This window comes from Heptranchias perlo, chromosome 9 (assembly GCF_035084215.1).
Source record: "Heptranchias perlo isolate sHepPer1 chromosome 9, sHepPer1.hap1, whole genome shotgun sequence".
Taxonomy (NCBI): Eukaryota; Metazoa; Chordata; class Chondrichthyes; order Hexanchiformes; family Hexanchidae; genus Heptranchias; species Heptranchias perlo.
The window spans coordinates 45,561,395-45,705,573 of record NC_090333.1 but is presented as its reverse complement, the minus strand read 5'-3'; the positions used below and the strand labels follow the sequence as shown (position 1 = coordinate 45,705,573).

Genomic DNA, 144,179 nt, shown 5'->3' with positions numbered 1-144,179 from the left:
TCCATTTTGGAGCCATGACTGCCTTGCCCTTAGTTTTCTTATACCTGAATATCTCAATCTAGTTTGAAATGATCTCCAAAAGGTGTACATCCATTCACTGCCTCTTTGTGAAGATGTTTAGCAGCTTTCAATTTTGGACTTTGACTTGATTTTCATTCCTCTCCTCTCACCCTCCCCCTTTTTTTTTTGCTCTTGGGCATATTCTGAAACGTCCTGGTCATACCTATTCATTCCAAAAAGGACCATACATTTTTGCAAGGTCATTTTTGAAAAAAGTCAGAAATGCCGACGGAAATGGTTCATTTGGTTGTGTTCTTGCCTTTGAGGCAGAGGTTTTTGGGTTCAAGCCCAATTCTAGGATTTTGCATGAATATTTGCTATTTTTTTTTTAAGTTGTTTAAAATAAAACAAATATTTGTTTTTTTAATATTATAAGTTTTAAAGCAAATTCTTTTAGTGTATCTTTTGCTTTGAAAACCTTGCATTTAGAAAAAATAACCAACGGCAAAGAGGGAATTTTAACCCTAGTCCTTAGGAATGCTATCACTGTGATCACTGAATAGCTAACTCTGCATTATCCATGGTTGATCCTGGATTTTCCTAGTCTGCATGCATAATCTAGGCACTAATCCATGCATTGCCCTTACCCACTGAGCAATTGGAAGAGCTGTTCCAAATTTTTGGCATTGATTTGTCTTTCATTTGCTGCTATAATAAAATGTATTAATGATTGCTAATGTGTGGCTAATCCCAGGATCATTGACAAAATGCTGCAGCGGAACCAGTTTGAATCCCTATTCAATCATCTTGTAACTGAATGAAACAACACCCTTAGAATGAAAAAATCTAAAGGCTAATCTTCCATTGTTTAGCCCTCAATGACAAGAGGAAAATGAATCACAGATCAAGAGTAACTGGTTCTCGCAGCCTTAAAGCACTTAATCTCTGTCAGAGGGCTGACAGAATCTCTCAATTATATTTTAAAGTGTTCACCGAGGTTCAGCTAAAGGGAAATATTTTCTGTAAAGTATGTAGTCAATTTCATGTCAGGCTAGCAACTAGAAAGAGGAGACAAGGCAGCATGTTTATGAAATCAGAGTACCTTTCAATCAATGTCCAGAATGTAATCATTTTCCAGTTGACCTGACTGCTTATTGTAACGATCATTAAATTTCCTACTTTCTCCATTCCATCAGAGTGCCAATCAATACCATGTGATCAGTCTGCTCCTGGTATACTGAAATCTTGCAGGGCAGAAAAAGCTTGCCATAAAACAGTTCAAGTGTACTGGTTAAAAGTCCTGATGATCAATTTAATTTGTAACTTTAACACACATCAGTGAGGTGAATACTATAATCAGTTTTGGGGTTGATTCAAATTGTGATATTAGAGTAAGTAACCATCGTCTAACCTCACAAGATTCACCACAACATCTCCTACTCCAACTAATTCTTTTAAAGGATCTCAAAACTCCTTCCCTTAGTCTTCATTTCCTCCTACAATCTACAAACTTTTAAATTCTAAACTTAGCGCCACCTTAACCCCCACTTTTTGATTCACCCCACATTGCGTTCCACCCTTTCAACCTTGCTGGTGTCCTACACTAACAGGCTTGGTCCTTTCTTGAACACAAGAACATAAGAAATAGGAGCAGGAGTAGGCCATCCAGCCCCTCGATCCTGCTCCTACGCCATGTTCTCCGCAGCCTTCAACATGTCATCAATGACGACGAACACCTCGCTATGGCCATCCCCACACCTCCACTACTCGCCTTTAAACAGCCACCCAACCTCAAACAGACCATCGTTCGCAGCAAATTACCCAGCTTTCAGGAGAACAGCATCCACGACACCACACAACCCTGCCACGGTAACCTCTGCAAGACATGCCAGATCATCGACACAGATACCACCATCACACGAGAGGACACCACCCACCAGGTGCATGGTTCATACTCCTGTGACACGGCCAACGTTGTCTACCTCATACGTTGCAGGAAAGGATGCCCCAGAGGATGGTACATTGGCGAGACCATGCAGACGCTGCGACAACGGATGAACGGACACCGCGCAACAATCGCCAGACAGGAGGGTTCCCTCCCAGTCGGGGAACACTTCAGCAGTCAAGGACATCCAGCCACCGACCTTCGGGTAAGCGTACTCCAAGGCGGCCTTCGAGACACACGACAACGCAAAATCGTCAAGCAGAAATTGATAGCCAAGTTCCGCACCCATGAGCACGGCCTCAACCGGGATCTTGGGTTCATGTCACGCTACACGTTACCCCACCAGCGAACAAATGTTATCTGTTTTTAATATAACAGGTCAGTTGCTGTCTTTTCTATGTTTCTACCTCTCTATCTCTGTTTTTTTTTTGTTTGTTGTTTTTTTTTGGTGATTTGTATATTCTGAGACCTGGCAGGTAACACCTGTCTGTCTGCACACTGATTGCCTTGGCAACGGGCAGTTGAAAAAACTGTCTGTTATCACCAAGCATTGTTCTGTGAATTATAAATGCGACTTCATTTCGAGGACTTCATTTCCACATCGTTCACCTGAGGAAGGAGGTAGCCTCCGAAAGCTTGTGAATTTAAAATAAAATTGCTGGACTATAACTTGGTGTTGTAAAATTGTTTACAATTATGATCAGAACACCAAGGAGCTAAGTAGTTGGCTTCAAATTTCAGCTTTTTAAAAATTGTACATTAACATCAGCTTAATAAATTTTTCTAAAATTTATAGAACACAAACAACAGCTACAGGTGTATAATCAATATTTATACATTGCATTCAGGAAAATCAGGTCTACACTTGGTCTAACAGTCAGTCCTTAAAGGAGCCACCTGTTAGGCCACAACCAATAAGGTAAGTGTTTAAAATATATTTATCTGAATGCTGAGCCCGAACACCTCCCCCGCCAATCACGCCCCCACCCCACCGTCCACTTGTACCTCCTGACAAAATTGCTCACCCTCTCAATCCGACCACCCTCCCTGCACCCTCCATAAATGAGCACGCCCGAATTTCTTGTTCAATGAGTTTAGAAAGGCAAAACCCATTATAAATGTGGTCATAGTTATTTATAATAATAAAACGTTGACACAATAGTGTGGAAAAAATGCAACAAGAAGTAAGGTTTTGTAGACAGGAAGAATACGCAGACATAAGATTAGGACAAAATATATGACTCTAAAATGGGGACTGAACTACCTCTGTGCACGCTGCTCCAATTATCCTTTGCTGTCTAATCGTGCTTCACCTGAAGGCTACAGTTAATCTTTTCTACCCATGTTCAACGTCACAGGAGATTCACTTTATTAAAATTCTTATGTAAGACGTGCACTACATTGCTACGTAAACATTTCCTATGAAAATGCTAGTGTTAAAATAACGGTGCTACCTGTTCCTTATCTATTATGTTTGCCAGCAATACCAGTAGATGGAGCTGTACTAGGAATTCTAATATTAAAAGCAAAATAATGCGGATGCTGGAAATCTGAACTAAAAACAGGAAATGCTGGATAAGCAGCATCTGTGGAGAAAGAAACAGAGTTAAAGTTTCAACGTTAATTCTGTTTCTTTCTCCACAGATGCTGCCTCACCTGCTAAGCTTTTCCAGCATTTTCTGTTCTTAGTTCTAATATTAATCATGACTTAACTGTCACAGCTGCCTGTAAAGCCACGACAATGTACTCTGGAGCCAGCTGACCCTCTGCCACTGCTTGTTCTCCACAGTTGAGTTTCTCTTTATAAATTTTAAAATTTGAACATTTGAAAACTTCCTCCTACCAGAAATTTTCACTCTTTTCTTTTAATAATATTTATTTCAATTTTTAAATGAAACCTGTTGTGGCCTGACTGTCTACTTGAGCTTCCTCCCCTCCCAGATCTGTCGATCCCAAATACTGCCCAAACTGACCACCCTTTTTAATTTCTGTTTAGCCTGACAATTAGCACCCGGCTCCTTCCCCACTGGTTGCACCCATCCCCAAATCCCCCCCGTGCAAAACATCTCTTTCAGGCCCAATGGTCTGTGCGGAGACACACGACAACGCAAAATCATCGAGCGGAAATTGATAGCCAAGTTCCGCACCCATGAGGACGGCCTCAACCGGGATCTTGGGTTCATGTCACGCTACACGTAACCCCACCAGCGAAAAAAAAGTTATCTGTTTTTAATACAACTGGTCATTCTCTCTCTCTCTCTCTCTCGCTCCGCCTTTCGGGTCTCTTTCTCTCTCTGTCTTTGTAATCTGAACCATTGTGTATTCAGTATACTGGGATGTACTGTTTTCCGTGGCTAACCTGTCTGAACACCAACAACACCTTTGATTGGTGTGATCGTGTCCCAGCCTAATATAAGATATGCGATTTGAGAACCTTTCACTCACTCACCTGACGAAGGAGATAATCTCCAAAAGCTTGTGATTTTCAAATAAAACGATTGGAAGAATGAAGAGAGGCCACACAGAGCAGGACAAGCTGTTAGAAAAAGGAAGAGGAGGAGGAGGAGGAAGTGCAAGAGGAAGATCTTTTAAATGATCTTTTAAAAAACAATACAGGTATCAAAGACTTCAACCGTGAATAGTTTGTATCTTAGCAACAACAATTTAAAAGAACCTATGCTATCTTACTTGCTTAGTGCCACTCTGCAATAATTAGACCTCTATGATTATGCTACAATGTAGACAATTCCTTTCTGCCAGAGCTCTACGTGATCAGATTATTCATGAGCGATTCCAGTAACCTCAACTACACCTCCCCATTCACTAACAGTCCCATACTCCTTACCTTTCCTCTATCACTGACCATCACGTCATCCTCTTTCTGACAACACATATTGGTTCCTCCCTCAGTTCACTGCAGAAATAAAAACCAGCACCAAAACCAAATGGAAATTCAAATCCAAATTTATCAATTCACTCATTAAATAAAGCATACAAATTGAGACTATTCACACTTGTGCATACCCTTAGCACCTGTCTTTCGTGTGCCTTTACCTTTCCTACTGTTCCTATGAGGTGTATCCCCAGTGGCTGGAACATGGGTGGTGAAAAGCTTCTGATCTTCAATTGAGGAGAGTGCAGATGGCCTTGGAGGACAACCTTGAGCAGCTCTGGGCCCAAAGGGCCCGGCTTCATCTGCACCATCTCGGCCTGGGCTGGCTGGCTGACAGGCAACAGCAAGGGCACTGGTGGAGTGGCAGGGGTGGGGACAGGAATGGTGTCATCCTGAGAGAGGACAGCAAGTTCCTGTTCCATGGAGCCACGGCCACTCTCCTGGGGCACAGCATCAGCACTCCTGGTGATCTGCTGGAGAACAGATTGCTGAAGTGCTGTGACGCCCTGGAAGCTTTTTTCAACAGTGGTCCCCAGAGCCACGATGGCAGCAGTCAGACCTTTGATGGAAGCTGTGACATCGATCATCAGACGCTGCATCATGGTGGTTTCCACAGGTGTACTGATGGAGGTGACCACCCATTCCATGTTGGAAAGGATGGGCTCCAAGCTCTGCGCAAAGCCCTGTGCCAAGTTGGAGCTGGACTCCTCCATGCTCCTTGACATTGTGCGCAAGCTTTCTGACAGGCTTCCCGGTGCACCAAGCATTTGGTTGTGTATGCCGATCAGCCGCCTTCTGTAGCCTGGGCCATCGAAGTCCTCATCTGACTCCTCTACAACAGAACTAGTGTGCGACCTCATCCTCCAGCGAGCTGGCACCTGCTGTATCCGTTTCACCCCTACCTTGGTTCCTGCCCACTTGTGCCCGCTATCTCACCATGTGCAGGTCCCTCCTCTATCCTAGCCTCTAAAGTACATGCAATGTCAGCCTCTGAGCTGGTGGCTGTGAGTGTAAGATCGAGTGACGGTGTCTCTTCATCATCACTGTCATCTTCATCTGTCTCCTCTGACTGGGAAGATTGCAGTTCTTGGGTATCTGAAATGACAAAGGGACACAGGTTGAGTTGTGATGAGGAGAGAGGAGAAAGTAAAAAGTGTGTGCTTACACCATCTGCAGTTTGTGAGTCAGAAAAGATTGTGGGATGAGGGAGAAGTAGGAAGAGAGAAGGAGGATTAGGTACGCAGAGACCCTCATCATTGATTCCTCCAGTGCCGCCAGTGGCCATGGCCTCAGCGATGCCTGTTCCCATGGTGGCCAGCACTATCTCCTCAATGGGGGTTAACACGTGTAGGCGTGTTTGTCCTCCTCCAGTTCTTTCTTGCTGCCTCCCGTTTTGCGCCACCTTTTTTTTTTATTTGTTCATGGGATGTGGGCATCGCTGTCAAGGCCAGCATTTATTGCCCACCCCTAATTGCCCTTGAGAAGGTGGTGGTGAGCCGCCTTCTTGAACCGCTGCACTCCGTGTGGTGAAGGTTCTCCAACAGTGCTGTTAGGTAGGGAGTTTCAGGATTTTGACCCAGCAACGATGAAGGAATGGCGATATATTTCCAAGTTGGGATGGTGTGTGTCTTGGAGGGGAACTCCCTACCTCTCCTGCAAGAAAGAGGGAAATGTGTCAGTGAGTGTCCTGCAAGATGTTTGGATGATGTGGTTGTCATGGTTGAATAGCTGCCAGCGTGTGTGAGCTGTGAGTTACGGGTGTGAGGCCTGCAACAGTGCTAAGTGTGTGAGGGTATAGTAAAGCATATGAATTGAATGGTTGATTACTGATTAATAGAGATTGTTGGTAGGGGGGTGATGGGGGTGACAGTAATGCATTGAGCAGTGGATGAGGCTAGTGGTCCAGTTGGTAGGATATGCCATTTGAAGATTAAACTCACTCACCTTGACAACTTGTGTTAAATCATTGAATTTCTTCCTGCATTACATCCATGTTCTTGACGATATACTCCTGTCATTGACCTCCACTGTTACTTCCTCCCACTGCCTCCTGAGCATACGTCTGGAGGGCCTTCTGCCCCCTGTGGATATAGAATGCTCCTCCTTCTCCCCACTTCTTGCACCTCTGAGGAGACAGGACCAAGGTTTCTGCCCATTTTTTGTCCTTTACAAGTCCAAGAATTTTTTTGTGTAGAAATTGCAAGCCCATTTTTATACCAAGCTTGACATGTTGTATATCATTCTACTCAGTGCAGCTCACCTAAAATTGTACACATAAAATTAAATTGAAATTATTTTGCAAATGCAAAGTAAAATTGTAGAAGAGATCATATTGAACAAAATAATGTATGACTTGGCAATTTGTTTGAAATTGTGCCTGAAAAATGTAGTTAAATGTTTCATAACCAGCACTAACTACTGCATATCACCCTTTTTGGTGTTGATGTCACATGATCAGTCAGGCTTGTAATCTTGTTGAAAATACTTTCCAACTATGTCTTACAACAGCTGTTAAATTACAATACCCTTAATCTTAAGGCAAAAGTGTTATTTTTTTTTGAGTACTTATCATTAATGGAGCTACTCCATGGGCCCTCTGAAACTGAGAGCAACTAGCAGCTCTTCATGATTTAATTGGGCAATGGTTCCATGTGCTGTTTAACTGTGAAAGCCATCAACTCTGAACTTAGCTCGATACTCACCGTCCACACAAGCAAGGGGTCACTATGATGGTGATTGGGACTAAGTAAAATTAAGTCCAATTGGAGCGTCACCACTACATTCTCAGCTGAGGTTTGCTAACTCAACATAGACTGGGATAAACCTGACACCTTCTTGGTCTGCATAGTCATTGAGCTATTATGTGAAGGGGACAAGAAGATGTGTGAGGCAAGGAAAGAAAAGTGCATCATCACACTGGCATTACACTCACTGCTGTGATATAAGCAAACATTTATTCCTTTTTAAATTAAGCCATACAGTCTATAAAACCGGTTAAAGTGTTTATTAAAATAACAATCAAGCAGACAAATGCCTTTGTATATTAGTATGAACATTGTCAATGTTTTGCTGTAATTTTGGTAGCCTCAGGCCTTTCACCTCACTTACTAAAAGCTGAACATAAGCTTAGAATGAGGTTAAGATTTTCCCTTGCAAGTTCAGCACAATTGTACTTTGTTCTATTTTCCAAACTTAACAAAAGCATCGATGAGACATTCAGCTATCCCAAGGTTTTACTCTTTGTTTTGCAGACTCAGTGCAAAATGTGAATAAGCCAGTCAGCAGAAGCTGAAATTGTTCAATTTTATCACAATAAGTAGCATGGCACAGGCTTGTTTTTCAGTTGTCTTCACCTTCAATACAAATCAAATGCATCTCCCCTTTAAGAGTTGCAAGCTGCCTTTAAGTAGCACGAGCCGTTCACGATATCGGGCCCCATGTTGATGCATGCAGCCAATGAACAACGCAGATAGCACTGGCTGCATATAAACCAGCAGGCAGCACCAATTTAACACATTGCCTCCATCGCTATGAACGGAGGCAATCCCCGTGCCCGTTTTTGGGGGTTATCCAATTTAACCCCCTATATGCTTTGTAGTCTACAAATATAAGGTTACAAATAGGTTTATGGCTTATTAAAAACCATTAAATGTTCAATCAACATAGTTGAAAGGGAATTTAATTTAAAAAAGAGCTGTATTATGTATCAGAATCCCGTTTTAAGTAATAGATCCTCATATATGAAAAGGATACATACATGGAAATTATTTGGCTATACCATTACTAACTATCTAAAGAGCTAAATTGGGACATAATGGTAACAATTTGCATGAGTAGGCCATGAGCAAGAAATGGCATATATTAGGATTGCATGTATGCTAATTCAACTATATTTTCAAAATCTTCTTCCCACATGTAATCCTAACGTATGCAAATTAGTAAGGAATCTTCAGCTCATCTGCTGCTGAAATCCTCATCCATGACTTTGTTACCTCCAGATTCAACTATTCCAATGCTGTCCTGGCTGGCCTTTTACCTGTCATCCTCCATAAACATGAGCACATCCAAAACTCTGCTGCTCGTATCCTAAGTCTCACCAAGTCCCCTTCACCCAATACTCCTGTGCTCGCTGACCTACATTGGCTTCCGATCCGGTGACGCCTCGACTTTGAAATTCTCATCCTTGTTTTCAAATCCCTCCATGGCCTCGCCCCTCCCTATCGCTGTAACCTCCTCCAGCCCTACAACCCTCCGAGATCTCTGCGTTTATCCAATTCTGGCCTCTTGTGCATCCCTGATTTTCATCGCTCCACCATTGGCGGCCATGCCCTCAGCTGCCGAGGCCCTAAGCTCTGGAATTCCCTCCCTAAACCTCTCCTCCTTTAAGTCGCTCCTTAAAACCAAGCTTTTGTCACATTTTGTCTGATAACACACCTGTGATGTGCCTTGGGACGTTTTTACTGTTAAAGGTGCTATATAAATGCAAGTTGTTGTTGTTGAAATAAAGGACCACTGACCATGTTTGATTATTTTGGATTTGTCCTTTCCCAATTAGCTTTAAGTATTATTTACATTTAATTTACAGTAATCTTATTTATTGACATCCACTTCTAAATCAATCGGCACACACAGATCTAGATTAGATTAATTTCAGATGCATTAAATGAATCTAAAATTGACAAGTGGGAAGTGTTCAAAAAAGAATTTAGCTTTATACAGGACCAGTATATACCCTTAAGGGGCAACAGCACAACTAAAACAGCCATTGTCGACAAAAGAGGTGAGAGATAACATAAAACTAAGCAAAAGAGCATACAAAAGTGCAAAGAATAGACTGGGAGAGATATAAAGAATAGCAAAGGAAGGCAAAAAAAGATAGTAAGAGCTGCAAAAAGGGAATACGAAAAGAAACTTGTGAGGGATATCAAGACTGACAATGTTTTTACAATTATATTAGAAGAAAAAGGGTAGTCAAGGTTAATGTGGGCCCTTTAAAAACAGATGCGGTAATATTGCAAATGAAAATAAGGAAATGGCAGACTTGTTGAATAATTACTTTGTGTCAGTCTTCACAGTAGAGGAAGAGGATAATTTACCTGACATTCCAGGGAAAATAATAGTGAATCAAGGACTGAAACTCACTAAAGTTAACATAAGCAAAAAAACAGTATTAGAAAAAATAATGGCACCAAAGACTGACAAATCCCCAGGAACTGATGGTTTCCACCCCAGCGTTTTAAAGGAAGTAGGTGAGGAAATTGCAGATGCTTTAGCCATAATCTTGCAAAGTTCTCTCAATTCAGCAATTGGCCTTTTAGATTGGAAAATTACAAATGTAACTCCATTATTTAAGAAAGGTGAGAGAGAGAAACTAGAAAATAATAGACCTGTTGTGGGCAAGTTATTGGAATCTATAATTAAGGACAGAGTGAATGAGCACTTAGAAACATTTGAGCTGATTAGAGAGGGCCACCATGGATTTGTAAAGGGTAAGTCAGGACTAACGAACCTAATTGAATTTTGAGGAAGTAACTAAATTAGTAGACAGGAGAATGTCTATGGATGTAGTTTATACAGAAGGCATTCAATAAGGTTCCACATGGAAGACTGTTAGCTAAAATTAAAGCTCATGGAATGGAAGGCAAATTATTGACCTGGTTTGGAGATCGATTAGGCAGTAGAAGACAGAGAGTAGGGATAATGGGTATGTACTCGAATTGGAAGGAAGTGACTAGTGGTGTCCCACAAGGATCTGTGCTGGGGACTCAACTATTCACTATATTTATTAATGATTTAGATAACACAATAGAGAGCCATATATCCAAATTTGCCATTGACACAAAGATTGGTGGCATAGTAAGTAGTATAGATGAGAGCATAAAATTACAAAGAGACATTGATAGATTAAATGAGTGGGCAAAACTGTGGCAGATGGATTTCAACGCAGGTAAATTGTGAGGTCATCCATTTTGGACCAAAAAAGGATAGATCCAAGTATTTTTAAATGGTGAAAAGCCAGGATCAGTGGAGGTCCAAACAGATTTAAGGCTTTATGTACACAGATCACTAAAATGTAGTAGTCAGGTACAAAAATATTCAAAAAGGCTAATGGAATATTAGCCTTTATAACTAGAGGGCTAGAATATAAAGGGGAGGAAGTTTAGCAACAGCCAAATAAAGCCCTGGTTAGACCACGTCTGGAGTACTGTGTACAGTTCTGGGCACCTTAGAAAGGATATATTGGCCTTGGAAGGAGTGCACCGCAGATTCACCAGAATGTTACCAGGGCTCCAAGGGTTAAATTATGAGGAGCGATTACATAATCTAGGCTTGTGTTCCCTGGAATATAGATGTCTAAGGGGTGATATGATTGAAGCTTTTAGGATTTTGAAAGGAACTGATAGGGTAGATAGAGAGAATTTTTTTCCGCAGGTAGGGGAGTCTAGGACAAAGAGACATAACCTTAAAATCAGAGCCAGTCCTTTCAAGAAAGAAGTTAGGAAACACTTCTTCACACAAAGGGTGGTAGAAGTGTGGAACTCTCACCCACAAAAAGCAGTAGATGCTAGCTCAACTAATAATTTAAAATGTGAGATCGATAGATTTTTGCTGGCCAAGGGTATTAAGGGATATGGAGCCAAGGCGGGTGGATGAGGTTAGGATACAGATCAGCCATGATCTCATTAAATGGCGGAACAGGCTCGAGGGGCTGAATGGCCTACTTGTGTTCCTATGTTCCTATAAGTACGCAGCTAGAAAAAGAATGTTATAGGTTTAGTAAATACTAGAGCGATATAAAACAATACAGCAATGTAAGTGTCTCTATGGGTGTATATATACTTGGAAAGCATGAGATAACTGCAATTGAGGCTATTGTCTAGATGGACTGTACTTGACGAAAATATTCATTTAACAGTACATGCAATTAAATGAGCCTCTCAGAAGGATGTTAACTGCAACCACCACTGCACTTGCCATTGTCCAGTAATCCCTTGTTAACTTCATGAACCATTCTAGAATGCTGAACTTTTTAAGTACTGTACAGTGAAACAGCAATAGAGAAATAGTGAGTGGAATTAGATTATGTGTGTGACTACATTAGATATTGGTATTTACATATTAAGATAGTACAACACATCGTGGTGCACGGGAAATAAAATGTTGCAACATATTTTTTATTGCTTAACCAATGTGAAATATTTTCATTTGCAGTATAAATATAGGGGGTGAATCTGCTTGTCAATTTGGTGCACCCATGAGTTCTGAGTCCCACAACTCTGAAGCCAGAGGCAGCCAACTCCTCAGCCCCCACTAGGAAGACGGCACATCCTTGCTCATTACCCACTCCTCTGCTCAGTGAATTACCCAGTTCCAATTCCTGACTACCACTATCTAATTCCCCAGGTGAAAGTTTCTGAGCTAGTGCTTAGGAAAGAGGAAGCAAGTTTATCTCTTTCAAAAAGCTGGCACAGGCACATTTTGCCGAATGGCCTCCTTCTGTGCTGTGTCATTCTATAAGTGCTGCAGGTGGTAAGTTGGAGGGGATTTGGGCAGAAAAACATGGGCCAGGATGCATTAACTGGAAACAGTGAGCGGACTGGTCCTCATCTTCCTCTTCATCATCGCCATATGGAATGAGGGAGAAGAAGCTCCCCAGGTCGTCCTCCTAATCATCATCTTTCTCCAGTTGTGCTCCCCATTGCTTTGGTGGATCTGTAGGAAAGGATGGCAGAAGGTAAGAGTGAGTGAGCGTTATCTTCTCAGGATTAAGGAGACAGAGAAAGGTTGCAGAAAAGTGTGCATGCAAGGTGCTTCACAAGGGCTCCAGGATGACAGTGTCAATGGTCAGTTACTAACCTGGTGCCGGCAAGATGTCGCTTACTTCACCATCTGCCACAGCAATAGCCAACTGAGTGCCCAGGAGCTGCATGTCCTTGTCCTTGAAGGGGAGAGGAAATTAAAGATTGGGATGCCCTTTCCGGTGATTTGTCTTTCATGGGCATTGTGTGCCAATTTCTTCAAACAGATAAGTGAATGAGGGTAAGGTTGGCAGTAGAGTGTGTACCAAGTTTCACGGGACAGGTGAGGTAAGAGATGTGGAGGTATGAGGGTTTAAAATGGAGGAAGGGCTTTTGGGGTTGTGCAAGGGGAGTTAGGGGAGCTGTGTAGCCATAGTGCAGGATAGGGAGTTAGGGCCTACCTTAACCAGAATGCACTATGAAGGGTTAGTTGCATAAGCATTGCTTTAAGAGAGTGAAGGGTGTGATTGTGCCCAGGGTGGGCAAGGACAAGAGGGAGAGTGCAGTCAATGTGTTACCTTGTCAGCCCTGGTCAGATCATTGAACTTCTGGCAGCACAGCTCTTCAGTCCTTGGGGGTGAGGGAGTTGGCACACAATGCCAGTGCCACCTCCCTACAGGCAGCATGAGTGACAGTCCTGGCAGGCTTGGTGGAATGCACACCCCAGAGTGTCTGCCTCATGTCTTCAAACTCATCGAGTAGGCATGGAGCTCTGAATCACTGAAGTCCTGAGTTCTTCTCCTGGATGGAGCCCTGCCCTGCTTTCTCTGGGTACAGATAACACTTGAGCGGTCTTAATTCTGTTCAAGTATTATCAAAATATTGGTAAGACATGCAGTGAAGTAATTTGAGAGAGAAATGAAAGAGTGAAGCACTGTTGCTTACCTACTGGTCCCCCAGGGTGCTGCTGAAGACCGTATGCTGAACAATGCTTTTAAAAGGCTGCACAGAAATTTCCTGGTGGTTCAACTGCTTATACCCATTTTACAACAATTCTTGCACCAATGGATCTGCAAATGAGCTTGCCCAGGAAGCATGCATGTAACTCGCTCTGCTGGTGACCACAATGCCTCTCTTAAAGGGGCAATAGTGGTGTGAATCATATTGCTAAAATTCCAGGCCATACACTATTAACATTGTGCAAATACAGACATAAATAATGATGACAGCATTTTTCCCAGTACTCTCTCTCATGGTAATTTACAGGTCTTTGTTATAAACTGGAAAAGTGCAGATTTTTCTTATACTCTTCATTTAATTATTACTTTTTGGGTTTTTCCTCCTGAAACAATTTCTTTTCAATGATTGCTCAAATTATAGTGTAATCAAATTCACTCATATGCAAATTAAAATGCAAAGTATATTCATATATACTTTTTTTAAAATCCCAATTCCCCTGTCTCCATTCATTTAATGACATTCAAGTCTATTTGAATGCAAATTAGATACATATTCTGGATGTTTATATGAGAATAAAAGTCAAATTAGCATTCAATTCATGGGCAGTGACCATTTTATATGCTAGTCAAGTGGTTTAAATGAACTGCAAAAGCCAGGTCAGTATATCACTTGAAATGCAACTGAATGAAATTGCAGTAATTCTTACTTGATATTTAGAAATAAATCCATGTTGTGAAAAATCTACAGCTGTGTAATGATGAACACACTCAGATAATCGTTTCACAGTCCTAGATTATTAATAGCATGGCTTAATATCTGCAGCCTGTGAGCTCATGGAGCTGTGTTGCATTATCTCCTTATGATGTGGAACCTTGATTATTGGCCATAATGGTGGATATTTGAGGTTCCACTGTACCTCACACATTACTTCATTAGAACACTTTACAGCACAGTAATATTTTAATCCAACTTTAGTGTTCTTGAAAAATAACCGTAAACATCCAATATGATGGAGGGTACACACCCAAAACATCATAATCTGTCTTTTCTCTTTACAGATGCTCACAGACCTGCTGCGTACTGCCAGCATTTTCTATTTTTATTTCAGACTTCCAGCATTTGCAGTTTTTTCTTTTCATCTTATCTAACTGATATAACCTGATCTACCTATTGTCTAAATCTTTTAAATGTTTGAAACATTACATTGGAGTACAGGATTTCTGCTGGCTGGCACCTATTTAAAACATGCTTGCACCTCTTAAATCGAAGTGTCCTTTTACTCTCCTGACATTGTTGCTAAAATTTTGTGAGGTTTAATCTGTAAGATGTCACAGTCACAAGCTTCTAGATTCAGCAACACAATGGTGGAGGTCCTTGTGGAAAAGGCTGAGCCTCTTCCCCTCGGATGGCAGCGGGTTGGCAAGACACACTTTGCAGCAGGTCTGCACGGAGTTGGCTGACAATGTGAATGCATCAACCATCACCCCCAGAATGTGATTACTGCCACAAGTGCTTCAACGACCTGACACGGACACCAAGAGTGCAAATGATGTCTCTATTTCTCTGCATTACATCTGGTCACACATTCCCCACCCCCTCTCTTACTCACCTGTTGTTGCCGTCCTCATAACAGGCACTAACAGCATTTTGCTTTTACCTGGTAGCAACTGCAAAGTATTTCAGTCCTCTGCTGACTGCTTTCAATTTCACACTGGAGCTATTTTCTTGCACATAACCACCTCTTCTTCCCGCTCACAAGTTGCTGCTTCTCCCTCTCACTATGCACACTATATCTGCCCCACATGGATGTACAAACCTTTACAATAACCAATTACTAAATCTCTCCCTCTTTTTCTGCAGGAGAAGCAGACTCGCAATAACCAGAAGAGGACCAGAAACAGGGGAGGGCCAACTTCCATTCAAGCCCTCACCTAGATGAAGGAGGAACCAATGGAGATCATTGGACCAAGCAGATGGAGGAGTGTTGACGATGGCGAGGCTGGAGGCCACATTCAACAGGGTGCCTGCCAATTTCTCTTATCTATACTATTTCTTCAAGCAATCAAACATACAGGCAGCTTGGCAACCTGGTGCTGCATAGCAAGTTAGAGGGGGCTGCACATGGTGAATCATAGGGCATAAGTGAGCACAAGCAGGGACTTGTGAAAAGAACAGCCCCAGAGACAGCTCGCCAGAAGGCAAGCTACGGTCCTAGCTTTGCTGAAGAGGACAGAGATGCCAACTTTAGGGGCCCAGCTTACAAAACAAAAGCTTGCTTTCATCTCACCAGCAACTGTCCGAGGTATTGGAAAGCCTGGCAGGGAGTTGCTGTAGCATTTCTGAGAGTATGGAGCAGTCCGCTTCCAGATTGTATGGCCTCTAGCGCAATGCATGAACAGTCTGCAGTCTACCATGGAATGTGTGGTCTCGTGTTCACCTCCCTGGATACTGCAGCTGAGCTCTTTGCACAGGAGTGAGTCTGTGTCATCAGTTCTTGCAGCTTTGATCAAAGCTCAAACTGGTGCAATTCAGGATCTGGGCTCCACCATCTCCACCACCATCAAAAGGCTTAGAGAAGTCATTAATAGGGGCTTCAATAACATCGCTGATCTCCTACAGTCTGCTCCCACACAGGTCAATGGAAATGATGAGTCGCAGCCCCATGGGGGTGGCAGTGGCACAACAGGATGACAGCATGTCTGCACCCTCACCATCTTCAACCAATGCCGGCCAGAAAGGCAGCTGGACCACAGTGCCCCAACAGCAGACAAGATACTGCAGTCAGACCCGAGCTCCTAGAGGCTGCCACCCACAAGCAGCTCAGGAGCCCTCATCTGAGCATCAGCAGCCTTTCACCACACATGCTGAAGCCACTGGGAGACCATCTTGTAGGAGCAGTAGAGTAGATAAGAGATTGCTTAAGATAGGCACTAGAGGCTCACACTTGGGTGATAATCAGAGTGTAGGCATTTGCGTAAGCCAGTAAAATGATAAAACCTTTTGAAATATTTGTTGGCCTTTCGGCAGACGTAACCTATTGAAGAGTGGAAGGACTGGGATAGAAGTTGGCCATAACTGTTAATGCACTTATGTCTGTTAATGATCACCTGAATGCTTCAATGAGCTGCTGACAAAGAGCTCTAGCTGCAGGCAGGCGTTGGAGCCCTCTCGCTTCGTCGCATCCATTGTCATCAATGTCATCCCCTCGTCTTGCTGATGGTTCTCGCCAATGGTGGCTCCATGTGTTGTTCCCACTGCAGAGCAAAGTTATGCAGCAAACAGCAATTCACTGTCACGCGTGACACTCTTTTTGGGCTGTATTGGAGGAAACCACCAGGCTGCAGATTTCAGCAATACAATGGTCCATTCAATAAGGGCTCTAGTTGTCCCATAGATCTGGTTGTAGCACAATTTGGCCAGCAATTATGGGTTACTTAGAGAAGGCACAAGCCAAGTGTGTAGGGGATACCAGTTCTAATCAAAGGTCATCGACCTGAAATGCTAACCCTGTTTCTCTCTCCACAGATGCTACCTAACCTGCTGAGTGTTTCCAGCATTTTTGTTTTTATGTGTATAGCCCTTGCCTCAAGCAACCAGACTCTTATTTGATGTTTGAGAGCAAAGAGTGGGATGATAGAGGATTGGCGCAATATGAAAGCATCATGGCAGGTGCCAGGAAGGCAGGCACAGACCTGCATGTTTCGCTGCTGGTGATCATACACCGCCTGCATTCAGGGAATGGAAGCCTTTGCAATTCATGTGGCGATGTGTGTGGTCAATGATGCCCTGGACTTGAGGAAAGCATGTTATATTTGTGAATTCTAGAGGCCTATCCTGCTGTTTCAAGTTGTCCAGGGAGAACATAATGAACTTGTTGGCTTTAACAAACATGGCATGCTTTCCTCTTTCACGTATTCAGTCTCTCCTCTCCAGCTCTCTTTCTTTCCTCCCGCCTTCAATTTTGTGAACTCCATTTATTTCTTCCCAGTTTTTTCCAACTATTTCTTGAGCTCTTGTACCTGTTGCTCTTATTTTTGTTCAGTTGCACACAATAGTCACTCTGTTGTTGGCCCTGTCCATGACCAGAGATGCCAACAATGAAACTATAAAAATACAGAGATTTATATACCTATAAAAATGGGGTACAGATACAATAGTCAGATGGACTCCCCCAGCCAAAGAGGGTCTATAGGGAGAATAGGGACTGGAGGAAAAGTGCTGTAATAGTAGGGTCCGAAGTTCGGACCCTACTATCCATTATATCAAAAGTTGGGGAATGGCAGTGACAGTAAGATAGGCCACACAGAGATGCAATGGAATCAATCTAGATACATGATCAATATAGCAAAATTGGTAATTCGCAATTTAACTGAGGTGGGTGGGGTGGTGGTGGGGGGGGGGGGTGTTGAAAAAAACAGGCAGCATTCAGACAGCTCCCAGCTCAAACATTCATCTCACACGTGTATCATGTGATTCCAGAGATCTCTGACTTTTATAGATATCTTCAGATTAGGCCATCAAGAACATTCTAAAAATAGAGATGATTACACTTAAGTCAGTTTGATCTCATGTTTATAAGGAATTGAAATGTAAGAAAATTAATTTTCTATCTGATACAATTTTATTTGGGTCAGTGGCCTGAGATTGATGAATCTCTTAAAGCTATCTGGCACTGTGAGCTGGGCCATCCATCAGACAAAGACTCAATCAGGTTAAAGAGATGCAATTTAAAATTAACCATTGATTCCACAATAAAGCTCACAAGTTAACTATGCTAAGTAAATGGACGGCATGGACTCGATGGGCTGAATGGCCTCCTTCCACGTTGTAACCATTCAAGAAGATGAAATTGGAATTATTTATGATGTATTTGATTCGTGCCCAAATATGGTATCACACTTGAATCAAACTACGTATTTGGCATTTACCATTGCCAAAGCTCCAACTATGGAAAGTTCAGAGCCATGTTTATTGGATGTTTTGAGAGATACCATCCAAAACAATTAATTGATCCTATTTTCTTTCGCTGTGACTATTGGCAGGGATTGAGAACTTCCTCTTTCAATGACACACATGCGCATTGCAGGTCACCAATTGCTGTGCGTTCTCTGAACTCGGTAGTGTCAGCACTGTATGTTCTCTGAACTTGGTAGTGTCAGCGCTGTTAGTTCTCTGAACTCGGTGGTGGTAGTGCTGTGCTTTCTCTGAACTCGGTAGTGTGAGCGCTGTCTGTTCTCTGAATTCAGTAATGTTAGCAATGTCTGTTCTCTGAAATCAGTAATGTTACTACTGTGCCTTGTCTGAACTCTATAGCCTGTCTGACAATGACGGGATCAAATTCCACATTCCAGAGAACTTGAATTACTCTGCAGCAGACTGGATCAAATTACACATTCCAGACATAGGGTTGGGTGAGTATTGTCCTCCCACATCCTGTCGGTGGCAAGAGCAGAATATGTTACTGCCACCACAGTGGTTGCAATAGATGTGACCATTTTCTTTACAGTTGAAGCAAAGTTATTCACTGGATTTCTCCACATTCCCCCACAATCTAATTTAGGTTGAAGATCTTATTATATCTTCTACCTCTGGAAGAAACTGCCCTTCTCATTACGTCAACAATATAACCAGTCTTGGTCCTTCCAGCTTCCATGGTTGGAATTAATGAAGATGGAAGGAAAGATACATCTGCCCAAACAACATTTGTCTATCATAAGGTGACTATTTAAATCCATATGGGTAATTTGTTAACCCTGACAGATTTCACTGTACCATATGTATGTCTCTATATGAATTATAGGTACAAACCACAAAGCTTGAAACAATAAGCCCTTTTTGAGATGGTTATTTTGTGTGGTACATGACACCTATAGGCTATACCAGATGGATTTTATCCATCTACAGATTTATTACTTAATGATATTTGTACCCGTCAGCTATTAATAACTTGAAAAATTACAGTATTAAACACATGCATTTTACAACTGACTGCGATAAAATGTAAAGTATAAAGAAATATACATTATCCTGAAATATATCCCATGACCAGAGTGAATAATGCAGCAGGTTCTGTGCTAGAACAGCAGAGACTAGCATATTTTTTATTTTCTACTGTAATTATTTTTGTGACCCTTATTCCAGCATAAAACCTTTTTTTTAATTCGTTCACGGGATGTGGGTGTCGCTGGCGAGGCCGGCATTTATTGCCCATCCCTAATTGCCCTCGAGAAGGTGGTGGTGAGCTGCCTTCTTGAACCGCTGCAGTCCGTGTGTTGACGGTTCTCCCACAGTGCTGTTAGGAAGGGAGTTCCAGGATTTTGACCCAGCGACAATGAAGGAATGGCGATATATTTCCAAGTCGGGATGGTGTGTGACTTGGAGGGGAACGTGCAGATGGTGTTGTTCCCATGTGCCTGCTGCTCTTGTCCTTCTAGGTGGTAGAGGTGCTGCATTTCTACCTCTAACAATACTGTGGGGATACAAACAACAGAGTGCATTTTTATTACAAAATGCTACTTTATTTGCATTCCATATTCAGGCATACGGGCATGGAGTACTAAAAATAAGAAAGTAAGGATGAGAAAAGGCTATAGGAACACAGTACAATACTGAATGAAGTGCCACATAACTGTAATTTTCCAGATTGAGTAGGACACAGAGATGTAGAATCATAGAAAGGGTACAGCACGGAAGGAGGCTATTCGGCCCATTAAGTCCATGCCGGGTCTATGCAAGAGCAATCCAACTAGTCCCACTCACCCCGCCCTTTCCCCGTAGCCCTGCAATTTTTTTCCTTTCAAGTACTTATCCAGTTCCCTTTTGAAAGCCACAATTGAGTCTGTCTCTACCCCCCCCCCCCCCCCACCCCCAGGTCCTAACCCTGGGTAAAAAAGTTTTTCCTCATGTCACCTATGGTTCTTTTGCCAATCACCTTAAATCTATGTCCTCTGGTGCTAACTAATACTACTTTTTTTAGCCACCTCTGCAATAATACAACTATCACAAAGTTAAGTACTGGCAATTACCACTATCATATGGGAGACTCTTTTTGGGCTGTATTGGAGGAAGGTAAAAGTAAATTGATAATGTTAACAAACAGAATCTAAATCCCTAAATTCATAAACACAACAATAATTTAAGTATATCACAATATCTCAGACATAGCTGGGTTTCGCTTAGTGACATGGGCGGAGACGGGGGGGAGGGGGGGGCTCAGGATATTCAAACACCCAATGAAATTTCTATGATTTTTTAAAATCAGACCATTCCTTCTTTTGAAAGAACATGCCTTAAATCATTTGATAGATCACAGAAACAATGAATGCTCTTCCAGAGCTAATCAATTCCACAATTTGACCCATAAAAACTGATTAGTTGGGTTTGTGCATCTAACTGTTCACTGGGATATTGTAGTGAATAGCAGCAAAGTTACTGATAGACGAAGGACACTTAACCGGCACTTGGACTTCGTGCTTTCGAGTTTTTGTTCAACTAGACTGTTCTTTTCTTTTCATTTGCTTTATTTAATTGTTAGATTAATGGATGTAATAATGTTTCTATTTGAACCTTATTGTGAAATCCCTATTCAAAAAATAGACCATTTGAAGTAGTTTTGTTTGGGCTGTCAAACTCATATCCAAACACCACCCAAAAAATAATCCTGCCACTGCTTAGCATCAATACAATCAAGTTATATTTAATGGCCAAAATTAGAATTAACAAGATTAAGTTTACAACCTGCATTTAATGCTTCACTGGTAGATTTCCAGTATAAGGCTGTCCCTTTGTAATGTGAACATAAAATCATTCAACCATAGAAATTTACAGCACAATAGGAGGCTATTTAGCCCATCATATCGATGCCAACTCTTTGCTAGAGCAATCCAACATTAACCCCATTGCCCTGCTCTCTCCTCATAGCCCTGTATCTTCCTCTGCTTCAAACATTTATCCACTTTACCCTTAAAAGATTCAGTGGTCTCTGCTTCAACCATACCCTGTGGTAAAATATTCCATGCTCCGACAACTCTCGGCATGAAGACATTTCTCCTCACTCTCTTGGTAATAATTTTAAATTGATGAACTCTTGTCACTGACTGTCCAACCAAAGGAAATAATCTTTCTGTGTTGACTCTATCAAAGCCCTCCATAATTTTAAAAACCTCTATTAAATCTGCTAGCCTTCTCTGCTCTATTGGAAATAGTCTTGGGTAACAGACTGCTGTGATTTTGGGCAGCTCAGCCTTCCTCTGGGATGGTCTGCTTCATCACTGGGATGCCTGTGGTGAGCCATCACCCATGGTTGCCATCTTTGCTTTGGTCATCTCTCTCAGTATTAATGTAAGGAACCTTACAACACCAGGTTAATGTAAGGAATCTTACAACACCAGGTTATAGTCCAACAAATTTATTTTAAAATCACAAGCTTTCGGAGATTATCCCCTTCGTCAGGTGAATCTCTCAGTATTAGCTAACCTTGCACATACAATGTTTCTCTTTTGCTGTTATATTGTATTTTCTCTCTATGTCTAGAACTTTGTTAAATAAACTATTGCGATATATATAAGGGGTAATTTTCTGACTTTGTATCGGCGTGAAGCCTCATCCAGCAACACCCATATTTAAAATTCAGGCACATGTTTTACATAATTTTCCAATAATTTAAATGAATGATTGCAATAATGTTTGACCTTAAATATTTTTGAGCATCACAAAGGAAATCCTACATCAAGTGACATGGCCAATCAAGGTAGCCAATTCAGCCACATGAATCGATTTTAAAAATGCCTATGATTTAAACAGACATGTGTCAGAAACTATAATTGTTAGATTTTAATTAACTTGACAAAAGCCAAGTTCCAATTATCTCTTCTGTTTTTTCATTCTAGTGCCTAAGTCATTCAGGAGCAATACTCCTGATAACAGTCTTAAGCCCTCACATGAGCTACCTGTCCAAAAATCATGACATAGCAACCTTTGTCCTTGAATTTTGGCTCAAGCTGGTATAGGATTACAGGGGTCATTAGAGTTGGCCAGATTTTCTTTACTTTCTCTGTCTCCATCCCTGGATTTCTTTGATTCTGTTACCACTCTGTTTCGTCAAACTCAAGAGCTGACTTTGGTACTTGCTAACCTTTCAGGCTAACTCCAGACTCCCACATTGCCAGTTGGCACCTGGTCACCCACCTGTAGGCAAAATTCCACACCCCTAACTACCTACCCAAACTTGGTTGCAATGGCAAAAAACTAGGTCCCTGGCAGCCACCCTGCCACAAATACCACCCATCTTTCTCTAGGCTCTGACTAAATGGACTTCCTCTTCCTCCCAGTCAAAAGCAAAATACTGCGGATGCTGGAGATCTAAAATAAACACAGAAAATGCTGGACAAGCTCAGCAAGTCAGGCAACATCTGTGGAGAAAGAAACAGTTAACATTTCAGGTCGAAGACCTTTCATCAGAACTGGAAGGTTTTCCTCTTCCTCCCGTAACTGGACTCCAATTGCTGCTAACGCTATAACCTTGCTGTCCTCCTGCTCCATTATCTATGTATACTGGCTGCCACCCTGGAACCAAGCACCCTCACACCCCTTCCGCCTCTACTTGCTTCTCCCTCCTCACCTTCCCTCACTTCCTTTTTCACTTTCTACACACTCCCAACTCTTTCCAATGAGCTCCATACTCCAACAAGACACTACACTCCTCCTCTCCAATGCCTTTAAGATCGTTCTTATTTATCACTGTCCTGGGCCAACAGATATCATCTTCACTGAAATCTTCTCCGTCCTGTTCAACCTCTAACTTCGCACTGAGCAATTTCTCATCCTTTGTAATTCACCATTCTCTTAACTTAGTCCTCCCCTTCCTTCACTGAACTAATAGCACTCCTGACCTCTCTCACCCTCACCACCATCTCCCACATCCATAGCCATGTCCATCCATTCAATGTCAAGAAGTTACTGAAGGCAATTTTAGTGGTAGTGCTTTTTGATGAATTAATATTGCTTTCAATTGTCACTGGCATTGGAAAACAAATTATTGAAATATTGATTATTTTGTATCATACAAAATACATTTCCCATACCTGCCTTTCAATGCAGATTGTAATTTTAATTACATACTTAGAACTTCTTTCTAGAGCAATCTTAACCACTGAAATTGTAGCCATTAGAAATAATATCAAAGTAGTGAGGAGAAAAATACTCGAACTCTAACAAACTACTCAGAACCTACAAGTCTCTTTAAAAAAAAACTATCAAGAACCCTAGGTTAAAATTAATGCTCATCTTGGAGGACATTAGGGTTGAAAACTGTTGATGAGACAAGGTAAATCAAGAAGTAGCAGTTAGATAATGCCAAGTTCTGGTTATAAAAATCTGAAGTTTGTAGAAGGGACAATGAAGGAAAGGAGATTCATAGATTCTCAGAAACTTTCCAGAGCATTTCACTGACAATGAATGACCCCGAAGTGTAGATACATATGTTGTGTAGGTGAACAAAGGAGCCATTTCGCACATAGCAAGTCTCACAATCAGCAATTTTGGTGATATTGGTTGAGGGAGGAACATTGGCAGGACGGCAGGAATACTCTATACCCTACTTTTATGTTCACCTGAACAGGGCCTCAGTTTACACGTCATTCAAAGGATAACGGCCCATAAATTGCTCCGAGCATCGATCCAACGCTGCTTGCCGCTCCATAGATTTATACTCACGCACAAACTTTTGTGTGGCAACTTCCTTGAATGGTGAGCCAAACACAGTCCAGCGTTAACTCCCAGGAACCTAGGACCTGTGTGAGAAGTGAAAGGATCGATCTCTCCCCTCAAACAATCAGCTTGAAGCAAACCACATTGTGAGAATCAGGAAGTGCAATTCATCGACAAACCATGCAAATTAAAAACTCGGACGTGACCGATAAGGTATTATAAAATGACAAAGTGAAATAAAGAGACGGTAAGATTAAAAGACTCAGATAAACGAGACAGAAAGAAAAAGTAAAAAAAAAGTTACATTTTTTTTATACTTAAAACATTTTTGTAAAAAAATGTCAAAAAGTATTAAAATCAAGAGTAACGAAACTTTATATTTTAAAAGGTTAATTTTTAGTGCCAGAGAGGTTGTTTGGCAGTCATTAATACTTACCACGCTGTTAAAACTTAGTTTAGATCTAAAAAAAACTCAGCTTACCTGTTTTGTGGTGAGATTAGTTCGTTTCCAGCTGGGAAGTGCAGCAAGTTGGCGCTGGTCTATTGATTGCAGCCGTGAGGTCCCTTTAATACGAAGCTGACAGATCACCGGTGAACCAGGAAGAGTAAGTTCCGGATTTCCATGTTTAACTGCACGTATGCGGTCACCGGAACTTGCTCTTTGATTTCGCCACTAATAACGGTGAGTGCTGTTAGACTCACTGTTATTTTAAAAGCAATTTCCGGTCCAATGTCTTTAACAATACAGCACTCCTTCAGTATTATACTAGAATGTCACCCTCGATTATGAGCTCAAGTTTTGAGTTGGGTTTGAACCCACAACCCCCTAAGAGGCAAGTGTGCTACAAATTGAGTCAAACTGACACTAGCAATATGCACAATTGAGGTTAATATATCTTAATATCTATTAACCACTTAATTTACAAACTTGAATTAAGCATTTTATCTAATTCTATTATTTATGTTGATAGGATTAATGAAGCCAGATTATTTAATGATTTTACAAAATAATGAATCAGGCATAGAGGTGTAAAAGTAGCATTAATCTGCTAAATGTACTACGAGGCAGTTTAAAGTTGAACCCAACAAGTGATGAGATGCCATCTTTGTTATAAATGACAAGTTCCAAATTTGATAATAAATTGTCTTATTTGATAAGGCAGTGGCACGATGCAATGTGAGAATATGAATAGTAGAACAGTGAAAAGAATACTGGAGAATTAGAAATGCAGAAAAGTAGTTCTCAAATATTAGAAATACAGTAAAAAAAAAGGAAACAATTTGTTGACAAATAGGGATAGAAGAGGACTGAAGACAAACCATTGAACATCTACTAGACGTAGAACCAGAAGTGTAGCAGACAACTGAATATTTTGAAACTGAAATACCACTGGGCCATGAATCTAATCCTATGTTATGTTGAACTAAATTCAGCTAATGTTATACTGTGGTAATCTTGAACTAAACGGTTGTATTGTTGTAATGAATGCACTAACAGTGATATCATCTTGTTTTTAGTAGTTAAATAAAAATAAATTGTTTTTAATACATCATTGTGACTGTGCAGTTCTTGAGAACTTGGAGGCAGGCATGTGGTAATGCTATCTTACGTAATGACGCACTGTATCCCTGTTGGTAGCTGAATGGAGTTTGATCTTTTAATTTTAATTTGAGTCTGGTTTATATTAAGTGAGTAAGAACAAGCTAAATATGGTATCTCATAGAAGACACTAGGCAAATGCAAATCTGAACTTTCTTTTAAACAACACCCACTATCCTTTGGGGAAAAAAAAATCTGTAGTCTTGCCTGAGGCTGATTAATTTGATACACATGTCCCTTAATTCTCCCTTCACATGCTAAGTAACCTGCTTACATCTAATATATCTCTGCCTCTCAGCATGTTAAAGACCTTTTTGTGTTCTTTCTCAATATTTAATCAGTTTCTACTCATTCTTGTTGCTAATCTCTCTGAACTCTCTCCAATGTATGATTGTCCTTCTGAGCAGGATACCCAAAACTACACACAAGGTTCCAAATGCTCTTACCGATTAATTTAAGAGCAAATTAAGTTTTGAGTTATACAGGCCACTTTTTCTGTCCTTTTCTCCCAAGGAACACCTATTCTCTGGGTGCAAGAGTTAAAAAAGAGTAGAGGCTTGTTACGCTGGAATTCCACCCATTTGATGTTGTCCTGGAATTTCCAGGGCTTTCCCTAAGGATGGGAGCAGGATCTGTGCCTGTGATAGGTCCAGGTCCAGGCCCAGTGTTTGAATGGGAACGAAGTGTGGCGGGGGGCGTGGTGTTCCTGGGCTTGTGCCTCAATTTTCTATGCTTGTGGGCCAGAGGTACCCCAAGAAGCTGGTAATGCAGCTTGTGTTGAGACCTCTTTCAGGTTGGAGGGCCTGACAGTGTCTGGCAGCAAGGCAAAGAGGACCCCAGAAGATAAGTGAGAAATATTCTTTTCCAGTTACCCATAGGATCTTCGGTCCTTGAGACTTCTAGTTGCTGTTCCCGAACGTCAGCCAGAAGGTCCCGATAAAGGTCTGTATCTTTTCTTCTCTTTCTGCTCTTCCCCCAGCCTCCCCCCACAAGTTCCCAGGGGTATGACTTGGCCGAGCTAATGACCCAGTCCACAAAATTTGGGTGCAGCTTGGCCTGGAGTGATAGCACACTGCAATAGTACATTAGCAGTACCCAGGACAGAAGGGCACAGGAAAATTGCATGCTGAGAAAGAACATTAAAAGGTCTTTAAAATGTTGAAAGGCATAAGCAATTTAAATGTAAGCAAGCTACTTAACTGCCTTCGAGAAGCATCCCAACACTTGATTAGTCTTCATATTGATCGGGCACTGTTAATAAATAGTTGATAATTGCACCATCACATCGTTCTTTGGTGAACTGGGTTGAACTGGCTCCTTAAGCTTCTGTTGCTGCTCCTCATCTTGTGTGCTCCCTACCCTCTACAGCTATTCCTTGGATAAGCTGCCTCATTTTCACTGATTCCACAGCTTTATGCTTCACCATCTCCTGGCCTTCAATGCTCTTGGTCCTTGGGTTTCACTCCCACTGCTCCTTACTCCTTTGCTGGTCCATATGAAGCATTGCTGCACACTGCCAATACCTGAAGCTACTCTGCACCTCCACTGGACCCCTGAATTACATACAATTTTACAGCACAGAAATATGCCATTCAGCCCAAAGGGACCATGCCGGTTTTTATGCTCCACACGAGCCTCCTCTCATCTTACAACATCTCACCCTATCAACATATTGCTTTGTCGCTCATGTACATATCCAGCTTCCCCTTAAATGCATCTGTGCTAATCGCCTCAACCACTCCATGTGGTAGCGAGTTCCACATTCTCACTACTGAGTAAAGCAGCTTCCCCTGAATTCCTGGTTAACGACTTAATTTATATTTATGGTCCCTAGTTTTGGACACCTCCACAAGTGGAAACATCTTCTCCAAGTCTACCCTATTGAACCCCTTCATAATTTTAAAAGACCTCCAACAGTTGTACCTCCTGATAGTTGTACTCTGTTCTCGTGTTTTTTTTTTATTTGTTCATGGGATGTGGGCGTCACTGGCGAGGCCAGCATTTATTGCCCATCCCTAATTGCCCTAGAGAAGGTGGTAGTTAGCCACCTTCTTGAACCACTGCAGTTCGTATGGTGAAGGTTCTCCCACAGTGTTGTTAGGAAGGGAGTTCCAGGATTTTCACCAGCGACGATGAAGGAACGGCGATATATTTCCAAGTCGGGATGGTGTGTGACTTGGAGGGGAACGTGCAGGTGGTGTTGTTCCCATGTGCCTGCTGCTCTTGTGCTTCTAGGTGGTAGAGGTCGCGGGTTTGGGAGGTGCTGTCGAAGAAGCCTTGGCGAGTTGCTGCAGTGCATCCTGTGGATGGTACACACTGCAGCCACTGTGCGCCGGTGGTGAAGGGAGTGAATGTTTAGGGTGGTGGATGGGGTGCCAATCAAGCGTGCTGCTTTGTCCTGGATGGTGTTGAGCTTCTTGAGTGTTGTTGGAGCTGCACTCATCCAGGCAAGTGGAGAGTATTCCATCACACTCCTGACTTGTGCCTTGTAGATGGTGGAAAGGCTATGGGGAGTCTGGGGAGTCACTCGCTGCAGAATACCCAGCCTCTGACCTGCTCTTGTAGCCACAGTATTTATATGGCTGGTCCAGTTAAGTTTCTGGTCAATGGTGACCCCCAGGATGTTAAAGGTGGGGGATTCGGCCATTGAATGTCAAGGGGAGGAGGTTAGACTGTCTCTTGTTGGAGATGGTTATTGCCTGGCACGAATGTTATTTGCCACTTATCAGCCCAAGCCTGGATGTTGTCCCGGTCTTGCTGCATTATTTGAGGGGTGGCGAATGGAACTGAACACTGTAATCATCAGCGAACATCCCCATTTCAGACCTTATGATAGAGGGAAGGTCATTCATGAAGCAGCTGAAGATGGTTGGGCCTAGGACACTACCCTGAGGAACTCCTGCAGCAATGTCCTGGGGCTGAGATGATTGGCCTCCAACAACCACTACCATCTTCCTTTATGCTAGGTATGACTCCAGGCACTGGAGAGTTTTCCCCGATTCCCATTGACTTTAATTTTACTAGGGCTACTTAGTGCCACACTTGGTCAAATGCTGCCTTGATGTCAAGGGCAGTCACTCTTACCTCACCTCTGGAATTCAGCTCTTTTGTCCATGTTTGGACCAAGGCTGTAATGAGGTCTGGAGCCGAGTGGTCCCGGCGGAACTAGAACTGAGCATCTCTGTTCTAGTGTCATCCTTGTAAATTTTTTTTGCACTCTCTCTAGTGCTTCTATATCCTTTTTGTAATATGGAGACCAGAACTGTGCACAGTCCTCCAAGTGTGGTCTAACCAAGGTTCTATACAAGTTTAACATAACGTCCCTGTTTTTCCATTCTATTCCTCGAGAAATGAACCCGTGCTTTATTTGCACTTTTTATGGCTTTATTAATCTGCATTGCTACTTTTAGTGATTGTGAATATGTACCCCGAGATCCCTGTGCTCCTTTACCCAATTTAGGCTCTTATTTTCTGAGGAGTAGGTGGCCTCCTTATTTTTCCTACCAAATGGATCACCACACACTTATCTATATTGAAATTCATTTGCCATTTACATACCCATTCTGCAAGTTTGTTGATCATAGAATCATAGAATCATAGAATGTTTACAGCAGAGGAGGTGGCCGTTTGGTACATCGAGCCCTTGCCAGTTCTCTGCGAGGGCAATCCAGTTAGTCCCACTCCCCTGCCTTTTCCCTGTAGCCCTGCAGATTTTTGCCTTTCAAGTATTTGTACAATTCCCTTTTGAAAGCCACGATTGAATCTACCTCCACCACCCTTTCAGGCAGTGCATTCCAGATTATAACCACTTGCTGCGTAAAAAAAATTTTCCTCATGTCGCCTATAGTTCTTTAGTCAATCACCTTAAATCTGTGCCCTCTGGTTCTCGACCCTTCCGCCAACGGGAACAGTTTCTCTCTATCTACTCTGTCTTGACCCCTCATGATTTTGAACACTTCTATCAAATCGCCTCTCAACCTTCTCTGCTCTAAGGAGAACAACCCCAGCTTCTCCATTCTATCCACGTAACTGAAGTCCCTCATCTCTGGAACCATTGAAACATAGAAAATAGGAGTAGGCCATTCGGCCCTTCGAGCCTGCTCCTATCTCAATACCATATTCCCACTCTCTCCCCATACCCCTTAATGCCTTCTGTATCTAGAAATCAATCTATCACCCTCTTAAATATATTCAGTGACTCGGCCTCCACAGCCTTTTGTGGTAGAGAATTCCACAGGTTCACCAGCGTGAGTGAAGAAATTGCTCCTCATCTCAGTCCTAATTGTCCTACCCCTATCCTGAGACTGTGACCCCTCGTTCTAGAGCCCCCAGCCAGGGGAAACATCCTCCCTGCATCCAGTCTGTCTAGCCCTTCTAGAACCAGTCTAGTAAATCTTATCTGTACCCTCTCCAAGGCCTTCACATCCTTCCTAAGGTGCAGTGCCCAGAATTGGACACAATACTCCAGTTGTGGCCGAACCAGTATTTTATAAAGGTTCATCATAACCTCCTGGCTTTTGTACTCTGCCTCAATTTATAAAGCCCAGGATCCCATATGCTTTTTAACCGCTTTCTCAACCTGCCCTGCCACCTTCAACAACCTGTGCATATATACCTCCAGGTCTCTCTGTTCCTACACCCACTTGAGAATTGTACCCTTTAGTTTATATTGCCTCTCCTCGTTCTTGCAACCAAAATTATCACTTCGCACTTCTCTGCGTTAAATTTCATCTGCCACGTGTCTGCCCATTCTACCAGCCTGTCTATGTCCTTTTGAAGTCTATCACTATGCTCTTCACTGTTCACTACACTTCCAAGTTTTGTGTCATCTGCAAAGTTGGAAATTGTGCCCTGTACATCCAAGTCATTAATATATATCAAGAAAAGCAGTGGTCCTAGTACCGACCCTAGGGAGCACCTTCCTCCACTCTGGAAAAACAACCGTTCACCACTAGTGTTTTTTATCTCAGCCAATTTTGTATTCATGCTGCCACTGCCCCTTTTATTCCATGGGCTTCAACTTTGCTGACAAACCTATTCTGTGGCACTTTATCAAGCACCTTTTGGAAGTCCATATACACTACATTAACTGCATTGCCCTCATCAACCCTCTGTTACCTCATCAAAAAACTCAATCAAGTTAGTTAAACACAATTGGCCTTGAACAATTAATGTTTTCTTGTATTTTGTTGCAGTCTCAGTATTAACTATATCCCCCAATTTGGTGTCATCTGCAAATTTTGATATTGTACTTCCGATTCCAGAGTCCAAATCATATATGTAAATGGTGAACAACTGTGGTCCCAACACCATTTCACTCCAGCCACTATTAACAGACTAATTCGATCTGTACAATTTATCTTTACATAATACAATGTAAAGAATGTGGCATGCTACTCCACCTCAGCGATCGTCCCACTTGACTTAACAAGACGGCCTCCAATCGCCCTACACAATTCTAACCTGTTCGCTTCAGTGAAATCCCTTACAGCTTTTTCTTTAACAAGTTTGATTGTGCTTGAAGACTTCCTGTTTCAAAGCTGCCCGTGTCTACCTTTATCTCTGCCTGATCACAGCTAGAAAAAGGTATTACAGACTTTCAAATATACTGGGTGTGAATTCTTCAATTACCAAAACAGGTTAACTAAATGCTTATTTAGGAAATATGAGGAAACATAGAAGCTTGCTTATTAGCATCTTAATATAACTTACATGAACACACTATACTTTAAAACAAAACATTTAGAATAACTAATTTTTCCCCAAATCCCCTCTGTGGAAAAATGTTCAAAATATTCCGAAACGTGATGGTGAAAAGGTCAAATACTGGCAGACAGTTAAAAGCCATCTTGTTCAAGTCAAGCAAGACGACCACTGAGGTGGAGGAGCACGGCCATGTTCTTATTTTGCAGCTGCTAAGATAATGAAGCAGTCCATGCCCACATGCAAAACCTGGACAACATCCAGGCTTGAGCTGATAAGTGGCAAGTAACATTCACACCTGGCAAGTGCCAGGCAATGACCATGGCCAACGAGAGAGTCTAACCACCTCCCCATGACATTCGCTGAATCCCCCAACATCCTGGGGATCAGCATTGACCAGAAGCTTAACTGGACCAGCCATATAAATACTGTGGCTACAAGAGCAGGTCAGAAGCTGGGTATTCTGCAGCGAGTGACTCACCTCCTGACTCCCCAAAGCCTTTCCACCATCTACAAGGCACAAGTCAGGAATGTGATGGAATACTCTCCATTTGCCTGGATGAGTGCAGCTCCAACAACACTCAAGAAGCTCGACACCATCCAGGACAAAGCAGCCCGCTTGATTGGCACCCCATCCACCACCCTAAACATTCACTCCCTTCACCACCGGCGCACTGTGGCAGCAGTGTATACCATCCACAGGATGCACTGCAGCAACTCGCCAAGGCTTCTTCGACAGCACCTCCCAAACCCGCGACCTCTGCCACCTAGAAGGACAAGGGCAGCAGACACATGGGAACACCACCACCTGCATGCTCCCCTCCAAGTCTCACACCACCTTGACTTGGAAATATATCCCCGTTCCTTCATCATCGCTGGGTCAAAATCCTGGAACTCCCTTCACCACACAAACTGCAGCGGTTCAAGGAGGCAGCTCACCACCACCGTCTCAAGGGCAATTAGGTATGGGCAATAAATGCTGGCCTAGCCAGCGATGCCCACATCCCATGAACGAATAAAGAAACCCTAGACTGAGTTGCATAAATGTGGTTTTCTTCAAATTCTCAGTACTAGACATATTAAATTAATACACTGAATTAAAACATTGTTTACAACTTACTGTAAAATGCAAATGATTCAGACATTTAACATGCTGTAATTACATTAATCAAAACAAAAACATTTAAAAAACTTTGGAATGTATTTCGCATCTCAAACACTTCACGAGGCCAATCTTTACTAATCTTTGCACTGAAACAAACTCTTCAAATAAGTTAGATTCATTATGGTCAAATGAAGGTACAAAATCTGATTATAGCCAAACCATGAGGAACTCTCTGCAGCTGGCTCCACTTCTCCAATAAATCAAATACTTTCCACCTCCCTTTCAAGACCATCACCACCTCAACAAAAAAATCACAATCTTTGCAAACTACCATCCCATCTCCTACCTCCCTTTCCTCTCCAAAGTCCTTGGATGTATTATGACCTCCAAAATCCGTGCCCATATCTATGCAGCAACGCCATGTTTAAATCTCCCCAATTAGGTTTCTGCCCCTGCCATAGCACTAAAGCAACCCTAATAAAAAAGCACATATGCCATCCTCTGTGACTCTGATCTCTATACAACCTTTCACATGGTCAACCACACCATCCTCCTCCTCCTCCAAGGCCTCTCTTCGATTGCCCAACTCATTGGGACTGCCCTTGCTTGGCTTCTTTTTCTGCCCCCACACCGTTACCTTGAGTCCCACAGGGATCTGTCCTTGGCCCCTTCCTCTTCCTCATTTACACGCTGCCCCTTGGTGGCATCATCCTCAGACATGAGATCAGATTACATAAGAACACCGATGACACTCAGTTCCACCTCTCCACCACCTGTCTCGACTCCTCCAGTGTGTATCTGACATTCAGTCCTGGATGAGCCACAATTAAACTTTGGGAAGACTGACACCAGCTATTTGTCGCCAAGCTGAGCTTCCAACCCCATATCCTTTCCATTACAAAGACCGCCTACTTCCACCTCTAACACTGCCCACCTCCACCCCTGCTTCAGCCCATCTGAAATCCTTATCCATACCTTTGTCACCCCCAGACTCGACTATTCCAATGCTCTCCTGGCGGCCATACAATCTCCACCCTCAAAAGCCGCAGTTCATCCAAAATTCTGCTGATCGTATCTTATCCCGCGCCGAGTCGTACTCACCCATCACCCTGTCCTTGCTGACCTACATTGGATCCTAGTCCCCAAAAAGCTCAAATTTAAAATTCTCATCTTTGTTTTTAAATTCAACAACTTGCATTTGATAGCACCTTTAAAATAATAGTAAAAGTGTTGCAGATGCTCTGGGAATGATCGGATAGGCAAGGATGGAACCAAGTGAGGGCAGTCCCATTGAGCTGGACAATGTAGGCTTGGTGTTGGAAATCCGATGGTGTAGTCAACTATGCCAAAGGTTACAGAGAGGTTGAGGAAAACGAAAAGGGATAACGGAGAGTGCGGGAGACAATAAAATTTTGGGGTTTATAAATGGGTCCATGGAGTAGAAGCGTAAAGAAGTAATGATGAATACAAAATATTGATTATACCACACATTCATTCATATGAACAAAGGTCTGTACTATTATTCAAGTTTGAAGGCAGAATCTGTGTAAAAGTTCCAAATTTTAAACCAGTTTATTTAAGTAGAACTTGTTGATAACACAAAGTACTGTTGGATATACTTTGTAAAGGCAAGATGCAAATTAGTTTAATATTTTCTTAAACACTGCACATTTCTTGGCCCTTACTAATAGGTACATACTGTAATCCAGGAGTGCACAAATTACAGCTCATGGGCCAAATACAAATCCATGAACCCTGGCAATGTACCCGTAAAGGCCAGGCTCATATTTCTTGCTTGCTAGTTTGTCCTGCTTGAATTTCATGGATCTGTAAAATTGGAAAGGGCTTTCTTTGGCATCATTGCCTCATTGGCAGATAAATCCTAAAGCAGAACACCAAGGTTGGTAAGTATCTTGGGAAACTCAAGATATATACAAATTAATGGGAACATTGATATAAGCTTTATATATAAAACTGCACATCATGCAACTTACTGTGGAAGATCTTCTCATAATATTGGATTAAGAGGAGCATTTACTTGGGCACAGATAATTCCCATGTAATAGGAAGAACTACTATAGGAATGGATTTAGATTGGAGATGCAGCTTCATAGGCATTAGTCTTTGAGACCTGAAATCTATTTATTACTAAATTAGCAAATGCAATTACTTTAAAACAATAGCAACAGTGTTTAATTTAAATGCAGCTAATCGTTATCCAATCTGACACTTAACTTCTATAAAAAAAAGTAAATAATGTGGGTTTTCACAAACAGATAATGCAGTACCCGAGTAGAGTTTGCATAATCTTCTGTTGATATGGAAATTATTTGGTCCAGCAGAGCTCAATGGGCTAATGTCATTACTTTGCTATTAGAAATGAGATACTGTAGTGACATTAGTTTTTGTGCGCTTCCAGAAGCTGTTATCACAACACAAATACATAAATCACAAATATTCCATCAATATTGATCACACTTACATTTTTTTCTATTAATATTCTACTATTGCCTATGGGGGATTTACTACACAGAAAAGTTAAACCAAAGTTGGAATATGATCTTTTTATTATTTGATAAATTATAAATATTTTGATCATACATGATATGAAACATGCAAAACACAAGTCATCAAAACAATGGCTGTTACTTTAATACAATGTAACTAACTCTTATTACAGGAATAACTTCTCAAAATACATTTTAGTGCATTGTATACAACACAAAAAATGTAAAATTTTAAAATTGCTTTATTTACAAGAATTACTGAAGACATTTATGATCTACCATTTAAATGACAGTACCAAAATGTCCCTGCTGCAAAGCACTTCCTTTATTTAGGACACTTGCCCAGTGTTCAGCTTTAGGTATTATCACCAGCATTGCATTATATATATATAAAAAAAATAATTCATCCAACAACCAACAGTGCAAACAACCTGAATTATTTTTCCTCCTGTACCTGGTTCACAAAATTAGATCAACCATTCTGCAAATATCTCTGCAAAAATGAATGAATGAAATACAAAAATACCAGAAAGGCTAATCTCTTATTGCTAGTATAATTAAAGAGGCTGTTATTGGACCGGCTCTATAGAGTGGAAGTAAATTTTGTTAAAATTATGCAGAACAAAAATATTTATCCACAAAACACTGATTCAATACAGAGCGGGCATTAGAAAGAACCAATATGAAAATATGAGCAGAAAATCCAACATTTGGTATTGACTGTTAAACTTTCTTCCACACCAGCCAAATAAATTTTGGACTTGTGGAATGCACTGAACTTGAGCATATCATTCAGAATATTATCATATTGTAATGGAATCTAAAGTCAATACCAGATAGACTCTCAATCCTAGCCCAAAGTGTTTTTTATTGCCAAGCACGTGCTAGAGACATGTGAAGTTGATTTTAATGCTTATTTATTAAGTTTTAAACATTGCAAATATCTTGCCAGCCACCTACATTTATATTATGCATCAATTATTTTATGTCGCTATCAGAAAGTAAAATGTCACAAATCATTCAATCATAGAAAGCTTCAATGTTATATTACAAGGCTGCAAGTTTTAAGAACCGATCTTAATGGTGAAACTATAGTGCTATAAACCACTAACTACTAGTTTTGCATTGAACAACCATCTATTGGAACTGTTTACTGCAGCTGTTCACAAGATCAAACTGCAAAATAAAGCCCTTTTCTGACTGAACTAAAGTGACTGAGTGATCGACCTAAAAGATACCTCAGTTCTTAAATAAACAAAGGAATGGTTTACATGAAACCATAAAACAGAAATTAATGTAAAGAACATATATGCTTGCTAGAAAAAAAACAGCAGATAGCAATTATTCTTAAGATGCTTTTATATTGGTTTTGAATTGTGTTTGTGCAGTGTACAGGTCTCAAATTGCTAGCAGAGCCCTCAAAATAAACTTGCCAGATTCATAAAGGCTAGCCTTTTTAAAAAAAAAATAAAGTGGGTCTTCCTGGTAGCTGGCGTTAGTAAACCCAGCAAGTTTACTTTGAGGTTGCTGCAAGCTGCTTACGGACGACACATTGGGAACTACAAACATTAACATAGCACAGAATCAATACGAAAGCAGCCTTATTTACCTGCACAAAAGTGGTTGTATTTACTGTATTATACACACAGTACACAAGTTGTTGATCTTTGAAAATTTTCAAAGCTGGCAATGACCTGTAACAGTTCAGGAAAGGTCAATCCCAAGATAAAATCTAGAGTAGTCACAAATCTCTTCAGTAATTGACTTCAAATCAGTGAAGTGTACATATTAAATTTCCTTCATGGGTAATTAAAATGGTTATGAATTCTCCATTGAAAACAATGGGAATTTCTGAAACCTCTGAATGGGTATGGGGTGTTAAACGTAACTGTTGTAAAGGTAGACTTTGAGTTCAAAGTGGCAATCTCTCTTCCCCCTCCCTTCAGCACCATTGGAATGCTCAAAACAGAAGAATTAATTTACTTTAGTCTCCGCAAGTTATGTTTAAGAACCTGCAATGAATTTGATTATTAAAGTTTAACAAGCCAGTTCACTTTCTTGAGAGTGAAATTTAAAACAAACAAAAAAAAATTTAATATCCTGAATGATTCACTCTTTACTCAGGTAAGATATTGCAGCCTGATTCATAAAACAATGTTTGGGGAAAGCCCAAAGCTAACACGTTAGGAATATTTATTCTGTAAGTACATAAGCAAATTTTGCACAATAGTGAAATACTGTTTAAAAGGTGCAATTGTAGCAATTAGAAGTCAGTACTTCAGTTTAAAAAAGCTCTACCAGTCCAAGTAGACATTGTATCATGTAACCCCACTATGGACCGAATGCATCAATGAGTTCTGTTTGAGAGAATTTTCCATCTCTATTGGAATCAAACTGCTGAAGTTCTTCTGGATTAGGGGTTTGGGTGCCAAATAAATTGTAAAGATCTTGATAAGAGAGTTGGCCATCAGTAGATTTATGGAACAGATCCTGCAGAGCTGCAACAACAAAAACATTTAGAAACTTTGACTATGTCGTACACTTGCTTCAGAAGAAGCAATTTAAAGGAATTAAAACAGGAAAAAATATTGTCCTTTCACCTCAAGAACCAACCGATATGGATGAAAGTCATCCATTATGGAGCAGTCTAAGAGTCCAAAAATTAGTTTAGATTATCCCAACTCAGTTTCTAATGGGCACAAGACTATTGCACAAGCAGGGCTGTGCGCTAGTAAACTGCATGGTTTCAGCTAGTCCCCTTCTGCAAACTAGAGGGTCCTATGCCATTATTCTTGCTAATCTGCACCCAAGTTCACAGGTATAGGGAAGGTGTGGGCATACCAACTGAACAGAACCTAATGTGGATCTCTCAGTAGCTTCGTTTAGAGATTTTTAATCATTGTGATGGGTTTCCATATGAGTCAGGCTGACCAAAAAGAAAAGCATGTCATTTTAATTTAAGTGCACAGTTCTTCAGGCTAAACATACCATACATCTTTACAAACATTAACCAATTTATTCATCTGAACAGGTCAGTTTAACACTTCACCACTAACTAGCCAGTGTAAATGACATGGTTTAAAGTTTATTATACAGTCCTATCACAAATAGGAAAAGGCTTAATACTCCAGCATACTTTACTTGTTGAATGAAGATGATGAGAGGAGAAATATGTTACATTTGGTTGGGAATAATAGGAAGAGGTTGACCAGTCAAATGATGACAAGGGAACAAAAAGAGGAGAATTAATTAAGGCGGACAAGTCCATGATCTGATGCTAATTTATCTTAAGATTTCACCTCCAGCTATATATACACTAACAGGATTTGCACATCAAACCATTGGTGATGCAAGTAGGTCTGAAACATTCAAGTGCATGTTTTTAAAAAGGATATTTCAAGGTAGTTTTAATCCTTAGTTTCATGTGAATGAACATTTTAATCATGACTTTTATAAATCTTGAAGAAACTGCATACTGGATTTTTTCTTTCTCAGCATTAAGTACTGAATTTACATAATTTTGTGCGTCATCCCAAAGGACAATGACCTCAATATACTTACGGATGAGGAAGGCCATTTGGCTCAATTTATCCATCCAAACCCTAGAATTTCCTTTGTTTCAGCATCTAATTGTTTCTTAAATGATTTCATGGATTTTGTCTCTTCCACTAAATCGGGACAGCCATTCCAGGTGTTGATCATTTCTTGATTTCAGTCCTAAATTTACCCTTTGCTAGTTTGTGTCCCTTTATCCTACCCTCGCAATTTAATTTAAAGTAATATTCCAGATTTACCCTTTCCATTTCCTTAACTACTCTAGTGTCAGCTATGGCTTAGTGGGTACCACTCTTGTCTCTGGAGTCAGAAGGTTGTGGGTTCATGTCCCACTCCAGAGGCTTGGGCAAATAATCTAGGCTGACACTTCAATGCAGTACTGAGGGAGTGCTGCACTGTCGGAGGTGCCATCTTTTGGATGAGGCGCAAAATCGAGGCCCAGTCTGCCCCCTCAGGTGGACGTAAAACATCCCATGGCATTATTTCAAAGAGGAGCAGGGGAATTCTCCCCTGATCAATATTTATCCCTCAACCAAACACAAGTAATAGATTATTTGGTTATCACATTGCTGATTGTGGGACCTTGCTATGCGTAAAACGGCTGCTGCATTTCTTGCGTTACAACAGTGACTACACTTCAAAAGTACTTAGGAACATCCTGAGGTCTTGAAAGGTGCTATATAAACACGAGTCTGTCTTTCTTCTTTATTACCTCTATATGATCAGCTCTCAAGGCACCTCTTTTCCAGGCTGAAAAGCCCAAGTTTCCCCAGCCTTTCCTCATAACCCAGTCCTCTGACACTAGGGATTAGCCTCATGACTCTTCGCCGTACTGCCTGAAGCGGGATCTTGGCTAAATCCCCAATTGTTACTGGACCATTTTTTCTACCCACTAATAAAAAAGCCCCAAAGCACTGGTTATCATTGAAACTATAACTACTCTAAACTGGCATATTCCTCACTCTACCATTACCAACAAGCCAGGGAACTAACCCTCGCTCAATGAGGAGTGTAATAGAGCACGCCAGGTGCAGCACCAAGCGTACCTAAAAATGAGGTGACAACCTGGTGAAGCTACAACACAGGTCTACATGCATGCTAAACAGCAGAAGCAATATACTATGGAGAGCTAAGCGATTCCACAACCAACAGATCAGATCAAAGCTCTGCAGTCCTGCCATATCCAGTCATGAATGGTGGTGGACAATTAAACAACTAACGGGAGGAGGAGGCTCCATGAATATCCCCATCCTTAATGATGGCAGAGTCCTGTATGAGTGCGCAAAAGTTTGCAACCATCTTCAGCCAGAAGTGCCGAGTGGGTGATCGATCTCAGCCTTCTCCAGAGATCCCCACCATCACAGAAACCAATCTTTAGCCAATTCGATTCACTCCACGTGATATCAAGAAACGGCTGTGTGCACAGGATACAGCAAAAGCTACGGGCCCAGACAACATCCCGGCTGTAGTGCTGAAGACTTGTGCTCCAGAACTAGCTGCGCCTCTAGCCAAGCTGTTCCAGTACAGCTACAACACTGGCATCTACCCAACAATGTGGAAAATTGCCCAGGTATGTCCTGTCCACAAAAAGCAGGACAAATCCAATCCGGCCAATCACCGCCCCATCAGTCTACTCTCAATCATCAGCAAAGTGATGGAAAGTGTCATCGACAATGCTATCAAGCGGCTCTTACTCACCGATGCTCAGTTTGGGTTCCGCCAGGACCACTCGGCTCCAGACCTCATTACAGCCTTGGTCCAAACATGGACAAAAGAGCTGAATTTCAGAGATGAGGTGAGAATGACTGCCCTTGACATCAAGGCAGCATTGGACCAAGTGTGGCACCAAGGAGCCCTAGTAAAATTGAAGTCAATGGGTATCAGGGGGAAAACTCTCCAGTGGCTGGAGTCATAACTAGCACAAAGGAAGATGGTAGTGGCTGTTTTAGGCCAATCATCTCAGCCTCAGCAGTTCCTCAGGGCAGTGTCCATCAATGACCTTCCCTCAATCATAGATCAGAAATGGGGATTTTCATTGATGATTGCACAGTGTTCAGTTCCATTCACAACCCCTCAGATAATGAAGCAGTCCATGCCCACATGCAGCAAGACCTGAACACCATCCAGGCTTGGGCTGATAAGTGGCATTGCTCCAGACAAATGCCAGGCAATGACCACCTCCTCTTGATATTCAACAGCAGTACCATCGCTCAATCCCCCACCATCAACACCCTGGGCGTCACCACTGACCAGAAACTTAACTGGACCAGCCATATAAATACTGTGGCTACAAGAGCAGGTCAGAGGCTGGGTATTCTGCAGTGAATGACTCACCTCCTGACTCCCCAAAGTCTTTCCACCATCTACAAGGCACAAGTCAGGAGTGTGATGGAATACTCTCCACTTACCTGGATGAGTGCAGCTCCAACAACACTCAAGAAGCTCGACACCATCCAGGATAAAGCAGCCCACTCAATTGGCACCCCATCAACCACCCGCGCACCATGGCTGCAGTGTGTACCATCCACAGGATGTACTGCAGCAACTCGCCAAGGCTTCTTCGACAGCACCTCCCAAACCACAACCTTTACCACCTAGAAGGACAAGGGCAGCAGGCACATGGGAACACCACCACCTGCACGTTCCCCTCCAAGTCACCATCCCGACTTGGAAATATATCGCCGTTCCTTCATCGTCGCTGGGTCTCTACCTAACAGCACTGTGGGAGAACCTTCAACACATGGACTGCAGCGATTTAAGGCAGCGGCTCAGCACCACCATCTCAAGGGCAATTAGGGATGGGCAATAAGCCAGACCTTTCAGGAGCGAGATTAGAAAACATTTCTACACACAAAGGGTGGTAGAAGTTTGGAACTCTCTTCCGCAAACGGCAATTGATACTAGCTCAATTGCTAAATTTAAATCTGAGATAGATAGGTTTTTGGCAACCAAAGGTATTAAGGGATATGGGCCAAAGGCGGGTATATGGAGTTAGATCACAGATCAGTCAGGATCTTATCAAATGGCAGAGCAGGCACGAGGGGCTGAATGGCCTACTCCTGTTCCTATGTTCCTAAATGCTGGCCTTGCCAGCGACGCCCACATCCCATGAACGAATAAGAGAGCCTTAGTGAAGAGTTTTTAATTAATCCCACGATCTGTGTGTGTTGTATTATGTTTACTGCAGTCAGTGTTGTGGAAATCATGCGAGACTTTGGTTAAATTTTAAGCAAACATACTTGTCCTTATCCGTAATTTTCTCCATGGCCTCATCTCTTTCTGTCACTAACTGTCCCCAGTCCTACAACCCACCAAACACACTGTTCCTCAAACTCAAGCCTCTTGTGTACCCCTCCCTCCGCCCCATGTCTGGCTATGCTTTCAACTATGTAGGTGCCACTCTCTGGGATGTCCTCCTTAAATCCCTCTGCCTCTCCTCCTTAATTCCCTCCTTAAAACGAACCCGTTTGACCAAACTTTTGGTCACCCCTCCTAATCTCTCCTCCTTTGGCTTGGTGCCCGTTTTCCTCACACCTCAGGACATTTTTCTATGTTAAAGACAATACACAAATTTAAGTTGTTATTGTTGCTAAGTAACACTTTGAAGGGACAGAAAGCAGGGAAAAGTATGGTTGGTGTGCACAAGGAGATCAGTGACTGTAAGTAGTTCACTGATGGTACATGGTTCGCATTCGGCTCAGCAGATGAGAGTAGACTAGTTTGAAATGTATGTTAATGAAATTATAAAGGAAGAGGCAGCACTTTTGCTATCCCCATGCAACTGTATCATGAGATTCATTATTTTAGCTGTATTTTATTGGTGTCTCAGTTTTATGGCACTCAACTTCAGGATTTTGAAATCTCCCCAAACTTTGAACTTTTAAAATTGCTAGTCATTTTCAATTTGACCTCACCATCCATTGTATATTTCAAAGTGCAACCCAGGTGCAGCACAACACTACAGAAGCCTATTTCTAGAGTTTTCTGACAATCTTTTATGCAGGTTTTTTTTTAGCTGTTTTATTGCTTTTTCAGTGCTGTTGCAGGTCAGACCAAGAATAATTGTCTCAGGAAATTATAAATCTCCCTTATTTGGTCTTATGCGGTTTCTAATTTAGGAGCCCAAGCTATCTTCTCTTCAACTTCCATTCTGGTTGGCCTTCCACTCTGCTCTTCCTGGCCTCTTGCTCTATTCAGCCTTCCATTCTGTTCAGCTTTAGCCTTGAAGTGCTGCTCGACAAGTTGTTTTTTTCTTTAATAAGTGTCATAATGCCTACTAAAGGAGCGGAATCTTAGGTACTAGGATATTTCTAAAAGGTCTAAGACAATTTTTTTGTTAAATTAAAATTTCCTATGTCTGACTGATTTAAATGTTCCAGGATTGCTGGCTGTGTGCATGTTTTTAATCATCATTTAAATGCTCTGGTTGTGTTCTACAAATTCTCAGGAGCTACACTTCAGTTTTACTACAAAGTGTAATCCTTCAACATGCTTTCTTTTAACTGTTCTGAACGTTTGATATATTGCCTTGCAATTTTTTAGTGAAAATGTAGGCAAAATTCATGAGGTCACGATGTAGTACAAGACAATAGGGGAGAAAGCAGCGGTGAGAAGGGATTTAATGGTAGGAGATTCGTTCTGTCCTTAAAACCAAGACTAATCGGGCATGATTTGTTTGCCAGGGCAAAGGTTGGGAATTGAGTACAGGGTGGGTAAGTTAGTACATGGAGGAAGAGAACAGCTCGTGATAAACAGCACATAGAAGTTGGCATAAAAGACAGGCAGTCAGAATGGCTCAAAAGTAGGTTTACACATGCTTGGAAACAGGAAGAAAAGGGATATAATATTGTGTTTCTGGGTTATTACCAGTCTTTGTCAAAGATAAAGTTTCTGAGAAGAATTTTAGCAGTAAATTTTAGCAGTGGCTGGATTGTACCTTTCAGATGATATTGGACTTCCTGATATTGGACTCTTTTGCAGCTAAACCAGGCTAGTATAGGAGTGGCAGGTTGAATCACAACCCACCAGGAGAAGGCAGACTAGCACCATAGAAAAATGAACACAAGAAAAGTCAAAGATTAGAAAAAAATATTTGGTCCAAAGTTGATATTTACATTCCCATTCTCCATCATGGCATCTAATTGTATTTTGAATAATTGCAATGATTTTTCCATTATCTTACTGTACTCAGTTTTGCAGGTTGGTGGTCAGTGTGGTGGGGGAGTCTAAGTAAGCTTTAACTTGTATTTAATCTACATTGTTCTCGATCTTGAACAATTTAGTAATAGAACCTGGTGCAAAAGAGTGGGAAAGTATTCAATTTTCCAACTTCAACATCCTCCATCTCATTGCATATAAAATCCAACTAAGAATATTCAAGATTCTGCCTTAACAAAATGTTCCGCTTGAACAAACATTTGCATCTACAATGAGATTCAAGAATTATTTTTTAAAATGAAGAGCTAAAACGTCAACAGAACCATAAGACCATAAGAGATAGGAGCAGGAGTAGGCCATTCGGCCCCCCGAGACTGCTCCGCCATTCAATGAGATCATGGCTGATCTGATTTTTTACCTCAACTCCACTTTCCCGCCTTTTCCCCATATCCTTTGACTCCCTTGCTGATCAAAAATTTGTTTAACTCAGCCTTGAATGTATTCAATGACTCAGCCACCACAGCTTTTTGAGGTATAGAATTCCAAAGATTCACAACCCTCTGGGAGAAGAAATTCTTCCTCATTTCCATCTTAAAAGGGCGACCTCTTATTCTGAGACTATGCCCCCTAGTTTTAGATTCCCCCATGAGGAGTAACATCCTCTCAGCATCTACCCTATCGAGGCCCCTCAGAATCTTGTATGTTTCAATAAGATCTCCTCTCATTCTTCTAAACTCCAATGAGTATAGACCCAACCTGTTCAATCTTTCCTCATAAGACAACCCTTCCATACTCAGAATCAACCTAGTGAACCTTCTCTGAACTGCCTCCAATGCAAGTATGTCCTTCCTTAAATAAGGGCACCAGAACTGTACTCAGTACTCCAGGTGTGGTCTCACCAGCACCCTGTACAGTTGTAGCATGACTTCCCTGTTTTTATACTTCATCCCCCTGGAAATAATGGCCAATAGTGTGTTTGCCTTCTGGATTACCTGCTGCATCTGTATATTGACTTTTTGTGTTTCATGTACGAGGACACCCAGATCCCTCTGTATCACAGCATTTTGTAGTATTTCTCTGTTCAAATAATATTTTGCTTTTTTATTTTTCCTCCCAAAGTGGATGACTTCACATTTTCCCACATTATATTCCATCTGCCAAACTTTTGCCCATTTACTTAACCTGTCAATATCCCTTTGCAGACACTGTGTCCTCATCACAACTTGCCTTTCCACCTATCTTTGCATCATCAGCAAATTTGGCCACAAGACACTGTTCCTTCATCCAAGTCATATATTTTATTTATATATATATATATTTTTATTTATTTATATATATATATATTAAATAGTTGAGGCCCCAGCACTGAGCCCTGCGGCACCCCACTAGTTACAGATTGCCATTTTGAAAATGACCCTTTTATCCCGACTCTGTTTTCTGTTAGTTAGCCAATCCTCTATCCATGCTAATATATTACCCCAACACCATGAGCTCTTATCTTGTGCAGTAATCTTTTATGTGGCACCTTATCGAATGCCTTTTGGAAATCCAAATATACTTCATCCACTGGTTCCTTTATCCACCCTGCCTGTTACTTCCTCAAAGAAGTCTAATAAATTTGTCAGACACGATTTCCCCTTCATAAAACCATGTTGACTCTTCTTGATTGTATTGAGTCTCCAAATGTCCTGCTACTACTTCCTTAATAATGGATTCTAGCATTTTCCCAATGACAGATGTTAGGCTAACTGGTCTATAGTTACCTGCTTTCTGTCTCACTCCCTTCTTGAATAGGGGTGTTATGTTTGCGGTTTTCCGATCTGCTGGGACCTTTCCAGAATCTATTGAATTCTGGAAGATTACAACCAATGCATCCACTATCTCTGTAGCCATTTGCTTTAAGACCCTCTAATGCAAGTCATCAGGTCCAGGGGACTTGTCAGCCTTTAGACCCATTAGTTTACCTAATACCTTTTTCTCTAGTGATAGTGATTGTTTTTAGTTCCTCCTTCCCCTTTGCCCCTTGATTTTCTATTATTGGTATATTATTAGTGTCTTTTACTGTGAAGGCAGATACAAAATATCTGTTCAATTCCTCTGCCATTTCCTTGTTTCCATTATTATTTCCCCAGTCTCATCCTCTTCCTTTTTATATACTTGTAGAAGCTTTCACTGTCAGTTTTTATATTTCTTGCTTGTTTACACTCAATTTATTTTCTCCCTCTATTATTCTTTTAGTCATCCTTTGCTGGTTTTTAAAGTTTTCCCTATCTTTGGGCTTACCAGTGATCTTTGCCACGTTGTATGCTTTTTCTTTTAACCTGATACCATCCTTGACTTCCTTAGTTAGCCATGGCTGGTTCACCCTTTTTGTGGAGTCTTTTCTCCTCACAGGGATATATTTTTGTTGTGAATCATAAAATATCTTTTTAAATGTTTGCCACTGCTTATCCACCATCATACCATCTAAATCTGTTTACCCAGTCCACTTTAGCCAATTCCACCCTCATTCCTTTATAATTGCCCTGATTTAAGTTTAATACAGTAGTTCCAGACCCAAGATCCTCACTCTCAAACTGGATGTGAGCTTCTATCATGTTATGATCACTGCTTCCCAAGGGATCCTTTACTTTGAGATCATTAATTAATCCTGTTTCGTTACCCATCACCAGATCCAAAATGGCCTGTTCCCTGGTTGGTGCCCCGACATACTGGTCTAAGAAACAGTCCCTAATACACTTTATGAACTCCTCCTCAGGAGGAGTTGTAGATATTTTTGCCAATTTGATTTGTCCAATCTATGTGAAAGTTAAAATCACCCATGATTGTTGCTTTACCTTTTTTACAAGCCCCCCTTATTTCCTGATTAATATTTTGCCCTACATTGTAGCTACTGTTAGGGGGCCATATACTCCTCCCACCAGTTATTTCTTTCCCTTGCTATTTCTTACCTCCACCCAAATTGAATTGACATCTTGATCTTCTGAGCCAAGATCATTTCTCACTATTATACCAATTTCATCCTTTATTAACAGAGCTATCCCACCACCTTTACCTTCTTTCCTATCCTTCCAAAATGTTAAATAACCCTGAATATTTAGCTCCCAACCTTGGTCACCTTGCAACCACGTCTCTGTAAAGGCCATGAGATCATACCCATTTGTTTCTATTTGTGCCGTCAATTCATCTATCTTATTACGAATGCTGCGCGCATTCAGATAAAGAACCTTTAATTTTGTCTTTTTACCTCTTTCCTACCCCGGCCCCATTTGCTCGTGCACTTTTATGTTTGTACGCTCTGTCCCTTCCTGACACACTGTTTATCATTACCCCCATCACTTTCCTGTACTACTACTTTGTCTTTTCTCTATCAATCTAAACTTCGCCCCACCTGAGTCCTCCTCCCCTCTATTTAGTTTAAAGACTTCTCTACCGCCCTAGTTATTCGGTTTGCCAGAACACTGGTCCTAGCATGGTTCAGGTGAAGCCCGTCCCAACGGAACAGCTCCCTCTTTCCCCAGTACTGGTGCCAGTGCCCCATGAATCGAAACCCACTTCTCCCACACCAATCTTTGAGCCACGCATTCATCTCTCTGATCTGATTTACCCTGTGCCAATTTGCTCGTGGCTCAGGTAATAATCCGGAGATTATCACCTTTGTGGTTCTGCTTTTTAATTTAGTCCCTAGCTGCTCAAGCTCCCTCAGCAGAACGTTTTAGTCCTACCTATGTCGTTGTTACCTACGTGGACCACGACAACTGGATCCTCCCCCTCCAAGTTTCTCTCCAGCCCTGAGGAGATGTCCTGAACCCTTAACCAATTCAAAATCAACACGGCATGGAGTCTGGATCATCATGTATGCCTCAATTGTCTATTAAGTGGGAAGGAGAGAACAACATCTGGATCTGAAAGGTAAATGCTTTCAAGTGAATGTTGGGAGGGAAAAAACAAAGGCAGGAGGCGAGAAATAACAAAACAAAGGGAAATCTTATGTATTTTTTCTACTGGTAACAGGAGGAAAGAGGTATAGAATTTTAGAACGGTACAGCACAGAAACAGGCACATTGGACCAATCTGTTTTCTCCATGAGTCCACCTTGCTCAATTCATATATTCTTTAATATTTCTCCTTTTGGGGAGAAATGATTGAAGGATATAATGAGAAGCCAGGTAAATGCTGGCATTCTGTCAAAAGCTTGTTGAGCTCTATGACCTTTCTCTGTTCCTAAAAATTCCAATGATAAGTACAGTGACTGAGCATTTGCAGGTCTAAGATAGGTTTACAGTGCATGTGTGAAAACACGCAAAGCGTAGTAAACAAGGTTGGTGAGCTGCAGGCACAATTAGCCAACATGCTACACAGAGCTAAGCGATTCCACAACCAACGGATCAGATCAAAGCTCTGCAGTCCTGCCACATCCAGTCGTGAATGGTGGTGGACAATTAAACAACTAACGGGAGGAGGAGGCTCTGCAAACATCCCCATTCTCAATGATGGCGGAGTCCAGCACGTGATTGCAAAAGACAAGGCTGAAGCGTTTGCAACCATCTTCAGCCAGAAGTGCCGAGTGGATAATCCATCTCAGCCTCCTCCCGATATCCCCACCATCACGGAAGCCAGTCTTCGGCCAATTCGATTCACTCCACGTGATATCAATAAACGGCTGAGTGCACTGGATACAGCAAAGGCTATGGGTCCCGACAACATCCCAGCTGTAGTGCTGAAGACTTGTGCTCCAGAACTAGCTGCGCCTCGAGCCAAGCTGTTCCAGTACAACACTGGCATCCACCCGACAATGTGGAAAATTGCCCAGGTATGTCCTGTCCACAAAAAGCAGGACAAATCCAATCTGGCCAATTACCGCCCCATCAGTCTACTCTCAATCATCAGCAAAGTGATGGAAGGTGTCGTCGACAGTGCTATCAAGCGGCACTTACTCACCAATAACCTGCTCACCGATGCTCAGTTTGGGTTCCGCCAGGACCACTCGGCTCCAGACCTCATTACAACCCTGGTCCAAACATGGACAAAAGAGCTGGATTCCAGAGGTGAGGTGAGAGTGACTGCCCTTGACATCAAGGCAGCATTTGACAGAGTGTGGCACCAAGGAGCCCTAGTAAAATTGAAGTCCATGGGAATCAGGGGGAAAACTCTCCAGTGGCTGGAGTCATACCTAGCTCAAAGGAAGATGGTAGTGGTTGTTGGAGGCCAATCATCTCAGCCCTAGGACATTGCTGCAGGAGTTCCTCAGGGCAGTGTCCTATGCCCAGCCATCTTCAGCTGCTTCATCAATGACCTTCCCTCCATCATAAGGTCAGAAATGGGGATGTTCGCTGATGACTGCAGCGTTCAGTTCCATTCGCAACCCCTCAGATAATGAAGCAGTCCGAGCCCGCATGCAGCAAGACCTGGACAACATCCAGGCTTGGGCTGATAAGTGGCAAGTAACATTCGCGCCAGATAAGTGCCAGGCAATGACCATCTCCAACAAGAGAGAGTCTAACCACCTCCCCTTGACATTCAACGGCATTACCATTGCCGAATCCCCCACCATCAACATCCTGGTGGTCACCATTGACCAGAAACTTAACTGGGCCAGCCATATAAATACTGTGGCTACGAGAGCAGGTCAGAGGCTGGGTATTCTGCGGCGAGTGACTCACCTCCTGACTCCCCAAAGCCTTTCCACCATCTACAAGGCACAAGTCAGGAGTGTGATGGAATACTCTCCACTTGCCTGGATGAGTGCAGCTCCAACAACACTCAAGAAGCTCGACACCATCCAAGATAAAGCAGCCCGCTTGATTGGCACCCCATCCACCACCCTAAACATTCACTCCCTTCACCACCGGCGCACTGTGGCTGCAGTGTGCACCATCCACAGGATGCACTGCAGCAACTCGCCAAGGCTTCTTCGACAGCACCTCCCAAACCCGCGACCTCTGCCACCTAGAAGGACAAGAGCAGCAGGCGCATGGGAACAACACCACCTGCACGTTCCCCTCCAAGTCACACACCATCCCGACTTGGAAATATATCGCCGTTCCTTCATTGTCGCTGGGTCAAAATCCTGGAACTCCCTTCCTAACAGCACTGTGGGAGAACCGTCACCACACGGACTGCAGCGGTTCAAGGCGGCGGCTCACCACCACCTTCTCGAGGGCAATTAGGGATGGGCAATAAATGCTGGCCTCGCCAGCAACGCCCACATCCAGTGAACGAATAAAAAAAAATATGATTTCACGGGGGTAACGGAGACCTCAAAAAAGGGCAGGATTGGGTACTAAATATTCCTGGATACAAGGAGTTCAGGAAAGATAGGGAAGGGAAGGAAAGAAAGAAGAGGGGTGGCAGTATTGATTAAGGAGGATATTGCAGTGCTGGAGAGAGAGTATGTCCTGCAGGGATCAAGGACAGAATCTATTTGGTTAGAGTTAAGAAATAATAGAGGTGCCATTGCATTACTAGGTGTATTCTACAGGCCACCAACTAGTGGGGAGGATATAAAGGAGCAAATTTGCAGGGAAATTAGAGAGGTGCAAGAGCCATAGAGTAGTGAAAATGGGGGACTTCAACTATCCTAACATAGACTGGGATAGTAATCGTGTAAAGGACAAAGAGAGGGAGGAATTTTTGAAGTGTGTCCAGGAGAATTTTCTTGACCAGTACGCTTCCGGCCCAATGAGGAAGGAGGTATTGCTGGATCTAGTTCTGGGGAATGAAGTGGGCTAAGTGGAGCAAGTGTCAGTAGGGGAACATTTAAGGAGCAGCGATCATGGTATCGTAAGGTTTAGATTAGCTATGGAAAAGGACAAGGAGCAATCTAGAGTAAAAATACTCAATTGGAGGAGCACCAATTTTAGTGGTATGAGAACGGATCTGGCCCGGGTAAATTGGAATCAAAGATTGGCAGACAAAACTGTAATTGAACAATGGGTGGCCTTTAAAGTAGTGATAGCTCGGTTACAGTCTAGGTAAATTCCCACACGGGAGAAAGGTAAGGCAACTAAAGCTAGAGTTCCCTGGATGATGAAAGAGATAGAGAGCAAGATGAAGCAGAAAAAAAGATGTTAGGTTAATAATACAAGTGAGAACCAGGCTGAATATAGAAAGTTCAGAGGGGAAGTGAAAAAGGAAGTGGGGCAAAGACAGAATGAGAATAGACTGGCGGCTAACATAAAAGGGAATTCAAAAGTCTTTTATCGTCATATAAACAGTAAATGGGTAGTAAGAGGAGGGGCGGGACCGATTAGGGACCAAAATGGAAAGCTGCGCAGGGAGGCAGAGGGCATTACTGAGGTACTAACTGAGTACTTTTCATCTGTCTTTACCAAGGAAGAAGATGCTGCCAAAGTCACAGTAAAAGAGGTAGTTGAGATACTGGATGAGTTAAAAATTGATAAAGGAGGTATTAGAGAGGCTAGCTGTACTTAAAGTAGATAAGTTACCCAGTCCAGATGGGATGCATCCTAGGTTGCTGAGGGAAGTACGAATGGAAATTGCGGAGGTACTGGCCACAATCTTCCAATCATCCTTAGATATCAGCGTGGTGCCAGATGGAGAATTGCAAATATTACACCCTTGTTCAAAAAAGGGTGTAAAGATAAACCCAGCAACTACATGCCAGTCAGATTAACCTCGGTGGTGGGGAAGCTTTTAGAAACAATAAACAGGGACAAAGTTAATAGTCACTTGGACAAGTGCGCATTGATAAAGGAAAGCCAGCATGGATTTGTTAAAGGCAAATCATGTTTAACTAACTTGATTTTTTGATGAGTTAACAGAGAGGGCTGATGAGGGCAATGCAGTTGATGTGTATATGGACTTTCAAAAGGCGTTTGATAAAGTGCCATATAATAGGCAAGAGGACACAGAAGCTGGTGGAATGGGCGGACGTGTGGCAGATGAAATTTAACAGAAGTGTGAAGTGATACATTTTGGTAGGAAGAATGAGGAGAGGCAATATAAACTAAAAGGGTACAATTCTAAAAGGGGTACAGGAACAGAGAGATCTGGGGGTATATGTGCACAAATTTTTGAAGGTGGCAGGGCAGGTTGAGAAAGCAGTTAAAAAAAAAAGCATACAGGGTCCTGGGCTTTATAAATAGAGGCATAGAGTACAAAAGCAAGGAAGTCATGACGAACCTTTATAAAACAATGGTTCAGCCACAAATGGAGTATTGTGTCCAGTTCTGGGCACCCCACTTTTGAAAGGATGTGAGGCCTTAGAGAGGGTGCAGAAGAGATTTTCTAGAATGGTTCCAGGGATAAGGGACTTTAGTTATGTGGATAGACTGGAGAAACAAAGGTTGGAACTGAGAAGGTTGAGAGGAAATTTGATAGAGGTATTCAAAAATCATGAAGGGTCTAGACAGAATAGAGAGAAACTGTTCCCATTGGCAGAAGGGTAAAGAGCCTGAAGACACAGATTTAAGGTGATTGGCAAAAGAACCAAAGGCAACATGAGGAAAAACGTTTTTACACAGCGAGTGGTTAAGATCTGGAATGCGCTGCCTGAGGGGGGTGGTGGAGGCAGATTCAGTCGTGGCTTTCAAAAGGGAATTGGATAAGTACTTGAGGGGAAAAAAATTTGCAGGGCTGCGGGGAAAGGGCAGGGGAGTGGGAACAGCTGGATTGCTCTTGCCGGCACGGACTCGACGGGCTGAATGGCCTACTTCCATGCTGTAACCATTCTATGATTCTATAAATATGGGCTGATCAGAGAGAGCCAGCATGGATTTGTAAAGGGTAAGTCATGTCTAACAAACCTAGTTGAATTTTGAGGAGGTAACTAACGTGCTAGTTAAGGGAGTGTCTATGGAGGTTATTTATATGGACTTCCAGAAGACATTCAACAAGGTTCCAAGAGACTTAACAAAAATGAGAGCGCATAGAATTGGAGGCAACCTATTGGCTTGGATAGGGAATTGGTTAGGAGGTAGGAGATAGATAATAGGGATAATAAATTGGCAGAATGTGACTAGTGGTGTCCCCCAGGGATTTATACTGGGGCCACAGCTTTTCACTATATTTATAAATGACTTGGATGAAGAAATAGAGCCGTATATCTAAGTTTGCTGATGGCACTAAATTAGGTGGCACAGTAAATAGTGTAGATGGGAGCAGAAAGTTGCAAAGGGACATTGATAGATTAAATGAGTGGGCAGAACTGTGGCAGATGGAGTTCAATGTGGGGAAAGTGTGAGATCATCCACTTTGGACCCAAGAAAGATAGATCAGAGTATTTTCTAAGTGGCGAGAAGCTAGGAACTGTGAATGAGCAAAGAGATTTAGGGGTTTAAGTACAGAAATCACTAAACGCTAGTGTTCAGTGGCTTCAGGGACTTGAGCATAAAATCCAGGCTGATACTCCAGTGCAGTACTGAGGGAGTTCTTTCGGTTGAGACGTTAAAACCAAGGCCCCGTCTACCCTCAAGTGGATGTAAAAGATCCCATGGCACTATTTCGAAGAAGGGTAGGGGAATTCTCCCCGGTGTCCTGGCCAACATTTATACTTCAACCAACACCACTAAAATAGATTATCTGGTCATTATTACATTGCTGTTTGTGGGAGCTTGCTATGCGCAAATTGGCTGCCGCGTTTCCTACATTACAACAGTGATTACATTGTAAAAAAGTACTTTGTTGGTTGTCAAGCACTTTGGGACGTCCTGAGGTTGTGAAAGGCGCTATATAAATGCAAGTCTCTCTTTCTTTCTTTTTGAATAAAGATGATTACGGGGTGATCTAATTGAAGTGTTAAGATGATTAAAGGATTTGATAGGGTAGACAGAGAAACCATTTCCTCTGGTGGGAGAATCCAGAACAAGGGGGCATAATCTTGAAATTAGAGCTAGGCCATTCAGAGGTGATGTCAGAAAGCACTTCTTCATGCAAAGGGTAGTGGAAATCTGGAATGCTCTCCCCAAAAAGCTGTTGAGGCTAGGTCAATTGAAAATTTCAAAACTGTGATTGATAGATTTTTGTACGGTAAGGGTATAAAGGATTAAGGAACCAGGCGGGTAGATGGCATTAAGATACAGATCAACCATGATCTAATTGAATGGCAGAACAGGCTCGAGGGGTTGAATGGCCTGCTCCTGTTCTTATGTTCCTTTGGTCCTCTTAATCAGATACCTCTGATGCCAGATTTTTTTTTGGAATAAATACTCGAAGAAGAACGTAGTTATATAATTAGGTACGAGAACTTGTACATAAAGCTTCTCCACAACAAGGTTATACCTATCAGGAAAGACTGAACTAGAAAAGGCTGAGGGCTGACCTGATAGAGGTCTTTAAGATTAAGAAAGGGTTTGATAGGATAGACAGAGAAGACGTTCCCATTTGTGAGGGAGTCCAAAACTAGGGGCCATAAATATAAGATAGTCACTAATAAATCCAACAGAAAATTCAGGAGAAATTTCTTTACCAAGAAATTACAATGTGGAACTCGCTACTACAAGGAGCAGTTGGGACGAATAGCATAGATGCATTTAAGGGGAAGCTAGATAAACACATGAGGGAGAAAGAAATAGAAGGTTATGCTGATAGGGTTTGAAGAAGTTGGGTGGAAGGAGGCTTGTGTGGAGCTTAAACACCAGCACGAACCAGTTGGGCCGAATGGCCTGTTTTGTGCTGTACATTCTATGTAACATCATTCTTTTTTCATGCTCATCAAAAAGATATCAAAACTCAATTATTCTCTTCTTTAAGAGGAGCACATTTTACCAGAATTAATAAGTTATCAGGTTAAAATTAATTTACTCATATTTAAATGTTCTCCAAGAAATTTTCAAGTTATCTGGTTGAGTTGAATCACTATTCAGACAACATACAAACAATGAAGCAAACAGCTCTAGATATCACCAGTGATTTTGCCATGATCATGTCCACTGATACCTCTAAACGTGCATCAGTTGTTAAGGTTACAAATAATGTATATCAAATAAGCAGTTTGATATATGTTGAATGTTCAGTGTAGTCCTAGTATAAACAGTGTTTTAAAACTCACCTTTTAAATTGGTAATCCCATGTAAAGATAGGCTTTTTAACTTGACATTCCTTTTATTGGGTTTTTTAGCTACTGTTTTTGCTGGAAATCTCGGAGACACTAAGGGCTTCACTGTAGATGATGAACTTGTATTACCTGTAAAATAAAAGCAGCATTATTGCAAATAGTTCTCTATTCGTTTATACTTCATGTCCTTAGATTTGTAGGGAAAATTTAAAGAGACTCTACAGCATAGCAACAGGCCATCTTCCTGCTTGGTCTATGTGATGTTTATACTAATTACCTCTTTCCATTCTGGCCCCATATCCCTCATGTGTGCATCAAGCCTTCACTTAAATGTGTCAATGCTATCTTCTTCCACCATTCTATGTGGCAGTTTTATGTCCACATTCTCATCACTCTGTGCAAAGAAATTCTCCTAAATTCTTTATTTGATCTGTTAGTGGCTATCTTATATTTATACTCCGTTGTTCTGGACTCACCCACAAGCGGAAACAGTTTTTCCACATCCGCCTTATCGAACCCTTCACAATTTTAAAGATCTCTATCAGTTCTCCTCTTAGCGTTCTCTTTACCAGAGAAGAGTCCCAAGCCTGCTCAATCTTTCCTGATAGTTGCATACTCTCAATTCTAACATCTTTGTAAATTGCTCCTGCACGTTCTCCAGTGCTTCAATATTCTTTTTGCTGTATGAAGACCAGAACTCCAAACAGTTCTCCAAATGTGATCTACAAAAGGTTCTATATAAAATTTAACATCACCTCCCTGCTTTTGTATTTTGTTCCTTTAGAAATGAACCCCAGTACTTTGTGTGCACTCTTTACGGCCTTTACTTTTAGCGATTTATGTATCTGTATTCCCAGATTGTGTTACTCATCTACCCCATTCTTACCTTCCAAGGAATAAGTGGCTTCCTTATTTCTATTACCAAAATGAATTTCAGTTGCCACTGATCTGCCCACTCTGCAAGTCTATTTATGTCCTTCTGTAGTTTGGTTCAGTCAGCCACATTATTAGCAAACCCCACACCCCCCCCTCAAATTTAGTATCATATGCAAAATTTGACACCATAACTCTAATTCACAAATCCATTTATGTATATGATAAACAGTGGTCCCAGCATGGATCCATGTGGGACACCACTTCCTACCAGTCTGAAAAACATCCCTTTTTTCCTATCCTCTGATTTCTGTTTTGTAGCCATCTTTCAATCCATTCTGCTACATGACTCCTGACTCCACATGCCTTGACCTTTGTCATGAGTCCCTTATGTGGCACCTTATTGAATACCTTCTGAAAGTCTATGTATAGCACATCCACTGCATTGCCCTTGTCTACTCTTTTTTTTAAAAATGCACAAATGGGATTGTCTCTACAGAATAATTTATTCAGTAAGCTTCAGAGTAAATTTAGATTTGCATCTCTAAATACTTCTGGGATTCCTCTTTAGATTATTCAATCATAACCACCAAGTTGTGTGCACTAGTTTTATCTCATTTTCTTGTTATTCTGATTAACCTGCAGTGAAATTGCAGGTGGGTATGCTCACTTTACAGAAAAAGAAAACTGTTAGCACTATAACTGATTTCTACACTGACATTAACTTAACAAGTAAATCTATTTTGCATGGAAAATATTTTCTGCTTTTACAGCTAGAGGTTCAACAGCACTAAAAGGCAAGATTCACTTCACTACTGGCATACATGGGAAAAAAGGAACAAGATTCACAAAAATAAAGCTATAGGCCAAGTGAAACCACAGCTGAAGAAAAACCACAACCATTGTCCTTGGCCAAGGTCATGCTACAGCAGAACAAAGTCTCCACAAAGCCGAGTGCATTGCTAATTTAATCGCTCCCCCTTCACTCCGCAAAGAGAAAAATTCCAAACTGCACATAACTTATGCATATACCAATTATATACTGAGCACACAGTATTGCAGTTAGATGTAAAATAGCATTTTTTTCATTTAACCTTTTAATCCAAAATCAAATCACCTTTGCTTCATCAATCCTCAGTGAAATGCTTAATGCCATAAAAGTTATAGAAGGGTAAATTCAGCGAAACAGCACTTCTGTTGGGAAGCCATGTCGAAAGAGGGCGCAGGGTGCCAAATTGGCACTACAGTATTGTGAGCCCCATCTTCGGCCCATGCTCCTTTCAAGCAAGGCTTTCTCCGGAGAGCACAGGATTACTGAATTTACTTTATAGTTCTCAACCATAATTGAAATACTACTTCATTGCTTTTTGCTACTTTTTTTTCTGCCTACGGTTTGATTTTCCTCACTTATTTCTGTGTAACTCTCCCATTTGACCTTGAATTCAGTTTTTCAATTGACGTTTTCTTTAAGATCCATTTTTATGTATCAGTGTCTTTTGCTTCTTTCTTTTCAATTTCCCAGAATTGCACATCAGATCCTGATTAAATTGAGATCAATGTATTCCTGATATGCCACAAAGGTCTTTCCCACTCTGAGTGTTGGACTTTTAAAAAAAAATGCAATACCTTGATATTTTCACTTTTCTATTATTTTCTCCTTTGTGTGCCCCTACTTGCTCAAAGCTTAAGAGTCAGGCAGGTAACCTACTTTATTGCCATGGCTGCTGTTAAATTAGCCAGTATGAGATTCAAAAGAATAGCAATAATTGATATAATCTTTTAACCCACCCCTGCAATTTTCTATTCTCTCACTGTGGAAGCGCAAGTCAAAACACTAGAGCACTAAACTTGGTGGAAGCAATTCTTCATGCAGAGTTATAGACACTTTGAATCTCCACTACATGGTAGATCATTCCTTCAGGATACAGCTAGATGACCAAATGCAATTTTTTAAAAATTCTGGATGTATGAGCTATAGTAAGCTGAATGGATTCCCTTACCTGTATTTATCTTGTGATCTCACTTTCATTGAGCACCTAGCTAAATTCAAGAACTCACTACAAGGGGGATTATGGGAAAAAAAAGTATTCTATCCCCTCCCCCGACATGTTAGTGCATCATTTTAGGGACTAAAACTAATCACAGAACTCAAAGATTTTGTTAGCATCTTCACTACTTTGCTTGTTTCAGTATCTGTTTGCTTTTATACAGAGCTGCAGTGACTACCTGTCTAATGATGAACCAGTTTGCACTGGCAACATAAATAGCCTAATTGATGCTACGTGCTTTTGAGCTCCAGCAACAACTATCAATGTTATTACAGTTAGCACATGAAGGGCTCATCATCAGACAGTTCTGCCACTACTTTCAACATAACTGGCAGCCTTTTTTGATGAAAATCTACACTAGCTATCAATAAGAAAAAACAAAAATGCACTAATTAGTTGTAAGCTCTTGGCAGTTGAAAGCCAAATGTCTCAGAATGTAGGATCAAATGTTTATAAGTAAAGGTGATAACAGATAGCTGTAAGCATGCACTGTACTCCACTAGATGCCTGCTTGCTCCATATCAGACCTGCAAGTACTTAATGTCAGAGAAAGCAAAGTGACTATCCCACCTCCCATTTTCAAGCACTGTCATCTCATCTTAATTAGCTCCAAGACCAATTATATATTCTAGGGTTATGTTATCGGATTCCTGCTATATGGTCACCTCTGATCCCATCACGCTAGACACATCACTTTACTAAGAAAGCAGCAGGGCTGCTTATTAATCCAGCGATGCCTTTTTAAAGCAAGATTTTCTTTTGAACTTCAATTGTGTTCTTTCCTCAATAGTTTAAACTAATGTCAATAATGAAGAGGAATTAGTATGCAATTTTCTCACTACTGTAACAGATATTGTATTCTTTTCTATTGCAATCAGGGCTTTTATTTCTCATCCATAAGAATAAATGAAGAATGAGAAACATTAGGCCCATCCTCATTTGTTACAGTACAATCACATGGACTAGTAATTTTATTCCTAGGGAGACATGAAAAAGTTCTGTGTAATATTTTAGGCAAAACTCTGGGAAATTCCTCAAGACTATCAAGCAATCATAATTACCCATTACACATCACTAGACATAGTTAACATAACCATGCTCCTCCCTGAATATATCCAATAACCATAAATAACCTCTTCCACTCATTAGGAAGGACCCAAAAGCACAACTTCCCACTCCATCTTCTCTCTCATTCTCATCGGCAGCTTGTCTGCCAATAAATTTACTCATCACTCTCTTGAAAGCTATAACATCCTCTACTTCCACTGCCTCCCTGGATAGGCTATTCCACATATTCACCACCCTTTTGTATGAAGTTATATCTCAACTGTCTTCACTTTTTCTTATCCAACTTTGAATCCATGTCCCCTTGTCCTGAAGCTTACAGTAATACTGACCATCTCCGTGGGATCCAGTTTATGCACTTCCTTTATAATCTTAAATACCTCAGTAAGATCTTCCTCCTCTGACTGTACTTGGGTACAGTTCCACAGGCATCAACAGCACTCCAGTGCCAAGTTTCCATTCTTCATGTGTAAGTCTAGCTGGTATCAGCAGGCTATTTGATTTGAGAACATCAAAGCAGACCCTGTTCCCAAGCTCACCTGATGCTAAGACACATGCACTTTCCATACTGCTCACAGGATATCAATCATGAGAGGGATCCCTATGTGATTTTTCTTCTCCAACTTCAGTAGCCTCACTGCCGCTACAGCCGAGTTCAGTTATCTCAGTATAAAGCGAAAATTAAATTGGAGAAACTACACAACACATTTAAATCTAAAAAATTGAATTCTCCACAATGGCTCAATGGGTAAATGCAGCAAGTTGTGTGGAACTGAGGCATATTGCCCAGGAAGATCTCAGGTCTAACCCCCGATTCATTTTAGGCTTTGCATGGATACCTAATAGGGCATCTTCTCAGCAGTCCCTAAACTACAATAAAAAAAGTGAGCTGGGAGAAAGAGGACCAGTGCCACCAGTTAAAACTGCATGTGTATATAATTGTTTGAAAGACAAGCTGTTGGGGAGGGACTCAAGTAGGTTTAGTTTTTGATTTTGTCTGTTCAATTAATATTAAAGGGGAATGTTGTTCTATTGGGGAGCAGGAAGGAGAAACACCACCTCCCCCCCCCCCCACCACCCTGACAAAAGTAGTTCAAATTAGATCCTCCAGAGGTGGAGATATTCTTATCTGCTGGAATCCATTAGCAGGCTCTGGGAGACTGATCACACTGGGCCTTCCAGCTGTAAAAGGCCTAGCTGGATGACATAATTAATGGACCCATCTCTAGGCAGCTGCCATTGGAGTGAATGAAAAATCACATTCATGATGGCAACAACTTGCATTTCTGTAGACTAGTGCATAATCCAGATATATTGAAGTAAAAAAGGCTCACCAGCCAAGAATTGAGTCTTTAACTTAACTTCGATCAGATCCTGTGAAATAATTGGTCATTTCTTTTCACTGAAATCTCCAATACGGTGCATTAAAATAGTAGTGAAATGCATGTCCACCAGCTTAATTGCAAGAAGTAAAATTTTAATGAGTAACGGTAAACACTCTATTTTGATGAAAAATTTGAAATTTGCATGCTCTGCAATCATCTTTCAAAGAAATCTGGGTATTAATGATTAAGGATGCATTTTAAACCAACTAACCACTTTCTTGACCAGACCAAAATTCTAGCTAGTCTTAATTTTTTATGTAATGTTCCCAATGAGCAGCATAATGCAGTGTGTTAAGATCTACTGTGCTCCTGGATTAAGCCTCATTTGGACTACTAATTTTATGTCCAACCTATTCCTAATAATATGAAGTTGTTTTTTGTGCTAAAAATTTCAATTATCTAATAATTTGAATTAAACCCAAAAAGTGGGAATTTAATGCTTAAAAATAGACTTGACAGATCATTTGAATTAAGTAACTTTTAATGAAGGGTATACTGTACTTGGGGGCATGTCTTTCCAGCCCTGTAAATTCTAACATATTGAGACATTGGTGTGATGTTATCGCTGTGCAGTAAAACCTGGAGCACAGCATACTCCTGCAGGTGCACAGCCATTAAAGCTGTCCAGACTAACCTTTTGGTGAGATATAGGAGTCCTCATTATTGGGCCTTTGTTTGTTTCTTTGCATTGCACTGTTGTTCTTTGGATTAGATCTTTAATTTCTTCCCTTTTGTTTGGTTTTAAGTTTACTTCTGTATGTCTACCATTCAAGACAGAGTGACATAACTAATATCACCCTGAGATACCATGAACATTCCATTGGAATTCCTCTTGCCCTGAAGAGGGATGTTGGAAAAGAAATTCTTCATCCAGGGAGAGGGGCAGATGTATTTACATAGGAAGAGGGCCTCATAAGAACCTAATTATGATTGTTTTAGAACAGAATTTCAGAAAATCTCATTTATAAGCAATCAATCTAAAATAAGTAAATTTAGTAAACCCTTTATAGTACAAACACAAGTCAATGTATTTGTTTAACACCTCAAGACTGCTTAAAATTAGATGTCTAGATTTTCGACTGATATGATAAAGGTTTGGAACACCTTTGGCAACACCATTTAAAAATACATTACATTTACTTCGAGAAATTATGCATACTCTTGTTAATTTCTCATCTACTTTTACATGCCACCTTATTTCCTGATATTAGTCTCATTTAACAATTCCATTAGGATAAATTGATGAAATCACATTCAATTTCCAGTTTCCTTGGCAGTATTTCTGCAGAATTTGTCTGTTATGCATTGTACTTTCATAAGACCCTCTAACCAAAAGAATTACAATTCGGCTGTAGAGTCTTGCAGTACTTCTAAAATGTGTAATCATGTGTTATACATAGACATTCAAAGAACATAAAACTTTGAGGATAAAAAAGCAATTGGGATTGTTACAATTCGGTTATGCAAATGTCTTCTGCATTCAACCAAAAGACACTCAGCAAATGGTAGACACCCCCACAGAATGAATAATAAGGGACCCATATCTTAAAGCAGTTCAGTGAAGTTGAAGACTGCCATGTAAAATGGCGAATTTAGTAATGCTGTCAGTAACAATTTTTTTTTAAACAAATTCATAATAAGCCAATATAGTGTCTCCAAATATATTGTCTCCAAATTCATATTGCCTAATTCCTCAGTTAACAAAATCTTGTACTTAAATTGAAAACATCTAATGAAAACATCTAATAACTACTATAGCCTAATCAAATTAATTAACTTCCTGTCAGTCGTATAGACTATATCAAATGACAGCAGTTTGAAACCATTTCAATTCATATACATCTGATAGAATCCAATATTTAGTCCAATTCAGAAACTTACAAATTATGGGGCAATGCAGCTTAAACTAAATGGCTGACATGAAAATATAATGGCAATCTGATCCACAGTAAACTACAGATACTGCAGAAAGAGCAAATCAACCATCATCCCAAAAAAAAGAGCACACAATAAGGGAAGAAAGTAACCTTTCCCCTCAGATTGTGCACTAGTATCCAGTAACAATGTGCACACATGCATTCTATCCCCCATAAAGGCTGCATGAATTCCCATACTATTCCAGCCAAGAGTAAAATTACAGCCTCCATTACTATCAGTTAGTCTATATAAAATAGATCAAAGCAGGCATTCTACAGAAGCATGGAACAAACTTAATTTTAATGCAACAAATGGCAAGATAATTTTTAATGCCAAGATGATGGTATTTTGTCGGTAATATGCAGAAAAAATATTTAATTAGATGAAACGGAGGTAAATTTTACAACTTTGTAGGGCAGTTTTTAAAGGAATGGTTACGGATGAGAAGGGAAGCTGCCATAAAGTTATAGCTTTCAACTATTTGTATTAAACCGAGCTCAGTTTCTGTAAAGGTGATTACTTTTTCTATTTTGTACATTTCAATCCCACACATCTCTAAAAAGACAATGTCACTCCAACAGAGTTAACTATTGGTGTTTCCTCTATTACACAATATCTGCTTGTAACAGGTAATATATGTTAAAAAGGCAGAATACAAGAGTAATTGAGTTTTAGAAGTACATCACCACTGACATCTGCTGGTATTTTTTGTATTTGTAGCAATTAATGTGCTTGCATTTACTTTGAACCACGAGAAAAAATTTAAATACTTTTAACATATATTCTCCAGGAATCAAGTTCAAATTTCTTTCCCTTCTCTTCCACCACCACCACTCTCCCCTCATCCTGTTTCTTCACTCTTCTCCCCATCCTCTTCATGCTATAATATGTTACAGCAAAGGAGGAAGCCATTCAGCCCATCTTGCCAGTGCCTGCTCTTTGAAAGCTATCCAATTAGTCCTACTTCCCCACTCTTTTCCCATAGCCCTGTAAAAAAATTTTTAACTTCAAGTATTTACCCAATTCCCTTTTGAAAGTTATTATTGAATCTGCTTCAATCACCCTTTCAGGCACTGCATCCCAGATCATAACACTGCGTTAAAAAAAAGTTTCCTCATGTCACCTCTGGTTCTTTTGCTAATCATCTTAAATCTGTGTCCTTCAGTTACCGATCCTTCTGCCACTGGAAACAGTTTCTCCTTATTTACTCTATCGAAAGCTTTCATGATTTTGAATACCTCTATCAAATCTCCCCTTCACCTCTGCTCTAAGGAAAGCAACCCCAGCCTCTCCACATAATTAAAGTCCCTCATCCCTGGTACCATTTTAGTAAATCTCTTCTGCACTCTCTCTAAGGCCTTGACATCCTTCTTAAAATGCGGTGCTCAGAATTGAACATAATACTCCAGTTGACACCTAACCAGTGATTTATAAAGGTTTAGCATAACTTCCTTGCTTTTGTACTCTGTGCCTCTATTAATAAAGCCCAGGATCCCATATGCTTTTTAAACACCTGCTCAACTTGTCCTGCCACCTTCAAAGATTTGTGTACATACACCTCAGGTGTCTCTGCTCCTGTATCCCCTTTAAAATTGTATCATTTAGTTTATATTGCCTCTCCTCAATCTTCTGCCAAAATGTATCACTTCATACTTCTCTGCATTAAATTTCATCTGCCACGGGTCTGCCCATTTCCTCCTGAAGTCTATTACTATCCCCCACATTGTTCACTACATTTCTGAGTTTCGTGTCATCTGCAAACTTTGAAATTATACCCTGTATACCCAAGTCCAAGTCATTAATAGGACCATTGCTCTTTTTGATGACTAATACCAACCCAAGGGAAACACCTCTCCATCCCAACTTGTTCTCTTCCCCCCCCCCCCATCTCCCTCCCCTAATCTTTTGTTCTCTCCTCTCCTATTTTCTTCTCCCTTCCTCCGGCCCTTGCCCTCTGCTCCCTTACCCCCACCTCCCCCAATTGTAAGGAAAATACATTAAGAATTGCCTTAAATGTGCCTTCAAAAGGAAACTGGCAAACCGAAAGGGCTAATGCTGAATAAAACCATGAAGGTTTATGTAAATAAAGCTTTCCTTTAGAGAACTGGGGAAGACACCATTCATCAAGGCCACAGGCTCGGAGATTGTTTAAGAGATATAAATATGGTATTCCTTATCTGAATGTGTATAAGGCTCTTGGTTAAAAAGAAATTGAGAAATTAGGGGAGTGAAACTGCCACCTCACGTCTTGATTCTCATGCTTCGTTAATCTAAGGCCATCAGAAGTACTAACATGGCTGAGATGGTTGATACCTAAATGGGTGAATTATTTGAATGCATGCTTCACTCAGATAATGACTAAATTGAAGGGGTTTCTTTGAAAAATCAAGGATACAAGATGGCTTTCTAACACTAAAAATGTACAAACATATGAACAATGAAGGACAGGAAAAGACCGTCTGGTCCATCCAGCCTCTCCCACAGTAGGAGTGGTAGAAGTTTTATATTGGCAAGAGTTGTAGTAGAATCTTTAATTAGTTTCATGCATAGGAGCTCTTTGTCTGCTGTATGTAAAAGGGTATCTCTGCAAGAGGAAAGTGCATGTCCAGGAAAATCAGCCCTCATCCTCTGGCAGGACGGGAGAGGTTCCAGAAGTTAATATTTTATGGCTATACTAGCTAGATAGAGGCAGATGCAAGTGTGTCACTCAGATGTAACACGTCTCCCTAAAATCAAGGAAAGTGAAATTTAAGCCAGCTAGTCCAGATCCAGCTATCAGCAAGGGAGGTGAATTTTCCTTGGAGCGAGCAGATCATCCAGGAGAAACGCATATCACCTCTACAGAATGTGATTAATCACTGATGTCTCAGAAGGCTAGCACCATCATCCCAGAGGAGACAAAGCAGCCAGCTCAACTGTACCATGAGGTGGTATAAGTTCTGGAAACATTGCTAACTACAAGCACAGAGGCATTTATTAATCCAAAAGATTAGTGTGGTTAACTTGTCAGCTGTTCAAGCCTCATCATAAATTACTCTCACCAATTTATATCAATCTTCGACACGGATCTTAACTCTCAAATTATACCCAACAAGCTAGTTAAGCTTAATTATCACAAAATAACGAACTGTCTATATAACCTCAGTTATTCATTCAGTCAGTGAACCCTGCCTACTAAACAATTTGCACAAAGTCTGAATTTTAAAAACTGCAAATCACAAGATTAACAGTGGGCTTTTAAAAAAAAATCATTGATTTATTTAACTTGATACATATTAAGCTGCAATTTTATAAATTTTATGGCAATAGTCCTTGTACGCAAAACTGCATTTTGAACTATTAGAGGGAAAAGTACTTTTTATTCAAAGTGCTTCCCCTTTAATGTTACCAAATATTTCTTCAGCTTTTAAAATAATGCCAATTTTAGCACTAACCAGAGTTTCAAGCACAGTGCTTACATTCATAGCCTTTAGTATGGTTTCCCAAAGTCAGGCAGCTCCAGGCTAGCCTTCAAACCTGTTTGAAATCACACTTCCTGGTGCTTGTAATGGAGCAGTTCCATGACACTCCTTATACTAAACTTCACTAGAATGGCTCAGCAGAGGAGACCTTATCTGTGGAGAAACCAGGTCAGTGCTAAAATTGCCTCTTTTTTGTTTAGGAAAAATATATAAATATTTGATGAGCATCATTTTCTTGTATACATTGAGCAAAACACATTCCCTTTACACTTTTTCCATCTTCAAATTATTTCCTTACCTTGATTGTTGACTGCATTCGTATTGCCCAGATTATCTGGTTTGTTAGTGAGGGCGTTCACCATAACCTTCAACCTCTCCCTAAGGTCTGACATTTGACTCTTGTCATTCTGCTGAGAGAAACAAGCACAATATTGGCAACAATATTTTTTGAAAATCAGCAATTAACAGACATGAAGCATTATCATCCTAGGAAGCTACACAAGGAACTCAAGAAGCGTAGTGGTAATAGCGCTCACTTCAAAGCAGTACACCCAATGGTTCGGAGTCTCGTCAGCATGGGAAATATGCTGTACACAAAAGAGTCCAGTTTGTATCAGTCCTCACCTGGGCCACAATAGGATATCCAAACTCAGGAAATCCATTAGTATCAAACCAACATTTACTATATTTTTCTTCATGTCAATTGAGCCTTATGGCACATTAGTATTAGAATTGGCACCAAACACGCCAAACAGAATTGAAGGAACCAATAAATCAAGAGTTAATCGCTCATTGTCAGACTCAACATTGGATAAATTCTGGGCTATATTTTCAGTTATCAGTATCTGAGGTATGAACACATGCAAAAAATGGTTAGAAGTGACAAGCTGCAATTCTAGGGAAGCTAAACAAACCTTTTGCTAATTTTCTATATCCTCAGAATAAAATGCACACTGCAGAGAGAAACAGAAATTCTAATCTCACTATAAATCTGCTTGAGAGCTATCATTAATGGTCTTTTCTAATTCATCTCTTCTATAGCAATTTAACATTTACTGTTAACTTCAGAAGAATCACTTGCACAATACCTAAAATCTCTCTCAAAAACGCACATCTGGATCACACAAGTGTCTCTGCGGGAAAGCATCAGGACTTAAGCTGAAAGAGCATCAGGACCTACACTATCACCTTCGGAAAGTTTCTTTTTGCACACGAGAACATGGCAACTGGCGGGGTCCTCTTGAACTTATGCAAAACAAATGCTTCCACGGTGCAAACAGTCTTTATCATAGTATATGCTCTTGCTATGTTATTGTGCACTGTGGAAAATCAGCACCACACCGATCTATAGGCATGAAGCGAAGTCTGAATGGGTAGTGTACTCTGGGCAAAGTTCCCCAATATTCTAGTTCAGAACCAGTTGTTAGGAACATAGGAACAGGAGTAGGCCATTCAGACCCTCGTGCCATTCAATGAGATCATGGCTGATCTATATCCCAACCTCATTTACCTGCCTTGGTTCCATATCCCTCAATACTCATGGCTAGCAAAAATCTATCAACCTCAGATTTGAAATTACTTGAGCTAGAATCTACTGCTTTTTGTAGGAGTGTTCCACACTTCTACCACCCTTTGTGTGAAGAAGTGTTTCCTAACTTCTCTCCAGAATGACCTGGCTCTGATTTTAAGGTTATGTCCTCTTGTCATAGACACCCCAGCCAGCAGAAAAAGTTTCTCTATCTAACATATTGATTCCTTTCAAATTCCTAAAAACCTCAATCAAATCACTCCTTAACCTTCTATATTCCAGGGAATACAAGCCTAGTTTATGTGATCTCTCCTCATAATTTAACCCTTGATGCCCTGGTAACATTCTGGTGAATCTGCACTGCACTCCTTCCAAGGCCAAGATATCCTTTCTAAGGTAAGGTGCCCAGAACTGTACACGGTACTCCAGATGTAGTCTAACCAGAGATTTGTATAGCTGTAGCAAAACTTCCTCCCCTTTATAGAAACATAGAAAATAGGAGCAAGAGTAGACCATTCGGCCCTGCTCCGCTATTCAAAATGATCTTGGCTGATCATCTAACTCAGTACCCTGTTCCCACTTTTTCCCCCATATCCCTTGATCCCTTTAGCATTAAGAAATATATCTATCTCCTTCTTGAATACATCTAATGACTTGGCCTCCACTGCCTTCTATGGTAGAGAATTCCACAGGTTCACCACCTTCTGAGTGAAGAAATTTCTCCTCATCTCGCTTCTAAATGGCATATCCCGTATCCTGAGACCGTGACCCCTGGTTCTGGACTCCCCAGCCATCGGGAACATCCTCCCTGCGTCTAGTCCTGTTAGAATTGTATATGTTTCGATGAGATCACCTCTCATTCTTCTAAACTCTAGTGGATATAGGCCTAGTCGACCCAATCTCTCCTCATAAGTCAGTCCTGCCATCCCAGGAATCAGTCTGGTAAACCTTTGTTGCACTCCCTCCATGGCAAGGACATCCTTCCTCAGATAAGGAGACCAAAACTGCACACAATACTCCAGATGTGGTCTCACCAAGGCCCTGTGTAACTGCAGTAAGACATCTCTGCTCCTGTACTCAAATCCTCTTGCAATGAAGGCCAACATACCATTTGCCTTCCTAACTGCTTGCTGCACCTGAATGCTCGCTTTCAGCGACTAGTGTACAAGGACACCCAGGTCTCATTGCACCTCCCCTTTTCCCTATCACCAGATAATAATCTGCCTTTCTGTTTTTACAACCAAAGTGGATAACCTCACATTTATCCACGTTATACTGCATCTGCCATGTTCTTGCCCACTCACCCAACTTATCTAAATCACATTGGAGCCTCTCTGCATCCTCCTCACAGCTCACATTCCACCCCAGCTTTGTGTCGTCTGCAAACTTGGAAATGTTACATTTAGTTCCCTCATCCAAATCATTGATATATATTGTGAATAGCTGGGGCCCAAGCACTGATCCCTGCGGTACCCCACTAGTCACTGCCTGCCACCTGGAAAAAGACCCATTTATTCCTACTCTGTTTCCTGTCTGTCAACCAATTCTCAATCCATGCCAGTATATTCCCCCCAATCCCATGTGCTTTAATTTTGCACACTAACCTCGTGTGGGACCTTATCAAAAGCCTTCTGAAAATCCAAATACACCACATCCACTGGTTCGCCCCTATCTATTCTACTAGTTACACCCTCAAAAAACTCCAGTAGATTTGTTAAGCATGATTTCCCTTTCATAAACCCATGCTGACTTTGTCCAATCCCGTTAATACCTTCCAAGTGTTCTGTTCTCACATCTTTTATAATAGACTAGCATTTTCCCCCACTACTGATGTTAGGCTAACTGGTCTGTAATTCCCTGTTTTTTCTCTCCCTCCTTTTTTAAATAGTGGGGTTACATTTACCACCCTCCAATCTGTAGGAACAGTTCCAGAGTCTATAGAATTTTTTGAAGATGATCACCAATGCAACCACTATTTCCAAGGCCACTTCCTTTAGTACTCTGGGATGTAGATTATCAGGCCCTGGGGATTTGTCAGCCTTTAGCCCCATTAATTTCTCTAGCACTATTTTTTTTTACTAATACTGGTTTCTTTCAGTTCCTCCCTCTCATTAGACCCTTGGTTCCCTAACATTTCTGGGAGGTTATTTGTGTCCTCCTTTGTGAAGGCAGAACCAAATGTATGTGTTTAACTGATCTGCCATTTCTTTGTTCCCCATTATAATTTCCCCCATTTCTGAATGTAAGGGACCTACATTTGTTTTCACTAATCTTTTTCTCTTGACATATTTATAGAAGCTTTTACAGTCAAGTTTTTATGTTCCCTGCTAGTTTACTCTCATACTCTATTTTTCCCCTCTTAATCAATCTTTGTTCTCCTTTGCTGAATTCTGAACCGCTCCCAATCCTCAGGCTTGCCACTTTTTCTGGCAATTTTATGCATCTCCTCTTTGGATCTAATACTATCCCTAATTTCTTTTGTAAGTCACGGTTGAGCCACCTTTCCTGTTTTATTTTTGCACCAGACAGGAATGAATAATTGTTGTAATTCCTGCACATGTTCTTTAAATATTAGCCATTGCCTATCCACCGTCATCCCTTTCAGTAAAGTTCCTCAATCTATCATAGCCAACTTGCACCTCATACTTTTGTAATTTCCTTCATTTAGATTCAGGACCCTAGTTTTGGATTCAACTACTTCACTCTCCATCTTAAATGAGGAATTCCATCATGTTATGGTCACTCTTCCCTAAGGGACCCCACACAACAAGATTGTTAATTAATCCTTTCTCATTGCACAATATCCAGTCTCGGATCGGCTGTTCTCTGGTTGGTTCCTAAACGTATTGGTCCAGAAATCCATCATGTACACACTCCAGGAATTCCTCCCCCACAGTATTATTGTTAATTTGATTTGACCAATCTATATGCAGATTAAAGTCACCCTTCTTGCATGTGTCTCTAATTTCCTGTTTAATGCCCTCCCCGACATCTCCACTACAGTTTGGGGGCCTATGGACAACCCCCACCAATGTTTTCTGCCCCTTGGTGTTTCTTAGCTCCACCCATACAGATTCCACATCGTGATTTTCCGAGCCAATATCCTTCCTCACTATTGCATTGATTGCCTCCTTTACTAACAACGCTACCCCACCTTCTTTCCCCTTTTGCCTGTCCTTCCTAAATATTGAATACTCCTGGATGTTCAGTTCCCATCCTTGGTCACCCTGCAGCCATGTCTCTGTAATCGCAACTATATCATAACTGTGAATATCTATTTGTACTGTTAATTCGTCTAGCTTATTGCAAATGCTCCGCGCATTAAGACACAATGCATTTAGACTTGTCTTTTTAAGATTGCTAGTCATCTTAGTTTTATTTTGCACTATGGCCCTATTTGTTTCTCACCCTTGTTTTCTCTGCCTTCCATTATTGCTTCTTCCCTTTGTCTTTTGTTTTAATCCTTGTTTCCCCCTCCTGTCTCCCTGCTCAGGTTCCCACCCCCTGCCATTCTAGTTTAAACCTTCCCCAACAGCACTAGCAAACACCCCCGCGTGGACACTCGTCCTGGTCCTGCTCAGGTGTAATCCGTCCCGCTTGTACTTGTCCCACCTTCCCCAGAATCGGTCCCAATGTCCCAGGACTCTAAATCCCTACCTCCTACAGCATCCCTACAGCCACGCATTCATCTGTTCTATTCTCCTGTTCCTATACTCACTAGCACTTGGCACTGGTCGTAATCCTGAGATCCAAACCTTTGAGGTCCTGCTTTTTAATTCATCTAACTCCTTAAATTCACCTTGCAGGACCTCATCCCTTTTTTTAAAACCTAAGTCGTTGGTACAGATATGGACCACGACTACTGGCTGTTCATCCTCCCCTTCCAGAATGCCCTGCAGTCGCTCTGAGAGTGTTCTAGCCCTCTAGATATAAAAGCTAACATTCCATTAGCCTTTTTGATTATTTTTGTGCCTGGCCACTACATTTTAACGATCTGTGTGCATGGACCCTAAATCTCTTTGGATCTGCATTGTTCCTAGCTTTTCACCATTTAAAAAATACTTGCGTCTATCCTTTTTTAATCTAAAATGGATGACCTCACACTTACCTGCGTTGAAATCCATCTGCCACAGTTTTGCCCTCTCTTAATCTATCAATGTAAGGAATCTTACAACACCAGGTTATAGTCCAACAGTTTTATTTGAAAATCACAAGCTTTCGGAGGCTTTCTCCTTCGTCAGGTGAGTGTCGAAATTCATTGAAAATTACCGCATATATAGTCATAGGACAATGCCTGGTGATTACAGATAATCTTTCCAACTGCCCGTTATCAAGGCCATCAAATTAATTGAATAGTGTTCAGACAGAGAAACCTTAGATACCCCAGACGATTGAATGTACAAATCGTCGAGCAGAAATTGATAGCCAAGTTCCACACCCATGAGGACGGCCTCAACCGGGATCTTGGGTTCATGTCACGCTACACGTAACCCCACTAGGGGGGAACAAAAAGTTATCTGTTTTTAATATAACTGGTCATTCTCTCTCTTTCTTTCGGATCTCTCTCTCTCTGGTTCTGGCCGTTTGTATATTCTGTTGTCTGGGGTATCTAAGGTTTCTCTGTCTGAACACTATTCAATTAATTTGATGGCCTTGATAACAGGCAGTTGGAAAGATTATCTGTAATCACCAGGCATTGTTCTATGACTATATATGCGGTAATTTTCAATGAATCTCGACACTCACCTGACGAAGGAGAAAGCCTCCGAAAGCTTGTGATTTTCAAATAAAACTGTTGGACTATAACTTGGTGTTGTAAGATTCCTTACATTTGTACACCCCAGTCCATCACCAGCATCTCCACATTAATCTATCAATGTCTCTTTGTAATTTTATGGTCCCATCTACACTACTTAATGCCACCAGTCTTTGTGTTATCTGCATACTTGGGTATAGGGCTCTCTATTGTGTTTCCCAAGTAATTCTAGCTAATAGACTCTTATGTGGAACCTTATCAAATGCCATTTGGAAGTCCATATAAACTACATCCATAGACATTCCCCTGTCTACTACTTTGGTTACTTCCTCAAAATATTCAATGAAATTCATTAGACATGACCTACCCTTTACAAATCCATGATGGCTCTCTCTAATCAGCTCAAATTTCTCTAAGTGCTCAGTCACACTTTCCTTAATTATAGATTCTAATAACATCCCCACATCAGATGTTAGACTAACAGGTATATAATTTCTTGGTTTCTCTCTCACCTTTCTTAAATTAAGGATTTACATTTGCAATTTTCCAATCTAAAAGGGACAATTCCTCAATCAAGAGATTTTTGGAAGATTATAGCTAAAGCATCTGAAGTTTCCTCACCTTCTTTTAAACCATTAGGTCCCTAGGGATTTGTCAATCTTTAGTGCCATTCTTTTTTCTAGTACTGTTTGCTTGCTTACATTAACTTTAGTGGGTTCCAGTCCTTGATTCGTTATTAGATTCTTTAGAATGTCAAGTATATTATCCTCTTCCTCGACTTTGAAAACTGACACAAAGTAACTGTTCAACAAGTCTGCCTTTTCCTTATTTTCATTTGCACTATTACCCACATCTGTTTTTAAAGGGCCCACAATAACACTGACTACAATTATACTAGAAGAGAAAGGGTTAAAAACTGTTAATCTTGATATCCCTCGCAAGTTTCTTTTCATAGTCCCTTTTGGCAGCTCTTACTATCTTTTTTGTCTTCCTTTGCTGTTCTTTATCCCTCTCCCAGTCTTCTGGATCTACACTATTCTTTGCACTTGCATATGCTCTTTCCTTTAGTTTTATGTTATCTCTCACCTCTTTTGTCGACCTTGGCTGTTTTATTTTTGTTAAGTAGAACTCTTACCCCTACTGGTCCTGTATTAAGCTAAATTATTTTTTGAACACCTCCCACTGTTCATCTGTAGTCAAAACTGTTAGCGGGTAAAACCAGTTTGCTGTAGTCATCCTCTGTCTTATCCTGTTCAAGTTAACCTCACCAAAATCTAGAATCTTAGTAACTGTTACTTTTCTCCTTTTCAAACCTAACACTGAATTCAAATCATACTATGATCACTGTTAGATAAATGTTCCCTTACTGTTTAACTAAGTCTGGCTCATTACTCATGACTAAAACTAGTATGGCCTGCCCTCTTGTTGGTTCTAGAGCATATTGCTCCAGAAAACTATCTTGAATACACAAGAAATTCACTATCTTTCTGACTTGAGCTATTCTGCTCTTCCCAATCTATATGAAAATTAAAATTTCCCCTTAAAATAACTCTGCTTTTGCTACAAGCCTTTCTAGGCTCTGAATTAATACATTCTACTATTTTGTTGCTGCTTTCAGGAGGTCTATAGACAACTCCCATTACAGTTTTAATGTTTTAAATCTCCTCTTAACCTTCTCTGCTCTGAGAACAACCCCAGCTTCTCCAGTCTATGTAACTGAAGTCCTCATCCCTGGAACTATTCTAGTAAATCTTTTCTGCACCCTCTCTAGGAAGGATGTGAAGGCCTTAAAGTGCGGTGCCCAGAATCAGAAACAATATTCTAGCTGTGGCCAAACCAGTTTTGTAATGGTTCAACATAACTTCCTTGCTTTTGTACTCCATACCTCCATTTATAAAGCCCAGGATCCAGTATGTTTTTTTTAAAAATCGCTCTCAACCTGTCTTGCCACTTTCAAAGATTTGTGCACATATACCCCAAGGTTCTCTGCTCCAGTACCCCCTTTAGAATTGTACCATTTAGTTTATATTGCCTCTCCTCAGTTCTCCTGCCAAAATGTATCACTTTGCACATCTGTTAAATTTCATCTGCCATGTGTCCGCCCATTCCACCAGCCTATGCCCTCTTGAAGTCTATTACTATCCTCCTCACTGTTTACTACACTTCCAAGTTTTGTCTCATCTGCAAATTTTGAAATTGTGCCCTGTACACCCAAGTCAAAGTCATTAATATATATCAAAAAAACAATGGTCCTAGTACCGACCTCTAGGGTACACCTCTGTATAACTTCCTCCAGTCCGACAACCGTTCACCACTACTCTGTTTCCTGTCACTTTGCCAATTTCGTATCAGTGCTGCCACTGCCCCTTTTATTCCATGGGCTTCAATATTGCTAACCAGCCTATTATATGGCAGTTTATCAAATGCCTTTTGAAAGTCCATATACACATCAACCACATTACCCTCATCAACCCTCTCTGTTACCTCATCAAAAAACTCAATCAAGTTAGTCAAACAGCAATTGGCCTTTAACAAATCCATGCTGGCTTTCCTTTATTAATCCACACTTGTCCAAGTGACTATTAATTTCGTCCCAGATTATCGTTATTTTTTAAAATTCGTTCATGGGATGTGGGCGTCGCTGGCAAGGCCAGCATTTATCGCCCATCCCTAATAGCTCTTAAGGTGGTGGCGATCCGCCTTCTTGAACTGTTGCAGTCCACGCGGTGAAGGTTCTCCCACAGTGCTGTTAGGTAGGGAGTTCCAGGATTTTGACTCAGCGACGATGAAGGAACGGTGATATAGTTCCAAGTTGGGATGGTGTGTGACTTGGAGGGGAATGTGCAGGTGGTGTTGCTCCCATGTACCTGCTGCCCTTGTCCTTCTAGGTGGTAGAGGTTGTGGGTTTGGGAGGTGCTCTCGAAGAAGTCTTGGCGAGTTGCTGCAGTGCACATCCTGTGGATGGCACACACTGCAGTCTCAGTGCACCGGTTCTGAAGGGAGTGAATGTTTTGGGTGATGGATGGGGTGCCCATCAAGCGGGCTGCTTTGTCTTGGATAGTGTTGAGCTTCATTGCAGCAGGAATTCCTCAGGGCAGTGTCATAGACCCAACCATCTTGAACTGCTTCATCAATAACCTTCCCTCTATCATAAGGTCAACGACACCAACATCCCATGAACGAATAAAAAGATGTCCTGGCGCTGAGATGATTGGCCTCCAACAACCACTAGATCTTCCTTTGTGCTAGGTATGACTCCAGCCACTGGAGAGTTTTACCAGATTCCCATTGACTTCAATTTTACTAGGGCTCCTTGGTGCCATGCTCGGTCAAATGCTGCCTTGATGTCAAGGGAAGTCAATCTCACCTCACCTAGAATTCAGATCTTTTGTCCATGTTTGGACCAAGGCTGTAATGAGAACATAAGAACATAAGAACATAAGAAATTGGAGCAGGAGTAGGCCAATCGGCCCCTCGAGCCTGCTCCGCCATTCAATAAGATCATGGCTGATCTGATCCCAACCACAAATCTAAAGAACACAAGAAGTCGGAGCAGGACCCGGCCACATAGCCCCTGGGCCCTCTCCGCCACCCACAGGGCATTGACCGATCCGAACTCAGCTTCATGTCCAATTTCCTGCCCGCTCCCCATAACCCCTAATTCCCTTTACTTCTAGGAAACTGTCTATTTCTGTTTTAAATTTATCTAATGATGTAGCTTCCACAGCTTCCTGGGGCAGCAAATTCCACAGACCTACCACCCTCTGAGTGAAGAAGTTTCTCCTCATCTCAGTTTTGAAAGAGCAGCCCCTTATTCTAAGATTATGCCCCCTAGTTCTAGTTTCACCCATCTTTGGGAACATCCTTACTGCATCCACCCGATCAAGACCCTTCACAATCTTATATGTTTCAATAAGATCGCCTCTCATTCTTCTGAACTCCAATGAGTAGAGTCCCAATCTACTCAACCTCTCCTCATATGTCCGCCCCCTCATCCCCGGGATTAACCAAGTGAACCTTCTTTGTACTGCCTCGAGAGCAAGTATGTCTTTTCTTAAGTATGGAGACCAAAACTGTATGCAGTATTCCAGGTGCGGTCTCACCAATACCTTATATAACTGCAGCAATACCTCCTTGTTTTTATATTCTATCCCCCTAGCAATAAAAGCCAACATTCCGTTGGCTTTCTTGATCACCTGCTGCACCTGCATACCAACTTTTTGATTTTCTTGCACTAGGACCCCCAGATCCCTTTGTACTGCAGTACTTTCCAGTCTCTCGCCATTAAGAAAATAACTTGCTCTCTGATTTTTCCTGCCAAAGTGCATAACCTCACATTTTCCAATATTATATTGCATCTGCCAAATCTCCGCCCACTCATCCAGCCTGTCTATATCCCCTTGCAGGTTTTTTATGTCCTCCTCACTCTCTACTTTCCCTCCCATCTTTGTATCATCTGCAAATTTTGATATGTTGCACTCGGTCCCCTCCTCCAAATCGTTAAGGTCTGGAGCTGAGTGGTCCTGGCAGAACCCAAACTGAGCATCGGTGAGCAGGTTATTGGTGAGTAAGTGTCGCTTGATAGCACCGTCAACGACACCTTCCATCACTTTGCTGATGATTGAGTGTGGACTGATAGGGCAGTAATTGGCCGGATTGGATTTGTCCTGCTTTTTGTGGACAGGACATACCTGGGTAATTTTCCACATTGTCAGGTAGATGCCAGTGTTGTAGTTGTACTGGAACAGTTCGGCTAGAGGCACAGCTAGTTCTGGAGCACAAGTCTTCAGCACTACAGCCAGGATGTTGTCGGGACCCATAGCCTTGTCTGTATCCAGTGCACTCAGCCATTTCTTGATATCATGTGGAGTGAATCAAATTGGCTGAAGACTGTCTTCTGTCATGGTGGGGATATCAGGAGGAGGCAGAGATGGATTATCTACTCGGCACTTCTGGCTGAAGATGGTTGAAAACGCTTCAGCCTTGCTTTTTGCACTCACATGCTGGACTCTGCCATCGAGGATGGGGATGTTTACAAAGCCTTCTCCTCTGTTGGTTGTTTAATTGTCCACCACCATTCACGACTGGATATGGCAGAACTGCAGAGCTTTGATCTGATCCGTTGGTTATGGAATCGCTTAGCTCTATCTATAGCATGTTGCTTCCGCTGTAAAGCATGCATGCAGTCCTGTGTTGTAGCTTCACCAGGTTGGCATCTCATTTTTAGGTACGCCTGGTGCTGCTCCTGGCATACTCTTCTACACTCCTCATTGAGCCACAGTTGATCCCCTGGCTTGTTGGTAATGGTAGAGTGAGGGATATGCCGGGCCATGAGGTTACAGATTGTGCTGGAATACAATTCTGCTGCTGCTGATGGACCACAATGCCTCATTGATGCCCAGTTTTCAGCTGCTAGAAATGTTCTGAATCTATCCTTTAGTACGGTGGTAGTGCCACACAACACGTTGGACGGTGTCCTCAATGTGAAGACGGGACTTCGTCTCCACAAGGACTGTGCGGTGGACACTCGCCACCACCGAGGTTAAACTCACTGGCCTGTAGTTGCTGGGTTTGTCCTTACACTCTTTTGAACAAGGGTATATCAATTGTAGTGCTCCAGTCCTCTGGCACCAAACCCATATGTAAGGAATGGAAGATTATGGCCAGCACCTCTGCAATTTCCACCCTTACTTCCCGCAGCAACCTAGGATGCGTCCCATCCAGACCGGGTGACTTATTTACTTGAAGTACAGCCAGCCTTTCTAGTACCTCCTCTATAAATTTTTAGCCCATCCAGTATCACAACTGCCTCCTCTTTTACTGTGACTTTGGTAGCATCTTCTTCCTTGGTAAAGACAGATGCAAAGTATTCATTTAGTACCTCAGCCATGCCCTCTGCCTCCATGCATAGATCTCCAGTTTACTATTTATATGCCTATAGAAGACTTTTGGATTCCCTTTTGTTAGCCACCAGTCTATTCTCATACTCTCTCCTTGCCCCTCGTTACCTTTTTCAATTCTCTGCACTCTGTATTGGGCCCGATTCTCATTTGTATTATCAACCTGACATCTGTCACACTTTTTCTGCTTCATCTTACCCCTCTATTTCTTCCATCATCCAGAAGAAGTCTGGCTTTTGTTGCCCTACTTCTCCCCCTCGTAGGAATGTACCTAGACTGTACCCAAACTATCTCCTCTTTAAAGGCTATCCATTGTTCGATTAGTTTTGCCTGCCAATTTTTGATTCCAATTTACCCAGGCCAGATCCGTTCTCATTCCATTGAAATTGGCCCTCCTCCAATTAAGTATTTTTACTCTAGATTGCTCCTTGTCCTTTTCCATAACTAATCTAAACCTTATGATACTATGATTACTGTTCCCTAAATGTTCACCCACTAACTTGCTCCACTTAATTCCCCAGAAGTGGATCCAGCAATGCCTCCTTCCTCATTGAGCTGGAAACATACTGATCAAGAAGGTTCTCCTGAACACACTTCAGAAATTCCTCCCCCTCTTTTCCCCTTTACATAATTACTATCCGAGTCTATATTAGGATAGGTTGAAGTCCCCCATTATCACTACTCTTATAGTTCATGCACCTCACTATAATTTCTCTGCAAATTTGCTCCTCTGTATCCTTCCCACTAGTCGGTGGTCTATAGAATTCACCCAGTAGTGTAATGGCATCTGTATTGTTTCGTAACTCTAATCAAAGATTCTGTCCTTGACCCAAGGACATCTCTCTCCAGCACTGCAACATTCTCGTTAATCAATACTGCCACATCCCCCTCCTCTTTTTCCTTCCCTATCTTTCCGGAACACCTTGTATCCAGGAATACTTAGTACCCAATTCTGCCTTTTCTTGAGCCAGGTCTCAGTTATCGGCAGAACACCATGTGGCTATTTGCGCCTGCAGTTCATCAACTTTATTTACCACGCTGTGTGTGTTTACATACATGCACTCCAAATCTATCTTAGACCGTCTTGTATTCTCTCAGACTGATGTCACGTAATACCGTACTATTTCTTACCCTTATGCTATCTGTCACTCCCAATTTTTTGTGCACCTTGTTTATCCTTTCTAATGCTACATCCTGGTGCACACCCCACTGCAAAATTCGTTTAAACCCTCCCCCACTGCACTAGTAACCCCCCCATGAGGACATTGGTCCCAGCTCTGTTGAGGTGCAACCCGTCCATCGTGAACAGGTCCCTCTTGCCCCAAGAATCTGATGCCCTCCCTCTTGCACCACGTCTCTAGCCACACATTAACCTGCCTTATCTTCCTACTTCTATACTTTTTTTTTTTATTCGTTCATGGGATGTGGGCGTCGCTGGCGAGGCCGGCATTTATTGCCCATCCCTAATTGCCCTTGAGAAGGTGGTGAGCCGCATTCTTGAACCACTGCAGTCCGCATGGTGACTGTTCTCCCACAGTGCTGTTAGGAAGGGAGTTCCAGGATTTTGACCAAGCGACGATGAAGGAACGGCGATATATTTCCAAGTTGGGATGGTGTGTGACTTGGAGGAGAAAGTGCAGGTGGTGGTGTTCCCATGTGCCTGCTGCTCTTGCCCTTCTAGGTGGTAGAGGTCGCGGGTTTGGGAGGTGCTGTCGAAGAAGCCTTGGCGAGTTGCTGCAGTGCATCCTGTGGATGGTACACACTGCAGCCACTGTGCGCTGGTGGTGAAGGGAGTGAATGTTTAGGGTGGTGAATGGGGTGCCAATCAAGAAGGCTGCTTTGTCTTGGATGGTGTCGAGTTTCTTGTGTTGCCTGGATGAGTGCAGCTCCAACAAGTGGAGAGTATTCCATCACACTCCTGACTTGTGCCTTGTAGATGGTGGAAAGGCTTTGGGGAGTCAGGAGGTGAGTCACTCGCCGCAGAATACCCAGCCTCTGACTTGCTCTTGTAGCCAAAGTATTTATATGGCTGGTCCAGTTAAGTTTCTGGTCAATGGTGACCCCCAGGATGGTTGATGGTAGGGGATTCGGCGATGGTAATGCCGTTGAATGTCATGGGGAGGTGGTTAGACTCTCTTGTTGGAGATGGTCATTGCCTGGCACTTATCTGGCACGAATGTTACTTGCCACTTATCAGCCCAAGCCTGGATGTTGTCCAGGTCTTGCTGCATGTGGGCTCGGACTGCTTCATTATTTGAGGGGTTGCAAATGGAACTGAACGCTGTGCAATCATCAGCGAACATCCCCATTTCTGACCTTCTGATGGAGGGAAGGTAGTTAATGAAGCAGTTGAAGATGGTTGGGCCTAGGACATTGCCCTGAGGAACTCCTGCAGCAATGTCCTGGGGCTGAGATGATTGGCCTCCAACAACCACTTACCCACTCACTACTACAAGATGTGTAAATTCACAGCGAGCAAGTGGTAAATCTATGGAACAGGTGCCCTGGCGAGACGGTGGAAGCAGAAAGTGTTGAATCATCAAAAGCAAATTACGTAGGATTTCTTTCAGAAAATATTTTGGAATACAGTATGAGTAATTTGAGACAGGACATATGGTAAGTGTAGCATGCTTGAGGGGAACGAGTGACTTTGGACCTATGGTTCTCAAAGCTCTCCACCACTGGCAGGGTCTGTTGTAGATGAATTGATAGCTATGATTAGTCAACAACTCAATTATTGTTGTGTCACGTGACTACCAGGATGGCACAAGATCAACTAGAAGGACCTTAGTCTTTTTTTGTCTAACAATTCCCATGTTCCTATGAATAGAACCTACTTAAAAGGCAGCTTGCAATTGTACAGTTAGCTTTTCAACTTTTATTTTTTAACTGAGTTTTTTTTTAAAATTATCTTTTCCCTGGGACCATCTCTGTGGTTGAAGAGTTTGTGGCAAGGCTAATATTTTGCTCCCAGTCTACTAATTGGGACAAAGAGCATTTCTATGAGAATTCCTCTTCATTTTACAGTAGATGAGGAAGAATGGAAGGGTGCCAGACATGAGAGACTACACTACTGGAGTTAATTGCTGTTACCCTCCCAACCACATATATAGACGAAAGAGAACTTACCTAGATCGTCAAAGGAACAGTGGATTCACACGCTAAGCTTCACCAGGAAGGCAAAAACAGAATTCTGTGCAATGCTGCAAGCAGACCTGCAGCCAAACGCCAGGGTTTGCATGGAACTGCCAGCGGTAGTCAAAAAAAAATCACTCCAACTCTGAACTTTTGCACCTCAGGCTCGTTAAGGGGGCATCAGCAATAAGTCAACCTGCAGTGCACACCAAGCAGGTGACCGATGCATTGTTTGGCACAGCTAACAATTTCATTATTTTGAGTTCAATACAATAAAGTTGCATGCAGTAATGGGGGACTTCAGTGTTACACTTTGGTTTTCAAACATGCCCCCGTTTGATGCAGAAAGAGTAAGATTTGTGGGCCACCAGGATACTTACTTGGCTAGTCACAAAGACTGTGGGCTGCTAGAACCATTCTCCAGCTTATTAGATTCGCAAACCAGTAAAGCTTTTTTTTTGGATCTTGACATTTCTTGTAGAACTACATGGTGCAATTTTACTACCCATGGAAAGAAACAGGCGATTTGGCAGAAAAGGCCTTTCTAAAGTCTACAGATTTGCACAAATTAACATTGCTTCCACCTATCTTGCACAAGTGATTGTGTGATCTGAACTGATTTCAATCAAAATCAAAAGGGTCAGATTTTATGCTCCTGGTGCAACACTTTGCACAACAGGAGTGCACATTGGAAAATCAGTCACAGAGGTCATTAAAGAATATCATGGGGCACACCGACTTTAGTGTCCAAGTTCCCAATATGCACAACCCATCACACAAATTTCTATGCTGGGAGTTCTAATTCATAACATTTACCCCAAAATCTCCCTCACCAACACAATTCTCCATAAACATAGCTTACACACTATCAGTGCGCATTATGGTTTTTCTGAAGATCTGAGCAGATCAAATTTATGCTTGGTAGCCCAATAACAGAATGAGGTTCTGGTGGTGCAGCCTAAAGCTTAGTACACAATGAACGAATATGCAGTTCAGTAATTCAATTGTAGACACAAAAATAAAACAATGCACTAAACAGAAGCCAATTAATACATTAGCTTTGGAAATTTAAATTAGATACTAAAAAATGTTTGAAGAGCTCAGCAGCTTTTAAATACTGACTGCAATGAAATAACTACAATTTTTTTTTGGGTCAGCATTTAGGCTCAGTTATTTTTCTTCTAAGGCAAGTCTTTGAATTCTCAAATTCAGATATATTTGAGGCACAGGTGGTGCAATAATTCTAGTTTCATTTTGTATTTGACCTTCAGCACAGCTATCTGAAAGCTAACAGCCTCTTGCTGCTGGGCAAGCAATAAATGTCAACTGGATGCAGTTGAGAAGCCTTTGTGGGAAACAACTATTGGCAGTACTTCCCCCTTATGAGGTACAAGTATTCTAATTAGCATATCCACTGGCAGAATAGTTTGACATTTCCAAAGTCCATTAAGTGTCTATTTGTACTATTGGCTCATTATACTTTTGTAATAAATTGATGCTGAAAGAGACACCTTAAATAGCTTTATAAATGTCAAGTTACCTGTTCTGGCTAAAATGCATCATTGGTATTTGGTTTATTTTGTAGCTAAAATGGCTTCAAACAGTGACAATTTTAAGAGGTGGGCAAGAAATAATAGCTTGTCCTCTTATAATTGTGAGATGAAATCATTGGTTTTGTAAGCATATTTGATTTAGGCCTTCTCAAGCCTACGGTTTATTTGGTCTACAAAAGTCATTCATATATCTACAAATAATAAATGGTAACGAGTAATTTTATTTTCAAAGTGTACCTCAGGAGATAAGAAAGCAATTTATTTTAGGTAGGTATGGATTCTTAAATATTCTGATACTGTCCATGGTGAATTTGTATTTAGGTTCTTCAAAAAATTATTTCAGATATGCAATGCATTTTTAAACTGAAATACCATGCTAGATATTCCAGGTTTCAAATGCTATTCTTTTGGTTTATAATTTTATCACCTGCAAAAATAGATTTTTTTTTATTCGTTCACGGGATGTGGGCGTCGCTGGCAAGGCCGGCATTTATTGCCCATCCCTAATTGCCCTCGAGAAGGTGGTGGTGAGCCGCCTTCTTGAACCGCTGCAGTCCGTGTGGTGACGGTTCTCCCACAGTGCTGTTAGGAAGGGAGTTCCAGGATTTTGACCCAGCGACAATGAAGGAATGGCGATATATTTCCAAGTCGGGATGGTGTGTGACTTGGAGGGGAACGTGCAGGTGGTGTTGTTCCCATGCGCCTGCTGCCCTTGTCCTTCTAGGTGGTAGAGGTCGCGGGTTTGGGAGGTGCTGTCGAAGAAGCCTTGGCGAGTTGCTGCAGTGCATCCTGTGGATGGTGCACACTGCAGCCACAGTGCGCCGGTGGTGAAGGGAGTGAATGTTTAGGGTGGTGGATGGGGTGCCAATCAAGCGGGCTGCTTTATCTTGGATGGTGTCGCGCTTCTTGAGTGTTGTTGGAGCTGCACTCATCCAGGCAAGTGGAGAGTATTCCATCACACTCCTGACTTGTGCCTTGTAGATGGTGGAAAGGCTTTGGGGAGTCAGGAGGTGAGTCACTCGCCGCAGAACACCCAGCCTCTGACCTGCTCTCGTAGCCACAGTATTTATATGGCTGGTCCAGTTAAGTTTCTGGTCAATGGTGACCTCCAGGATGTTGATGGTGGGGGATTCGGCGATGGTAATGCCGTTGAATGTCAAGGGGAGGTGGTTCGACTCTCTCTTGTTCGAGATGCTCATTGCCTGGCACTTATCTGGCGCGAATGTTACTTGCCACTTATCAGCCCAAGCCTGGATGTTGTCCAGGTCTTGCTGCATGCAGGCTCGGACTGCTTCATTATCTGAGGGGTTGCGAATGGAACTGAACACTGTGCAGTCATCAGCGAACATCCCCATTTCTGACCTTATGATGGAGGGAAGGTCATTGATGAAGCAGCTGAAGATGGTTGGGCCTAGGACACTGCCCTGAGGAACTCCTGCAGCAATGCCCTGGGGCTGAGATGATTGGCCTCCAACAACCACTACCATCTTCCTTTGTGCTAGGTATGACTCCAGCCATTGGAGAGTTTTCCCCCTGATTCCCATGGACTTCAATTTTACTAGGGCTCCTTGGTGCCACACTCGGTCAAATGCTGACTTGATGTCAAGGGCAGTCACTCTCACCTCACCTCTGGAATTCAGCTCTTTTGTCCATGTTTGGACCAAGGCTGTAATGAGGTCTGGAGCCGAGTGGTCCTGGCGGAACCCAAACTGAGTATCGGTGAGCAGGTTATTGGTGAGTAAGTGCCGCTTGATAGCACTATCGACGACACCTTCCATCACTTTGCTGATGATTGAGAGTAGACTGATGGGGCGGTAATTGGCCGGATTGGATTTGTCCTGCTTTTTGTGGACAGGACATACCTGGGCAATTTTCCACATTGTCGGGTAGATGCCAGTGTTGTAGCTGTACTGGAACAGCTTGGCTCGAGGCGCAGCTAGTTCTGGAGCACAAGTCTTCAGCACTACAGCTGGGATGTTGTCGGGGCCCATGGCCTTTGCTGTATCCAGTGCACTCAGCCGTTTCTTGATATCACGTGGAGTGAATCGAATTGGCCGAAGACTGGCTTCCGTGATGGTGGGGATATCGGGAGGAGGCTGAGATGGATTATCCACTCGGCACTTCTGGCTGAAGATGGTTGCAAACGCTTCAGCCTTGTCTTTTGCACTCACGTGCTGGACTCCGCCATCATTGAGAATGGGGATGTTTGCAGAGCCTCCTCCTCCCGTTAGTTGTTTAATTGTCCACCACCATTCACGACTGGATGTGGCAGGACTGCAGAGCTTTGATCTGATCCGTTGGTTGTGGAATCGCTTAGCTCTGTCTATAGCATGTTGCTTCTGCTGTTTAGCATGCGTGTAGTCCTGAGTTGTAGCTTCACCAGGTTGGCACCTCATTTTTAGGTACGCCTGGTGCTGCTCCTGGCATGCTCTTTCACACTCCTCATTGAACCAGGGTTGATCCCCTGGCTTGTTGGTAATGGTAGAGTGAGGAATATGCCAGGCCATGAGGTTACAGATTGTGCTGGAATACAATTCTGCTGCTGCTGATGGCCCACAGCGCCTCATGGATGCTCAGTTTTGAGCTGCTAAATCTGTTCTGAATCTATCCCATTTAGCACGGTGGTAGTGCCACACAACACGTTGGATGGTGTCCTCAGTGCGAAGACGGGATTTCATCTCCACGAGGACTGTGCGGTGGTCACTCCTACCAATACTGTCATGGACAGATGCAACTGCGACAGGTAGATTGGCGAGGACGAGGTCAAGTAAGTTTTTCCCTCGTGTTGGTTCGCTCACCACCTGCCGCAGGCCCAGTCTAGCAGCTATGTCCTTCAGGACTCGGCCAGCTCGGTCAGTAGTGGTGCTACCGAGCCACTCTTGGTGATGGACATTGAAGTCCCCCACCCAGAGTACATTTTGCGCCCTTGCTACCCTCAGTGCTTCCTCCAAGTGGTGTTCAACATGGAGGAGGACTGATTCATCAGCTGAGGGAGGACAGTAGGTGGTAATCAGCAGGAGGTTTCCTTGCCCATGTTTGACCTGATGCCATGAGATTTCATGGGGTCCAGAGTCAATGTTGAGGACTCCCAGGGCCACTCCCTCCTGACTGTATATCACTGTACCGCCACCTCTGGTGGGTCTGTCCTGCCGGTGGGACAGGACATACCCAGGGATGGTGATGGAAGAGTCTGGGACGTTGGCTGAAAGATATGATACTGTGAGTATGGCTATGTCAGGCTGTTGCTTGACTCGTCTGTGGGACAGCTCTCCCAATTTTGGCACAAGTCCCCAGATGTTAGTAAGGAGGACCTTGCAGGGTCGACTGGGCTTGGTGTTTTGCCGTTGTCGTGTCCGGTGCCTAGTGGTCCGATGCCGGGTGGTCCGTTCGGTTTTATTCTTATTATGACTCATTGGTGATGTAATCTAGATTTCTGATTATTTGCCTGTTAACTATTTCCAAACAAGCTTAAGTTGCTAATTGCCACAAATTCAGGATGCAACAATTTATGAAAAAAGTCCCCAAGGGTTCATGGAATCATAGAAAGTTACGGCACAGAAGGAGCCAATCGGCCCATCGTGTCTGTGTCGGCCGAAAAAGAGCTATCTAGTTTAATCCCACTTTCCAGCACTTGGTCCGTAGCCCTGTAGGTTATGGCACTTCAGGTGCACATCCAAGTACTTTTTAAATGAGTTGAGGGTTTCTGCCTTTACCACCCTTTCAGGCAATGAGTTCCAGACCCCCACAACCCTCTGGGTGAAAAAATTTCTCCTCAGTTCCCCTCTAATCCTTCTACCAAACACTTTGAACCTATGCACCCTGGTCACTGGCCCCTCTGCCAAGGGAAATAGGTCCTTCCTATCCACTCTATCCAGGCCCCCCATAATTTTATACACCTCAATTAAATCTCCTTAGCTCCATAGAAAACAACCAGAGCCTATCCAATCTTTTCTCATAACTAAAATTCTCCAGCCCTGGCAACATCCTCGTAAATCTCCTGTGTACCCTCTCTAGTGCAATCATATCTTTCCTGTAATGTGACCAGAACTGTACACAGTATTCAAGCTGTAGCCTAACCAAGTTTTATATAGTTCTAGCATAACCCCTCTGCTTTTATATTCTGTGCCTCGGCTAATAAAGGAAAGCATCCTAATTGCCTTTTTACCCACCTTATCTACCTGTCCTGCTACCTTCATGGATCTGTGGACATACACTCCAAGGTTCCTTTGTTCCTCCACATCTCAGTATCCTCCCATTTGTTGTGTACTCCCTTGCCTTGTTTGCCCTCCCCAAATGCATTAACTCGCACTTCTCTGGATTGAATTCCATTTGCCACTTTTCTGACCAGTCCATTGATACCTTCCTGCAGTCTACAGCTTTCCTCCTCACTATCAACCACACGGCTAATTTTTGTATCGTCTGCAAACTTCTTGATCAAGCCCCCCACATTCAAGTCCAAATCATTAATATATACCACAAAAAGCAAGGGACCTAGTACAGAGCCTTGCAGAACCTCACTGGAAGCAGTGTTCCAGTCGCAAAAACATCCATCAACCACTACCCTTTGCTTCCTGCCACTGAGCCAATTTTGGATCCAGCTAGCCACTTTCCCTTGGATCTCGTGGGCTTTTACTTTTTTGACCAGTCTGCCATGTGGAATCTTGTCAAAAGTCTTGCTAAAATCCACGTACACTACATCAAACGTGTTACCCTCATCATCACCTCCTCAAAAAATTGATCAAGTTAGTCAGATACGATCTTCCTTTAACAAATCCATTTTGGATAAAGGTACAATATATGAAGCGGTCACTAGTCATGGTCAGTAAGTCAATGAGTTATGTGTGTGTGTGTGTGTGTGTGTGTGTGTGTGTGTGTGTGTGAGTGAGAGAGAGAATATAGGAATGAGTGATTAACACTTTAAAAATTGTTAAAGTTTCAAATTTGAGTACACAGGTGAAGGAACATACATACCCTAGCAATCATGGCCACCGATTTGCGGTTTAATGGGAAAATGAACAGAATTTGATCCCTAAAACACTGAAAGATCCCACAATAACATTTAATAAGAAAATGATTTGACTGTTACTGAAGTCAGTAGCTCAGGTCTAACTACATGGCATAAGAAACAGATATATGAAACGATGTTGGGCTTACTGAGCAATTCCACAAGAAATGCACTGGTAATATATTATAAACAGTATGTTGAGTGCATACATCCCGTCACATTGTTACACTTGAGCTTCATTCATTCAAATGTTATATTTATAAAAACATTAATAAATCATAATTTATTAATTTGCAGCTCACTAATCAAGATCAGTATGAAAATAATCACTTCGGAACTATCAAGCATTTAAACAAGAACAAAATCAATAATCACCTAGTCTGCAAAGTCTACCAAGAGAGCACAGAAGCACAGCCAATCAATTCATTCAAAATTTTTTTTTGGAAAATAAAATTCATCCAGCAGTCTCTCCTTTCAGCCTTCTGACAAAGGCCAAAAATTAATTTTAGTATAATAAAACTTTTTTTTTTTAAGTAATTACACATTTCACATGATTACACTTACCTATAGAATTCTCATATCTTGGAACATCCTCATTAATGTTTTATTTGGAAGCCACAGTTTTTCATGAAAGCATGGGATTGATATTCCTCTCAGAACTATCACTTTCCCCAGGTTAAAACAGTATTTACTATTTGTTTTTCCCAATGTGTGCTAAATTAATGAATGGGAAACTGGGCAGGCTGTGCTTTGGGTGTGCCATTCCTCTTGCCCGATTAAGCTCTATGTGCTCCACCCATACAATGGTTTCACCCAAGTGCTAAAGAGGAAAATCTATCTCTTAACCTACAGCCTGAAAATAATGAGCAATGTAATCAAAATAACCCAAACCTGTTTATTGGCTATTTGGACTTAGCAGCCTTAAAGGGACACCATAGCAGAATAATGGATTGTATTTACATGGTATAATACTCCTGTTCTTATAAAACAGTGCATCATTCAACTTACTATAAGTATTGCCACAGAAAATCGCCCACTTACCTACAGGAAAGAAAAGCCTTGCATCTAACATGTATCCATAATACCTTAGACATCACAAAGCTTCAGAATATTAAGACACTTAATACTGAAAAGAAGTTAATTTCTTTTGTTAGGGAAGTAAGCAGATTGATCCGGAGCCGGAAATTGACAAGCACCTGTCAATCTGCAAACTTCCCTCGCTACGCACAAACAACCCCTAATTAATCCAAGGCCAGTTAGCATCTAAACATCATAACTGTGCCCCAGACTCTGAGGAATACAATGGGAGATCAGCCTGTATTCTGTGATAAGACTAGAGAGCAAATTAAATTGGTAGTGACAAACACACAAAAGGATGTTAAATACATTACTTACATTTTGTCCTGAAGATTTCTGTGCATTGACAGAATTTGAGCGATCTGAACTGGCTATTTCCTGAGAGCTATTCACCTGAACCACCTGCAATTTACAAAAAAGGTTCATTAGAGCTTGAGCCAACAGAAAAGAAAATGAACAGTGGCATAAAGTCATTGGATGCCCAGTAAAAGATCATCTAGTGTGTATAGTTGCTTTGTGGCTAGAGTAACTGATCACATCAATTCAATTGCATTAGCAACAATCTGCTTCCCATTGTTAACTTACCCAGAGTTTTAAAAAACGCTGGAAGGGCAAAACAGAAGACGGCAAGTTTTTTTTTAAAAATTGGATGTTTAAAAAATTTCCAGGCATGGTCACCAGCCTTCCCAATTTGTAAGTACACTGCCATCTGCCACTGAAATTCATTCAGGTCATCATCTCCAGACTAGATTACTCCAGTGTACCCTTGGCTAGCAATCTATCCTCCACCACCCATAAATATCAGCTCATCTAAAACCCTGCTGCATGTATCCTATCGCACACCAAGTCTCGCTCCTGTCCTCACTGACCTACATTGGGTCCCCAATGCATCAGATTTTAAATTCTCACTAAAAAAAAATTCCCTCCAAGGTCTTACCCCTCCCCATCCCTACAATTCCCCGCATACCAATCTTTCTGTTCATCCGACTCCAGCCTCTTACACATCATCCCTCCCTTCACCCCCATCATTGGCAGCTGTGCTTTCAGCCACCTAGGCCCCATTCTCTGGCATTCCCTCCCTAAACCCCTACATCTCTTCCACTCCCTCTCCACCTTTTTAAACCTCTTCTCTTTGACCAAGCTTTTGGTCACACCTCCTAATCTCTCCTTTGGTTCAGCATCAGTTTTTTTCATGCCGCTGAAGCGCCTCGGAACATTTTTCTATACCAAAAAGGTGCTATATAAATGCATGTTCTTGTTGTCCATTAGCATTTTACATCTATTTGAATATTTCTGACTAGTACTAATAACTGGCATGGTTGAGAAATGTTAAAAAGGAAAACACTTTAAATTTAGACAATTCAATTCTAGAATTCTGAAGTTTCTATTTTTTGAAGTATTAAGAAAAATACACCAACGTGGTGAGGAAACACTGCTAGCCCTTGATTATTTCTGGTGTATGAACAGCACCCACAGGAATTCAACTTTTTTTTTTACATAGGGCATTTAAGATAGAACTTTGTGTTAACTGCCTGGCTAAAAAATTACCTTAAAAGTGAGTCAGTTCTGTGAGGAATTAAATCAGAAAATAATGAGAAAGAAGTGATTCTTCCTTTCTTTGACTCATGAAATTAAACAAAACAAAAATAATTCCAATCTGTCCAAAGGCATCAATCTACACTGCTGGTTCAAGTGCTGGTCAAATCCTGAGTTGGTGGAATAGCCTCCGGTCTTAAAGATGCACACCTGCTATCATGTTAGCACTCAGGCTCAATTTAAATTTTTCATTTGAGCCAGTGGCTTTCTAGTCCACACTACTTCTAATCACATATTCTCCTTCAAAAGATCTTTGCAAGTTGGATATACCTAACTGCAGCATTTCAAAATACTGCACAACTTCAAAAAGGAAACTACACTCTTGTTATACAAGCTGCCATGAAGTGACTGAATGGTTGATGATCAAGGTGTGTCGTTGGGAGCATGTACAGTAGGCGTTAACTCGCATCTAAATCGGGGCAATATGACCTGAATGAATTTGGTGCTACCATCTGTTGCAAAGAGTGGAAGGGATTCCAATTCTTATCCTGACGTTTACAAATTTAGTACAAAATAATTACAGTACTACTGATAGATGCAATTTCTTTGCTCAACCACATGAAATTCATGTCAAATTGCTCCAAGAACCATTAGTATCCAAGTTCTCTAGTTGTTTGTGGGTTATTTATGCCCCATATTTGGTCTGCAGACATTGTTTAAAGTCATTTTCTACCTGGAAGGAATTCTGTGACACTGCAGAAAAACAGCTGGGGTTATTTTGCATTACTGCAATTTTACATTTATATGCTATTTTCAAAAACCAAACTACAATGATTTCTATAAATCAGGTAAGAGTGTAATGGCTCAACAAAATACAAACACACATTATGAAAATAAATGGATTTGGCAAGTCCTCCAACATATCATTGAAAAGCTCCCCATCACAGCCCTGCCAATTCTGGAGAGGTCTCCCATCACCAATTCCCCAATAAGCAGCCGGAACAAAAAATGAGAACAGTTTCATATAATGTGGGTGCCCTAGTACTGAGGGCAGTAATCCAATCTTGTGGATATTTCATTTGACAAACAAACCCCGCAGTCTTTGTTCATGGAGCTTGATTTGTTAATCACTGACCGTGATCCAGTCATTATATACAACAATGTAATACAGAATAAAGAAAGTTTTATGATTCAAATTATTTTCCTCCATCTTTACTTATTTGTAATTTTTTGTAATATATACATTCTTGCATTCAAAAGGCACACAGTTCTAATAGGCCACAATGTGAATGATCGTAACAGTCATTATTCTGAATTCAAAATGGTTACACTTACCACGGTGCCATTTACACTCTCGATTTTAGAAGCATTACCGGCAATTAGTAAATTGCCCTCCAGTAAGGTAACTCTCTGGCTGAGATTACTAACTGCTAAATCTATGTGATGCAGCCTTTGGTCATTGTGTGTATGGTAAAATATGAGGGTGGCATTCACCTCATCTACGCCATCATGCAGGTCAGAGATGTCCTGAAACCGAAAAAAATAAGAAACGTGATCAAAGACTTAGTTGTTGAACTATATACTGATGAAAACTATTGCTTTACCATGTTTCAATCATGCTAAAGTCTACATTTTGTCACTTGGCCACACCTGTTTGAAACTGACACTTTGAGAGGTTTGCCTTGAGAACTTATTTGCTTCAAGAGAATGGGAGAGAACTTCTGGTACTGCACTCATATTTGCCAGAGGTGAAAATACAGATGACTGGCTTAACGATGAATCTTTTTCAGGCTGTTCCTCAGTCTTTCTACTCTGTAAATAATTTGTAAGCAATGTAAGGAAAGTGAGAAACTTAAAACAATCATTCCAAAATACTATGATTTATTTTATTATACTGTCCAGTTTCTATTGATCAGTCTATCCAGGTTTGCTATTAAGGGAGGCCTCTTCAAAGCATGAAACCCCTCGTTAAGCCTCAGTAATGCAGTATTCAATATGCCCAATTTTTGGTCCACATTGTCCATTTATTATTTCACAATTTTTTTAAAATAAAAAAAGAACTTCAAAACATTATAAAAGTGCCACCTACAGGCCAAGATTTGTTTCATGTGAATAAATGACAGTGGACCTGAAGCTCTAATTCTAAATTTAAAAAAATTAGAGCAAATTCAGCCTAACCTAAGCACAAATGCAGAGTACTCTGCCACACACAAGTGCATAATTTGAGGTGAAAGGCTCAAGAGATTAGCCAACATTAGACTTAAATAACTCATTTTCACATTGGTAATGAACGGCAAAAAGTGCATTCAATGCTGGAACTTCTGGTACTATACTTCTATTTGCAACATTGACTTGAAGACATCATCTTTTTCAAGTTGTTCATCGGCCTTTCTACTCTGTAAATAATTGGTAAGTGTTGAAATCATCACTTATCATTTAGATAAACAATTTTACCCTAATCTGTACAATAGATTCCTGTCATTAGCCCAACACACAAATTACTGTACTTGCAAAATTGAAAAAAGTTGAAGATTGAAACAGAAGCAAGCACTGTATAGCAGAAAATTGCCATGTGTGCCACTCAGCATACACACATTGTAAGAATAGCCTTTATTGTAACTTCTGGAATCTGCAAGGGTTTTATTCCAAATACATTTCTTCCTACCTACCCAGCTGCAGAAAATCATTTATATACAAAACTATGTCATAACATTTTTTTAAAGTTGTTTCATTTAAGAAACTATCACTACTTCTTTGAAAATTTACACTATTTAACAAATTTCAATGCTTGGCTTATACACATTTCTAAATCAAAATTACATTCAGTGGCTATATATCTGGCTCCTAAAATTGTAGGCAAACCAAATTACTCAGGCTCTAGTTAGCCTCCTATCTGACTGAAGTCCCTGCTCATGTTTTCTTTCCCTTAATCAGGTTTCTCCTTTGTGTTAGTATGTTTTTTTTTTGCTGCTTCCATCTTTAACTTTTCAGATCATTTCATACTTCAATCTTTTCTCACTTCACCTGACTCTTTTACTTGCATTTTCCTACACCTCAAATTTCTTTAGCCAGAAAAAACTACGGCTGGAGAGGTGTAGAGGGAATATATGACATGATGAAGAGATAAGAGCCAAAGACCCTGAAATTGTTAGTGACAGTGGGCACAAGAGTCATGGATATAGATGGGCAGAGACTGAACAAGTGGGGGAAATGAAGAATCCAGTAAGAGCAGGCTAGTTTGAAGGGAGAGGAGCAAGCTGAAAAGTCCCATTTGTGAATCTTGGGAATGGGAAAAAAGTAAAAATGGACTGTTCAGGAGGTGGAGAACTGCAAAAGTGGAGGCAGTCAGTGGAGGCAGGGGGGGTGGAGGAGGAGGAGGAGTGGTGAGGGGGAAAAAGAGAGGAATGGGGAAGAGGGAGGAGATCTCCAGAGATTAGATTGTTGATAGGGAAATTATGGTTTGGTAATGGTTCAGTGGAAATCAGGAAAACAGGTCAAATAGTTGGCACTCAGTTTCAGCAAGGTAGAGGTCCTTCCACCACAGAACAGCTTCAACTTTGTCATCAGGTTTGATGATGTTGAGATTGAGAGAATGGAAACGCATGCGAGAAGGGTACAACTTTAAATCATGGGTGACTTTAATTTACATATAGATTGGTCAAACCAAATTAGCAATAATACTGTGGGGGAGGAATTCCTAGAGTGTGTACATGATGGATTTCTAAACCAATACGTTGAGGAACCAACCAGAGAACAGCCGATCCTAGACTGGATATTGTGCAATGAGAAAGGATTAATTAACAATCTTGTTGTGCGGGGTCCCTTAGGGAAGAGTGACCATAACATGATGGAATTCCTCATTTAAGATGGAGAGTGAAGTAGATGAATCCAAAACTAGGGTCCTGAATCTAAATAAAGGAAATTACAAAAGTATGAGGTGCAAGTTGGCTATGATAGATTGGGGAACTTTACTAAAAGGGACGACGGTGGAAAGGCAATGGCTAATATTTAAAGAACGTGTGCAGGAATTATAACAATTATTCATTCCTGTCTGGCGCAAAAATAAAACAGGAAAGGTGGCTCAACCGTGATTTACAAAAGAAATTAGGGATAGTATTAGATCCAAAGAGAAGACATATAAAATTTCCTGAAAAAGTGGCAAGCCTGAGGATTGGGAGCAGTTTAGAATTCAAAAGAGAACAAAGAGATTGATTAAGAGGAGAAAAAGAGAGTATGAGAGTAAACTAGCAGGGAACATAAAAACTTGACTGTAAAAGCTTCTATAAATATGTCAAGAGAAAAAGATTAGTGAAGACAAATGTAGGTCCTTTACAGTCAGAAATAGGAGAAATTATAATGGGGAACAAAGAAATGGCAGAACAATTAAACACATACTTTGGTTCTGTCTTCGCAAAGGAGGACACAAATAACCTCCCAGAAATGTTAAGGAACCAAGGGTCTAGTGAGAGGGAGGAACTGAAGGAAATCAGTATTAGTAAAAAAAAGTGCCAGAGAAATTAATGGGGCTAAAGGTTGACAAATCCCCAGGGCCTGATAATTTACATCCCAGAGTACTAAAGGAAGTGGCCCTGGAAATAGTGGATGCATTGGTAATCATCTTCCAAAATTCTATAGACTATGGAACAGTTCCTACAGATTGGAGGGTGGCAAATGTAATCCCACTATTTAAAAAAGGGAGAAAAAACAGGGAATTACAGACCAGTTAGCCTAACATCAGTAGTGGGGAAAATGCTAGAGTCTATTATAAAAGATGTGATAACAGAACACTTGGAAGGCATTAGCGGGACTGGACAAAGTCAGCATGGGTTTATGAAAGGGAAATCATGCTTAACAAATCTACTGGAGTTTTTTTTTGAGGATGTAACTAGTAGAATAGATAGGAAAGCACCAGTAGATGTGGTGTATTTGGATTTTCAGAAGGCTTTTGATAAGGTCCCAGAGGTTAGTGTGCAAAATTAAAGCACATGGTATTGGGGGGTGGGAAATATACTTGCATGGATTGAGAATTGATTGACAGACAGGAAACAGAGAGTAGGAATAAATGGGTCTTTTTCCAGGTGGCAGGCAGTGACCAGTGGGGTCCCACAGGGATCAGTGCTTGGGCCCCAGCTATTCACAATATATATCAATGATTTGGATGAGGGAGCAGAATGTAACATTTCCAAGTTTGCAGATGACACAAAGCTGGGGTGGAATGTGAGCTGTGAGGAGGATGCAAGGAGGTTTCAATGTGATTTAGACAAGTTGGGTGAGTGGGCAAGAACATGGCAGATGCAGTATAAAGTGGATAAATCTGAGGTTATCCACTTTGGTTGTAAAAACAGAAAGGCAGATTATTATCTGAATGGTGATAGATTGGGAAAAGGGGAGGTGCAACGAGATCTGGGTGTCCTTGTACACCAGTCGCTGAAAGCGAGCATTCAGGTGCAGCAAGCAGTTAGGAAGGCGAATGCTGTGTTGGCCTTCATTGCAAGAGGATTTGAGTACAGGAACAGGGATGTCTTACTTTAGTTGTACAGGGCCTTGGTGAGACCACATCTGGAGTACTGTGTGCAGTTTTGGTCTCTTTATCTGAGGAAGGATGTCCTTGCCATGGAGGGAGTGCAACAAAGGTTTACCAGACTGATTCCTGGGATGGCAGGACTGACTTATGAGGAGAGATTGGGTCGACTAGGCCTATATCCACTAGAGTTTAGAAGAATGAGAGGTGATCTCATCGAAACATAAAATTCTAACAGGACTAGACAGACTAGATGCAGGGAGGATGTTCCCGATGGCTAGGGAATCCAGAACCAGGGGTCACAGTCTCAGGATACGGGGTATGCCATTTAGAAGCGAGATGAGGAGAAATTTCTTCACTCAGAAGGTGGTGAACCTGTGGAATTCTCTACCATAGAAGGCAGTGGAGGCCAAGTCATTAGATGCATTCAAGGAGGAGATAGGTATATTTCTTAATGCTAAAGGGATCAAGGGATATGGGGAAAAAGCTGGAACAGGGTACTGAGTTAGACAATCAGCCATGATCATTTTGAATAGTAGAGCAGGCCCAAATGGCCTACTCTTGCTTCTATTTTCTACGTTTCTATGAAAGCTATAAGTTCAGAAGGAGATAGATTAGACTGAGGGGAGTAGAAAAACTCAGGCAGCTGATATCACAGTGGCAATGAAAAGATCGATAGAAGAATGCAATGGGCCAACGGGACTAGCACCTGTTCTCATTCTCCCCCCCCCCCCCCCCCCCCTTTCATTTTGTTCAGTCCTATCAAGAGGGCTTGCTTGTTTTCCAGATATAAATAAGGGTCTATCCCATTTAAAAAAGGAATTTAGATTTTTACTAAATACATACACCAAATGGAAAATTTGAGCTCAAAACTTTGGTATTATTTTCCTTAGTCTCTTAGACACATACGTATGATACAAGAAAAAAAATCTTTTTTTTGCTAGTCTGAATTCTAAAATAATGCATTTCATTATAAAAACACAAGTATTTCAGTGATTTTTTTCCTCCTTCTCCAATTTTTCCCATTATTTTCTTCTCATCCCTCCTCTCAAGGTAGAAAATCAGGTTTGGGGCCGGGTCCACAGGTGGCAGCAATTCTACAGTAATTCATCCAAGGGGTCAATCACTATTATGAGCCTAAAATGCATATTGACACGTTATGTGTCTTTAATATCACAACCCCCAAACCCCCAATCCTATATCTGGACAAAACATTTCCAAAGGGTTGCTGGATGAGGATTAGGAACCCTGGCTTGTTTTCTCTTTCCCCAACCTAGGAATATTAGGACAAACTGTAACACACTTCTCCCTGGCTTGGCTTAGATTGACTAGCTCTGACTAATTCATACTGGTCAGAGATTGAACCTGGTAATTTCCTTTCCTGTATGGCCTAAGACTACACTATGTGCTACACCTACCTACCGAGATATTATGAAAGCTGGGATCCCTAAACAATCTTGTCATCAAGATTGAAGCCCATGGAATAAAAGGGGCAGTAGCAGCATAGTTACAGAATTGGCTAATCCAGAATCCAGCAACCCTTTGGAAATGTTTTGTGCAGATATAGGATTGGGAGTTGTACAGAATTGGCTAAGTAACAGGAAAGAGTAGTGGTGAACAGTTATTTTTCGGACTGGAGGGAGGTGTACAGTGGTGTTCCCCAGGGTCGGTACTAGGACCACTGCTTTTCTTGATATATATTAAATAACTTTGACTTGGGTGTACAAGGCACAATTTCAAAATTTGCAGATGACATAAAACTTGGAAGGGTAGTGAACAGTGAGGAGGATAGTGATGGACCTCAAGAGGATATAAATAGGCTGGAAGCATCAGCGGACATGCTGATGAAATTTAATGCAGAAAAATGCGAGGTGATACATTTCGGTAGGAAGAATGAGGAGAGGCAATACAAAACTAAAGGGCACAATTCTAAAAGGGGTACAGGAACAGAGATAACTGGGGGCATACGTACACAAATCGTTGAAGGTGGCAGGGCAGGTTGAGAAAGCAGTTAAAAAAGCTTACGGGAGCCTGAGCATTATAATCAGAGGCATAGAGTACAAAAGCAAGGAAGTCATGATGAACCTTTCTAGAACACTGGTTCGGCCACAGCTGGAGTACTGTGTCCAATTCTGGGCACCGCACTTTAGGAAAGATGTGAAGGCCTTAGAGAAGGTGCAGAAGAGATTTACTAGAATGAGTCAAAGGATGAGGGATTTCAGTTACATGGATAGACTGGATGAGTCGATCTGGTTGTTCTCTTTGGAACAGAGAAGGTTGAAAGGAGATTTCATAGAGGTATTTAAAATCATGAAGGGTCCAGACAGTAGATAGAGAGAAACTGTTCACATTGACAGAACCAGGGGACATAGATTTAAGATGATTGGCAAAAGAACCAAAAGGTGACATGAGGAAAAAAAATCTTTTTTTTAAAAAAGAGACAGCCAGTGATTTGGATCTGGAATGCACTGCCAGATTGAGTGGTGGAGGCAGATTCAATCATGGCCTTTGCAGGACTACGGGGATAGGGCAGGAGAGTGGGACTAGCTGGATTGCTGTTGCATAGAGTCGGCAGGGACTCGATGGGCCGAATGGCCTCCTTCCGTGCTGTAATCTTTTTATGAACTTTTGTCAAGTTAATCTTTCTGAATTAACAAAACATTATAGCTAACAAGCTTGTTATTCACAGGAATAAATGAGACAATATTTCTGTAGTTAGTCTTGTTGAGTATCCTATTTGCGTTAGCATGCAACATCAGTAGAAATTATATTCAATTAACAAGTGAAGTTATTTACTGGGAGAAAAATGATACTTTGTTAAACCTCAATACTTATTTTTTTAAATGCTTTCAAATATTATTTTAACAGAAATACTAATTATAAACCTCATTCCAATGGTGCTATAGAACTATGTTACAATAGTTCTAACAACCCTTATTAATACTCAAGTCTCAACCAGATTATGGATGTAAAATTGTTAGTATATGAAAAATTGTTAGTACATGAAAAATTAGGTAAGCATGCATTTTGCCAGAAAACTGAAGAGCCATTATTACGAAAGAATACATTCTCCCAGTATAAAACAATCTGGCCCTCATTCCTTTTAATTGCAACAGTCCTCACCTCATTTTGTTGAAGTGTCTCCACTATTTTCTTTTGATCCTCGAAGGCAGTCTGTATAGTATCAACATCATGTTGAACACTGGTAAGTGTGCTCCCGATTGTGGCAACACTCTGCAAAAATCAATGCAGTCAATTCTTTTAGTTTATCTTTTTACACACATTTCTGTTCTGCAATTTATTAGCACATTTTTTATTTTACAAAAATCAAGAGCATTTGCCCCCAGAAGTTGATAGAGCATTAATGCACTCAGGTCAATTTAATTTTATATTCATTCTCTGCATATGGGCATCACAGGCAAGCATTTATTGTCCATCCCTAGATGTCCTTGAGATGGTGGTGGTAGGTGGTCTTCTTGAACCACTGCATTCCATGTGGTGAATGTGCTCCCACAGCTACTCCCACAATGTCATTAAGTAGGGAATTCTAGGATTTTGATCCAGCGAAGATGAAGGAGCGGTGATATATGTTCAAGTCAGGGTGGTGTGTGACTTGGAAGGGAACTTGGAGGTGATGGTGTTCCCATGCATCTGCTGCCCTTGTCCTTCTAGGTGGTAAAGGTAGCAGGTTTGGAAGGTGCTGCTGAAGTATTCTTGGCGAGCTGTTGCAGTACATCCTGTAGATAATGCACACTGCCGGTGATGGAGGCGGTGGATGTTTAGGCTCGTGGATGAGGTGCCAATCAAGCGGACGGCTTTGTCCTGGATGGCTTTGAACTTCTTCAGTGTTGCTGCATCTGCACCCATCCAGGAAACTGGAGAGTATTCCATCATAGTCCTTTGTAAACAATTTTACAACACCAAGTTATAGTCCAGCAATTTTATTTTAAATTCACAAGCTTTCGGAGGCTTCCTCCTTCCTCAGGTACATTTACCTGAGGAAGGAGGAAGCCTCCGAAAGCTTGTGAATTTAAAATAAAATTGCTGGACTATAACTTGGTGTTGTAAAATTGTTTACAATTGTCAACCCCAGTCCATCACCGGCATCTCCACATCATCATAGTCCTGACAGGTGCCTTGTCGGTGGTGGAAAGGCTTTGTAGTCAGGAAGTGAGCCACTCACAATTTGATACCAAGGTGTCAGCCTGGACTCAGTGGTGGCATTCTTGTCTCAAGAATCAGGAGGTCATGGTATCAAGCCCCATTCCAGACGTAAAAGATTCCACGGCACTATTTGAACAGGGGAGCTCGCCCGATAATCTGGCCAACATTTATCCCTCCGCCAACATTAAAAAAATTATCTGGCCAGTCGTCTTACTGCTGTTTGTGGGATCTTGCTATGCGCAAAAATTGGCTGCCTGGTTTCACTGCATTGCAACAGTGATTAAATTTCAAGAGTACCTCATTGGCTGTTAAGTGCTTAGGGATGTCCTGAGGTTGTGAATGGTGCTATATAAATGCAAGTTTTCTTTTTACCATTTAAATTTATACCATTAATTTACTTGCACATCCTTTAAATGGACAATTGCAAAGTGCACAAAGGGCTGGATGGTAGACCTGTAAAACCATTTTAAAAATGGATAATTTACTTGCCGATGTGCTCAAAGATAAAAATCAGTTTGCTGATTAGTCACTCATCGCTTCAGAACAATACATAGGATAGTAATTGTTTGAACAAAAAAGCCTTTTACTTACTTGAAATTTCTAAGTCTCACTAAACTTGAAACTTCAGTGGATAGTCCAAACACAAAATTAATTTTCCTGTTCCTGAGCATGCAAAAGTGCTAGCATTACAGAGCAACTTCTTAACCACCAAGTTGGCAGCAGCACCACATATTTACATCTGGTCCTTTTACAATGTCTGTATGGTCTAGCTATGCAGTTCTATAATCTTAAATAGTAGCGGATTATAAATATTGTCCCAGCACAGATTTTTTGCAACCCAATAAATGATACAATTCATTGAACTTTTGTCATTAAAAAGGAATTTCAGTTGCAGATTTCATTATTCAGTATGAGAATTAAATTACTGACTTTCAATACTTTGTTTTTTGAACAAGGTGTATTGACGACATTATAATTTAGAATAGATCGACTCTTAGCAAGGGAAATCACAGGAAAAGGCATGTGTGCACGCAAATGTGCGGGTGAGGAATAAAGATGGGGGTGGGGTGTCATTCATGGGATGTGGGCGTCACAGGCAAGGCCAGCATTTATTGCCCATCCCAAATTGCCCTAGAGAAGGTGGCAGTGGGCCGCCTTCTTGAACCACTGCAGTCCATGTGGTGAAGGTTCTTTCAGTGCTGTTAGGTAGGGAGTACTAGGATTTTGACCCAGTGACAATGAAGGAACGGCGATATATTTCCAAGTCGGGATGGTGTGAGACTTGGAAACAACACCACTTGCACGTTCCCCTCCATGTGCCTGCTGCCCTTGTCCTTCCAGGTGGTAGAGGTCGTGAGTGTGGGAGGTGCTGTCGAAGAAGCCTTGATGAGTTGCTGCAGTGCATCCTGTGAATGGTACACACTGCAGCCAAGGTGCGCCGGTGGTAAAGGGAGTGAATTTTTAGGGTGGTAGATGGGATGCCAATCAAGCGGGCTGCTTTGTCCTGGATGGCGTCGAGCTTCTTGAGTGTTGTTGGAGCTACACTCATCCAGGCAAGTGGAGAGTATTCCATCACACTCCTGACTTGTGCCTTGTAGATGGTGGAAAGGCTTTGGGGAATCAGGAGGTGAGTCACTCGCCGCAGAATACCCAGCCCCTGATTGCTCTTGTAGCCACTATATTTATGTGGCTGGTTCAGTTAAGTTTCTGGTCAACGGTGTCCCCCAGAATGTTGATGGTGGGGGATTTGGCGATGGTAATGCCATTGACTATCAAGGGGAGGTGGTTAGATTCTCTTGTTGGAGATGGTCAACACCTGGCACTTGTCTGGCACAAATGTTATTTGCCACTTAGCTTGGATGTTGTCCAGGTCTTGCTGCGTGCGGACACAGACTGCTTCATTATCTGAGGGGTTGCGAATGGAACTGATCACTGTGCAATCATCAGCGAACATCCCCATTTCTGACCTTATGATGGAGGGATGGTCATTGATGAAGCAGCTGAAGATGGTGAGGCTTAGGACACTGTCCTGCAGCAATGTCCTGGGGCTGAGTTGATTGGCCTCCAACAACCACTACCATCTTCCTTTGTGCTAGGTATAATTCTAGCCATTGGAGAGTTTTCCCCAATTCCCATTGACTTCAATTTTAATAGGGCTCCTTGGTGCCACACTCGGTCAAATGCTGCCTTGATGTCAAGGGCAGTCACTCTCACCTCACCTCTGGAATTCAGCTCTATTGTCCATGTTTGCACCAAGGCTGTAATGAGGTCTGGAGCAGAGCGGTCCTGGCGGAACCCAAACTGAGCATCGGCAAGCGGGTTATTGGTGAGTAAGTGCCGCTTGATAGCACTGTCGACGACACTTTCCATCACTTTGCTGATGATTGAGTGTGGACTGATGGGGCAGTGACTGGCCGGATTGGATTTGTCCTGTTTTTTGTGGACAGGACATATCTGGGCAATTTTCCACAGTCGGGTAGATGCCAGTGTTGCAGCTGTACTGGAACAGCTTGGCTAGAGGCGTGGCTAGTTCTGGAGCACAAGTCTTCAGCACTACAGCCGGGATGTTGTCGGAGCCCATTGCTTTTGCTGTATCCAATGCACTCAGCCGTTTCTTGATATCACGTGGAGTGAATCGAATTGGCTGAAGACTGGCTTCTGTGATGGTGGGGATATCGGGAGGAGGCTGAGATGTATCACCCACTAGACACATCCGGCTGAAGATAGTTGCAAATGCTTCAGCCTTGTCTTTTGCACTTGTGCTGGACTCTGTCATCATTGAGGATGGGGATGTTCACGGTGCCTCCTCCTCCTGTTAGTGTTCAATTGTCCACCGCCATTCACGACTGAATTTTTAAAAAAATTGTTCATGGGATGTGGGCGTCGCTGGCAAGGCCAGCATTTATCGCACATCCCTAATTGTCCTTGAGAAGGTGGTGGTGAGCCGCCTTCTTGGACCGCTGCAGTCCGTGAGGTGAATGTTCTCCCACAGTGCTGTTAGGTAGGGAGTTCTAGGATTTTGACTCAGCGACGATGAAGGAACGGCGATATATTTCCAAGTGGGGATGGTGAGAGATTTGGAGGGGAACGTGCAGGTGGTGTTGTTCCCATGTGCCTGCTGCTCTTGTCCTTCTAGGTGTTAGAGGTCGCGGGTTTGGGAGGTGCTGTCAAAGCCGCCTTACCGAGTTGCTGCCGTGCATCCTGTGGATGGTACACACTGCAGCCACGGTGCGCCGGTGGTGAAGAGAGTGAATGTTTAGGGTGGTGGATGGGGTGCCAATCAAGCGGGCTGCTTTGTCCTGGATGGTGTCGAGCTGCTTGAGTGTTGTTGAAGCTGCATTCAACCAGGCAAGTGGAGAGTATTCCATCATACTCCTGACTTGTGCCTTGTAGATGGTGGAAAGGCTTTGGGGAGTCAGGAGGTGAGTCACTCGCCACAGGATACCCAGCCTCTGACCTGCTCTTGTAGCCACAGTATTTATGTGGCTGGTCCAGTTAAGTTTCTGGTCAATGGTGACCCCCAGGATGTTGATGGCGGGGGATTCGGTGATGGTAATGCCAGTGAATGTCAAGGGGAGGTTGTTAGACACTCTCTCGTTGGAGATGGCCATTGCCTGATATTTGTCTGGCGCGAATGTTACTTGCCAGTTATCAGCCCAAGCCTGGATGTTGTCCAGGTCTTGCTGCATGTGGGCACGGACTGCTTCATTATCTGAGGGATTGCGAATGGAACTGAACACACTGCAATCAGCAAACATCCCCATTTCTGACTTTATGATGGAGAGATGGACTACAGAGCTTTGATCTGATCTGTTGGTTGTGGAATCGCTTAGCTCTGTCTATAGCATGTTGCTTCTGCAGTTTAGCTTGCATGTAGTCCTGTGTTGTAGCTTCACCAGGTTGGCACCTCATTTTTAGGTACGCTTGGTGCTGCTCCTGGCATGCTCTTCTACACTCCTCATCTCAATGATCCCCTGGCTTGTTGGTAATGATAGGGGAATATGCCAGGCTGTGAGTTTACAGATTGTGCTAGAATACAATTCTGCTGCTGCTAATGGCCCTCATGAATGCCCAGTTTTGAGCTGCTGGACCTGTTCTGAATCTATCCCATTTAGCATGGTGGTAGTGCCACACAACACGTTGGATGATGTCCTCAGTGTGAAGACAGGACTGTGTCTCTACAAGGCTGTGTGGTGGTCACTTCTACCAATACTGTCATGGACAGATGCACCTGCGACAGGTAGATTGGTGAGGATGAGGTCAAGTAGGTTTCTCCCCTCGTGTTGGTTCGCTCACCACCTGCCGCACGCCCAGTCTGGCAGCAATGTTCTTCAGGACTTGGCCAGCGGTGGTGCTACCGAGCGACTCTTGGTGATGGACATTGAAGTCACGCACCCAGAGTACATTCTGTGCCCTTGCTACCCTCAGTGCTTCCTCCAAGTGGTGCTCAACATGGAGGAGGACTGATTCATCAGCTAAGGGAGGGCGGTAGGTGGGAATCAGCAGAAGGTTTCCTTGCCCATACTTGACTTGATGCCATGAGACTTCAATGGTCCGGAGTCAATGTTGAGGATGCCCAGGGTCACTCCCTCCTGACTGTATACCTGTGGTGGGTCTGTCTGTCAGTGGGACAGGACATACCCAGGGATGGTGATGGAAGAGTCTGGGACATTGGCTGAATCGTATGATTCTGAGAGTATGGCTATGTCAGGCTGTTGCTTTAGACTGTGGGACAGCTCTCCCAATTTTGGCACAAGTCCCCAGATGTTAGTGAGGAAGACTTTGCAGGGTCGACTGGGCTTAGTTTGCCTTTGTCGTGTCCAGTGCCTAGTGGTCCGATGCCAAGTGGCCCGTCCCGTTTTATTCTTATTGTGACTTTCTGTAGCGAGACTGTACAACTCAGTGGCTTGCTAGGCCATTTCAGAGGGCATTTAAGAATCAACCACATTGCTGTTTACAGTATAAAAGCACCCTCACTAGATTTCATGGGAAGCATTTGCAGTTTTAGTATGCCCAACCACGAGCATCCTTTCTTGTCCGAATGCTGATCTTCAAGCCTCTGAGCAAACAAAATTCCATAATGAAGTACTACTGTGTAATATGTTATGCTCATAAGTTTAGCATCATTAAGCGCATGCCTGCTAGTCATTGCACTATATGTAAAACTTAAGGTAATATCTTTTTAAAAGGATTTTTTGGGGAATCTTGTGCTCAAAATAAGATGTTAGTGCTAGAGAATCAAACACTTTCCTTTTCAATTCCTAGTTCATTTAACCATCACATAACTAAAAATAACTGCTATCTTCATTTGCCAAGAAAATGCATCAAGCACTCCTAGATCAGATATAACATGGTTAGATGCAGAGTAAGCTTCCTCAATTCCACCTCAAAATAGTGCCAGCACTAAACTCAAGAGCAACCCCTATTGCAACAGATAGACAATTTTCTATTTCCCACACCAGCCATGCAGTAGCCTTTGAGTGAGATTGCAAGCTTTGTGTCAACTTAAGACAGTTTTAACTTTAGGTTAAATTCATTCAATAATTTGAGGCCAAGGATGAATTAATGTCCCTGTAAAAAAAAATGGCAGGTTAGCATGGCAGCAGTAGAACCTTAGTTTTCCTGGACAGACAAAAATTTCACTAACTTCAGAGCTCAGTAAAGCAAAAGCTTTTCAGGCTATGCATCACTTTCCATCATAGGAAGTGCATTGTTCCTCAAGAGTGCCTGACCAGTTCCAACTAAGCAAAGGATTGCAATCAGTAATTCTTGCATGCATAAACTTCACCTAATACACATAGCTATCTTAATTTGGAAAGAAAATGCAAATATTCTCAAGCATGTGGCAGATAAACAAATGAGGAATTGAACACTAGATCAGAAAATGAGGTAAATATGGAGGACCAGCTTTTTTCTTTTTAGTATCTGCTGAAAAAATACCACCAATTTTTGGTATGGGTGGGGCAAATATTACTACTCCTTGGAATGGACCAATTTTAACTCTGCATGAATATTACAGGACCTACAATGAGAGAAGCAAAAAGTAGTATGCAGACCACACATTTGGTATGTGCCATTTAGTTCTTAGAAATCAATTAGCAAATGTCATGTTGCAGACTGATTTTTTAAACCTATAAATTGGGTTTTTACAACTTGCTACAATTAAACATGAGTTTAGTGTAAAGACATCACACTTGACTACCAGTGCCCTCCTTGCAGCTCACCTCCCAATATCACCCTGCACAAGTTCCAAATCACCCAGAACCCCACACATGAATCTCATCTCACTCACCTATCACCCCAATCGTGGCCAACCTCCAATGGTGCCCTAACTCTCAGAGCACTGATTTCAACATTTTTGTTCTCTTCAAATCTTTTCATGGCTTCACTCCCCCACCTCTGCAAGTTGCTCCACCTCAACATCCTGCCATCATCTCCCAATCTTCCAACTCTGGTCTACTTCACTTTCAGTAGAAAAGCCTTCAGCCACCTCACTCATATACGTTGGAATTCTTCCCCCTAAATAAAGCCCTGCACCTTGCTAAATTACTCCTGATTGATTTCTAAGGACTAAATGGTACATACCAAATGTGTGGTCTGCATACTACTTTTTGAAAGAGGTTGTTCGAGGGACTCATAGCTGAAATAATTTTTCCTATTGTAGGCCTGTAATATTTATGCAAAGTTAAAATTGGTGCATTCCAAAGATTAGTAATATTTTCCCCTTCAAAAGCCTCCTTTAGAGTAGCTTTCTGAAAGTGCTTTTAGCCATCTTCCCTAATCCTCCATCCTACTTAGGTCTAAACCCCAACTTTGAAGCAACTCGAGATATTTTGCTATGTTAAAAATGCTACATATAAGAACATATAAATGTTTCATAAAGACTTCTCCTATCAGATGTGAAAAAGATGAACATGGTAAGTTAGAAGGTTTTCAGTCAAACAGATCATGCTACATCAAACTACAAAAACATACCTTCTGGAGTTCTTCCACAGTGACTGGAAGGTTGATCAAGTCAGATGCTGATTTGACATTGGCTTTTAAATGGGCAACAGCTGAATTCAGTTCGTTAATCTGTTAATAAAACAAGAATGTGTATTAGGATTTGACACTTAACCCAATTTGAGGGTCAAAATAACAATCAGATTTAAAGCCCAATTTAACTCCCAGCTTCGCCTCAACTATAGCTGAGTCTGTGCCAATGTTTTTCTCCGCAAGTCACCTGGTCTAATCCCACTTTCCTATTCGCTCCCCAAACCTTGTAATAATTTTCTTTAAGCAACTATCTAATTCCCTTTTAAAAGAGTTTATGGAATTTACTCTGCTTCAACAGCAATTTGACAGAAAATTCCACATTCTCATCACCCTCCCTTAAGATATTTTTTCTAACCTCCCCTTTAAATTTTGACTCCCTTATATTTGTGCCCTCTCATTTTATTACTGTATCGACTTGCACTGCCACCTTGACCAGTCTCTCTCTAAACCAAAGTCCTTCTGATTCTCTACTCTATTTTAAAATCTGCATTTCCTTTCCTAATTCTTATTTATAAAATATATATTACTTCCCATTTTTCTACACTGAACTGCATCTACCACCTACATATGCTGCTAGTCTACCCATAAACTCCTGAAATCTTCACAGTCCATCACAATTTCCCATAACCGCAACCCCCCCACCACCCTTCTCCAATTTGGTGTCATCAGTAAATTTTGATACTTCCCTCTCAATTTCTAAAACCAGATTACGTATGTATATCGTAAATAATCCCAACTCAGTCCCTATAGGCCACCACTCATCACATCTTTCCAGTTAGAGAAACTTCCTTTTATCTGTACCTTTTTTTTCTGCCCTCCAATAATTTCTCTATCATTGTGGGCACATTTCTCTTAATTCCACGTGCCATTATGTTTACCATAAGTTTCTATGTCGTACCTTATCAAATGCTATAAACCCTATTCACTTCAAATTTTAAAAATCTATCCTCTCATTCTTCAAAAATTCTGTAAGGGCACAACCTATCCTTTAGGAATCCATTCTGATGGCTCTGATTAACTTGTGTTGCTCCAAGTGACAGTAATTTCATCCTGTATTACAGACTCTAGTATTTTATTAACTGAAGCAAGACTACTTGGCCTATAATTTCCCAGTTATGCCCATTTCCTTTTACCATCTTCTAGTTCTCTGGCACAATTTTCCTTTCCAAAGGATGTTGGAAAATTATAGTCATAGTCTTCACTATTTCTTTCCTCACAATTCTCAAGAAATAGGTTCCAGTGATTTGTCAACCTTAATTTTAGCAATCTTTTCAGTACCGTTTCCTTTTGAAAAAGCTCAACGACCATATCTGATCGTTCTACAATACCAACATCTACCTCCTCTATGAAAACTGAGGCAAATTATTTAATTAGTATCTCTGCCATTCCTACATTCTCCACTACATGCATGCCTCTTGCATCTCTTACCGGCCCTTCCCCCACATTAGTAGTAAGATAGACAGACAATATGCCTATAGAAAGGCTTTTTACTCTGCCTTACAGTACTGATTTTCCTATCTCCTCTGCATCTGGGTATCCACCTGCAATTACCTTAAGAGACCTAGAGCAACCTCGCTGGTGTACAGGCTTTCCGAATGCTGTCCAAAAACACCAGTCAGAAGGCATCCAGTACAAATCCTTGTCCTCCGATTAGGGTGGACCTGGACACAGGGACCAAGACCCACTTCTTCTTAGCACCCCTAAAAATTGGCAACCTTCTGGCTTTGTTGGAGGAAAATGAAGTAGAAGGTGCAGGAATGTCCCCCCCACATCATAGCAGTCTTTAGCTTCCCACTGTAAATCCTGGGGTAACAGAGAGCGTGAGACCTGACATTACAGTTCTCCATCCCCTTTTCCATTCCTTTCCACCCACAAAATAAGCATTCCCTTGCAGCAAAACAGGCAAAATTGTCCATGTTTTTGTCTCGTACTGAATCTGAGCCTTTCTAATCTCTCTTTTTGTAGCTTTCTTATATTATTTCTATTTGTTTTAGCTTTCATTAGAACAAGACATTTGCACTAGTTCAGTCTAATTCTGTATATTTAAAATCTACTACAATTATAACTATTAAGATAAACCTCTTTTTTTCCACAAATTCATTAATTTCCTTTTCATTGTTCAGCAGTCTGTAATATACTCCCATTAATGTGATTGACCCCTCACTATTCCTCAGTTCAATCTAAAGGAATTTTGTTTATTTCTCTATTTAAGTCCTTAGGCTAGTGATATAATACTGTCACTATTAATTTTGTTATCCCTTCTCTCTTTCTTCTTCCCCTATCCCTCCTGAAAGTTTTATACCCAGTAATATTTAATTGCCAATCCTAACCTATTATACAGCCATATTTTAACTATTGTTATGTTATAATGTTATACTTTAATCAATGCCTCTAGTTCCCCAATTTTGTTTCTTATACTTTGTGCATTAATATACATATGTTTTACATTGGATTCCCTTTGCTTGCTAATTTCTCTCTTTTTAAACCTTTCCCACTGATTTTTTTTTAAAGACCACCTTGCCCTACTCATCTCTGAACTTTACATCTAAAGCTTGCTTTCTATTTCAACATGCCCATTCTACTCTCAAGCTTCAACCTCCCCCCAGAATGATTTAAACCATTTCCTGTAGATTTAGTTACTATCCCATGAGGATATTAGTGCACCATTTATTTCTCTTGTATAGGACATTTATTTTACAACACAAAAAATGCTTTGAGAAAAACACCATCGTAATGTGGCTGTGTCAGTCAATTCATTATTTTTGAGGGCAAGGCCCTTATTGCCTTCAAACAGCAGGCATGTGTGCAAGTAGCCTGGTTTCAGGACTTCAAAGCCACTGTAAATTGCTATGACAGGTTGAGTGACCCTTAGTGTCTCTCCCTCACCCAGTGAGGGTGGCACTTGATCTCTACTTGGCACCTTCTCATAGCAGCCCAACAAAGATCAAACAGCCAACATTTGGGTTAAGAACTCACACACCATGCTCCTTGGTACAGCATATTGGTACTCCCACCCACTCCACATCATACTTCAGCTATACATAAGCCAATTACAGGATAATTTTTACCTAGCCAGTTTTCTAATCTTTTTAATTCTACAATACCACCCTGATCCCCATCAGACTTTCAAAATCCTTCATTTCCTTGTAAATAAAAAAAAATGCAGACAGTATATGGAGACAGAAGAGCAGGAGAATCATAGAAACACGAGTAGGCTATTGGGCCGCTCGAGCCTGTTCCACCATTCAACGAGATTATGGCTGATCTGTACCCTAACTCCATAATCCCTTAATACTCTTGGCTAGCAAAAATCTATTGATCTCAGATTTGAAATTATTGGGCTAGCATCTACTGCTTTTTGTGGAACAGTGTTCCACACTTCTACCACCTTTGTGTGAAGAAGTGTTTCCTACCTTTTCTACTGAATGGTCTGGCTCTGATTTTAAGGTTATTTCTCCTTGTCCTAGACTCCCCCATCAGCGGAAAAAGTTTCTCTCTATTTACCCTATCAATTTCTTTCAAAATCCTAAAAAGCTCAACCAAGTCACCCCATTACCTACTATATTCTAGGGACTACAAGCCTAGTTTATGTAATCTCTCCTCATATTTTAACCCTTGGAGGTTTGGTAACCCTCTGGTGAATTGGGGTGCACTCCTTCCAAGGCCAATATATCCTAGGGTGTGGTGCCCAGAACTCCAGATGTGGTCTAACCAGGGCTTTGTATAGCTGTAGCAAAACATCCTCCTCTTTATATTCTAGCCCTTTAGATATAAAAGCCAACATTCCATTAGCGTTTTTGATCATTTTTTTGTATCTGACCACTACATTTTAGTGATCTGTGTACATGGATCCCTAAATCTCTTTGGAGCTCCACTGTTGCTAGCTTTTTGCCATTTAAAAAAATCTCAGATCAACCTTTTTTGATCCAAAATGGATGACCTTACACTTACCTGCATTGAAATCCATCTGCCAGTTTTGCCCACTTAATCTATCAATGTCTCTTCGTAATTGTAATTTTATGCTCTCGTCAACACTACTTACTATGCCACCTATCTTTGTGTCATCGGCAAACTTGGATATTTGGCACACTATTATCTCTCCTCATGCCCTCTCCGAGCTCATCTTGTCCATGAGACCCACCTTCTGCTCCTTCGACCCTATTTCTACCAAACTGCTGACCATCCAACTTCCCTCCTGGCCCCCATGTTAGCTGATATTGTTAGCGGTTGCCTCTCCTCAGATACCGTCTTCCTCCCCATCAAATCTGTCGTCATCACCCCCTTCATGACCAGCTTGCAGCCATGTCTCAGTAATGGCCATGTCATACCCTCTAAGCATTTATTTGAGCCTCTAATTCACTCAATACATTTCTTATACTGCGTGCATTAGTATATAAAACTCTTATTTGGGAAAGAGACCCTAACCTGTCCTTCTGCCCTGATGCCCAGGGCAAGAGTTCTTTCTCACACCATTTAATTTAACACGTTTCTTATTTGTCACTCCTGCTGCAACTACTTTAGTTATTTTAGTACTCCCTTCACCTAGTGTACCTAGATCACTGTTTGTGATCTGAACTCTGCTCTTACTCCTTTTTAATAAATCTTTAAAACTATCATTTTTACTATTGTTTCTGACTGAGCTCTCCCCCACCACCATTTCTCCTTTCTGCTAGGACCTTAATCCCAGCCCAGTTCAGGTGCAGCCTGTCCCAGCAGTACAGCTCCTTCCTGTCCCAGTACTGTACCAGTGTCCCATAAAACGGAACCCCTCCTTCCCACACCAAACTTTCCGACAAGCATTCACCTTGCTGGTCTGTTTATCCCTATGCCAGTTAGCACGTGGCACAGGTAGTAATCCCAAGATTACCACCCATGAGGTCCTGCTTTTTAATTTAGTTCCTAGCTTCTGATACTTCTTTAGGAGGACCTGCTCCCTGTTCTTCCCTATGTCATTAGTCCCGACATGGACCACGACAACTCCATCTTCCCCCTTCCCAAGTTTTTCTCCAGTTGCTCTTAGGTATCCTTTACCTTTGCACCAGGTAGGCAATACACCTTTCTGTACACTCTGTCCCGACTGCAGGACACTATCTATCACCCTTATTATCGAATTCCCTATGACTACAACTTTTCGAGTCTGCTCCTTCCCTCTTTGGATTGCCTCCTGCTCCACCGTGCCAGGGTTCGCATTCTAGCCATCCTCCCTGCAGCCTACACCCTTATCCCCACAGGTAGCAAGTACATTGTACCTGTTGGATAGGACCAGTGTCCGCAGCACCTCCTTCTCTGTCTCCCCTAGGTTCCCCCTGCCCTGCTGACTGTCACACCCACCCCATCCTGCTCTTGTGCTTTCCTCTGCGGTGTGACTGTACGCTGAAGAAAGCTATCCAGAATTCCTCTCCCTCCCTTATGTGTCGGAGTGTTTCTAACTCACATTCCAGCTCAACGGCTGTATAAAATATATTGACGAAACAAAAGCAGCAAATATTATTAAATTAATTATGGGATGCCAGAAATGGACCAGGAATATTAAAACAAAAATGTTGAGCTGAGGGTGAGGCTGGGTGGGAACATTTTTAAAATGATTATTTGTAATTCTTTGTTACTATGAGTTGGGCTGAAGAAGATGCTGGGGGAGAGATTGGGGCCAGCCTGGTAATTTCTTTTTATTGTTGGGAGTGGGGTCGCAGAAAAATTCTGGCTTCTTGCACATCTCCTCCTCCTCCCCCCCCCCCCCCCAGTTGGCGTTCAGCCTTCTAGGGCCCAAGCTCTAGAATTCCTTTTCTAAACCCCTTTGCCTTTCCACCACTCCTTCCTCTTTTAAGACCATCCCTGAAAGCCACCCCTCCCAATATCTCTTCCTTTGGATCGCCATCTGTTTTTTTGATTATGCCTTTGAAGTACTTGGGGACTATTTTTAAAACATTAAAAGGTGAGATATAAATGCAAAGTATTGTTGTTACTATCTACATGTGTAACAGTAGAAAGTAAGTAAACTGCAGAAAAACTGATATTATAGCAACAGAAAGTTCAGTTTTAGGAGCGGAGACTCTACAGTGCACGGAAAATGGGAAAGGAAGAGGACCAGTTAAGCAGGGAGTTAGAGAGGATGCAACATTCTGCTGGGTCAGTATAATGGGGCTACTAGGTAATGTTAGTTGAGTCCCACTGTACTGTAATGAGTCATGTAGTGTTATATTCACATCACCACCTACAAACACACCACCACTAAAATGCTGCAACCACTTAATGTTTTTAAATGGTGTATAAATGTCCCCTTAATAAATCCCAGGTTTGCAATAATATATTTTCTTGTTGTATTTGAGCCATCAAGCCCTAAAAATCACTTGGAAAAAGAAGAAAATGTCTGCACTGCTAATATAGTGCAGGAGGTCAAACTGGAAAACTTCCAATTTTGAATTGAGGAATGGTAGATTTTCTTTTTTTTTTAAAAAAGCATGCCTTTAAAATGCCAGAGAATACTGATAAGAGTCCAAACATTGAAACTCTTAACCAGAAAGTACTAAATTTGAAGTATTACAGTCCTTTCAGTTTTATAACCATTTAAACTGTAACTGGAAAGTTGATTGAAGGAACCCAAACATTAGACTGTTAGGACTCCCAAAAGATTGGATCGTTTCAAACACATCTGCCCTTAAATTCTTTGTACAAGTACTCCATTTCTTTCACATCAAAATTTAACAGAACTGTAATACATTTGGTAAAATTCCAATACGCATCTTGAAATGTGCCGTGTAGGCTGATATGACAACGGATTATGAAATCAGCCCTAGTGGTGATTTCACAGAATTTCATAACACAGCTGGCAGCAAAGTAGCAGAAACAGCTGCCCTATTCTGCTTAGCACAAGAGAATGCCATGCAAACTAGCTCTTAATGGGTTAAGTACTATCATTATTCTATTTTAGGTTCTGTGTAAGGATATAGGGACATAAATCATAAGCTACCAGATACAAAGGACTACATTTACAGTTCTCTTCAGCATCCTCATCTTCAGAAACCACATGTACAAAAAAAGGGAGTGTGTATCAAATACTGCTTTCTGATCATTTTAATTGATTTAGAAAGATTTTAGTCCTAAACACAAATAGATTTTAAATAAATAATTTTAAAACATCAAGCTATTGGATGCACTTGTACAAACATTTTACTTCAATTATTCTACATCAGTGTTGTCCAATAGAAATTGCTGACTAGCCACAAGTGTTGCTACAGCGACACCATTTTAGCCACATGCACTAATTTTAGTAGAAAAGGCCTTACATACACTCACACAATATAGGTAAATGAACTTCACGTGTCTATTTATTTACTATCATTCAGTAATCAAGGAAGTAAAACACTCGCAATGATCAAAAAGCATTTGCACACTCTGCTTTTCGACGTACCATTGAATACAAGTACTGAGATTACATGCCGAACAATGGTGCCTATTACTCATTTTATTTTTAATTTGTTATTAGAAATGCAATTATCCACATCTGAATTCCCAATTAGCTACATGGCCAATAGTTAACATTCACAGAATCATGGAAAGGTTACAGCACGGAAAGAGGTCATTCGACCCATCGACTCTATGCAAGAGCAATACAGCTAGTCCCACTCCTCCACCCTATTCCCGTAGCCCTGCAAATTTTTTCCTTTCAACTACTTATCCAGTTCCCTTTTGAAAGCCACGATTGAATCTGCCTCCACCACCCCCTCAGGCAGTGCATTCCAGATCCTAATCACATGCAGCGTAAAAAAGTTTTTCCTCATGTCACCTTTGGTTGTTTTGCCAATCACCTTAAATCTATGCCCTCTGGCTCTTAACCCTTCCGCCAATGAGAACAGTTTCTCTCTATCTATTCTGTCTAGTGTAAACAATTTTACAACACCAAGTTATAGTCCAGCAATTTTATTTTAAATTCACAAGCTTTCGGAGGCTTCCTCCTTCGTCAGGTGAACGATGTGAAAATCGTTCACAATACTCCAGTTGCAGTTGAACCTTTGTTTTATAAAGGTTCATCATGACTTCCTTGCTTTTGTACTCTATGCCTCTTATTTATAAAGCTCAGGATCCCATATGTTTTTTCAACCGCTTTCTCAACCTGCCCTGCCACCTTCAACAATTTGTGCACATATACCCCCAGATCTCTGTTCCTGTACCCCTTTTAGAATTGTGCCCTCGTTTATATTGCCTCTCCTCATTCTTCCTGCCACATTTTTCTGCCTTAAATTTCATCTGCCACGTGTCCGCCCACTTCACCAGCCTGTGTATATCCTCTTGAAGTCTATCACTATCCTTCTCACTGTTCACTACACTTCCAAGTTTTATGTTATCTGCAAATTTGGAAATTGTGTCCTCTACACCCAAATCCAAGTCAATATAGATCAAGAAAAGCAGTGGTCCTAGTACCGGCCCCTGGGGAACACCACTGTACACCTTCCTCCAGTCCGAAAAACATCTATTCAGCACCACACTCTGCTTCCTATTACTTAGTCAATTTTATATCCATGCTGCTACTGCCCCCATTATTCCATGGGCTTCAATCTTGATGACAAGCCTATTATGCGGCACTTTATCAAACGCCTTTTGAAAGTCCATAAACACATCAACCGCATTGCCCTCATCTACCCTCCCTGTTACCTCATCAAAAAAAACTATCAAGTTAGTTAAACACGATTTGCCTTTAATAAATCCATGCTGGCTTTCCCTAATCAATCCGCACTTGTCCAAGCGACTGATAATTCTGTCCCGGATTATCGTTTCTAAAAGTTTCCCCAACACCGAGGTTAAACTGACTGGCCTGTCGTTGCTGGGTTTATCCTTACACCCTTATTCAAAAAAAGGGTGTAACATTTGCAATCTCCAGTCCTCTGCCACCACCCCTGTATCTGAAGATGTTTGGAAGATTATGGCCAGTACCTCTGCAATTTCTACCCTTACTTCCCTCAGCAGCCTAGGATGCCTCCCATCCAGACCAGGTAACTTTCTACTTTAAGTACAGCCAGCCTTTCTAGTATCACCTCTATCAATTTTTAGCCCATCCAGTATCTCAACTACATCTTCCTTTACTGACACTCAGGCAGCATCTTCTTCCTTGGTAAAAACAGATGCAAAGTACTCATTTAGTATCTCTGCCATCCCTCTGCCTCCATGAGTAGATCTCCTTTTTGGTCCCTGATCGGCCCTACCCCTCCTCTTACTACCTGTTTACATGCCTATGAGACTTTTGGATTCCCTTTTACATTTGCCGCCAGTCTATTCTCATACTCTCTCTTTGCCCCTCTTATTTCCTTCTTCACTTCCCCTCTGAACTTTCTATACTCAGCCTGGTTCTCACTTGTGTTATCAACCTGACATCTGTCATATGCCACTTTTTTCTGCTTCATCTTACTCTCTACCTCTTGTCATCCAGGGAGCTCTGGCTTTAGTTTTCTACCTTTCTCCCGCTTGGGAATGTACCTGAACCATCTCCTCCTTAAAGGCCACCCATTGTTCAATTACAGTTTTGCCAGCCAATCTTTGATTCCAATTTACCCGGGCCAGATCTGTTCTCATCCCACTGAAATTGGCCCTCCTCTAATTGAGTATTTTTACTTTAGAGTGGTCATTGTCCTTTTTCATGGTTATTCTAAACCTTATGATACTATGATCACTGTTCCTTTAATGTTCCCCCACTGACACTTGCTCCACTTGGCCCACCACATTCCCCAGAATCAAGTCCAGCAATGCCTCCTTCCTCGTTGGGCCAGAAACATACTGGTCAAGAAAGTTCTCCTAAACACACTTCATAAACTCCTCCCCCTCTTTACCCCTTATATTACTATCTCAGTCTATATTAGGGTAGTTGAAGTCCCCTGTTATCACAACTCTAGGGCTGGTAATGGACAACACAGTTCTATATAATTGAATATCGCTTGTGTAACCTGAAAGATAATAAATGATATGATAAATATTCAACAGTTAAATTCTGCCAGCCTGTTAGGTCTCCATTGTGCAAATACTGCATGCTGTTAGCTCAGTAATAAGATCTTATTTTGCTTACCTGCTTATTCAGCTCTGTGATGTTGGTCCATATTTTGCTAATGCCTCTGTCTCCAGTGTCTATGTTGATAAGGTCCTTCTGGACTGCAAGGAGGTCTTCATTTAGCTTTGGAATGTCACTAAACGAGGCCTTTTGACTAGATTCCACTACAAGGATAAATCAAATTCCAGTTTTAAAACTAAAACATATAGAATTGCAAAACTATATAAAAAAAAGTACAAGACAAAAGCATAATTAAAATGTCCTTTTTTAAAATCAGTTCAAATTCTTAGTTTGATTTTTAAACTGATTTACTCAATTTCTGCTTTATGTTTTGAAAAAAATTAACTGAGGTCTTCCATTGAAAAGAATGGGAAAACTGACTGTTGCAGTGGGCTAGATGCTAGCTTTCACCTTAAGGTATGGATTCAAATCCAACATAATTGGGATGAAAATCTCCTGTGTCTACTGACCAAGTTCTTTTGTGAAACGCTTGGATAGTCTCAATTTAGGTGCCAATAGCCGTGGAGTCACAACATAAAACTGCTAATTTGGCAATAACTATCAATCTCATTCACAGACCACATAATGATTGTGGCATTTTTCTGTTTCTTACACAATCATAACATTGGTGCAGAAGCGGATGTTCTTCTGAGCTTGGGGCTGAGACATATTGTTTAGGCAGAGTAGAAAGAACATCTAATTGTGCTATACTTTACATCTAACTATGGAAGAGCTTGGTCCAAGTGTTGTACTCCTCAGTACTAAGGTCCTTCACCTTGATGAACATTAAAAAAGTAAAATAAACTGTAATGATAACTTTTCTGTAATATGTGGAAGATCTGGTCCTTGTAGATTTATTGCAGATGTATTGCACAATGCACTGTACATGGCAATTACAGAAAATGTTTTAATCAGAACTTCTTACACCAAAATTGATACTTGCTAATAGAAGCAAAAATTTAGCAAAGACATTCCTACTAGAGTTACTTCTTATGACAAGCTTCCTGTGTTATTGCATGTCAATAGAGATACTGGATATCTCATTGCAGAACCCTGTAGAAACAGATAACACTAGTCAATCTCCCATGACATTGCACACAGGGATTCACCACCAAGTGTAGTTTTCACATTAAGAAGGTAGGAGATAACTGGACCAGAGTACACATGTTTAATTCAATCCCCCTTTTAAAGCCATACATTATCATAGAATCATATAGCACAGAAGGAGACCATTCAGCCAATCGTGCCTATGCCGGCTCTCTGAAAGAACTGCCAATTAATCCCACTACCCTGCTCTTTCCCCATAGCCCTGCAAATATTTTCTTTTTAAGTATATATCCAATTCCTTTTTGAAAGTTGCTATTGAATCTGCTTCCACCATCCTTTCAGGCAATGCATTCCCAACCAAATATTTATCGAGTGTCTCTCAGAAGTATTTAATCAATACGGCATCAACTGCTTTTCCTATTATCTTTATAATAGTTTGATATTATTTAAATAGCAAAACTAATGGCAATTTGGGAAGCAGAGCCAGTTGGAGCATAGAGTTTCTCTGCAATACAGGCTGAGGCACTAGCGGGAGGGTATAATTACAACATGACAAGTATACATAGGCAGTTTCCATCATAAATGTGGCCATAGAAATTTCTACTAGAAAGTTGACAGAGGCGCCTGCAGTTCACATTTCATTGGCCAGCCACGCAGATCACGGGAGAGGCTTGAAGAGGAACAATGCACTTAGGTCACAAATCATGTGCTGGAGGTCAATGAATGGAGCAGCTTCAGCTGAAATAGTATTTTCACTGATAGCCAAAATTTTCTATAAAAATATGCTTCTTGAAGAAAAAAAAAAATCACACTACAGATGTCATGCCCTGACAATCATTTGTCCAAATAATCTATCAAACTGGTTTTCACCACCTCAAAAATCTAGTATTCAAACCCTAAACCCAAATTATGCAACAAGTGTAACTTCGTTAGATGTTTAAATTAATCAAAGTTTATTCAACTTATTTCCACAGTAAAATGGAGTATGATTAGAAGTGAATTTCCAGGTCTTTTTAATCAGCACTCACCCAGCTTAAATAAGCCTATCCTGTTGAAACAGAATAAAATTTGCCAATTACAAACAGTGAAGCACTGATGAGAATCAGATCACAGATTCAACATGTACATCTCATCCAACATGTACAAAATATTGACACAGCAGAATGCTAGACAGAAGAGATTCATGTAGGCAAAATGTGACAATCAGTATTATGCTTACCTACCAGGGTCTATTATTACAGCAACTTGCATATAACAACACATAATAATCAAATCACAAAGAATATAATGCTTGCTTCTTTTACTCCCTATTTTTTCACATGAAATGTTCACTACTCAATAACATGTACGTCACATCCAAAGTTTATTCCAGGAACTCAACAATCTGGCCAGAACCAGTTTACTGCAAGCCATCAGCAGTTGGAAAAAAGTTTCAAAGATCAGCTGTACTTTTGCTCTCACCATTAGTGGAACATATACCTGTAACCACAGCAATGCGTAACTAGTACTACTACAATTTCTGCAAGAAAAAAACTGGACTAAAATGCCAGTGGAATATATATCTTGTATAAATAAAATACTTGAACATCACCTCCACTTGTGAAGGAGACCAGTATGTCACTGAATAATGTAGTTGCCTTCATTTGTGAAGCACTGTATTCACCACTTTCTAAGGGCACTTCTCTATAAATAGCATATCAAAAGAAATGCTATAATAAATCATCCATGTTTTATAAAGGGAATCTGTTAGAATATTTCGAACAGACTAGGCAAAAATGCAAAATAATATGAAGTGGTGTTTAGGCCTCACAATTAAAAGTATTACATTTAGCACATGTGCATCACACTAACATTGTTCTTCACACAAGCACCATAATTGCACCCCCCAGGAACAAATAAAACAGTTCTACACTTACTGCATTCTCAGCATATCTGAAACAACACCCCCTCCCCCCAGTCTGTACTCTTCCTTTTTTCTTTCCATTCTCATATGTTACTGCTTCAATACATTTATCTACTGCCAGTCCATTCGCACTGCATTATTTATTTCCTGTTGGTCTGTTCAATTATTTTTTTTCTGCCTGCCCCATAATTATTTCCAGCAAACCACCACAATCAACAAGCCAAAGGCAACATCCCAATCCATATGACTCCACGGTCAATGCCAATATCTACCATATTTTATAACAATACATTGTGTGTTCCATAGCACAACACTTAGATCACAACAAAACAGCATGTCCTCCATCTTAATCTGAATAATGCCACAAGACATCTACAAGTTAGAGCACATTGTTTAGTAGTAAGCTGAAAAATGTTTTCCAGGTTTGTCAGATGAAATGGTTTTATTCACAGCAATGCTTTAATCCTTGTGAAGATGAAAGTATACTCAGTAAAGAGGAACTATATTTCTAAGCAAGTGTGATATGTATGCTTATGTAATTCAAGCAGCAGCACAAACAAAATCTCTGGTGGATGGTTGTGCAATATGTTAGTTCACTAATGTATAGAGTTATCAAATCATAGGTCAGAAGAGTTCTCGATTTAGCCAGGCTGGAGAAACTGTTAATTTCCAAAGGGAGAAGGAAAATCAGAAAAGCAAATAATCAGCATTGCTCTCATGCCTCCCATAGCCAGCTCAAATGGAGCACTTGCAAAACACCTTCGGGCAGGTTATCTGCCCATCCTTTTGAGTGGGGATCTGTACTCTGCAGTGTAACCTAAATTAGGAAGCGGGAAAAATTACTGTAGAGCAAATTACTGACATAATATTCCAATGTTTGCCCAACTATCATATTCAAATCTAGTTCCTACTCTAACAAAATATTCCCTTGTGTTTCTCAATAATATCATAGGCTTTGAACAAAGCCTTTCTCCTCAAAACATTTAGCTTTCCAATATAATGGGGCATCAACCACAGATTATGACAGTCTACTTACAATACCTTTAACAAGATTAACAATCTATGAATAGCAAAAAGTGTCCCAGAACTGATCCCTTGGGTAGGCTTTACTGGTCACAGCTGTCTATTTGTGATCAATACCTTTTTTTTGTTATCTAGCCAATTCACTATCCAGTTTACAACTTCTTTCTTGATCCCATAAACCACAAATCTACTGCAGATTATCAAACTCTCAGAAAATTTCACCATATGCCAGACTAAGCACGTAATCTTGATCCCCCTGAAAGAATTCTAATGGGTTTCATAATTTCAAGAATTGTGAAATAAAAAGAAAAACTATTTTGTAAATTCATGTTGACTAGAACTTATTACTTTTATCACTGACAAGTGTTGTTGCTATCTTTTTATTATTCAATATCCCCACTGAAGACATGATGCTAATAGGGCTATAATTAGCAGGATCATTCTTCCCACCTTTTTTAAACAATGAACTCATTAGGTACTTTACAGCGTTGTGTAATCCCTTACTCAAAAGGATTCAGAAAAAGACAGAAAACCTGCATTGTTATTGTGCCTTATCACTTTACACACATCCCAAAATGTGTTAGTGCAGTAACTGTTACGAATAGGTGGACGCAGCAACTATTTTGCACAAAGCAAGGTCTCACAAACAGGAAAGAGACAAATGGGCTAGTTAAGCTGATTTTGGTGGAGTTAGTTGAATAAGATATGTTGACCAGACCACCGGGAGAACTTCCTGTTTCTCTTTGAAAAGTGGCGTGGGAGCTTTGTTGTCCACCTGATATATTTAATATCTAAACCAATGGATGGCACCTGACAATGGAGCACTCTCAGGGCTGCACTGAAATGCCATCCTAGGAGTGGAGTTTTAACCAAAACCTCTAGTTCAGAGATGAAAGTGCTACCAACTGAGCCAAGCTGACACATTCCCTTCCCCAATTTGTACCCAAGTAGAATCTGTCGGTGTTTTTTTTTTAAAATGAACATTTGACATTTAAGTAGTCCATTTTGTTAACGAACATTGTGTTGCTTACTATTTCTTTTCAAAGAATCTCAACTGCAATCTTAAAAGGCTTTTATTTTTTTAAAAATGGCATGGCAATTTACTGCACACCCCAGTTAAAGTGATAACCTTTACTTAACCCTACAGTTCTTACTGCGAAGTGTTAGAGTTGTTGATAATGTTGGACTGGATATAGAACGCTTCAATCAAATATTTTAAGTTCATGTGATGAAATGACTGCTCAAATATTACATCGAATGGTCGTGAATTTTTGTGGAGTCCATTATAACTAGTGACATACAATAAAACTGAAAATTTATGGTTTATATACAGTATAAAGTCCACTATCACCAATGTAAACACACCTATAATTTTTAAACTGCCTGTTGAGCAAAATTTCTTAACTTTGTCCCCAGGTTTATAGATCATAACACCTGCAAGAAAGATACAATAGATTTTACAATTGTACATAACATATGACAAAATTCCAATTGTCATATGTACTATTACCACCAGCAATTAGGCAGCTCAATCTAAAAATGGGTATTTTGATAAAAGTTATATTCAAATAAACATACTGCAGAATTTTCTTCCCAAGAGACCCAGCTTTTTGGGTGTCCTGTCCAGAACCCCTTAGCACCTTCATTTAAAAAGCAAAATACTGCAGAGGCTGGAAATCTGAAATAAAAACAGAAAATGCTGGAAAAGCTCAGCAAGTGAGGCAGCATCTGTGGTGAAAGAAAACGAGTTAACGTTTCAGGTCAAAGACCTTTCGTCAGAACTTGAAGATATTGAAGAGTTAGAGTTTTTAAGCAAGTACACAACCAGGGAAAGGGGGGGCGAGGGACGGGAGGGGAAGGGATGTTTCAATGTAGGCCTCAAATTCAGATCAGTCTAGGAGTTGATCCATTGCTGTACAACTCTGAAAAGCTCTCTATTGGCTGAATGTGCAGTAGTATCAAGCAAGCAGTGCCTTTTTCCAGAGTCAGATGGCTCCAGATCACCGTCCAATCCAAAGTCAAGGGGACCAGGCAACGCAGTGAATTGCACACTGAGCTCTTAACTCTGCAAATTTGTGTCTGCAACCAACCATAACTAATGGGATGAAAGTCTGTTGCTCTATTACTATTTATTACTTACTATTTTGACTTCCACAACATATGCTCTGGCCTTTTCCCCTTAGCATATATGTATACAAATAATTAACGCAGAAATAATCAGGCGTTTACAGAGGGGTGGATGTATTTGTGCTCAAGACAGTTGCTAGTGCTGAGGAATATAGCATTTTCCATTTTTTACATCCAGTATCAACACTAAGCACTCTCAGGTCAGGTATAACTCAGTTAGATGCTGCATTTAGAATACAGCTCCTTCTACACCACCCAATAATTCATCTTAACCCTAAATCTCCATTAAACACCCCATACTGCTTACTGTGACATTTTCATTTGCCTCTTGAAATACTAGTATTGTTTCTATCAATTAATAATACCTGGATGTAAAACAGAATGATATTGTACCCAATGTCCCATATGCAAAGCTTTGGTTTCCTTAAAAGCTTCACTCATCTAATACGAGTTCCATTCTCATGCAGTACGTCAGGGCCAGAGCTTACTTAAATTCCTATTCTTCACAGTCTGATCATGTTTGCTCCTTCTTACACCAAATGCAAAGCCAAAGCCACCAAAAACTGAAGTTGTGCAGGATACCCCAACCCCACAAAAAAAAAGTTTGTTATGCTCCTACTTTATAATAGACTGTACTTACATGTTCTGAACTTTTCTTTCAGTGCATCCAGATCTTCTTTGAGGGCAACCTGCATCCAGGCCAAACCAACACAAGCCATTACACAAGCAGCTAGCATAACAAATGCACACAGAGGATAACAAATCCTGCAGCATCTTGTGCAGCCTCCCCTACAATAGGAAGAACAAAAGGCAAAGACTGAAATGGGTATGTACCATTCAATACCACTGCAAACAAAGTAACTGACATTTTTCCCCATTTAGCTTATACAACCTCTTTTAGTCAAGTTGAGCAATGGACAAAAATTGAAAAGAGGAAGTGTCACTATTTCATAAAACAAAGTTATAATTATTAACATTTTTCTGTTCTGTCCATTTGTGCTAACCCGTGAAGGGTTTTGTTGAAGCAGTAAATACTGAAGGCAACATTGTGGGGGGGGTCTTTAGAGTCATAGAAAGGTTACAGCACAGAAGGAGGCCATTCTGCCCATTGAGTCCGTGCCGGCTCTATGCAAGAGCAATCCATCTAGTCCCACTCCCCTGCCCTATCCCTATCGCCCTGCAATTTTTTTCCTTCCAAGTACTTATCCAGTTCCCTTTTGAAGGCCATGATTGAATCTGCCTCCACCACCCCCCTGGCAATGCATTCCAGATCCAAACCATACTCTGCGTAAAAAAGCTTTTCCTCATATCACCTTTGGTTCTTTTGCCAATCACTTTAAACCTATGCCCTCTGGTTCTTGACCCTTCCACCAGTGGGAACAGTTTCTCTCTATCTACTCTGTCTAGACCCTTTATGATTTTGAATAACTATCAAATCTCCTCTCAATCTTCTCTGTTCCAAGGAGAACAACCCCAGCTTCTCCAGTCCATCAGTGTAACTAAAGCTCCTCATCCCTGCAATCATTCTAGTAAATCTCTTCTGCACCCTCTCTAAGCCCTTCACATCTTTCATAAAGTGTGGTGCCCAGAACTGGACACACTACTCCAGCTGTGGCTGAACCAGTGTTTTATAAAAGGTTCATCATGACTGCCACTCCAAGCTTCATATTCAGGCTATTGTTTTTTTATTTTTATAAATTCAAATTTCATATTTAGACTGATGGAATCAGATTTATTTAGTCAACTTCAGTTACTTAATTTGTATTTAATGGGTAGAAGGAACATTTGAATTCCAAGCCAATCTGAGGTCAAATTCAGGGGGGAAAAGCAAATATAAAATTTGGATTCTAAAAATTACTTTGAAGTTTATTGCTAAAAGAGTCTACTTAAAACATCTTATGCATTAACAAAACCATTACTGCATTTGATAAATTAACATATTTGCTTGGGTGGAGAGAAAAAAAAACAGGGTTTGGCAGAAGCCAATTCATCCACACACTGCTCACAAACGTGGAGAAAACAACTCAGACCATTTCTCTCCCCACCAAGGTATAGAATATATACTAGCAACCACCATTTATAGGAAACAAAGGTTAAAAAAGGCAAATAAACTGATTTTAAAATCAATGTGAAAACCATGTAACCCAATATTTTAAATGTTATTTCAGGAGATACTGAGCTATAAAATGCTTATCTATGAAGGTAAGTAGATGTGATGTGAAACTTTGCATTGCTTGTTTATTTTTTTTAATATGTTCTGAGTGACTGGGACAGTTGAATCTGTGCATTTACATGTACTGCTTGAGAACACAAATCATGCAATAGTATCATAGAATCTTACAGGACAGACGGAGGCCATTCAGCCCAGCGAAAGAGCTGTCCACCAAGTTCCATTCCTCTCTCTTTTCCCCATACCCTTCCAATTTTTTCCTTTTCAAGTATTTATCCACTTCCCTTTTAAAAGCCATTATGGATTCAACTTCCACCACTGTTTCTGGTACAGCATTCCCTGTCCCAACAATACTCTGCATAAAAAAAGTTTCTCCTAACCTCTCCAGTCATTCTTCTGGTGATCATTCTGAATTTATGCCCTCCGGTTACCAACTCGCCAACCAATGGAAATGAATTTTCCCAATTTACCTTATCAAAACCCTCATAACTTTAGACTTCTATCAAATGGCCTCTTAGCCTTCTTTGTTCGAATGAAAAGAGACACAGTTTTTCTGGTCATTCCTCAACCACAACTTGCATTTATGTAGTGCCTTTAATGTAGAAAAAAAGCCTAAGACGTTTCACAGAGGCGTAAGGAAATGAAAATGAATGCTGAACCAAAGATGATATTAAGAGGGGTGACCAAAAGCTTGGTTAAAGATGTGGATTTTAAGAAGGGTGTTAAAAGGAGAGGAAGGTGGAGATGCAGATGGGTTTAGACAGGAAATTCCAGAGCATGGAGCCTCGACGGCTGAAGACACGATCAACAGTGAGTGAGAAGAGGGATGCGCAAGAGGTTGCAGACAGAGAACGGAGTTTGGGAGAGGTCGTAAAGGGACCACAGAGATTATGGCCATGGAGAAATTTAAACACCGGGATGAGAATTTTAAATTTGAGCCACTGTGGGATCGATTTAAGTCAACAATGAAGGGGTGATGGACGAGTGGGGCCTGGTGTGGGATAGGATACAGGCAGCAGAGTTTTGGAAGTGTCATATTTGGAAGCATCATATTTGGAAGCATAGACGACTGTTTCAGCAGCAAATGGGTTGATGTAGGGGCTGAGGCAGGGAACTTAACGAAGGTGGAAGCTGCCAGTCTTTGTGATGGTGAGGATATGGTGTTGAAAGCTCAGCTTGGGGTTGAATAGGATGCCAAGGTTGTGAATTCCACCTGACATTGTGAATGGGAAGGGTACTGAGTTTGTGTTGGAGGCCGAAGACCGTGGCTTTGGTCCGCCCACATTTCTCAGCTGTAAATTTCATTTAACATCTATCTACCCAAACTACTAAAGTTATCTACATTCTCAATAAAGTGCTTACAATCCTCTTCAGTTAACGTAGCTGCCTAATTTTGTGTCACCTCAAAATTTTGATAGTGTCCCCCATACAGAAATTGAAATTGCACAATTCAAGAGCAGCAGCAGTCCCAACAGACTGTTGAATGGCACAGCTGCTTATACGCCTCTAGTCTGAAAATAAAAGGTCACTACTCTCCATTTTCTGTCCTTTAACCAACTTCCTATTTACACAGCCACACTCGCTTTAATGCTGCAAGTCTCAATTTTGTCAGCAAGCTTCCTGTGCAGCACTTTTGAAACATCATACACACCACTACATTTTCTTTATCAATACACTCTTATTTTCTGAGAACTCTCTATGTCTGATAAATTTAATAAAGACTTGCATTTACATAGCACATTTCACAACTTCAGGCCATCCCAAAGCACTTTACAGCCAATGAAGTAGTTTTTGAAGTGTTGTCACTGTTGTAATGTATCACTTGCCTTTCATGTTGGCTGTACTTAATTTGTGTCTTTCCAGGCAAATATAATTTTTATTCCCTCATTATGACCTCCAGACACCTGCCCACTGTGTGGTCTATAATTATTTTCTGAACAGGCACATTTATTGGCAAATATCCAGTCTTCTGGCACAATCTCCATATCCAAAAATATTTGAAAGATTATCAGAGCCTCTGCTATTTCTACTGACTTCCCTCAGAATTCTAGGATACACATCAGAAACAGTGCCATATCTACTTTTGAGTTACATCAATTTTTTTCCCAGTATTACTACTTAAGCTAGCTATCACATGCAATTGCTCCACCATCTCCTCCTCTTGTATTCTTTAATATCTATTACCACACTCTTCTATGAAACCAAGGCAAAGTACTCTTAGTATCACTGCCATTCCTCCATCTTCCATAAGATTTCCTTCTTCCTCTCTAATGGCCTATACCCTTTCTTTAACTATCCTCGTCGTTATGAGGCCAAGAAATTTGGTGGATCTGGTGTCCGTGCACATTACCAGACATCTTAACGTTAAGTGTTTTTTTTTGATTGTGACAAAATATGTAACTAAAAAATAAAGCATCCGAATGGAGGAGGTGGTAAAGCGCGGTCTTCATGAAAAAGGGTTTGTAAACAGAATTTGCCAAACGCAGGTCACTGTGATAGGAGTCGCATCGCCTCACATACACTCCATAAAATTACACGGCGCTGTTTCCTTCCCTAACACTAAATAAAGTTTGCCAAATACTTTTTGTTTTGCATGAAGACAGAGTGCGATTAATTTAAAGGGCCCTGTCCTCGGCTCACTCTTACTTTGTGAACAGGGAGCTGGAGGCCGGTTGCGCGAACTCGTCAAACTCGGAAGTGGATTCGGAGTCCGAGGCCGTGGGCTCGGTCCTCAGCAGCAGCTGGTGCCCGGAGCTTTTCTTCGGCTTCTTTTTCTTGCCGTCGCCAGTGAGCCCGATGAGTGCGTTCAGCTCCTTCCGTTTCTTCATCTTCTTCTGCGGCGTCGCCGCTTTATATTGCACATCGAGCTGTCCGTGTTTGCTCTCCAGCTTGCAGCGGTTCGTGGCCCAACATATAAACGAAGAGGAAAAGGGGCAGGTGAGAAGGCGAGGAATCAAGCCGGCGTTACCGGGCAGAGACCAGGCACCGAATCCGCCGCCCCTAGCAGCAGCAACCAAACGGCACCTCGTCACAACCCGCCTCCTCATTGGTCAACACCAACAGCGCTGCGAGATGCGTCGCAACTGCAGTGACCCTGTGACGTAGAAATAGAGCGCGCCCCCGTCCCGGGGGGGGGAGGGTCAGAACAGGCCGTGCACTGGGCGCGCCCCCGTCACGGGGGGGTCAGAACAGGCCGTGCACGGGGCGCGCCCCCGTCACAGGGGGGGTCAGAACAGGCCGTGCACGGGGCGCGCCCTCGTCACGGCGGGGGGGTCAGAACAGGCTGTGCACGATGCGCGCCCCCGTCCCGGTGGGGTCAGAACAGGCCGTGCACGGGAGCGCGGAGCACAGCACGAACACCCCAATACCGCACTGTCACCCGCGACCGGTGGGCACCGCAGGGACTGGAGGGCTTCCTCCATCAATATAATAAAATTATTATTTGACTTATGTTTTCTTGATTTGTTTTAAAAAATAAAGTTACACCCTAACACCCCCCCCTCATAAAAGGGGGGCCTAAACACATAAAAAAGGTATATTGCAAAATAATTACAGATGAGGACGATCATACTGCTCATTTTAGTTCATCCATTCAAACAGATCACGATGTCATTGCCTCCCACAGTATATATCCAGAGAGTCTCACCCACCCGCCTCATTAAACACTACCTGCCCCACCTGTGGCAGAGTCTGCGGCTCCAGGATTGGACTATTCAGCCACCGCAGAACCCACCCTCCCGGAGTGGAAGCAAGTCATCCTCGACCCTGAGGGACTGCCAAAGAAGAAGAAGTATCCAATCGTTTCCTAAACTATTCCAGAGTTTTTTTGCTTCCACCATATTTAGAAGTTTATTCCACACATTGATCATTCTTTTTGTGATGCAGAAGTTGCCGACGTCATCCTAAAATTACCTTTCGTTAGTCTGAATGTGTCTTTTTCTGCTTCCGTGGTTTAAAGTAATATTCCAGATTAACTTTTTCTATACTCGACAATCTTTGTAAGTGGCCGCTCAGTTGCCTCTTTACCAGGCTGAAAAGCCCAAGTTTCCCCAATGTTTCCTCATAACTCAGACCCCGGACACTGGGGATCAGCTTAGTAGCTCATCTCTGCACTGCCTCCAGCACTTGAATGTCTCTCATTTCTTGGTGGCCAGAACTAGATGCAATATTCAAGGTGCAGTCTGACCAGAGCACTATAAAATGTGATCACTTACCTTCTCTGACTTATATTTTACTGTTTTGGCTGTGTCGTTCAACATCCTATTAACTTTGTTGATTGCTGCTCTACATTGGTTGGATATATTTAGCATCAAATCTATGAAGACTAAATAGTCTCTTTCAGCTTCAACCTTAGCTATTTCAACACAATTCATGAAGTTCACAAATGGTCTATTTTTCCTTCCTATGTGTAACAAGCTTCCTGCATTAAATTTCATCTGCCATGGTTCTGCCCACTTACATATTTTGTCCAACTCATTCTGTACATTCTGAGCTACTTCCTATGGTTCTGCTGTCCCTCCTAGTTTGGTGTTATCTGCAAAGGTGACCACTTTGCATTGAGTTTCTGAATCCAGGTCATTTATTTAAATTATAAACCAATGGTGATGCCAGCACCGAGCACTGGGACACTCCACTCAGGTTTGTCAAGCTGACTCTTCCCCTTCTGAATCAATTTTGACTGCTGTTATATAGGTTAGTATTGAATAGATAATCATGAAGTTTACTTCTGATAATCAATTCCATTATTTTACATGATGTGGAGATGCCGGTGATGGACTGGGGTTGACAATTGTAAACAATTTTACAACACCAAGTTATAGTCCAGCAATTTTATTTTAAATTCACAAGCTTTCGGAGACTTCCTCCTTCCTCAGGTAAATGTTGTGAATTTAAAATAAAATTGCTGGACTATAACTTGGTGTTGTAAAATTGTTTACAATTATTTTACATGGAATGGAAGTAAGAAATAAGTGTGTAGTTGCCTGTGTCTGTTTTGACATCCTTTTTGAATAGTGATACCACATTAGCCTGTTTCCAACTGACTGGTGTCTCCCCAGACTCTATCCTAATGATTGTCAGTATCTCACAGATCTCCTGCCTATCTCTCTCAGCATTCTGGGATACCATCTAGCTCTGGGGATTTATTTGAGCTCATTTAGCCTGTCTAAGACTTCCATCTCGTTTATAGTGAAGCCACTGATTTTACTTGGAATATCTTTTGTTTTGAGAGGGCATCTTGCTCATGTCTCCCCTTCTGAATACTTGGAGGAAGTAGTCACAATATTTCCTATTTCATGCTCATCCTCAGTTTCAAGCCAATTTGTGACTATTGTGGTTTTCAGCTCTTCTCTGATAGACCTCTTGCTCTTTTGGCCTTATTCCATATCTCTTTTTACTCCTCTGAACGCCCTTTTAATGCGATTTTTCATTTTCTTATACTCATCCCAGTGAGCCCCTTTTCCTTTCTCCCTGCAGGACTGTACATGCAATTTTTCCTCATTTGTTTGTTAATCCATTAAGGGTCAAGTTTAGTCTGAGCCTATTGGCTTTGGGAATGTACTTGTCCTGCTTGCTTATCATTCTAGAATCATAGAATCTTACAGAACAGAAGGAGGCCATTCGGCCCGTCATGCCTGTGCTGGCTCTTTGAAAGAGCTGTCCAATTTAGTCTCACACCCCAGCATTTTCCCCATTACCCTGCAAATGAATGCCCAAGTACATGTCCAATTGCCTTTTGAAAGTTCCTATGGAAACTGATTCCACCACCCTTTCAGGTAGTGCGTTCCAGATCTTAACAACGATCCGTATGAAAAAAATTCTCCTAATTTCCCCTCTAGTTCTTTTGCCAATTATTTTAAATCTATGACTTCTGGTTACCAACCCGCTTGCCAAATGAAACGGTTTCTCCCTACTTGCTCTATCAAAACCCCTCATAATTTTGACTACCTCTATTAGGTCTCCCCTTAAACTTCACTACTCTAAGAAGAACAATCCCAGCTTCTCCAATCTCTCCACATAACTGAAGTCCTTTATCCCTGGTATCAAACTGGTAAACCTCTGCACCCTCTCCCAAGGCCTCGACATCCTTCTTAAAGTGTAGTGCCCAAAATTGTACACAATACTCCAGCTGAGGACAAACCAGTTTTTTATAAAGGTTTAGCAGGTTTAAGGTACAAAGGTTTAAGGCAAAATTAAAGGCACTTTATCTGAATGCATGCAGCATTCGCAACAAGGTAGATGAATTGACGGCACAAGTAGAAGTAAACGGGTATGATCTAATTGCCATTACAGAGACGTGGCTGCAGGGTGACCAAGGCTAGGAATTGAATATTCAAGGATATTCGACATTTAGGAAGGACAGGCAAAAAGGAAAAGGAGGTTGGGTAGCGCTGTTAATAAAGGATGAGATCAGTACAATAGTGAGAAAGGATCTTGGCTCAGAAGATCACGATGTAGAATCAGTTTGGGTGGAACCAAGAAACAGCAAGGGGTAGAAAACATTGGTGGGAGTTTATAGGCCACCAAACAGTAGTGGTAACGTAGGGCACTGTATAAAGCAGGAAATTAGAAGTGCATGTAACAAGGGTAATATAGTAATCATGGGGGACTATAACTACATATAGATTGGGCAAACCAAATTAGCACTAATACTGTGGAGGACAAATTCCTGGAATGCGTACGAGATGGTTTCCTAGATCGCTATGTTGAGGAGCTAACTAGGGAACAGGCTATTTTAGATCTAGTATTGTGCAATGAGAAAGGGTTAATTAACAATTTTGTTGTAAAGGAACCCTTAGGGAAGAGTGACCATAATATGATAGAATTCTTCATTAGGTTTGAAAGTGATGTAGTTCAATCCGAAATTAGGGTCTTAAATCTAAACAAAGGAAACTACGAAGGTTTGAGGCACAAGTTGGCTATGGTTGATTGGGGAAGTACATTAAAAGGTATGATGATAGACAGGCAATGGTTAGCATTTAAAGAATTAATATATAATTTGCAATAAATATATATTCCTTTAAGGTACAAAAACCCAACAGGAAAAGTGGTCCAACCGTGGCTAACAAGAGAAATTAAAGATAGTATTAAATCAAAGAAAGAGGCATATAAAGTTGCCAGAAAAAGCAGTAAGCCTGAGGATTGGGAGGCATTTTAGAATTCAGCAAAGGAAGACCAACAAATTGATAAAGAAAGGGAAAATAGAATATGAGAGTAAACTAGCGAGAAACATAAAAATGGGCTGTAAAAGCTTCTATAGGTATGTAAAAAGGAAAAGACTGGCAAAGGCAAATGTGAGTCCCTTCCAGACAGTGACGGAAGAATTTATAATGGGGAATAAGGAAATGGCAGAGAAATTAAACAAATACTTTGCGTCTGTCTTCACGGAAGAAGACACAAAAAACCTCCCAGAAATATATGAGAACCAAGGGTCTGGCGAGAATGAGGAACTGAAAGAAATTAGTATTAGTAAAAAAATAGTACTAGAGAAATTAATGGGACTGAAAGTCAATAAATCCCAAGGACCTGATGGTCTACATCTCAGGGTTTTGAAAGAGGTGGCTATAGAGATAGTGGATGCATTGGTTGTCATCTTCCAAAATTCTATAGATTCTGGAATGATTCCTACAGATTGGAGTGTGGCAAATGTAACCCCACTATTTAAGAAAGGAGGGAGAGAGAAAACAGGGAACTACAGACATGTTAGCTTGACATCAGTAGTAGGGAAAATGCTAGAATCTATTATAAAGGATGTGATAACAGGACACTTAGAAAATAATAATAGGATTTGGCAGAGTCAACATGGATTTATGAGAGGGAAATCATGTTTGGCAAAAAGAGTTCTTTGAGGATGTAACTAGTAGAATAGATAAGGGGGAACCAGTGGATGTGGTGTATTTGGATTTTCAGAAGGCTTTCGATAAGGTCCCATGCAGGAGGTTGGTGAACAAAGTTAAAGCACATGGAATTGGGGGTAATATAATGGCATGGTTTGAGAATTGGTTAACAGACATAAAACAAGAAGTAGGAATAAATGGGTCTTTTTCAGGTTGGCAGACTGTGACTAGTGGGGTACCGCAGGGATCGGTGCTTGGGCCCCAGCTATTCACAATCTATATCAATGATTTGGACTTGGGGACCAAATGTAATATTTCCAAGTTTGATGATGACACAAAGCTAGGTGAGAATGTGAGTTGTGAGGAGGATGCAAAGAGGCTTCAAGGAAATATAGACAGGCTAAGTGAGTGGGCAAGAGCATGGCAGATGGAATACAATGTGGAAAAATGTGAAGTTATCCGCTTTGGTAGGAAAAACAGAAATGCAGAGTATTTTTTAAATGGTAAGAGATTGGGAAATGTTGATGTTCAAAGGGACCTGGGTGTCCTTGTACATGAGTCACTGAAAACTAACATGCAGGTGCAGCTAGCAATTAGGAAGGCAAATAGTATGTTGGCCTTTATTGCAAGAGGATTTGAGTACAGGAGTAAAGATGTCTTACTGCAATTATATAGGGGCTTGGTAAGGCCACACCTGGAGTATGTGTACAATTTTGGTCTCCTTACCTAAGAAAGGATATACTTGCCTTAGAGGGAGTGCAACAAAGGTTCACCAGACTGATTCCTGGGATGGCGTGATTGTCGTAGGAGGAGAGATAGAGTAGAGTAGACCTGTATTCTCTAGAGTTTAGAAGAATGTGAGGTGATCTCATTGAAACATTCAAAATTCTTACAAGGCTTGACAGGGTAGATGCAGGGAGGATGTTTCCCCTGGCTGGGGAGTCTAGAACCAGGGGTGACAGTTTCAGAATAAGGGGTAGGCCATTTAGGACTGAGATGAGGAGAAATTTCTTCACTCACAGGGTGGTGAATCTTTGGAATTCTCTACCCCAGAGGGCTGTGGAGGATCAGTCATTGAGTACATTCAAAACAGAGATCGATAGATTTGTAGATATTAAAGGCATCAAGGGATATAGGGATGGTGCAGGAAAATGGTATTGATGTCGAAGATCAGCCATGATCTTGTTGAATGGTGGAGCAGGCTTGAGGGGCCGGATGGCCTACTCCTGCTCCTGTTTCTTAGGTTCTTACGTTCTTATGTTCCAGCATAACTTCCTTGCTTTTGTACTCTATGCCTCTACTAATAAAGCCCAGGATCCCATATGCTTTTCTAACAGCCTTCTCAACTTGTCCTGCCACTTTCAAAGATTTGTGCATGTGCACCCCCAGGTCTCTCTGTTCCTGCATCCCGTTTAAAATTCTACCATTTAATTTATATTGCCTCTCCTCATTCTTCCTACCAAAATGCATTGCTTCACACTTCTCTTTGTTAAATTTCATCTGCCAAGTGTCTGCCCTCTATATCCAAGTCCAGGTCATTAATATATAACAAAAAGAGCAGTGGTCCTAAAATTGAAGTCTGGAAAACAACCGTTCATCACCCCTCTCTGCTTACTGTCCCCGAATCAATTTTGTATCCATGCTGCCACTGTCCCTTTAATCCCATGGGCTTTAATTTTGCTAACAAATCTATTGTGTGGTACTTTATCAAATGCCTTTTGAAAGTCCATATACACATCAACTGCACTACCCTCATCAACCCTCTCCATTACATCATCAAAGAACTCAAGCAAGTTAGTCAAACATGATTTTCCTTTAACAAATCCGTGCTGACTTTCATTTATTAGCCCATACTTTTCCAATTGTAAATTTATTTATTTATAAGCCTGTAATTGCCAGGCATATCCCTCTCCCCTTTTTTGAACAGGGGTGTAACATTTTCAATCCTCCAGTCCTCTGGCACCATCCCCATATTTAAAGAGGTTGGAAGGTTTTGGCCAGAGCCTCCACAATTTCCGCCCTTACTTCCCTCAGTAACCGAGGATGCATCCCATCTGGACCAGGTGACTTTTCTACTTTGAGTACTGTCAATCTATTAAGTACCTCCTCTTTATTTTTATCCTATCTAATATCTCCTTCTTCGGCTCAGTATCCATTTTTGTCTGATTGTACCTCAGTGGACGTTTTTCTACATTAAAGACGCTATATAAATGTAAGTTATTATTAGTTGTGGAAGAACTAGTCCCGACAATATGGAAAATTGCCCAGGTATGTCCTGTCCACAAAAAGCAGGACAAATCCAATCCGGCCAATTACCGCCCCATCAGTCTACTCTCAATCATCAGCAAAGTGATGGAAGGTGTCGTCGACAGTGCTATCAAACAGCACTTACTTACCAATAACCTGCTCACTGATGCTCAGTTTGGGTTCCGCCAGGACCACTCGACTCCAGACCTCATTACAGCCTTGGTCCAAACATGGACAAAAGAGCTGAATTCCAGAGGTGAGGTGAGAGTAACTGCCCTTGACATCAGGGCAGCATTTGGCCGAGTGTGGCACCAAGGAGCCCTAGTAAATTTGAAGTCAATGGGAAACAGGGGGAAAACTCTCCAGTGGCTGGAGTCATACCTGGCATAAAGGAAGATGGTAGTGGTTGTTGGAGGTCAATCATCTCAGCCCCAGGACATTGTTGCAGGAGTTCTTCAGGGCAGTGTCCTAGGCCCAACCATCTTCAGCTGCTTCATCAATGACCTTCCCTCCATCATAATGTCAGAAATGGGGATGTTCGCTGATGATTGTACAGTGTTCAGTTCCATTCGCAACCCCTCAAATAATGAAGCAGTCCGAGCCCGCATGCAGCAAGACCTGGACAACATCCAGGCTTGGGCTGATAAGTGGCAAGTAACATTCGCGCCAGACAAGTGCCAGGCAATGAGCATCTCGAACAAGAGAGAGTCTAACCACCTCCCCTTGACATTCAACGGCATTACCATCACCGAATCCCCCACCATCAATATCCTGGGGGTCACCATTGACCAAAAACTTAACTGAACCAGCCATATAAACACTGTGGCTACAAGAGCAGGTCAGAGGCTGGGTATTCTGCAGCGAGTGACTCACCTCCTGATTCCCCAAAGCCTTTCCGCCATCTACAAGGCACAAGTCAGGAGTGTGATGGAATACTCTCTACTTGCCTGGATGAGTGGAGCTCCAACAACATTCAAGAAGCTCGACAACATCCAGGACAAAGCACCCCGCTTGATTGGCACCCCATCCACCACCCTAAACATTCACTCCCTTCACCACCGGCGCACAGTGGCTGCAGTGTGTACCATCCACAGGATGCACTACAGCAACTCGCCAAGGCTTCTTCGACAGCACCTCCCAAACCCGCGACCTCTACCACCTAGAAGGACAAGAGCAGCAGGCACATGGGAACAACACCACCTGCACGTTCCCCTCCAAGTCACACACCATTCCGACTTGGAAATATATCACCGTTCCTTCATCGTCGCTGGGTCAAAATCCTGGAACTCCCTTCCTAACAGCACTGTGGGAGAACCTTCACCACATGGACTGCAGCAGTTCAAGAAGGTGGCTCACCACCACCTTCTCAAGGGCAATTAGGGATGGGCAATAAATGCCGGCCTCGCCAGCAACGCCCACATCCCATGAACGAATAAAAAAAAAGCACCTGCCCCTTTCCCTCTCCCCTTCATTACCATCAATTTCCCCATCCCTGTCTCCTAGATTTTTCCACTTCCTTTCTCTTACACTTTTCACTCTTACACTTTCCCTCTTCTCTCCTTCACTGCCATCTACTCACCTATCTTTGATTGCCATCGACTCTGCCACCTCCTTTGCTGCCATCTACTCCCCCTCCCCATCCATTTTTTCCCCTTGGCATGCATTCTGCCCCCTGCCATTGCCTTACATTCTCTATTGATGCCCCTTAGCATGTTCTCCCCTCTCCTTCTCCTTTGCATTCTGTCCCTCTTTATCCTCTCCGTGCATTCGCTCTTCTCCCTTTCCCTCCAGTAACCCTTCCCACCCGCTGCTACCCGAGTCCAGGGTGAATGCACCAGATAGGTGCCACTCACGCTATGCTTGTGCTCCTAGAGCTAGTGCCCCAATTGCTGCTTCCATATACTGGATGCTGGAACTCCTATTCTCACAAGTGTTCCCATCTCCAGTATTCATATGTAGCACTGGGAGTGCGGAAGTGGAGGAGTGGGACTTGACCAGTGCATTAGCCACCAGCCTCCGGAGAAGCTGGTCAGGCGTGCAGAGAGGGGCCCACTTGTGTTGACTGTGTCAGCAAATACTGACATACTGACTGGATCCCCAACATTCTGACTGTCAGCATCAAACACTGACTGTTGGTGTGTATGATAACTTACTATTTTCTTTCCAGTCCTTTGCATCATGCATCATGTATTTTCTCCATTTTTCCTTCTTTTGTTTTTGTTGATTTTCTTCCTGTATGCTTTCGTGCATCTTGCTCCCTCTCATTTCATTCATTGACATTTAAATGTTTCCTTTCCTTTGCTCCATACTTTTGATATCCAATTCTCTGATGCCCTAATCTCTTATCCTTCTTCCCCCTTTTCTCTAATACTTTACGTCATCAATGCACTTCATGCTTGCTTCTTCTCCCCATCCTTTCTAGTCCCATCTTATTTTTCTGCATATTTGTTGATAATTCCTGTTGTATTTTCTATATAAATACATTTTTTATACATACCCCACCTTCAGTCATACATACACCATGTTCTAAAAGACAAACATCACATTTACATTGTACATACTGGCCTGGAAATTCGATTGCATCCAAGATCGAGCGGGAGGCAGGGCGTGCACTGCATGCAGCTGTTAGTGTTGTCCCAGGCAACACGTAACAATCGGGCTGCATGCTCATTGTCATGTTTGGGGGGGCGGATATCGGGCGTCTTTGACGCCACTTAAAAGCAGCCAACTCCTCTTAAAGGGGAGGTGCACTCTGGCTGCAAACAACAAAAATGTACACAGAAATGGCTGCAGCAAGTACTGAGAAGGACCAAGGTTTTCCAATACTTCCTTGGAGGCCCTGGTGCAGGCAGTGGCCTGGAGAAAGAAGATCATGTTGAGCAATGCAACCTGTAATTATTTTATCTGCCTTTCACCACTCAAAATATTAATCTGGCAGAGTATTTGGATGCATACAGGAATGCTTTCCACGACAGATGTGTACCCACCCTCAGCATCCTGCATGTATCCTGATTAGGTCAAAGTCCAATAATAATTTAAGTTGGTAGTTCTAACAGGGATGGCTTATTTAAACTTTCAGAATCATTGGTGAATTGTTTTATAGAGGTTAAGTACATATGGGAAAATGTGGCATTCATTCTCAATTGGTACCTGTAAGTATGTTGTTATTTAGGAATGATTACATTGATGGTTTGATTTAGTTGAACAAAATGACCAGTCAGCTGCAGACTAAATGAAATGAAAAGAGAGAAAAATGCAAATACTGGAAATTTACAACAGGTTATTCAATATCTTAAAGAAAAAGACTAGTTAACATTTCAAGCAGGACCTTTTCAATTCTCCAGCATTTTCTCTTTAACAACAGTGGGCAGATTTTTGCTTTCAAAATTGTAAAGCTTATCCACAAATCTTATCATATTCAGGGCTGCAATTTTCACAATATCTTGAGGCAAGCTGACAAAAATTTGAGTTTAACTAGTGTCCTTTCACAAGGATAAACGATCCGTATTCGAATACCATAGGCTTGTTTGCATTACTCACTCGCACAAATACAAGAATGGTAGCTTTTCTAATGAGTTCTATTTACATTTGTTACTACTATGACTGATGATTACTGAATAGCGAAGGATATCACAGTGTGGGTACAGTGTTATTAATCTGAAATTGTGTTACGGTCAAAATTAATGCCAATTGATGAATGATGTATAATGCATTTATTTTACAACATTCTTGGAGTTTGTAAATTAATTAATTACTGGAAACCTGGATGACAAACCTGTGTTCAGTACCCACGTGTTTCATGCTTGCATTTCTACCTGCCTCAACCTCACCTCCTTCAGCTATTTACATGTTAACCATCTCCTGTTTTCCACTTAAGCACTTTACAGGTCATGCTGCTTCTTTTCTCGTGTGTGTGTGTGTGTGTGTGTGTGTGCGTGTTTTTTTTATTCGTTCATGGGATGTGGGCATCGCTGGCAAGGCCAGCATTTATTGCCCATCCCTAATTGCCCTTGAGAAGGTGGTGGTGAGCCGCCTTCTTGAACCGCTGCAGTCCGTATGGTGAAGATTCTCTCACAGTGCTGTTAGGTAGGGAGTTCTAGGATTTTGACCCAGCGACGATGAAGGAACGGCGATATATTTCCAAGTTGGGATGGTGTGTGACTTGGAGGGGAACGTGCAGGTGGTGGTGTTCCCATGTGCCTGCTGCCCTTGTCCTTCCAGGTGGTAGAGGTCGTGGGTTTGGGAGGTGCTGTCGAAGAAGCCTTGGTGAGTTGCTGCAGTGCATCCTGTGGATGGTACACACTGCAGCCACAGTGCGTCGGTGGTGAAAGGAATGAATGTTTAGGGTGGTGGATGGGGTGCCAATCAAGTGGGCTGCTTTGTCCTAGATGGTGTCGAGCTTCTTGAGTGTTGTTGGAGCTGCACTCATCCAGGCAAGTGGAGAGTATTCCATCACACTCCTGATGTGTGCCTTGTAGATGGTGTGTGTGTTCTTTCCCTTAGTTATATTTCTTTTTAAATGCCGTTCGTAATATCCTCCAGTTTTGATGAATGATCCACACCCGAGGCATTGACTTGTTCTATTGTCTCCTCAGATGCTCAGTTTTCATATTCTGTAACTTTTCTATATTTGAGCTGTGTTGAAGTTGTACTGATATCTGAAGAAATAAATTTGTTTAAATAATAGTGATTTAGCAAAAGCATAACAAAGTCTAGCTTTTGCAATCACATGGTAGTATAGCAAAACTAACATTTTCAAAGCTAATACTAGAATGATGGGTAGAAACTGTTCTGACAAAGTTCTAACCTCTTCCAATGATAGCAAAATCTATCCAGTTCATTTAATCTGTTGACAGAAAACCATCTGAAGAATGACATGCATTTCTGGCTGCTGTAATGCACAGTGATCTTCACAGCCAATAAACCACAGAGACAGAAAGGTTGAAATTGGTCTACGCGAATCTCACAAAATGGGCTGATAGTGAATCGGCAGCCCATTTTACCTCACGCCTAATTTTCTTATCCATTGAAGTAAGAGGAAAAGAAAACTGGGCATGATGTAAAACGGGCTGCCGATTCCCTATCAGTCTGTCTCGCTCTATCGGTGTTGACCAATTTTATCCGTTGATGTCAATGGAAAGCAAAATCAGACGGGGTGTAGAATGGGTGGCCGATCTGTTATCACCAGCTTTCCGTCCCCTCTGAAGTTGAAAGTTACCTCCAGTGTGTTAATCAATTGTTTCACCCAATCCTTAATCAGCAATTTATTGAAATGCTTTTATGTCTGTAAATTCTTTGTATATGAAATTTTGGTGTCTGGGAATTTGGAATATCATTGTCAATAAGAAAGTCTTGAGGATCCAAATGTACAATGTTATCTGACCACCATTTTGTATTAGAACTATACAAAGCTGATCCCACACAGATAAGAACTCCCTGACATTCCCAAGTCCTTGAGAGAGGAATTTGGCTCTGTTAAATGGTTTTCATTTTAATCAAAATACTGCTGTTATAAGGATTTCCAAAAGATATGTAATTCAGCATTAATATTAAAACAGATAGTACCATAATTTGAGTATTTCTCCTGTGCTGACATTTCATTGCAGTTCATTAATTGAAAGCTGAATGTCTCTCTTATGAGTGGCATATAATTTCACATATGACTGAATACTAGAAAATCCCAACCGTAGATTATGTGAAACTTAGTATAAGCAGCATAATATGTTCAGTGTCGCTGAGTAACACAAAGGGGGTCATTTTAACTTAACTCGCCTGGGGGAAAACTGACGGGATCAGATCGTCTGCCGGTTTTACATGCTGCCTGGTTTAACTTTCCATTGAAGTCGGTGGAAAATAAAATCAGACAGCGTGTAAGGCAGGAAAGTTTGAAGCTTTCAGGCTGTAGTTACTGTTCTGGCAGTTATACAGCAAAATTACTTTGTTCCTAAAGTCTTAATTCTTCCTTTCAGGGCCTGCTGCGTTAAACATGATGTTTTTGGTGCTAAAATGAGGAAACCACAGGAAGCAAATGTTAAGAAAATTATTTTTGCCAGGATATGCCCAGAATTTGTTGGAGTGGGGCATCTCACTGCATGCCCCCGTTAGTTAGACATATTCCTGCACCCTTCAGCTCAAAAATGTTTTTGCCCTGTGAGTTGCTGGAAGTGCGAGCTGATAACGGCGCAGTGAGGGCAACAGGTTATCTGGGACTTTGGTGAACGAAGGGACAGTGTAACTCATTAACCAATGAGATTTAAGGATTGAGAAATAAACAGAGGAAAACTAAGAAGGAGGGTGAATTAGAGTGGGTAAATTCAATGTCAAATCAGCTACAGAAAGAAATAGAGAGGGAAAGAAAGATTGCATTAAGAGAGAGAGAAAAGCGAGACAGACAGGAAAAGTAAGAATTTTTTTTAAAATTTGGCATTTTTAAAATCTCCATCAATAATTCACTACCTGAAGGAATGAGACTTCACACTTTTAATTGTTCACTTTCTAGGCCATAGAGAATGATTGGCAGTCATTAACAATGATCATGTAATTAAAAGGCTGCATACTTTATTAATTAAATTTCTGTGGTGAGTTTAATAGGCAATTAATTTGCAAATGCAGCGATTTCATGAAACTCACGGGGAGGTTAAGTGCGAGATGCCATTTCTCCTCGCCACATGTTGCTGGCTGCTTTGCACATCAATAACAGCATGCGGTCTTCATACATCATTATATTTTCAGTAAATCCTGGTGCATTGTATTTGATAATGCTCTGTTCGGAGAAAAGGACGGTGAATGGCCTATGTCTGTTAGTGTTGAGAGGTTTGCTAACAATGGAGAGGAGCCCCAAATCCTATCATAGAACAACCTCATCTTACTCTTACTACTGAGCATTAGAAGGAGCCTCGTCCAGTTCAGATCAAAAGTCTGCAGTAAGTAAGACAATCCTTGATAGAGACAGCAGTAAGTATAACAAGTTTGGTTAGAAATTGAGCCATCAAGTAGTGACTTCAATTTGAAATGAGTGCCAAAATAGATAATTGTCTCAGGATGTTGATCCAAATGCCTGTTCCCTTCAGGTGAAGAAGTATGATCTATGCGCTCTCGGCCATGACAGCAAAGATGCCACAGTTGATCTCAGTGCTCCTGACCTAGAGAGAGGAAAAATTCTCCAGGGTTCCTACTCTTGACTGATATATAATAACCCTTCCTGGAAAGCACATGTACATAAACATCAGGTGAGGACTGAATCGGTCATGACTCTGATGTTCCCTGCAGTCGAATAGCCTGCTAACATTCACTGTCAAGGCCCACCCAGAAGAATGGCCACTTGCATGAGGTACTGGAGGACAGTTGGCGCCAGTGGAACCATATCACACCTGAGTCATCATTTGAGGGGCAACAGGGAAGGGCAAAAAACAAAAATAGATAAATTATAAGCTGAAAAGAAAGCTGTATTATTTAATGCAAGAAATGTAGTTGACTCCAAAGCAAGAATATTGGAATTCAGAAGCATTGCTAAAAAGCATCACATTCCTATTTTCCAAGAGGAGAGTTAGTGGAGTTGGGAATTAGATTTTGGAAAACTAAAGTGCTATGCCAGGTCGTGCTGGCTCATTTTTGGCAGCTCATCGATTTTGTTCAAGAAGTCAATTTCGGTTCTGAGAGACATTGCTTTCTTCTTTCCAGTCATGTTTGCTACTGCACACTGAGTTTGCCACAAACTATAACCCCACAGAACTCATAAGGGATTAGAAGGGTTTAGATACAGAAAAAATAATTGGACTTTAAAGAGGTTCTACTGTACTGTATTTACTTACGATTGTCCTTGCTTTAGTGAGAAGCACTTTAAAGAGATGCCATTACTTATTCTTGCTTCCAGCGCATTTAAATGAGGTGCGATCTGATGAGTGAACACTGCTGTTTCTGGATGAAATAAACAGAGCACTTAAGACGCTATAACCGGCAACTTTGAAATTGATGCTAATGTAAATAGTTAATGGTTTTAGCTTTTTGGCCATTATAAGCCACTGCCCATTTTGAACATGGATGTTTAAGTGGTGGGGTGTGTAATTCGTTACTGAATTCGCTGTCTCCCATGTACAAAATAGAGCTGAAGCCCTGCAAACACGAGTTATATGCCCGAATTCTAACAGTAAAAAAAATCTGAAGAAACATCAGTGAGACCTGCTTGAAATTTATATACAATTTGACTCCCTAATTCTACATAATTAATAGGGTTTTAAAGAAAAAGGTGGCATGGCTATTGAAGGTTTTAAATTTCTTTCTGGATCTAAACAAAAAAAGAATATTTATGGACAGCTAAAAGACAGATTGGATGAAGTAGTTAGAAAGACTGGGTAAAGTGCCACAGGACAAATAATCTTCCAACTGACCTTTTTGAAACCCTGAAGAACCAATTAGATCCTAGACCTCAGAATGTATTTGCAGAAGATTTTATCATAGTTATTCTTGCAAACACAGCAAAAGAGAGACACAGGCAGAGAACGCTAGAAATAGTACTGACTTTGATGTATAAAAAATGGGAAGGATCAGAGAGACAGCTAATTATGTGGTGGATATTTCTGTTCAACACAACTATATAATTAGAAAACCTTCCACATGTCATTAATTTAATTTATATTGCATAGAATTACATAGAATTTACAGCATAGAAACAGGTCATTCAGACTAACAGGTCTATGCCGCTGTTTATGCTCCACACGAGCCTCCTCCCAGCTATCAACATATCCTTCTATTCCTTTCTCCCTCATGTACTTATCTAGCTTTCCCTTAAATGCATCTATGCTATTCGCCTCAACTACTCCATGTGGTAGCGAGTTCCACATTCTCACCACTCTCCGAGCAAAGAAGTTTCTCCTGAATTCCTTATTGGATTTATTAGTGACTATTTTATATTTATGACCCCTAGTTTTGGACTCCCCCACAAGTGGCA

The 144,179-nt window shown here is 41.4% G+C and overlaps 1 protein-coding gene across 3 annotated transcripts; it reads right to left on the bottom strand.

Moving 5' to 3' along the window:
* Positions 1-35,201: 35,201 nt before the first annotated feature.
* On the bottom strand, positions 35,202-128,215 carry efcab14 (EF-hand calcium binding domain 14). 3 transcript variants are annotated; one of them, XM_067990327.1, is made up of 10 exons: positions 127,797-128,215; positions 123,621-123,769; positions 116,899-117,044; positions 106,788-106,886; positions 98,772-98,882; positions 91,622-91,654; positions 88,910-88,993; positions 65,936-66,047; positions 54,883-55,017; positions 35,202-37,657 (listed from the first exon to the last, which is right to left on the bottom strand). In XM_067990327.1, the coding sequence occupies exons 1-10, from the start codon at positions 128,195-128,197 to the stop codon at positions 37,491-37,493; spliced, it is 1,437 nt and encodes a 478-aa protein (XP_067846428.1). In that variant the 5' UTR covers positions 128,198-128,215; the 3' UTR covers positions 35,202-37,490. The 3 variants fall into 3 exon arrangements, with proteins under 3 accessions (XP_067846428.1, XP_067846425.1, XP_067846426.1); XM_067990324.1 differs by having other exon boundaries at positions 91,463-91,654; positions 127,797-128,213; XM_067990325.1 differs by having other exon boundaries at positions 65,936-66,044; positions 91,463-91,654; positions 127,797-128,212.
* Positions 128,216-144,179: the final 15,964 nt, after the last annotated feature.

Bases quoted from the DNA above. Each gene is read 5' to 3' on its own strand.
- efcab14 (XM_067990324.1), bottom strand. From the start codon at position 128,197: ATGAGGAGGCGGGTTGTGACGAGGTGCCGTTTGGTTGCTGCTGCTAGG. The intron at 98,883-106,787 runs GTATGTTTTTGT...TGATTTTTGCAG, and splicing joins CTGTGGAAGAACTCCAGAAG to AGTGTTGCCACAATCGGGAG. The intron at 91,655-98,771 runs GTGAGGACTGTT...TTTCGGTTTCAG, and splicing joins AGACACTTCAACAAAATGAG to GACATCTCTGACCTGCATGA.